This window comes from Bos indicus x Bos taurus, chromosome 3, assembly GCF_003369695.1.
Source record: "Bos indicus x Bos taurus breed Angus x Brahman F1 hybrid chromosome 3, Bos_hybrid_MaternalHap_v2.0, whole genome shotgun sequence".
In the NCBI taxonomy this organism is placed as follows: Eukaryota; Metazoa; Chordata; class Mammalia; order Artiodactyla; family Bovidae; genus Bos; species Bos indicus x Bos taurus.
Window position 1 is genome coordinate 116,869,400 of NC_040078.1, and position 144,179 is coordinate 117,013,578.

The 144,179-nt window shown below is 47.9% G+C and overlaps 1 protein-coding gene and 1 pseudogene across 8 annotated transcripts; one reads left to right on the forward strand and one right to left on the reverse strand.

Annotated features, from left to right (window-relative positions):
* Positions 1 to 16,191: 16,191 nt before the first annotated feature.
* On the reverse strand, positions 16,192 to 107,067 carry COL6A3 (collagen type VI alpha 3 chain). Of its 7 annotated transcripts, XM_027537998.1 has the most exons (45): positions 106,828 to 107,067; positions 89,494 to 89,611; positions 87,478 to 88,095; positions 81,956 to 82,558; positions 77,381 to 77,965; positions 74,732 to 75,331; positions 72,859 to 73,431; positions 70,179 to 70,787; positions 67,048 to 67,653; positions 64,628 to 65,242; positions 61,776 to 62,375; positions 60,812 to 61,149; positions 59,692 to 59,770; positions 58,144 to 58,289; positions 56,731 to 56,823; positions 56,169 to 56,222; positions 55,069 to 55,140; positions 54,287 to 54,313; positions 54,152 to 54,196; positions 53,980 to 54,033; positions 53,469 to 53,531; positions 52,414 to 52,479; positions 51,928 to 51,981; positions 49,650 to 49,685; positions 48,988 to 49,050; positions 48,202 to 48,264; positions 46,903 to 46,965; positions 45,979 to 46,041; positions 44,028 to 44,078; positions 43,797 to 43,832; positions 43,134 to 43,196; positions 42,050 to 42,112; positions 40,780 to 40,812; positions 40,659 to 40,695; positions 40,537 to 40,548; positions 39,943 to 40,436; positions 38,000 to 38,096; positions 36,374 to 37,072; positions 35,077 to 35,179; positions 31,850 to 32,057; positions 31,498 to 31,819; positions 29,535 to 29,798; positions 28,390 to 28,488; positions 18,330 to 18,494; positions 16,192 to 16,992 (listed from the first exon to the last, which is right to left on the reverse strand). In XM_027537998.1, exons 2-45 carry the CDS (start codon positions 89,579 to 89,581, stop codon positions 16,949 to 16,951), a joined length of 9,666 nt encoding a protein of 3,221 aa, XP_027393799.1. In that variant the 5' UTR covers positions 89,582 to 89,611; positions 106,828 to 107,067; the 3' UTR covers positions 16,192 to 16,948. The 7 variants fall into 7 exon arrangements, with proteins under 7 accessions (XP_027393799.1, XP_027393798.1, XP_027393801.1 ...); XM_027537997.1 differs by having other exon boundaries at positions 31,498 to 32,057; XM_027538000.1 differs by lacking the exon at positions 87,478 to 88,095 and having other exon boundaries at positions 31,498 to 32,057; positions 106,828 to 107,066.
* A 6,964-nt stretch (positions 107,068 to 114,031) lies between these two features.
* On the forward strand, positions 114,032 to 114,611 carry LOC113890211 (annotated as a pseudogene). Its single transcript, XR_003510449.1, has one exon. The product of XR_003510449.1 is annotated as a 40S ribosomal protein S16 pseudogene (transcript).
* The last annotated feature ends 29,568 nt before the right edge of the window (positions 114,612 to 144,179 follow it).

Sequence of the window (144,179 nt, forward strand, 5' to 3'; positions counted from 1 at the left end):
TCCAAAACCACCAAGCCATCGTGCTCAGGGACTCCCCTCATCCTCACTCCACTGGAGCAAAGATCGTGTTTCCTTGTCTGTACATAGGCCTCTAAAGCTATTTAAGAGGCGGGGCCGAGAGTTTTCATTTTTTTCACCCCTGCGGGCTTTCGCAGGCTCATTTGGCAGTGGTGGCCCTGCCTCGGGCATCCCTCTATCCAAGCTCTTGCTGTATCGCACTGCAGTCTTTGAAACAAACGTTATTGGGGTACAGCTGGTTTGCAACGCTGTGTTAGTTTCAGGTGAGAGCAAAGTGAATCAGTCATACCTGTTGTTGTTTAGTTGCTAAGTTGTATCTTACTCTTTTATGACTTCGTGGACTGTAGCTCGCCAGGCTCCTCTGTCCATAGGACTTTTCAGGCAAGAATGCTGGAGTGGATTTTCATTTCCTTCTCCAGAGGATCTTCCCAACGCAGAGACTGAACCCTTGTTTCCTGCACTGCAGACAGGTTCTTTACCACTGAGCCACCAGGGAAATCCATACATGTACTCCCTCCTTTTCAGATTCTTTTCCATATAGCCGTTACAGAGTGTTGAGTAGAGTAGAACTGTACCGTAGGTCCTTATTAGTTATCTAATTTACATATAGTAGTGTGCATATGTCAATCCCAATCTCCCAGTTATCCCTCCCCTTCACTTCCCTGCCCCGGGAACCGTAAGTTTGATTTCTACGCCTGTGATTCTGCTTCTGTTTTGAGGATAAGTTCATTTGCCCTCTGATTGTTGTGTGCGTGTCTGTCTCCCCTACTCGAGCAGACAGAGGCCAACTGTACCATTTTCCCAGTGATTAACAGAGTCCATCTGGGTGGGGCACACACAAGCCCCGGCCCGAAGTGTCTGGTACCGCACATCAAAAGAGTTGCCGGGCTCACACACACCCTCAGGCATGCCAGCATGACTGTTCTTAACATTGTCTGGATTTTGTCATTACCAGATACGACAATGCCCAGAAACGGCCAAATCCCCGAGGCTGGAGTGAGAAGAAGGAGTTGGTCTGAGCTTCTCTTCCAGAAGCTTCTTCCTCCAGGCACTTCATTTATGATAACATCTTGAGCGTTTGGCTCACAAGACAGGTCAGCCTCCTCTTTCCTCGTGACCCTGAGTGCCCAGCACATTCAGGACACCCCCTGCATTGTATCACAGATTCTGTTTACTCTTCCTGGAAACACCCTTGCTGGACACAATGGCTCTTCAGACAACCCTGGCAACTCTCACAGTCAGGCATGTATTTACCATCAGACCTGCAGACCTTATCATTTGCTCTAATCTTCTGTTGGGGGTCACATCCAGTGATTCTGAGGTCAAGCTGGGTTTTACTTCCAGGCCACAGCTCAGAGCTCTGCATTGCTGCAGACCAGACACAGCATCAGTGAATTTCCGCGCAGCACCTGAGACTGCAAACTGGTGGCCCGAGGGCCTGGTGTGCCTGGGGGACATTGACTAAACCTGAATGCCCATCTGATGGACCTCTCCCCACGCTGTACCACAAGCCCTTAGCAGTCCCTTCCCCAGCCTTGCTCATCTAGGAAGTCTGCCAGGCCCTTGAAAGATTTGGGTCTGAGAGGCCACCCACCCCACACACTGCATGAGCTCCAGACTCGGGCGCTAAGACGGGGGCGGGTCTCTGGTGCATCAGGGAGCCTGCTCTGGTTGCTGACACCTCTCCTCTGCACCGTCCCGTTCTGTCCACTCTGAAGGGTGGGGACCCTGGGCCCACCAGGAAAGCGTGAGCCTGGGTGTCAGGGCAATCACAAGAGGGCCTGGCCTGAAAGCCCCAGGCTGGTGGGGCTCCTCTCTGAAAGCAAAAATTAATTTGGGCTGGGGTTGGCATTGCAACTTCTGCCAAATAAGGGAAGCACAGAGGCCCAGAGAGACCCAGCAGACGGTTCCTATATTTTCACAGCAGACGAGAGCGGCCGTGGTGGGGAAGACTGCTGCACCCTGCCTGCTATTTTTAGCCTCCTCTCTGCCACGCTGGCGAGGCTCTGCTGTTAACGGCAGGCAATGGGATCCGGGTGTGCAGGCTGGCCTGCTCCCAGCGGCTGTGTGTTTCCTTAAAAGGCAGGAGAATGTCCAATCTGACGGCCACAGGGACCGGAGCATGGACCCCAAGCGGCCGGCGAATTTCCATCCTAGAGGGCTCTTCAGGGACAAGGAAACCGACAAGAGCCTGAGTGTGAGCGTCCTTTCAGTGAAAAGGGGTTTTTATTTTGAAACTCAAATAAAGGCAAGGATTTGAGCTGATATACATTACATTCTGGTCATCGGAGGAAAGACTATCCCAGTGTGATTCATCTGCGGCAAGACTAGAGACCCACTCATATAAATTCCCCTCAGACATTTACTTTACAAACCAAAGCTGTTTGGCCGTTTGGTTCAAATTTGATGCTAAACAGACCGGGACTTACTCCAACCTTTCCCAGGGTGATCCCACAGAAGGAAACGGTTTTCTGAATATATTTTAACATAGAATACAATGAGCAGAGTAGAATAGAATGGAACAGAATTAGTATGTACTCTAATTTGACACCCTTACTCTAAATAGTAGAAAGCATGCACACGTTTTTTGCTTGTGGAAATGGTTAATCCTTATTTTTATTATTCCAAAGTTGTGTCTTATCACAAGTAGCCTAAATTCCCTTGATGGGGTGGGAAATTCGACAAGCTATTATATGTAAACAAAGGCCAAGCACTCAAACATTGAATCTCTCTTTTGCCCATGAAAGTGCAAAAACAAACAAACAAACAAACAAAGGCGGACAAATCAAAGTCTTTTTTTAATTGCTGTTTTCCAAGCACTGCCATGGGTTACAAGCATAGTGCTGGCCCTGGGATGAGTGAAGGAAACCAGAAAAATTGAGAAGGTGGGGAATTAGGCATGGGCGGGAGTGTCAGGCAAGGGCCACCGTCATCCAGGTTGAGATGCAACACAGCAGGTGCTTCACTGAAGCAGTTGAGTTGACATCTCGGCTTTTCCTGGACCACAGAGAGCGACCGCAGGGAGGGGCCACGGTAGACACGAAATGTCAGTTAGCCCCACTGGTTCGAGTGCTCTTTAACACACACTATAAAGTTTTGTTTCTGCTGTTTGGTTTTTCCCTTTGAATAAAGCTTACACCCCTGGGGGAAGGACACACCGTTTATTACATGGCACATGTCACTATGTCACAGACACACACATACAGAAACCTATGCACATACAGCAATGGATACAGCCAGCCCCCAGCCCCCTGACCAGAATCCCACTGACCTTCTCGCCCTGGGCCCAGATGGAGGTGGGCTTGTTTGTCTGAGTTATCATGCCAGTGTTCAGATTAGGAAAGGTCGTGCATGCTCAGTCGCTAAGTCATGTCTGACTCTTTGTGACCCCATGGACTGTAGCCCGCCAGGCTCCTCTGTCCATAGAATTCTCTAGGCAAGAATCCTGGAGTGAGTTGCCATTTCCTGCTCCAGGGGACCTTCTTGACCCAGAAATCAGATCTACATCTCCAGCGTCTCCGGCATTGGCAGGTGGATTCTTTACCACCTGGGAAGTACCCCCCAGAAAAGGCCACCTGAGCCCATTCTAAACGTCAGAGTTCCAGGGGTGCCTGCTGGGAAGCTGCTAGGAAACACACCATCCCTCTTGAGAGAGCCACAGAAAGAGACGGGCCTCCTGTTCCTGTAAATACTGCCAGGTCCAAATGGGACCATCGCGATACCAGCGTAAAGGTAGAGCCCATACTGAAAACAGCACAGAGCGATGAAAAGCACCTGGTCCTTGATGACATCAGTCAACCATCTAACCGACGGACCCCGCAGCGCACGCTCTGGATTTTCTGTGAGGTGGGAATGAAAAATTGTCTTTACAGGCAAAGCCAGTGTGAGACAGGGTTTCCGTTCCTGGCTGCAGAGGGCACCTCACACATAGGTCAGCAACTGTGCAAACCTTCTCGAGACCTCCCTGCCCTCATCTCAGCAGCACTCAACACAGCCGCACACACTCTTTTCTTGAAAGAGTTTCCTTCCATTCTCTCCAAGATAGCCTTCTCTCCTGCTTGTCTTCTAACTGCTCCAGCTGCTCCTTCTCAGACTCTTTAGCTGGGTCCTTTTCCTTTGCTCAACCCCTAATCTCTAAGTTTGCTGAGAAGTCTATCCTAAGCTGCTTTCCCTTCTCTGTCTACACTCACAGACTAGGGTATCTCATCTGGACTTGTGACTTAAAGCATCATGGGCTTAGTCACTCAGTCGTGCCTGACTCTTTGCGACCCCATGGACTGTAGTCCCCCAGGCTCCTCTGTCCACGGGATTTTTCAGGCAAGAGTACTGGAGTTGGCTGCCATACTCTCCTCCAGGGGATTTTCCTGACTCAGGGATCAAGCCTGCGTCTCCTATGTCTCCCGCACTGTAGGCAGATCACTGCTGAGCCATCCGGGAAGCCTACACCATTTTACTTGGTTACTTTTAAAATTATGTCTTATTCTTTGACTTTTGGTAGTTGTACTCTGATGTGTCTAGAAAAGTGAAAGTGAAGTTGTTCAGTCATGTCTGACTCTTTGTGACCCCATGGACTGTAGCCCACCACGCTCCTCCATCCATGGAATTTCCTAGGCAAGAGTATTGGAGTGGGTTGCTATTTCCTTGCCCAGGGGATCTTCCTGACCCAGGGATTGAACTTGGGTCTCCCGCATTGCAGGTGGACGCTTTACCATCTGAGCCACCAGGGAATCCTAGATGTGTCTAGAGTTGTCTAGAAAATCTGTGACTTTCTTTGTATCATATATTCCCCCAAAGTGCCCGATCCATGCCTCCGGTCCCAGACACTGCCCTGAACTTCAGTCGCCCTTCTGATACTGTTGACTTGAAAATTCAACAGGATCCCACGTGACAAAGCCCACGAGGGAATCCTTGATTCCACCACTCATTTGTAAAAAGAAGCAAATGGCGCCCCAAGAACACCATTTATCCCTCATTTGTTTCTCGTCTCAGTAAAAGGCATCAACCATTTAACTCCCTTTCCTTAGCCCTGTGTCTGATTCGTAGCAAGTCTTTCTGACTCTGCTTATTGACTTACTGATTCAAAGAAGTCCAAACACACCTTCTTTTCTCCGCATCCTCCGTCTGCTCCAGGGCTGCATTTCCTAACCACCCCCTCCCGTGTGCTCCAGCCCCTCCAGCGATCTCTCTCTTTCTCCAACACGCCAGACTCAGCATGTCAAACTCAGCAGAGCCCTTGACCCAGCTCTCCTCCCAACATGGATTCCTCCTCCTTCAGGTCTCCCTGTGCCTAGCTCCCTCTTGCCTTTGCGGTTTAACTTATAAATCAACTCCTCAGAAGGACTTGCCTTAACCACCCAAAAGCTCATCAGATGCCCTCTGCCTGCAGGTACATCCTCGTTTACTGTGAGATCTGCCCATCCCCCCTGCCACATCAGATCCATGCAAGTGGGGTATGTGTATTTTTCACCCCGTATCCCAGTGCCTCGTACAATACCTGGCCCGTTAGGTGCTCAACAAACATTTGTAACATGTGATTGAATGATGGAGTGTGTACCAGTCTAGGTTCTAAGTAGCGATAGAAACTTCTCTGCTTAAACCTGCAGAAAATTACTTTCTTGGGAGGATGCTGAGTAGCTGATAGACACAAAGGGAAGACTGGAAAACCAGGTCTGGTTTCAAAAAAGGACAGGACCCAGGGAGCTAAGCAACCAGAGGCACAGCCAAAATTCACACCACGGCAGGTCAGGGGGAACCACAGGACACAGGCTGGTCCTTTACCAAAGCAGGTTGCCAGTCCCCGTCTGCTGGGCATACAGTGGGCTTACAGTAGGAGCTCAGATTATCTGCTGAGTCAGTGAATCTCCTCCTCTCTCCCCACTGGAGTAACCAGATGTGCAGTGTCTTTGTCCTCTCCAGACAGCACTCTCTCATCAGCTGGGTTTTATGTCTGGACCTCCGTTCCCGTGGATTCACGTCCAAACGGGCAGGTGGCTGTGTTGTTTATGCCACATTCCGCAGCCCACCTCTGAGCGCACAGGCAGCGACATGGTGTTTGCAGGCACATTGACAGCTCTCTGCTTCCACGATTCCCAGTCTCTTGGGCTGAGAATTGTTTCTAACAGTGTGGGCAGGGAGCCTGGAACAGCTGGGCCTTAACAACCCTCCTCCCTGCCCCACAGTAGCCCCACAAAAAAGGAGGTGCACCAGGAGATAAGCACCAGCTCCCCTTCTCCATCACCTTCTCCCCACCTCCTGCCCGGGCCCTGGCGTGCTGCAGCCCCACCACTCACCCCCACTGCAACCACAGCAGTGACCTGCTCAGATTGACACGCTTTTGTTCGACTTTTCTGTCTTGCTTCTCAAGGCCCACATCTGTGTTTCTCACCTACCTTCCCACATAAGCGACTTGCAGCCAAAACTTAGGGTCTGTTTTTAGAAGAACCCACGCCAGGACTGTTCCACAAATGACCTAGCAAGTCCTTAAGCCAGAGCTGCCATCCAGCTCAGCTTCTCTAATTTGAATCTTTAAAAACAGAGTTTTGTTTTTTTTTTCTCCTCACGTATATAGAGGTTCCCCAACTTTTCAGCCTTGTTTCTAACATCTTCTAATTTCTGTTTCTAACACCTCCTGGAAAATCTGTGTGGACGCTGGAACTTTAGAATTCCTCTGGAATTCAAACATGCTTGGCTGGTTCGCCCTGCAGCTACCCAAATCCTTTCCACTAGATGACTTTTTGTACCAGCGGCCTGAAGGTTTTCACAGACACCTCTGACTTCAGGCAGGAAAATCCTATCTATTTTCCAGGTTGAGTCTTACTTGGGCAGTGTCCCAATTATGCACAGAGGTCCTTTCTACTTTGTTTGTTTCCCATCACCAGCTACCAAGTGTCTTGGGCTGTCATGACTGGATTTTTAAATACTCTTTCTCCAGTGTTTCACTCTTGGGCAGTTGCATGCCCACCCTGGGGTTGCAGAGTCAGGAATAGTATGGAAAGGAATCTCTGAACTGGCTCCAGGCTGGGCTGCAGGATCTCTGAAGGATGGTCCAAATCTGAAGCTGGGATTCCAAACAAACAAGAAGACCTCCCTGAGAATCTGATGGCATGAAGGACAGCACTTCGGCTCCAGGTGGAGGCAGAAGGCACAGGCAGCATCAAAGACCAGAGGCCTGAACCGCAACTGGAGCAGGCGTGGACCCCCGGACACCCCCTGGACCAGAGCCCCGTGGCTTGGCACCATCAGCAGCACCCATCTTCTCCGGAAGCCACGCCCGGACGGCTGGACTCAGAGAACCTGACTCCTGACAGACAGCCAGGTCCAGCTGGAAATCTGACAACAAGGGAAATTTGGCAGCAAAATCTGAACCATTCCCTGAAACTGAATCGCTGTAGGGGAGAATTTCAAATTGATCTCAAGGGTTCGGGATCTTGGCTTCCTACAGAAAGACGGGCACCCAGTCATACTCTTTGTGACTTTTTTTTTTTAACTATATAGACAGTTCTAAAGGTGGTGGGGGAGGCACTTATATCCCCAAATGCAGTCAAGTTGATGAAATGATTGAAATGTGCTAATAGTACCGTCCAAACAGATGTCCCAATGACCCAGCCCCAGAGAACCAGGCACAAGACCAGAATATCCAGCTTCTCTGAGTCCTTCTTGAGCCAGAGCAGCTCTGAATAATGGAAAAGAATGATGGGAAAACTGTCATTAAAGGAAAAGGGAAGGATAGCGAAAATTTCTTTCCACTGAGAGTTACAGAAGGTCTTGAAAAGTGAGCTGAGAAGGGCAAACTTTGTGCTGGAAGAAGACGTGGAGTCAGAACTTGGACCAACTTCCTGCCAAAGAGCCTCTGGATAAAGAGAGTAAAGGTCCCCTGGGAACCAGCACATCTTTGGGAACTCGGGGAGGACTTCTGGGTCACAAAGACTTTGTCAGATGCAGCCTTTATTAGGTCATAGCTGGGTGACCTGGACCACTCTGACCTTCTGTTTCATCAACTGGACAGCTAGTATAGTGACCACCACCAGACAACACGGCCTGGGATAATGTGTGTGAAGCCTGACACATAGCTGCTGCTGGACAGAAGTCAATTGTGTTCATTAAGACTGTACTGTCTTCTAGAACAGCCCCAAACCTCAGCACATCACTCCAGTCGAAGTTTAGTTCTTGCTCACAAAATTCTAAACAGGTGCTCTTTCACGGCGAGCCACCTCCATCCACACAGCCAGGCTGGAGGTTGTCTGCAGCTGCCCCAGAAAGCACTAGGTAGACACTTGAATCAGGGGCACAGCTCAGGAGTGAGGCTGGAGTCCACGGTACAGTCTGGCAAAGAACGGTTTTCAGAAAGAGGTCCACATCTGTCTCCAGGCAGAAGTCCTGCAGCTGGGACCACACTTTGCTGAACCAAAGTCAGGACGGATGATCTAACAGCGGGGGGCTGGTTGTAGTTCCACGCTACTATCAATTCTTTCGTATTTTAGATCAGTGTCCCTGGAGTTCCCCCTTCATTCTGTCTGCTGTTGCTCAGTCCTTGTCACCACCGCCTCTCATGTGAATTTCTGCCGCAGCCTCACCACAATGTCGCCACCACATCACTGGTGTCAGCCCCTCATTGACCTCATGTCTGGTCTACACATGGCAACCAGTGGATCCTGTAGAGGTCAAGGACCTTGCTGTCAGTCCCTGGATGGAGCTGCTGAACAATGGCTCCATGTCACTAGTCGGGTGATCTGGGCTCCCAAGGGTCCCCCAGCCCCTTGCTCTCATGCAACACAGCCCAGCTCATGGCATTCTCCTCCATCTGATGCACACCCTTTGCTCTCACAGCCCTGCCTGCCCCAAACTCTCTCCTCAGTTACCCCCTTGGCTGTCTCCCTCACCATCTTCAGGTGTTCTTCCGTCTACTTCTCAATGAGGCCCATGGTGTTCCCACTCCTGAAACATGGCAGCCACCCCAGCACAGCACTACCTGCCTCCTGCCCCACAGCCTGGTCACCTCCTGCAAAATCAAGTCCACGTTTTGCTTCTTTTTTAAAAAATATTCATTGGAATATAGTTGATTTAAAATGTTGCGCTGGTTTCTGCTGAACACCTAAGTTAATCAGTTACACATATGCATACATCCACTTTTTTAGATTCTTTTCCCAATGAGTAGAGTTCCCTGTGCTATACAGTAGGTCCTTATAATTTACCTATTTTATATACATTCGTGTGTATGTCAATACCAGTCTCCCAGCCCATCCCCCGTTCACTCTCTGGTAACCAGATGGTTTTTACATATCTGACTCTATGTCTGTTTTGTAGATAAGTTCACTAGTATCATGTGTTTTAGATTCTGCATATACATCTTCATAAGGAAAGCTGAGTGCCGAAGAATTGATGCCCGTGAACTGCAGCATTGGAGATGACTCTTGAGAGTCCTTTGGACTGCAAGGAGATCTAACCAGTCCATCTGAGAGTCAATTCTTAGGCAGGTTGATAAGAAGTCCGGGGGTCCCCAAGGAGAGAGGGGTCTGGAATTCTCGAGGAGGAGGAAAGGACAAACATTTTTTTTTCCCTCTACATTCCTTAGTCACATAAAACGTTTTTATCTTTAATCCTGGAACTGATGATTACAAAACAAACAACTCAGTTTAAACTCTGTACTAAGGATTCAGTTCAGTTCAGTCGCTCAGTCGTGTCTGACTCTTTGCGACCCCATGAACTGCAGCACGCCAGGCCTCCCTGTCCAACACCAACTCTGGGAGTTCACTCAAACTCATGTCCATCAAGTCGGTGATGCCGTCTAGCCATCTCATCCTCTGTCGTCCCCTTCTCCTGCCCCCAATCCCTCCCAGCATCAGAGTCCTTTCCAATGAGTCAACTCTTCTCATGAGGTGGCCAAAATATTGGAGTTTCAGCTTTAGCATCAGTCCTTCCAATGAACACCCAGGACTGATCTCCTTTAGAATGGACTGGTTGGATCTCCTTGCAGTCCAAGGGACTCTCAAGAGTCTTCTCCAACACCACAGTTCAAACGCATCAATTCTTTGGCACTCAGCTTTCTTCACAGTCCAACTCTCACATCCATACATGACCACTGGAAAAACCATAGCCTTGACTAGATGGACCTTTGTTGGCAAAGTAATGTTTCTGCTTTTGAATATGCTATCTAGGTAGGTCATAACTTTCCTTCCAAGGAGTAAGTGTCTTTTAATTTCATGGCTGCAGTCACCATCTGCAGTGATTTGGGAGCCCCCAAAAATAAAGTCTGACACTGTTTCCACTGTTTCCCCATCTATTTCCCATGAAGTGATGGGATCAGATGCCATGATCTTCGTTTTCTGAATGTTGAGCTTTAAGCCAACTTTTTCACTCTCCACTTTCACTTTCATCAAGAGGCTTTTGAGTTCCTCTTCACTTTCTCCCATAAGGGTGGTGTCATCTGCATATCTGAGGTTATTGATATTTCTCCCAGCAATCTTGATTCCAGCTTGTGCTTCTTCCAGCCCAGGGTTTCTCATGATGTACTCTGCATAGAAGTTAAATGAGCAGGGTGACAATATACAGCCTTGATGTACTCCTTTTCCTATTTGGAACCAGTCCTGTTCCATGTCCAGTTCTAACTGTTGCTTCCTGACCTGCATACAGATTTCTCAAGAGGCAGGTCAGGTGGTCTGGTAGATTCATTGTAATAGCTAATTAAAAGGTATATAACTCCACTACTAACACTAGCAATGGGGCACTCTTTCTGCCCCCTTCTGATTATGTCAGAAGCTTTCTCTATATCCTTTATACTTTAATAAAACTTTATGACACAAAAGCTCTGAGTGATCAAGCCTCATCTCTGGCCCCTGACTGAATGAATTCTTCTCCTCCAGAGGCCAAGAATCCCAGCATGTTTCATGGTTCAGCAACAACATTTCACATCCTAAAGGAAATCAGTCCTGAATATTCATTGGCAGGACTGATGCTGAAGCTGAAACTCCAATACTTTGGCCACCTGATATGAAGAACTGATTCATTGGAAAAGACCCTGATGCTGGGAAAGATTGAGGGCAGGAGGAGAAGGGGACAACAGAGGATGAGATGGTTAGATGGCATCACCCATTCAATGGACATGAGTTTGAGTAAGCTCTGGGAGTTGATGGACAGGGAGGCCTGGCGTGCTGCAGTCCATGGGGTCGCAAAGAGTCGGACACGACTGAGTGACTGAGCTGAACTGATCCTTCTTCATCTTGGTCCTTGCATTCTGTGTGTCTCCCGCCAGGAGGACATAAGCCCTGTGTGGTGAGGGATCCTGTCTGGTCTGTTCTCTACTTCACCCTAAAAGCCCAGAGGAACGCATACAATATGCTCAGCTGTCATATGAATTAATTAGCTAATTGTCTCCACTAACAAGGCAGAATTATGTGAAAATGGGATCTTCATGTGAGACTGAAAATCTGGGATAACTGAACCCATTCATGATTGTTCTACTTCTTTTTATAACTTATTTTGGGGTAAAATGCAGCTTCAAGATGAGGTCTGGACGTTGGGAAGGGAAAGTGCCACAGCTGAGTAGGGCACACACCTGGTGGCTGAATGGGGTCCCCAGGACGGCAGCTCTCCCTCCAGCTGGGCCTGATTCTGCACATCTGAGCGTCCCTGGTGTGAGTGTGAGGTGTGGCTGCAGTGATGTGTGCGGCCTGATTTAAGCTCTCCCAAAGACCACGTTTTCTCTTCCTGGGCATCCCTACATGCTAATGGCACCACGGGAATCGGAAAGGTGGCCATGGCTATTTTTCTCCTCCTCTCTTCCCACCTCCTCACATTTTATAGCTGCATTTGTATTGTCTGGTTCCCCCAACTAGGTCAGTTCCAACAGAACTGCATTTCTAGTGCCTAGACCTGGTCTAGCACATGATACACGTTCAGTAAGCACTTATGGAACAAAAGAAAGAATGATGATAGGTGGTTAAGGACGTCCATACAACACAGATTATAAAACAATTAAAATTTTCAAATAGTGTCATTTGTATATAAAAATATCTTCCATTTTAAAATAACTGCTTGATAAGAGTAATACATGTTTATTTTAGAAAAAAATTTAAGTGTAGAAACATTTAAAGAACATTAAATCGCCACGCCAGAAATAACCACTGCTTAAATTTTGTTGTATTTTTTATTTTTTTCTCACCAAAAAGAAGTACACATGTGTGCACGTACACATGTATATGAAAGTATCATATTAAATATACAGATCTTTATATTTTTTAACATTGTATCATATACATCAATTGATTAATTGCAAGGACCATTTACCTGCATTACGACATATTTAATGGCTGTATTTTTCTTTTGTTGATTAAGCATCCTTTTCTCGTTGGCCATTTTGATAATCTCTAATACATTTTTGTCATTGCACCTAATGCCATATCCTCGAACATAAATTTTTGTGCATCTCTGACGGTTTCCTTGGGATAAATCTCTACTTGCAAATTTACTGGGAGAAAAGTCAGGAACACTTTAACTGCTGTTCATTTACACATACATGCTGCCGGGTGGGATTGTGGGAGTGATGACCACCATGCACGTGGTGAGGGTTGCCTGCATGCACTCGTTTGTGAGAACTCATCAAGCCACACACAGAAGGGGATGCATTTTACCTTATGTAAAGTTGATTGTTTTTAATGCGATGGGTGAACAGACCCCATGTGTACCGTGCAGGAAACAAGAGGTCCACCACTCTGCCGTCTCTTGGGTTTTGGTTTTCTCGGTCTAAGCATTCCTTCCCACCAAGAGGAAGATCTGAAAACCGCTGTGAGGGTGGAGGGGATTTTAAGCAGCTGGAGGAGGGAAGGGGAGGGGAGACTTGCCGTGGTGGCTGGGGGAGGAGAACTCTGGGGCTAAGGCGGCTTGTTCAAGAGCGTGCCTATGAAGTCAAACCATGGACACATGACGAGCTTTCTCCCGTCCCCTCAAGGAGCCTGCCACTAACGCGTGCTGATGCCAGCTCACACACTTGTGGGGTGACTTGGGGTGCCGAGGCTCACTCCTGGGACATCCAGAGGTGTGGGCGGAGCAGTGTTCAGCCTGCACTAGGGGTCTGGAGCTCAGAGCGCTTCACTCCTCAGGTTCCTGCAAGAAGCTGGTGTCAAGTGCCCGGTGGACCGTTTCCCAGAGTTGATGGCTGGGGGCCCCGCTCAGAGCGACTGCAGGGTAGCCCCAGTCGCTGATGGCGTAGATGAGGGCCAGGGGAGGGGTCGGGGCCTTCTGGGGACAATAATGTGCTTATGAAGACATCGTGCTCTTCCTTCACCTCCTGGGGGGGACGGAAGGGACCCACTTCAGTGGCATCAGGAAAGGACATCCACCTGTCCACGGGGACCAGCCCCATCTGTGCTGATGGGGACCAGCTCCCATCCAAAAGCCCTAAGAGAAACACCCAGGGCTGGAGACCAGGGTCTGATCATTCCTTTCCACCACCACCAAGTCAGGGGCCAGAGACCAGATCTCAACTGACCATGGGCCTGACCTCTGGGCCCTAGGACCCTGACCCTTGGCTGAATGAAAGGAAGGATGTGGCAGTCAATGTGGCAAGGTCATGCAAATCTCTTGTAGATTAAGTGACCTGAAAATCTGGCTGGACCCAAGCCACCTGGCTGCCACTGCTCGTCAGGAGGTTTCATTCCTGCTTAAAGACACCAGTGCTGAGGGTCTGTGGGGAAGGTGATCCCCAGGAGGGGGTTGTGGGGGAGGAAGAGGAGGTTCACAGAAGCCAGACTGCCCAGGAGCGGGCTCCCCAGCTTCCTCCAGAGAACCGACAACCTATACCCCAAGACAGAGTCAGCAGGGGACCCCGTGGCAGAAGGGAGACCAGGGTGGGGGGGAATGGTGAGAGAGAACAATGAAGACCAACAGGGAAGTTCACCTCTGGAGCCCAGGACGGAGCTCCAGCCCAGAAAACCCCTCCAATGTGGAGAGTAAAGAGGAAGTGGGGCGGAAACAAGCCGAGGGCTTCTCCACTCCGGTCATTGGGGCCAGGTGTCCAGCCAGCACTGGACCACAGGGGAAAGGCTCTGAGCAGCATCCGGGATGCGAGTGTGAAATGAATAGGAGTGGCCTGAGGATCCCGCAGCCACTGTTTCAGTAGCCAGGGCTGATAAGAAACTGACTCACTCTGATAAGAAACAAGACTCACTCTTCACTGCAGCTGCTGCCCTCCTGTTGGCAGGGCCTCTACATCAGAGGTGGGAGCTGGAATTGGAGCCCACCTCTGTGGATGTGGGATGGCTTAAATTGTGTCCCCCAGCCATCTACCAGACGGTAAAGCACCTACCCGCAATGCGGGAGACCCAAGTTCAATCCCTGGGTCGGGAAGATCCCCTGAAGAAGGAAATGGCAACCCACTCAAGTATTCTTGCCTAGAAAATTCCATGGATGGAGGAGCCTGGTGGGTTACATTCCATGGGGTCGCAAAAAGCCGGACACGACTGAGCGACTTCACTGTCTTTCTTTCCACCCTCCAAAAAAAGATATGCTGAGGTCCTAACCCTCAGGACCTCAGGATCTGACCTTATCTGGAAATAGGGCCATTGCAGATATAGTTAGGTGAGATGAGGCTATACACCCTGGTCTCGTGTGGGTTTACCAGGTGGTGCTAGTGGTAAAAACCCGCCTGCCAATGCAGGAGACGCTAAGAGACCCGGGTTCAGTTCCAGGGTCGGGAAGATCTCAGAAGGAAAAGGCAACCAACTCTAGTATTCTTGCCTGGAAGATCCTGCAGACAGAGGATCTGGCAGGCTAGAGTCCATAGGGTGGCAAAGAGTCAGACACAACTGAAGCAACCTAGCACACACACGTGCTAGTCCCACGTAACTGGCATCTTTATAAGAAGATGGCCATGTGAGGACAGAGGCAGAGATGGGACTCACGTGCCTACAAACCAAGGAGTCACCAGAAAGCAGGAAAAAGCAAGGAAGGCTTGCGCTGTGGGCTTCTGAGGCAGCACGGCCCTGTCGACACCTTGATTTTGGACTTCCAGACTCCACAACTGGGAGAGGATGGAGGGCCCTACAAAGATGGGGAGGCAGGCAGTGTGCCCTAGAGGGCAGGGGTGGTCCAGGCCCCCCCCCCAACCATGAGAGCTTCTTGGGAGTCCTCAAAGCTTTGCAATCGCCCCCAACGTTGCCTTGATGGTCACCTGGGCTCTCTGCCCCAGCAAGTTGCAGGTAAACTCAAATCCCCAGAGTCATGGATTGTGAAGTGCCAAGTCCTCCCCCGAATTCCTGCAGATTCCAGCAGGGCTCCCCTCTGTCCACACGGTCCTCCCCTCCATCCCTGACTCTTGGTCTACCTGCTCTGGCAGATGTACTCAGGGACAAAACTCAGTTCTTCCTCCAGGTGCTAGGCAAATGTGCTCCCTTTGAGTGCGTTGGTGAATTTAGAAATTGCACCTAAAGATCTGGGTGGAAATCACAAGGAGTGAGGGGTCTTTGTGACCACCCAGTCTCTCCCCACCCATCTCCGTGGCTTGTGACAAGCGCTGACTCGTCCTCTCTCACCTCCATCAACAGAGTAACTGACAGACCGTCCCCCGTCTTACATAAAGCAGTTCTGTCCCCACCCAAGGAGCTCTACCAAAGGCCCTTGCCTGGGTCCTTGTACTTCATCACAGAAATTCGCTTTCCTTCCTAAGTGGAATTGAGGTAACGCCTAAATATGTATTTCTTTGTTTCTTGTGTTATTTCTGAAGGAAAGAGAAAGGGGGTCTTTAAAGGAAAAAGATACTTTATGGTCTGTCTAAGACTCCGGAAAGGGGCTGGGGAGTCCTGGGCCAGAGACCTCCCACTTCTCAGCCTCTGGATGGAAGCAAACAGAGCCCCCGTGAAACAGTTATCAAAGAGGCAGTGGGGGAGGCCACGTTTCTGGGACACAGCTACAAGTCAGAGTGGGGCGTGAAGGCCAGGCCAGGGAGACTCCAGGGGCCCTAAGCAAAGACTGTGATCCACCTGGTCATGGAGCGCTGGAGGGCAGGTGGGCTGGACCCCCCGGGTCTCCCACGCTCTGTCAGATAGAGCACCTTTGCCCTTCACTGGACATCAGAGGGTGGTGTGCAAGACTATGCACCTGGACAGGGCCCAGTTCCCCCGGCCTGGGGAGATTCTGACGACAGATGCTATATAGAAACAACGCAACCAAGAACGCCAAACCCACACTTTCAATATACTTTATTAAAAAGTTTCTTTGTATAAATTTCCTAAAAATTTTAAAATTAAAATTAAATCCCCCCACACAAAAAAAAAATTTTTTTTTTAACACACACACAACACTAGAGGAACGCCAACAAATCTTCTCTATCGTGACTTTCTTTTCATTCTTTAATTAAGGCGTTGGTCCCACAACAGTGCGCCAAGGTTAAGGGATTTTGCTTCCTTCTAACTAGTTTGTTAGAAGCTTTAGAAAAAGAAAATCAGCTTGAAATCTACTTCAGGAGACTGGGGGCGGGGGGGATGAAAAAGCTGGATTCTTGTTTCTTCTCCATACACAGGCTTTCCATCTAAAGTCATGCTTAATAAAGAGGCAAGAAAACGAACCAAGCAGAAGTATACAGGGTAGCTGTGAAGTCAGGGGCTTATTTTCTAGATCTTACACTTGCCTGAAAGAGGCATAACGTGAAACTCCAGAGGGAAGTTGAGTCTATGGGAACGTTCACATAAACGCCAGCAGTGGGTTACATAACGTTCAGAGTGTACGATGGAATCGCCTGGAGACGAAGAGGGTCAGGTCCACAGACACATGTAGCACCATATTGATAGGTTACGCGGCAGAGGCTTCCTCCCAAGTCCGGGTGTAAATCAAAGCATGAGACGTACAGTGCGAGGGAATCTACACCCAGAGCTCCTACAAAGACGACGGCGATGGCTGACTCCTTCTTCTTCAAGAGGTATGTGTCGCTGGTCGGCCACGCCTAGGTCCCCATCGCGGCGATAACTCCGGGCTGCTTGATGGGCACTGGAGGGGTGGGGAGGGGGTGAGGATGGAAGGGCAGAAGAGGGGGGAAAGTCACATGATTGACCCGCAAGAATATCGTGTTTCTCATGAAAATGGTCCATGGCCTCTGGCTTTCACCATCAATCTCACTCGTCAGCTCGTTTCCTTCAACGGCTCCCTGGAGTTTCCTAGCTTGGACTTCGGGGTTCTCTGTGTCCTCTGAGCCCTTTCTATCTCCTGGTATCACCCGCCTGGCCGTTAAGCAAATCCAACACTCCCGTTCGGCGCTGGCCCCAGACTCCCTGTGTAGCTGTTGTGACTTTATTATCAATCAACTTGCCTAACACGATAGAGCTATCAGATGGCCTTGCTGTCAACTTTATTATTTAGAGGAAGCAGGATTATCTAAAGATGAATAGACTATACAGAGCCTCCCCCGGTGGTGCTAGTGGTAAAGAACCCGCCTGCCAGTTCAGGAGACAAAAGAGACCCAGGTTTGATCCCCGGGTCGGGAAGATTCCCTGGAGGAAGGCATGGCAACCCGCTCCAGTATTCTTGCCTGGAGAATCTCATGGACAGAGGAGCCTGGTGGGCTGCAGTCCATGGGGCCGCAGAGAGTCATACATGACTGAAGGGACTTAGCGCAGACTATATGTATAGGCGCTTCCAGATGGCACTAGTGGAAAAGAACCTGCCTGTCAATACCAGGATGTAAGAGACGTGGGTTCCATCCCTGGGTCGGGAAAATCCCCTGGAGGAGGGCACGGCAATGCACTCCAGTACTTTTGCCTGGAGAATCCCATGGACAGAGGAGCCTGGTGGGCTCCAGTCCATAGCGTCACACAGAGTCAGACACGACTGAAGCGACTTGGCACACAGACTATATAGAGGCTATTATTAATTTTTCATTACATTATTTTCCCAATAATCATTTCTGTTACAATATTTATGAATACCAGAAACCTAGTAATATTTCTTTTTTTTTTTTTTTAGCCACCAGGGTGGCATGTGGGATCTCAGTTCCCCAAACAGGGGTTGAACCCACAGCCTCTGCAGTGGAAGCATGGAGTCTTAACCACGGGACTGCCAGGGAAGTCCCAGCAGCTTAGGAATATTTCCAAAGGGTGAGGAGTGGTTAGCCATGTTTCCTCATTGGCAAAAACGCTTTTAGGAGATAATAATAACTCAGAAAATGAATACTATGTATTTTATTTGTACAACTTCCTCATCCGAAAATCCAGTTTACCTTCTTTTTCAAATCTATCAGCATCATTATCATTAAACATCTTTAAAAGATGAATGCTTGGCCTGGATCCTTTATCTACAAAAACCACGAACACAAGATCAGAATCACTTACCAGGAGGGCAAACCTTTTCACATTCATCCTGCGAATTAAATCTGTTTTCGTTTCCACCGCAGCCTCCATACCAGAATCGGGCGCAGTTTTCAGTTACGGAATCATAGTACCACTTTAATACAAACTCTCTGCAAGTTCCGCCGTCCTTTGGCAACTTACATATATCTTGAGGAACAAGATGGGGAAAGATGATTAATGCGGATGTGTAAGTGACTCTGCTCCTCGCAGGAGGAGCTGAAGGTCTAATCTCAGTGCTGTCAGAGAAAGAAAGCAGAAGCGTTTCCAGAAGGAAAAATTCCTTTACCCCCCAGAGCCTCGATATCCATACTGTCAGGGGGACATAATAATCACCTACAGCTTCGAGAGCAATAAATACAGTCCTATCAATAAAAGGGCTTCACAGACTGTACTTGGAATCTCAAATGTTGGCAACTATTATCGGATGATTTCAGATGAAATGAACTTGTTTTCCCCTTTCCAATCACTGAGTCAGTTAGTCTACATTTCTTTCAATGCTCAACCCCCAGAGAAGCAACTTAAATTTTAAAACCTTGGAGTTTTCTACTCCTTGGCAAAATAGCAATTAAATTCTGTCAGAACATTGTTCAAAAACAAGACTCTCCATTTCACTACAAGCCAAGTTGATGAAAAACAAAAGTCAAAGTGGGAAAAGAAAATCCTTTATGAGTATGTGCGTATATGCATACAAGTGTGTGTGTAGCTACTAACTTTGTGACCAGCCAAAGTTTACAAGCCAAAAGAAGTGCTAACACTGATGTAAAACTCACAACAGCGAAAATGTCACCTAGTAAAGCTATTTTGAAGACAGAGAAGCATTCTTTTGCCAGTTAAGGAAGTCTTTTATGTTTTGAATGCATTTTAAATGCATGCTTCTGATACAGCCCAGCTGCAGAGTGAAAGCTACATTTTCCACCATGCCTGGAGAGAAAAGTCTACAGTTCACACACAGTAAAACTTCTGTTTACAGAGTTTTTTTGGCAAACTCTAGATCGGGCTGGGAGAGAGACGCATTAATATTAATATCAACTGTTATCTGAAAATTTGAGAAACGTAAAACAAAGCTCGTGGAAAATTTGAGAAACGTAAAACAAAGCCCGTGGAGTGGACAACGCTACTTGTTTATGTAACTACATGTGTGAATCACTGCTCCCCTCTCCACACACACACACACACCAGGCTCACATCTCTGGGGGCCTTCTCCCCAGCTGCAGGGGTGGCAGGGGTGGTGAGCTTCTGCAAATGCTGGTTGATACTAAGAAGTTAAAGGAAAGACCTGGGTCTTCAGATAGAAAACCAAAGCTTGGGTCAGCCACAAGGGACCAGACTTACAGGCACAGGATTGAAGCTCAGAATTGGTCTAAGACACTGCCTGGTGACTTTGGGGAGGCTATCACCCCTGCAGGAGGAAGGTGGCCCCACAATTACAGCATCTCTGAGTTGCAGACTTTTCAGAGGCCCAGAAGGCCAGCAATGCTACCCAGAGCTTTTTGAAGACCTGAGGAGGCCGGGATAAAGTGATGATAACTCACAAAACCAATGTTCCTCCTCTTATAAGTGCCAGCACTGGGGCAGAAGGCCTGGTTTTAAGGAAAGAGGGGACTGAGCAAAGTAAGACCATTCAGCCACAAACACACATCCCTTGTTTAGCAGTGGGTCCCCATTAGTGTGGGAACCTGGCCGAATGGTCACCTCATCCCCTCCTCTTTCTTCCCTACAGCATCCCCCAGGGGCCCAGGTCGGTTCCACGTTGTTTATTCAAAGTGCATTCCCGTCCTGGCCAACCGTGTTTCTCTCTTTAGGTCCTACTGCACTGTGCTTTCTGAAGCAGACCCGAGGATGCCCAGCCTGCAGGCAGCCCTGCAGTAGGACAGTGTTCCCTGACCCACTGGCTTTTCCAGTTTCCTTTGATCTTCACCTTTGCTCTCCAGCACTAAACCACAGCTCTTGCATTCTACATCCTTTATTCCAGCAGGAGTCACTGCCAAGACCTGTAAGGTTTACTAATGAGCTATCAGGACACGACCACTCTGGACACACAGACACTTGAAGAACCAAGAGAAATAAATTAACATGGGCCTCAGTAGTATCTAAAGACAAAATCCTGGGATTCTCCGTTTCTTTAAATTAAATTGTATCGGAGTATAGTTGCTCTGCAATGTTGCGTTAGTTTCTACTGTACAGCAAAGTGAGTCCACTATAGTACACATATTTGTTGCGTCTGACTCTTTTGCAACCCCATGGACATGACACCTGCCAGGGTGCTCTGTCCACGGGATTTCTGGGCAAGTATACTGGAGTGGGTAGCCCTTTCCTTCTCTAGGGGATCTTCCTACCCAGAGATCAAACCCTGAAAAGTATGAAAGTGAAAGTCACTCAGTCGTGTCTGACTCTTTGTGACCCCATAGACTATACAGTCCATGGGATTCTCCAGGCCAGTAGAGTAGCCTTTCCTTTTCTCTTTCCTCTTCTCTACTCACTCCAGTAGAGTAGCCTTTCCTTTCTCCAGGGGATCTTCCCAACCCAGGGATCAAACCCAAGTCTCTGGCATTGCAGGTGGATCCTTTACCATCTAAGCCACCAGGGAAGCCATAGATTATATATATCTCTTTTTTTTTTAATTTCCTTCCCATTTAGGTCACCACAGAGCACTGAGTGGAGATCCACAGTAGGTTCTCAAGCATCAAAATGGGAGGTTTTATATTCTAACATTTTTCGGTATGTTCTGAATTCTTCACAATGAGTATCTATTGTTTTATTACTAGAAAAAGGTATCTAAAACTGAAAACATGTTAAATTGGAAATTCTTGTCTTTTATCAGTTGAGATTTCTACAGTGTCTAAAAGTAGCATTTTTAAAGGCATCATCTTTGACATTTTCCAAGCCAGCAAGTTATCAATATTTCAGTACTTTCTTAAGCAAAATTGTGGGGCTTAAGAGGAGTGGAAAGTGTTTATGGTACAGATATAAATACGTGCAATTATGTTCCTTATTAGTTTAATGGCTTCAAAACAAGAAGGTTTAATTGCCTTCGGACCAGACACTGTTGACATGATGTGAAGCGCTTCCAAACCTCTGAAGCAGATACAACTGGCTGGAATAAATAAAACTTTCCCACGTCTATATTTTGATTACTGACTCAGAATTACCAAGGAAATATTTTCTGCATTTTTGACTTTATTTTAAATGTATTTGTAGCTGTATGTTAAATGTAGTTTCAGGTCTTAACCAATAAAGTATCATTTCATAAGACTTTTATGCTTCACAGTAAAAAAAATGCCAAATGCCCTTGGGGACCCCTCATGATTTAAACATGGTAGCTAACTTAGCTACCTTCTCACGCAGCAATAAACACACTGCCTTGAAGATGGCTATGTCTCTTCAACCAAGGAGAGAAAGTGTTTGTAGCTATTTAACGTACCTCAGTTTGTGGGGTTAAGCTTGTTCTTTAAATTATTATCAACATAAAATCATATATTTTCCACATCACATCATTTTATGGCAGCCAACACTATATATTCATGGTAGAACACACAAATACTGGATTTCATCAAATCTAAGATACCTTAATTTTATGATGCATTATTGTTTTATATTCCGCTAAGTAAGAGAAAATGCTGCCAATAAGACACAACATGTCATCAACTTCAAGTCACATTTCCATTTTGGAAGTACTACGGTGGGAAAATCTGTGCATCTTAGAATCAATAAAGGAGGCAAAACATTGGTGAACTTATTTCCTTCTGAGCTGTGTAACTGACCCAGAAATGCCTGCTCAGACAAAGCATGGTCATTTCTACAGACTGCTAATTTCTAGAGTAACTAAAATGAATGCTACAGATTTTGTTAGTTATTTGACTCCCTTTTGCACCGAAACATCTCTTCATACATAGGTAGGTCAATAGTTTAGGATTCATTCTATAACACTAAAAAAGCAAATTTTCTGAGGTCTTTTTTTTTTTTTTTTTTTGCTGTTTGAAACCTTCAGAATCTTTGCTTTACTAATCATATGCATATAAAATATATCTCCAAGGCTTCTTCAGCCAAAAATAAGAGAAACAAGAGAGAGATGGTGACAGAAACATAATACAAATGCAGTATCCTCCAAACCAGCAGGAATGAAGCACACTACAGAAACACCTATCGTAGTCTGTGCTTTAAGACTGTGATGATCACTGGAAGATACATTTAATTGCTACTAAATGCCATTTTCAGGCAGCAAATGCATCCCAGAAAAGTGGGTGTGTTTCTTTTAGATGCTGAGAAAAGCAAAAAGTGGGCGGGGATTTTTTCTCTTTTCACAGGGCTTGTTATATTTTGTTGAGGAAAAAAAAAAAGGATTAACCATTTAAAATGGAATCATGGGGCTTCCCTGGTGGTCCAGTGGTTAAGAATCTGCCTGCCAGTCAAGGGACCTGGATTCAGTCCACAGTCGGTGAAAGTTGCATGTACCACGGAGCAACTAAACCCATGCACCACAACTCCTGAAGGCCACACACCTAGAGCCTGTGCTCCGCAACAAGAGAAGCCACCGCAACGAGCAGCCCACACATCGCAAAGAAGGATAGACCCCCACGTGCCGCAAGTAGAGAAAGCCCACGCATAGCAACGAAGACCCAGCACAGCTAAAAATAAATAAGTAAATACTTATTTATGCATCGTGTAGGACTGCAAAGCCTGGAATCCTGATGCTATCGGTCTGCTGCTGTGGTCAACCTTCGTCTCACACTGCTGCCTTACTCACATTCCACCTCACACTGATGCCACAGCTCACACTCCATGCAAAACAGGGCCAGGCCTCATCAGGGGAGACAAAGAATCCTTTCGCTAGGGTGTCCTCACGTTCTGGGCCTGTGTCACACTTCTGGTAAAGAAGTACCTATCAAATGTGCATTTCCAAAGCGGTGAACATTAACAAACGCCAACGAAAACTCAGGTATTAGTACTGTCCAGTCTTCCTCCCCGTCACTGGATGCCACGGATCAGACACTTGTTCATTTCACAGGATTCTGGCCCACAGATTCCTGCACAGATTCAAACACTGGTCACCATGCTCCCCAAACCCAGAGTGGCTAACTATGACAAAATTCAGTTCCTAAAGACAGAATCAAAACCTAGGAAATCTTTTATTCATGAGGTAAAAAAGGCACACAGACAAAAGTGTCTAGCATTTACTATACAAGAAAGGGCCACATCTCTGCGAGCACAAACCACGTTTCTAGTGAACTGGAGCTGCAAAAAACAAAAAGAATCAACCTGTATTCATGTTCACATAAAAATGCTGGCGTTAAAACTGATACTTGCCTGCATTGCCTAGAAAATACAGGTTTGCAGAAAGAATGCATATTGTGGCAATTGACACTCAGATGTGAAATACACATACAACTACGGAGGAAGAATACAGTTACTGTACTTGTAAAGTTACTTATAAACGATGATTTGTTGTTATTCTTTTTTCTTTCTGCCAAAACATGAATATTGTTAAAATGTTTTACCCCCTGAGGAAGTTTCTAAAACATCTTAATTATATGGGAGAGAGGGAAGGGAGGCATTGGGAGGGAGGAAAGCAAGCTTTCATCTCCTGATCTGTTTATGCATTTTGAATTTATACATTCTAAAGTAAATACCCAATTAATTCAAGAAGAGCTTTCAAGACGGGGTATGTGTATGTGTGTGTGCGTGTAACTCCATATGTTCACGAGCAAATGTTTGCTAAGTGACTTCTCCAGGCACAGCACTGTTTTGTTACTTGTGGGCTAGAGATCAGTTATGCAGAACCTTGTTAAGAAGAGCAAGTAATTTATACTTTCAGACTGACCTGAATCACTGGGGGGAAATATACATACTTGTGCACACACACACACGAGAAACAGCACTCGGGTCCTGGGGCTGAGGGTTCTGTACAGGTCAGAAGGAAGGAGAAAGGTTTTGGGTTCATACAAATCTAACTACCAGTCGTCACCTTGAAAGACACACAAGCCCCGGTTTTAACATCTCTTTTCTCTCTGTCACGTGAAGAGAGGAGACCTAAGCGTTGAAGGTGTGGACTGAGAATACCTTCCTACTTCTGAATCTGTGACTCAGTCTTAAAAAACAAGACAGCCCAGCAAGATGCCTATTTAAAGACTGTGTTGTTTATATTAACTCAACACTGTTTATATATTCTTATCCCTTCTGGACCACACATAAGAAGACCAAACACATCCCCAAATCTCACTGTGCAATTTATTCCCAATTATTTTCTCTCAATGAAGCATCAAATTTTCTAGAAGTTTCACATTCCCCACACTCTATGAAGTTACCAACAAGTGGCAACAACATGCACCGATCTCAGGGACTCTGAAATCAGAATGTCATCAGTCCTGACCCCATCTTTGGTGAAATCCTAGTGAGTCCCTTACGGCTTCTCTGAACTCAAGCACCATGCTGGGTGGGCTACGGGCTGCAGAAAACCCCCAGAGCAGAGACAAAAGCTGATCCATGGTCCCTTGATTATGAGCAGAAATCAAAGGGGTTGGAAAAACTCTAATTTGAAAAGATACATGCCCCTCAATGTTCACGGCAGCACTATTTACGATAGCCAGGACATGGAAGTAACCTAAGTGTCCATCAGCAGAGAAATGGATACAGAAGATGTGGGGTATGCGCACCATGTCATACGGCTCAGCCACAAAAAAAAGAATGAAAGAGTGCCATTCGCAGCAGCGTGGACGGACCTAGAGATGGTCCTGCTGCTGCTGCTGCTGCTGCTCAGGCGCTTCAGTCGTGTCCGACTCTGTGCGACCCCACAGACGGCAGCCCACCAGGCTCCCCGTCCCTGGGATTTTCCAGGCAAGAACACTGGAGTGGGTTGCCATGTCCTTCTCCAATGCATGAAAGTGAAAAGGGAAAGTGAAGTCGCTCAGTCGTGTCCGACTCTTAGCAACCCCATGGACTGCCGCCCACCAGGCTCTTACACCCATGGGATTCTCCAGGCAAGAGTGCTGGAGTGGGGTGCCATTGCCTTCTCCAAGAGATGATCTTACTAAGTGAATTAAGTCAGAGAAATAGAAATACCGTTTGATATCATTTATATGTGGAATCTAAAGTATGATACAAATGAACTTATGAAACAGAGACTTACAGACAGACATAGAAAAGAAGCCTACAAACCCGATGGGCATCAAAGGGGAAAGGAGGCAAGGGAGGAGAGAGAGATTAGGAGTTTGAGATTAGCAGATCCAAACTACTACACATAAAATAGATAAGCAAGACCCTTCTGTTTAGCACAGGGAACTATGTTCAATGTCATATAATAATCCATATGAAAAAGAATATATATGTATATCTGAGTCACTTTGCTGTACATCAGAAACCAACCCAACATTGTAAACTGTAATTCAACTATACTTCAATGACTCCAAATATATATACTTCAATAATATATTTCAAAAAAAAAAAACCCGAGGCATTGAGACTTCAATTTCCTCCTACATCTCAAACTATCATGCCACATCCTTACTGCCATTCTTTTAGTCTAAGTTAAAAGTCATAACATTGAAAGTTTTTATAGTTTTTTAACACAACTCTTAAGAAGTTGAAACTTAATTACCCAATGTAACATGAATTTCTGAGTTATTCCCATACATTTATGTCAGGAAAGAACTTGGAAAGGCCAGAGGAGCCTGAAACACACCTGGCTCTCTGACGCTGGGAAAGACTGAGGGCAGGAGAAGGGGCAATAGAGGATGAGACGGCTGGATGGCATCACCGACTCAATGGACACACTTGAGCAAACTCTGGGGGACAGTGGAGACAGAGGAGCCTGGCGTGCTTCTGTTTGTGGGGTTGCAAAGAGTCGGACACAACTTAGCAGCTGAATAACAACCTCTATCACAGACCAATTCCTAAACTTGTTTCCAAATATAAACTATTTTGAAACGTTTTGCAGCTTTATAAGTAGTTGGTTTGCTGACCCTCATTAAACATCTAAGTATGTAACCGTTTCATAGTTCCTGTATTGACTTTATTATCTTCTCTGTAATAACTCCTTATGTCAAAAGTCATTATGGGTTATGGCTGAATTAAGAGATGATAGATAAATATGAAAATACAGATGTAGATATACACATGTATACATGGACAGGGGGAAAGTCCATCAGCGGAATAAAATACTACTCTAGTAACAGACAAGACTCCTCCAGAAACAACTAAAAGAACCAAGTCCTATATTTCCAAGCAGGCCCAAGGAGATGGAGGTGTGGAGGAGGAAGCCACCCAGTTTCATTTAAACGCAGGTGAGCTAGGATGGCAATGGCATCCCACTCCAGTACTCTTGCCTGGAAAATCCCATGGACGGAGGAGCCTGGTGGGCTGCAGTTCATGAGATCGCTAAGAGTCGGACACGACTGAGCGACTTCACTTTCATGCATTGGAGGAGGAAATGGCAACCCACTCCAGTGTTCCTGCCTGGAGAATCCCAGGGACGGGGGAGCCTGGTGGGCTGCTGTCTCTGGGGTCGCACAGGGTTGGACACGACTGAAGCGACTCAGCAGCAGCAGCAGCAGCAGCAGAGCTAGGATACAGACGCTACAAAAAGGGTGAGGTGGAGAAACAAGGATCATTTTAAAACTTGCAGTGGAAAGAGTAAAATGGGGAATCCTCACAGCTCAAAAAATGAGCGTGCCGCTGCTTCTGATGATACAGGACAGAGTGGGAAAGCGTAGCTGCTTGAACATCCAGGATCCACAAAAGTGGCTCAGCACCCAGGAAATGCCTTTCGCCCTAATCCATAACAGAAACAAACTCTGTAAAGAAATACACCTCCCTCCTCCTGACTGGGGCCAATAGGTTGTTGTTCAGTGGCTAAATCCTGTCCAACTCTTTGTGACCCCATGGACTGCAGCACGCCAGGCTTCCCTGTCCTTCACCATCTCCCAGAGTTTGCTCAGATTCATGTCCATTGAGTCAGTGATGCTATCTAACTATCTCACCCTCTGGAGCCAACATATTAATTTCAAAACTAACAAACCGTCCCCATAATTAGTGGAAACCCTTTGCTTTGGGGTCTATAAACCAAAAAGATATCTAAATCCCATGGAATTTTGACTGTGGAATTAATACCAATATCTTTGGCAGAATACTCTTAAGCAAAGCATATTGGCCATTTCAATAACTGGTTTCCCACAGATCAACAATCACAGCTCACGTTCCCCTGGAGGAGAGGTTATGGGTCGCCCAGAGTTCCACTGCCCAGGAACAAAAACAACAAACAGCTGTCACTTCCAGAAACACATCTAACTTGTCACAGATTTCACATAGAACATGCACATGCTCGGCTCAGGCCCAAGAGAAGGGCAGGCTAGATTAAGCCAGGGTATATGCTGAGGAACTGGGACCAGAGCATCAATCCCGTGAGTCACTTCCAAACCCCCGAATTTCATGGATTCCAAACTGAGCTGTCTCGTGTTCTTCTGAGTCGTTTCTTACTAAATTAAATCACTGAGTGGATGAAACCCTATGCTGTGCTGCATCACAGACCACAAATAAACTCAAGTCCCAAGACGAGGCACCGGGGAAATGACTAAGGGACTCCTGAGTCCTGGCTACAGTCCCCCAAAGCTGCCCTCGGTCAGCTTTTTCTAAGAACCTTGGGACCGGCAAGGTAAGCCACCATTTGGAACTTGGAATATGGAAGTTAAGACCAGGATGGACCACAGAGAGCCACTTTGGAACATTCCCCATACAAGTCCCTCCTGGTCTGAAAATTAGAACCCCAGCAGATTAAACTGTTTGGAAGAATTCTTTTTTTTTTTAATAGTATAATTTACTGGACTTTCTCCTTTTAAGTGTGAATGGGCCGTGGAGTTCTGCTTTTAGCTCTGCTTTTGTTTTTAACATTTGGCCTCGCCACATAGCACATGGGATCTTAGCTTCCCAACCCAGGGATCAGACTCATGCCCCCTGCCATGGCAAGACGGAGTCTTAACCACTGGACACGCCAGCGTAGTCCCAAGAATGCTTTCTTAGTGCTGCAACACACCTAAGATTTTCAGCGGCTCACCTGCTTTACTCCCAGCCAACCGGTCTGCGCTCACCACTAGGTTGATGGTTGCACTAGAGGCTGATCGCTCTGTTTGTGGAGGTGGAGGCTGAATTTTCTCTGAAAAAGAAGATTCACCCCTAGTAAGTAACTCAGAAAAGTAAGAGACTGAGGCAGGCTTGATTTTCTGGATCATGGTGGGCCACTGAAACACAGAGCCCCAAGAAGTCTCTACACACACAACTCCTATCTAATTGTCTACATATCTGATTCATCTCAACAAGCAAACAGAGAAAACCTCTGAACTTGGAACAGGTCCTCACAGTTTCCACATAACTTCTGCTGTTTCTGTCCTAGGAAACAGAGCCCTGGGGCTGAATGGTCTTTGGATTCATATCTTTCTGCATTGCATGGTAACAGATGAGAACTACCCATCCTCACTCATGGTTCCTTGATGTGAATGACACTGGCCCAGGAGAAAAGAGTGGGAGCCTCCCCTTCCACGTCCCAGGAGCAGCAGGGGTGGAGAAGAGTTGGGGTTAAGGGGGCGGTCCAGGAGAACTTGGAGGGTGGGGCATGAGTACTGAACAGAGACCGGGAAAGCATGCATGGGCAAACCCCGGGGCAGCACAGGAACCACGGGGCCCACATAGCAGAGGGCAGGGCAGGATACTACGGGCCCAGGGGAGGGGCACGCCGGTGCCCTTTCTGCAGGGCTGCGGACGTCCCGCGGTCCTGGGATGGCGCAACTCCAAGGGCTCCCTGGTTACTCCCTACGGAGGGTGTCTCAGGGTGTTTTCCGTTCACTGAACACGGAAACGTGCTTCCGACGCTCAGGCACGGTGGGTGGCTGAGACCCAGCCAGGTTCCGCAGGCATATTTCTTCCTCCCTGGGAAGTAGCTACACTCGGGCCCCATGGATCAGGTTTCCTCCATCAAGTAGCCCAGGACCCCAAAGGCAGGGTAATAGTTCACAGTAGTTGCCCAGTTTCCGTTTTGTTAATTTATCAACTTCGGTACAACCAGGATGTGCAGGATCTCATTGCAACCTTGTTGCTGTTTTTCAGGACAAGGTCCAGTGAATCGGAATTGTTCCCTTGACCACCCCATTTGATACCCTGTGCAGAGAGGGGTACCGACTGTCCTTAAGGCGACCCTGCACTTACTCGTGCTGAAGCTGCCTTGGTAGATGGCTCTGACCTGAGACCTCAGGGAGCAGGTCACCGTAACGTGGTAAGTCTGCCCGGGGAGCAGGCCCCCGATGACGCGGTCCGTGACAGTGAGGTTCTGCTTCAGAACCACGGCCTGATCGTGGGCCGAGGTGACGGTGAGGTTGTATAAGTAAGGGCTGGGGGGCTCGGGCCTCTCCCAGTGCAGCTTGGCGCTGTTCTCTGTGACCTCAGACACATGGATCTCGCGAGGTGCCTTCACTGCGGAATAGAGCAGAGTGTAGAGAGCATGAGATACAATATACGACCCTAGGGGCTTCCCTGGTAGCACAGTGGATAAGAATCTGCCTGTCAGTGCAAGAGACACAGGTTCGATCCCTGGTCCAGGAAGATCCCACACGCCAAGGGGCTGCTAAACTGGTGCATCGCAACTCCTGGAGGCCGTGCGCCTAGAGCCCACGCTCTGCACAAGAGAAGCCATGGTGCTAAGAACCGTGCACCATAACCCAAGGGGAGCCCTGCCCACTGCAACTAGAGAATAGCCCTGGCATCAACGCAGACCCAGCACAGACAAAATTAAATAGATGCACAGTTTTTAAAATGATCTTCATAAAAAAAAAATCTTTAAAAAATTAATTGATAAAAAGTAAAACCCTAAATGACTGTAACATATAGGCCAAAGGTGAAATCTTAAAGATATGTACCAGTAGACAGTTGATCTGAAGCTTAGGGGAGGCAGAGGAGTAATTTCTCATTTAAGCTCCTGAGAAAGACTGATGTAACTACCAGCATATGCGAAATGTGAAATTCACATTAATCAAAAATCTCATCATTCATCTACCAGGTATAACACTACCTTTTTTTTTTTCCTGTTGAAAATCTAATTAAGAAGATACTTTGAAAATGCACAGTCCAGCGTGCTTAATCTGAAATCTTCAAGACAGAATAAGCCCCATAATTTAGTCTATTAAATACACATCATGGAACTTCAGGGCATGACCTGAAATTCTTTGAAGGAATCCCTGCTCTCTCTCTGTTCATAAAATGAAGACAATGTCCACTTTTTCAGGAGCACAAACATCCTGCCTTCACTTTTCAACTCAATTTGTGACTCCAAAGGAACTTCTAAGCGTCTTCTCTGAGGGAAAAATAAAACAGCACAGTCTGAGTCCCGTGAAGCCCACCTGCCCCTGATCATCAAATCCAGCCTGGAATGTACTCTTCCCCGGGGCAGTACCAGCATGCCGTCCAGCCTGCAGGGACAGACGGATGGTCTGGCTCTAACCTTCCTCTTTGCTGAACAAAATGGCACAAGGTAAGCAGAGCACAAAGCCTGGGCTTCCTTTCTGCGGCTATGAGCTTCACAGCGGGGACAAGGCTTGTAACCGCAAAGCTCCATCCAGAACTTTGGGGGTCACAGTCTGAGGGAGGGAGGTCTAGCTCCAGAACTAAAGCCTAGAAACATCTTTTTCACTGCCTAAGTGCTGACAACAGGCTTTATCCTTCTCCCACTCCCGCGGCGGGGTCTAAAACTCTACATCGGCTTAGAACTTCTCCCTTTAGCCTAAGACAACAGCATCTCCAGCTGGGCTGGGGGCTGGCCACATGCTACATCCCGGAGAGAATGGGTCACTCCCGAGCTCCCCTGGTGCGGGCTTGGAGTTGGGGTGGGGAGTGTGGGAGAACAGGCAGCAAAGGCAGGGGGATTTATTTCACTTGCTCTTTGCATGGAACTCATCAGCCTTGCAGGGTGCGCGGCAGGGGAGAGAAAGATTGCTTTTGAATACAGAAAATAAGCAATGTTCTGGTAATTCTATGCTCAGAGCAACACCTTACAAGATACTGCATCTAGATCTCAGATCCCAGATCAAGGACTGTGTCTGGTTTGCCTTGTAACAGGCTCCGGGGACAAGCCCTGGACACAATAAATGAGAAGAGCACAAGCTGGTGGCTTTCTTACCCACGGGCTTAGCAGCGCCGGGCCTGCTGGCAGCCAGTTTGACTGCCTGGGGCCTGGGGGCCTCGGACCTCGTGGCCATGGATCTGGCAGCAGTGGGGGGTCTGGCAGGGGCAGGTTTGGCTGCTGCAGGCTTCGCGGCTGCTGCAGGTCTGGCTGTGGCTGTCTTTGCCGCCTCGGGCCTGGCAGCCACAGGTTTGGTGGCCTCGGTCTTGGTGGCCATGAGCTTTGCAGCCTCGGTCTTAGTGGCTTCAGTCTTGGTGGCCGTGGGTTTTGCAGCCTCAGCCTTGGTGACCACAGGTTTGGCAGCTTCAGTCTTGGTGGCCTCGGTCTTGGTGGCCACGGGTTTGGTGGCCTCGGTCTTGGTGGCCACGGGCCTGGCACTGTCCATCTTGGTGGCCACGGATCTCCCAGCTGCGGGTCTCTCATCCACAGGTCTCGTGGCAGCTGGCTTTGAGGCTGGCAGGTTCACCACTGTGATCGGTTTGGTGGTGGTGATCACCGGCTTCGTTGTGGTCACCAGTTTAGATGTAGGACTTGAAGTAACGTTATTAGGAACATTTCTGTTAAAATATATTAAATGTTATTTTGACTTGTACATATTTTCTCCTGCCATTTAAAACAGACAAAGACATAATTCCATGTGCTATGTAAAATTTGCTCTCTCAGCAAAACACATGCAGTAGTTTATATATATTACATACAATATTACATATACTAAATGTGTCCTTTTAGGATCTGTGCCACAGAAAAGACATTTAACAGCATATAAAAAATAGAATTATTAGAAGTGAAACTTCAATTGTACTATAAATATACTTGTCATCTTATTTTCAATGTATAAAGTAAAACCAGGGAGAGAGTAAAGAAACAAAAATAAATATTGTCATTATAATAATACTTACCAATAATGAATAATAAAAAATAAAATAATATTTAAATAATACTCTAAATTCCAGGAGACAGTGGAGCACCGAGAAGCCTGGCATGTTACAATCCATGGGGTCAGAAAGAGTTAGGCATGACTTAGCAACTAACAACAGACTAACAACAGACTAAAAACTGACCAACTGAAAAACACACTCCAAAAACTAAGCTCATTTAACAGCTACTCTCATTGTAAGAAGGTATCCACGCAGCAAGATGCCGTGTTGAGCTGGAAAACTATGAGGTCGACATATAAGTTCAGTCCCAGTACTCACTGTGTATTTTTGTTTGTACTAATTTCTGTGTGTGTAGTTGTTTCTCTCACAATTTATTAATTTATTCTGAATCCTTAAAAAGAATAACAACATAACCAGCAGACACAACAGCACAGACCCAGTTTTGTTTGTTTCTTATGCTGAGATGATTGTTATTGTTTTATAGAAGTGTCATGCTATATGGCATATACAGTATATTCTGTTCAAGTTGATATCATAAAACTTCAAACCCTACGTTGTTTTGTTCATTCTGTTTTCCTAAAGATAAAGTTGAGCCAACGTGATGGAATATTCAAGGGAAATTAGACAGATCATATTAAAAGGCTAGAAAAATAGAACCTGTGGACCCAACTCTAGCAGGATGAGCATCACAGCACCAGAGGAGGGTCACTGTTGGATTAGGAATGATTTTCAACTTACCAGGCTTACCACACTTTTACCCTTATGGCAGAAAATGAAGAGGAACTAAAGAGCCTCTTGATGAAAGTGAAAGAGGAGAGAGAAAAAGTTGGCTTAAAACTCAACATTCAGAAAACCAAGATCATGGCATCTGGTCCCATCACTTCATGGCAAATAGATGGGGAAACAATGAAAACAGTGACAGACTTTATTTTGGGGGCTCCAAAATCACTGCAGACACTTTCTCCTTGGAAGAAAAGCTATTTCAAACCTACTCAGCATGTTAAAAAGCAGAGACATTACTTTGCTGACAAAGGTCTGTCTAGTCAAAGCTATGGTTTTTCCAGTGGTCATGTATGGATGTGAGAGTTGGACTATAAAGAAGACTGAGTGATGTAGAATTGACGCTTTTGAACTGTGGTGTTGGAGAAGACTCTTAAGAGTCCCTTGGCCTGCAAGGAGATCCAACCAGTCTATCCTAAGGTGATCAGTCCTGAATATTCACTGGAAGGACTGATGCTGAAACTGAAACTCCAATACTTTGGCCACCTGATGCGAAGAGCTGACTCATTAGAAAAGACCCCAATGCTGGGAAAGATTGAAGGCAGGAGGAGAAGGGGACGACAGAGGATGAGATGGTTGGATGGTATCACCAACTCGATGGACATGAGTTTGAGCAAGATTTGGGAGTTGGTGATGGACAGGGAAGCCTGGCATGCTGCAGTCCATGGGGTTTCAAAGAGTCAGACATGACTGAGTGATTGAACTGAACTGAGGCTGACATAAAGGCTCCCTGTGAGGACAGAGGCAAGAGCTGAAGGAGTTAAGGGATGCAGAGAGAAGTACGTAAGGGTGGTAGGAAGAGGCCACCTGGGGGGGTCAGCTAGGAGAAGCCAAGAAGTCACTTTGCAAGGCTAACCCGAATCTGCATCTCATTTGGACTCAACAGCCAAAACCTGCCTTTTCCCCAGAGTGTGACACTCCATCCTCTCTTGGAGGGCATGAATTGCTGGCACAGTGCTTGGCCCCAGTTCCTGTCACCATGCCCCCCTTTTGCAGTCCCCCCATCACACAGCCATACTGCTCTCCTCTCTGTTCCTGGATTTGACATCAACAACAGCACTGGACATAAGACCACAGAGCATGTGCCAAGTGGCCAGCATCACTGTGAGCACCGCAGCCCTACCCACCTCTCAACCCCCTCATGCTCTGTCCAGGAGATCATACATGTCGCCTCCTTCAGTAACCACCATCACCTATGCTAGTACAGCATTAATCCTTTTAAGAAGACTGGAGTCCATTTTTTGCTTCATGTGTCTAATCCTTCTATAGGAAATCATTGCACACTGGTTAGATTGCTGGGACATATGGCCCAAAGGCCCACCTTTCTCTGTACCCATGCTCTTAACAATGTGATGTGGCAGGTCTCCCCAACAGGTCCAGCTCACTACTCTTGAATCTAGCAAGGCTGGCTTTGGCCAGTGGAGCAGAGCATAGGGAACAGTGCACCAGTTCCAGCCTGGACCTCAGCGGGGCTTGCCCACTTTCATCTCTCTTGGAACCCTGCCCAGTCTCCCTGGGTACAAATCCAGGCTTGCCACACAGAGCAGAGACAAGTGACCCATGTCAGACCACCCCAGACCATCAGTCCACAGCCGACCAGCAGCTGATCACAAGCATGTTAAGTGAGCCCCTTCGAGGCCAGAAGAACTGCCCAGCTGAGCCCAAACAAAACCCGCCAGCCCACAGAATTGCAAATTAAACAGTTGTTATTGTCAGTCACTAAGCTTCAGGTAGTTCGTTACACAGCAAAAACCAATGGAGACGACAGATTCTTCTCTGGAAATGCTCCACGTGACCTCTGGGAAGTCCCATTTTCTGGATTTCAGCATCCTCACCCCATAAAGTTATGTTTTGGCTAAAGGACCTGTGCGTGCCCTCTAGCACTCTCGCTTCTGAGACACTTCTTATCATCACTTACATTTGTTTGTAACCAAACTGCACGAGATTCTTTGCCGGTTGGTCTGCTTGGAACCAATCACACTGTTTCCTGATATCTGGGGACAGGTAGAAAGCATCTTTACCTAGAGGGAAAAAAAAATTTAAGTGCATGTGAACCACACGCAAATTAAAATTACTCTGCTAAGGAGTTAAATGGATCACACAGTAGGTAGTCCATAAACACTTGTTGAATCAATTCATTCTTCCAGATGATCTAAATCCAGTGATTTGAAACATGAAGCGTAACGGTCCTCAGTCCATAAAGCACCTTAAATCAGTATCTTCTATTTGGCGATATTTGGGTGATTAGGTTAAAGGTGACATTTACTCAGTGTGCAGGAAGACAGGAATAGAGGAGAAATCAAGTGCAGAGCTAAGTAAGCTCCAAGCTCTTGAACGTCAGATTAGAATCAACATTTACAATGCTGACATTACTGTCAACATTTTCTCAATGCTATTTAAGGAAGCTTCTGTTTTTAAACTTCTGAAGACAGAAATAGTGACCCCTGCGTGAACTTGCCAGCCCAGCTTTGCTTTACATTTTTTTTCCCTAAAATTTTATGGGGGGTGGGGTGGGGTGGTGCAGAGTATACTTTATAAAGCTCCCTTGTTTGTAAGACGTTCCTGTGCTGACTCTGGACAAGGCAGTGGTGAATGCTACACCTCCCCCAGGACGTGTGGTCTACGGGGACCACAGATCCAGGAATGAATGACAAGAGGCCATGTAACAGATGCAGTAAGTACAGCATCCAGATTAATGATGCTCAAGCCTTGGGCGTGGGGAGCACCCCAGTGAGAAGGGGCACATGGAGGGAATTTCTGAAGATGAACGTGGGTTCACTGCTAAAGCAGGGTGGAGAGCATTTCAACGAGCGAGAGCCACAACAGCAAAGGCTTGGAAGCAGCCAAGTGTGGGATTGGGGGGTGAGATCAGATCAACTCTGCTCCTTCTAGAAGCTTCCCTGGTCCCCCAGGGGACACACTTCAGTGTGACCAGCATGCTTAGGGTCGGGCGTAATAAATGTGCACTTGACCCCCGTGCCCGCCTCGACCATTGGCCCCCAGGAGCACAGCCTGTGGCTGGGAGAAGCCCAGTCAAGTCCGGTTGAACAAACAAGTGGAAGAAGGCAGGATTCCCATCTATGTCCACTGCAACCCCAGCTCCTACCAGTGTGTCTGGGACGTGGGAGATGCCAATAGACACCGGCTGAACGAATGGACAGGTCGACGTGGGCACACCAGCTATCATTCCCAAACCAAGGGCACACAGGACTCACTGCTGACGAAGGATGGCAGCAGCCTCCCGAAGCGCATTAGGGGCTCCTCGTTGAGCTCGGTCGACTTGTCCACTAGCTTGAAGAAGACGTCGTTGGGCTCGCTGGCAGAGCTGTACAGCTCCTTGACATTCACCTTCCTGCCAATGCCCAGGATCACGAAGAAGTAGCCTTTGCACTTGGCCTGTAGGATGGCTCTCTGGGCCTCCTCCAGCTGCTGCTTCTTCACCTCGCCCGTCAGCATCAGCACCACGATCTTCAGGTCCCGGGGGTTGAGAGCACTTTCGAAGATGTTCTCAATGGTGTAGTCGATGGCGCGGCCCAAAGCCCTGGTCCCCTGCAGCTGGGTCATCCTGCTGCCAAGGAAGGCCAGCAGCTTCTCTTTGGAGCCGTAGTCGGTCAGGGAGAACTCCACCTTCACAGGCGGCACACTGGCGTTGTCCACCGCCTCGTAGGGCGCATGCTGCACCACCGCCACGCGGGCAAAGTGCTGGGAGGCCTTGGGGTCTGGGCTCACATCCAGCTGTCGGACCAGGTACTCGATGTACTTCCTCATCTCGTTGAACTGGAACGGGGTGGTGGACTCGGAGCTATCTAAGATGAAAGCCATGTCGATGTCCACATCACTGCCTGCTGCCCTCCGGTCCCTGAAGGAAGGCCTCCAGCTGCCGAATCCACAGGATGGGTCAATGTTGCAGATGTCTAGAAAGAAGCATGGCAGCCTGTTTATTCTGTCACTCTCAGAGTGAGAAACTGCACGTCAGTCTGCAGAGGGTCTGGGGTCATTAAAATTGTCACATAATGTACAACTATGTATACCTTGCTGACATTATCGTGGCCAGATTTCAGTTTTCATCACCTAACACTTACAACTGAGCGACTTCACCGTCACTTTTCACTTTCCTGCACTGGAGAGGGAAATGGCAACCCACTCCAGTGTTCTTGCCTGGAGAATCCCAGGGACGGGGAGCCTGGTGGGCTGCCGTCTATGGGGTTGCACAGAGTCGGACACGACTGAAGTGACTTAGCATTAACACTTACCAGGGGAAACTAATCAGCAAGCTAAAATCCTTTTTAATATGGCTTTGGGTTCGATCCCCGGGTCAGGAAGATCCTGGACAAGGGCATAGCAACCTACTCCAGTATTCTTGCCTGGAGAATCCCATGGACAGAGGAGCTTGGCAGGCTATAGTCCATGGGGTCAAAAAGAGTCAGACACGACTAAGCAATGAACACTTTTGGCATAATGCAAGAGTCAGAAGGGCGGAGAAGGGAAGAAAAACACCTTACTTCTCTGCCACTCCTTGAAGAGTGTTTTCCAGAAAGTCACAAAGCCAGATTATTAATTTCTGGACTCCAAGGTCAAAACAGAAGCAGAGCCCACTTACTCCTTTATTACCTATGGAACCCAACGCTCTCCTAACAGAGACAGGCTCTGTTTGGGGCGAGTCCGCTTCAGGCATGGAAAGTACATATGCAGCATTTACACCGGTAAATACAGGGCCACGTGAATCTTCGTTTAACTCAGGCTTTTTGTACAGATGGTGATTATTCACTCAGTGTCCCCCTGTGGATGGTGTGTTTTGCAATTGCCGCTGGACAGGCTTTCCTCTTGGAGAAGCACCTTACCCAAGCAGACGTGACACGTCAGGACATTCTTCAAGAAGTCTGTGAGGTCTCCGCCAGCAGGAAGGACAAGGGCATGTCCCACCGCTGTGTTATTGATCTGGTTTAAACAAAAAGAAATGTTCAGGAGGAATATACTGGACGTTACCATTTGAGAATACAGCTGAAGAAAACATTAGAGTCACATCAATTAAATAACCCCCCAATAGCTTCTCTTTCTTAGGAAGTGGGGTTAGGAAGGAAGGCACTGATTATAATAGAAAAGCACAGGTTTTCTTCCAACGAGATGAGCTGGAGTTCAAACCCCTCTCCTGCACTCTCTGCTGGACCTGAAGCAAAGCTATTTAACTTCTCTGGAATTCAGTTTCCTCTGCTGCAATCTGGGATTAATGGTAGATTCCCATGAAGTTATTTGGAGGATTAAATTAGGTAATGAAGCTTAAGTGCCTGGTATAGTCTCCAGCAAACAGCAGGGTCCTCAATGTTAACTGTTATTTCTAGCAACAATAATAGCAACTAGCCAACATTGGCTCCATCCCTCTTTCATGTGCCCAGGTCCAGAAAGGGATTTAACAACAAAACAAGCAATCACTTCCAGAAGATTTTAAAAGTCCTGCCAATCACAGTCTCTGACACACCATCAGTAATGATTTATTTTGTGAATAATTGAATGCATGAATAACTGACTGCCTGAAACTATCCTTTTGAGAAACATGCGTGGTGGCACTTCCCTAGCGGTCCAACGGTTAAGAATCCGCCTGCCAGTGCAGGGGGCCTCAGGTTCAATCCCTGGACCAGGAAGATCCCACATGCCTCAGGGCAACGAAACCTGTGTGCCACAACTACTGAGCCTGTGCACCTAGAGCCCGTGCTTTGCAACAAGAGAAGCCACTGCAGTGAGAAGCCCAAGCACTGCAACTGGAGAGAGCCCGTGCACAGCAGCAAAGACCCAGTGAGGCCAATAAACAAACAGGTAAAAAGGAACATGCAAGGTTCTGGATCACTTGGCCCTCATAAGGGGAGATGTACATACATGAGACCCTGATAGGAACATACAGCTGGTAAACCAAAGGCAGAGACCCAACCCAATACCTGGTGCTCAAACTGGCCTGAAGTTTGGCAGAACAAACCCTGAGAGACGGCACCAGTGACCCAACTCTCCCTGGCTGATGTGGCAGTGATAAAACCATAGACTACTTGGTTTGGAAAGGAAGATGTTAGAGACCAGTTCACCCCTCTGGAGCTGAGAAACCTGAGCTACAGAGAGATAAAGGGGAGGGCCATGTTACTCTCAGTGACTTGAAGCCAGAAGGTGACTGAATTAAAACTAGAGCCAAGATCCTGGTCCCGCTGTTTCCCTTCTTGACCATCATTCACCCATCCTGGACAGCACAACCAGGATTGGCATTGAGCAAAGACTAATTAAATTGATCAACTGATCAACTGATTTTATATATTGATTGATTGATCATTATTGATGGATCAATAATTGATTAATTATTTTATATATTATCTATCATTATAACAATTATACAAGTTATTTAAGCAAATGACAAGGGAGTGCTTAGCTGTTTCACAGGCAGAAGCTAAAGCTTCCGTGTTATTTGTTTAAATGACTTGTTTAATTGTTAGATGGCAATTAACAATGGCTGAGAAACGCCTGAATAGGGATGCATTCTGGGGGTTGGCTCGCTGATGTCCCTAGGGGAGGGAGGGCTCCCAGGGTCAGCCTGGGAGCGTCTCTTCCAAGATTCAAGGAGGGACCCGGTGGGAATAAGTCACAGGCACTTGGATGTCCAGAGCCATCAGGATGTTCCAGAAATCCCAGCTTAGATACCAGCCTCATCTAGACACTTTGAGAAGCTATAGGGTGCAAACTGGCCCCAGATTTGGGCACGGAAGTGCCCGAGTGCCTTCTCAGAGCCCAGGATGCCCGGAACACAGACCTGTAGGGCATTGATCAGCTGCCGGTCCTCCTGGCTTGTGAGGAACAAGGGTGTGATCCCAGCATCTGAGAGCTTGAGCACAGCCTCCCGGAGCTGCGGGGTCGCCCTCGTGGGCTTGTTGCTGAAGAACACCGCCACCTTCCTCATCAGGAACCCGCTCCGCACACGCTTAAACGTGTTTCTGGCCACAAAGGACATGGCGGTTTCCAGGCTCTGCTGCTTGGAGGTCAGCGACACCTGCAGGTTCTTGATCTTGTCCAGGAGGACGGACTTCTTCTTGGAGTCGGCAAAGCGGATCTCCGTGGTAACCTCGTTGTTGTAAGTGACCACGGCCACGCGGGCCCCCCTCGGGCAGTTGCTCTCGGCGATGGTCAGGTCGTCCAGAATCTTGAGGACCACCTCCCTCATCTGGCTGAACCTGTCCTGGGTGACCCCCTCTGAGGTGTCCAAGGCGAAAGCCAGCTCCGTCGGGAAGACGGGGCACTCCAGGGGCCCTGTGGGAAGTGGGGGAGGGAGGTTCACAGACACACTACTTACCAGAAAAGGGGACTTCTGCTTCCCTCAGAAGGAAATCCAGTCATCGAGATAACTTACCGTAACAGCAAGCTGGAAAAGAACAGAGGAGCATGAAAGCCACGTCCACTGGGCTTCCACATGCAAGATTCCACACACAAGAATAAAACCGCGGTGCAGACAGCAGAAAATAGCGTACTTACGGCATTTATCTTTGATGCTCTGGACCAGCGCACATTGCTAAAAAAGGGAAGGAGAGAAGACGTAAGAAGGCGGACAGGAGGCTCACAGGGCAAGGGCTCATGCAGCACGCATGCAACTTACGTCCATTGAGTCGCCTCTGCTGCCTTTGTAACCCTGCAAAACAAGGACGGGCGAGACCTCGCACACGTGCAGGTGTGGAGCGTCCCGCAGAGGAAGAGCCCGGGCCCATGGATGCACACCAGAGGAAGTGAGGTGGTCCCTGGCCGGCCTTGATCGTTCACAGGCTCTCCCTCTAAATTTGACTTAACTGCTCCAGGAGCGAAAGAGAGACAGAAGTATCTCCAGTTGAGGTTATCAGCCCTGCGTCCTGAAAACCAGGATGCTCATCACCAATCAGGGTAAACCACACATTCGAGCTTGAGTCTAAATGCCACTTCCCCAAGGAGAACAGATCTGCCTTCCCCCCCGACTCTGCCCCTAGCTTCCCACGTCCTGTCGCAGGAGGGACACCCGGAAGTCAAGAGAGCTACTGTGAGGCTCCAGGTCCAAGCATCCTGGCTGGATTCCACCCCCAGGATACACCCACGGCTGCCCTCGACATCTCATCCCAGTGTGTGGCTGCCGAGGGTCAGGCTGTCCTCTCGTGGGCTAGCCAGCATCTTTCCGTCCAGCTGTGCCTGCTCGCCTCTCACCGTCACTGGACTAACCATCGCCCATTAAATGCTCCCCTCAGTTAAACCCCTGACTCTGCCTTCTTCTCCTGGTTCAACCAGCCCAACCCTTAAACATGTTCTTTCAGGGATTATTTTCCTTCCTGCCTTATCTTCCCCACTCTTCTTTGAACTTCATCAATTTCAATGTCAGAAGACAGTACCAGGAGAAATTCAAGCAAGGAAACAAAGACGTTTGTAATGAAGGATGTTTAAGGGCTGGAGAAGGTCGCCCTCACGGTTCCAGGTGGCAGGTCACTAGTGGAGTTTCAACTATGAACCCCTTGGGGACTTTATAGCCCAAAGGGAGTCTCCTCCAAACCGAGATCTCTACTAAACTTCCTCAAGATGCAATCAAGAGGTATTTAGATGTGTTTACTTTTCTTTGCCCTCTACACAAACCTCAAAACCTACACTAGGAAATTTTAAAGGCAACTTACAATACACCCTGGATTACAGAATTTCGCATGAAATTTGCTTTACCATTGTCTTGGTACTCTAAAATTCAAAAACTCTTTTCTTCATTGTGATATCAAAAAGGGAACTGGTTAAAAGCCAAATAAACAACAAAAATGCAGACAACTCTTTCGTAAGGAAAGGAGACAGTGGAAAGTCTTCAAGGACCACGTGTAAGGCTCCCAGCCCTCAGGCAGCTCGACTGGGAATGGGTAGGTACTTACAGATGGCCCTGGGTAACCGGGGTCTCCCTTCTGTCCAGCTATCCCTGGAGGTCCCGAGTTTCCCTAGAAGCAGAATACACATGGCTCAGTTGTGACAGAAAAGGGAGAATTCTCAGTTCCTACAGTTGGACGGGGTGGTAGATGTGATCTTGTCCGACGTTCCCCATCACCAAGAGGAATCTTTCATTTCAAGAGGCCTTCAGTGTGGGGACAAGTGGCCCTAGCAAAACAGAGTGCATCTCCCCAAACTCTGTTCTCTGGCAGGTCAAGGGGAGAGGATGCTGGAACCTTTAATAAGACCACAATGGATGTGCAAGAAATCAGGAACTGACAGATCGTGAGCTCACTCTTCAAATGTAGAGAACCAATCCAGTGTTTTCAGACTCCATCGTGAGTAGTATATGATCTAGTTTGAATGTCCTCACTGAGCAAATTAACTGGATGATGATGATGAATTTAACTGGATTTTAAGCTAAAAATACCTGTTAGACGCCTTTCCCTGTTTCTAGGTCACAAATTGCTAATTCAAGACTCAGTGCAATTTTAGAGGATGAGTAAATATCCTCTAGGGAGAAAAACACACAACAAAAAGTAGCTTAAGAAAGAGGAGCCTTAGCACAATGGGGAGACGAGGGAATACAGGGTCTCAGCCTTGCTCGACCCGAGCCTGGAACCCTGGTGAGCACTTTGTGTGTCTCATGAAATCGTGTCTGCAACATCCAATGGGCATGACCAATGACTGTGTCCACACAGACTTTCAACATCACTCATTCTGAGTCCCCTGGTGCCATGCATGGAGTGCACCGTGGACTAGTGACCCTCGAGATGTATCAGAGGAGGGGGCCCTCCAGGCCTCCCTGCAGGGGAGCATAACCAAAGGGAGACAGCACCGACACAGCTGCAGGGGGTCAGGAGGACGTCAGCCCAGGGTTAGGGCTCCTCTACTCCCACCCCCCACAATCTCCAGCCGGGTCACAGGTGAAGAAGGGTAACTCTGAAAGAAGCAATGGAGTCTTCAGGGTTCAGGCCTGCCGCCACGAAGGTTCTGGCTCTCCACCTTCGGCCAAGGGGCAGGCAAACTTACCCTTCGGCCTCTGATGCCTTTGGGTCCCGGTGGTCCGTCTGTCCCTGGCTCACCAGGATTGCCCTGGGAAGACAGCCAGGAAGCAGCACATTAAGCTCTGGAGTGGCAAGTCCAACTGAGGGTCCCTGGGGACCTCCGAATCACACTACCCAGGGAAGCCAAATGGATTTGGCTGGACTTTGATGGACTTTTCCACTGAGTTACCAGTATAGACTTAGTCTAACATTATTGAACTTAGAATTCACATTAATGACAGCATTATATAGATTACTGGAGAAGGAAATGGCAACCCACTCCAATGTTCTTGCCTAGAGAATCCTGTGGACGGAGGAGCCTGGTGGGCTGCTATCCATGGGGTCACACAGAGTCAGACATGACTGAATCGACTCAGCATGCACACATCCATGTGTATAGATTATAGCATCTTAAGGTTTATATTTTATTGCAGTGTCATTATTTAATCCTCACAAGGGCCATGCCAAGTGCATATTGTCATCTTTATCTGACTGATGAAGGAAGGTCTTAGAGAAGCTGGGTCTTTCCCAGGGTCACTCAGTTAGTGTCTGACCCACAACTGGACCCAAGATACAGTGACCTTCAGCCGTGCTCCCATCAGACTCATTCAAAACAATGAAGATGTTTACCCACTAGGGGAATGCTTACCTTTGGACCTGGGTATCCAGGGAATCCTCTTTCTCCCTATAAAAGATAAATAAATGACTCAATATTTGGGTCCCAGCTTAAAATCATCTAACATAAATTATTCTCAAGCAGAACAGAAATAGATCCAGTGTCACCAAGAGAAAAAGTTCACCATGTTACGATTAAATTTTGTGAGATAAATCTTTAAAACTACAACATGTCAGAGTTCCAGACTCCTCGGCAGATACATACCTTCTTGCCTATGCGACCTTCGCTGCCAACTCCATCTCGCCCATCATCTCCCTGAAAGAACGGAAAGACAGCATTGCTGCAGGGGCCCATGTCAGGCGCTCCACGACCTTCTCTGTCTAAAGCCCTGAGCAGTGCGTCAGATCAGGGTATAGTTCAGGGAAAGTTCCTACACCCACCCACCCTTCAGTGTGAACTAGACCGTGTCTATAGGCGGGTGAGCTTCGTGGACTACAATGTGAAAAACTGCTACAAGCTATTGGTAACGATGCTGTTTGGATGGAGAAGCAAAGCGTCATGGAGCCAGGGAATCTTAAGAGTCGACAGGACTCTTGAAGGTCACCTTGACCTATGGATCTATGAGTCTTCGTTGTTGTTGGTTTAGTTGCTAAGTCACGTCCGACTCTTTTTCAACCCCAAGGACTGTAGCCCACAAGCTTCTCTGTCCATGGGATTTCCCAGGCAAGAATACTGGAGTGGGTTGCCATTTCCTCCCCAGGGGATCTTCCCAACCCAGGGGCTGAACTCGAATCCCCTGCAGTGACAAGCAAATTCTTTACCACTGAGCCACCAGGGAAGCCCCATGAGTCTTTGATTCTACTTCAAAGAAAGAACACGGGGCTCAACCTACACCTTCCTGAGTCTTCTCTGCTCAGCCCCTGCTCCCCTCTCCTGGGCGCTCCTTCCCTTCCTTCCAGGTCACACCTCTAGATTTCCTTTCTTCCCAAAACCCGTCTCCCTATACTCAGAGATTTGTCCCTGTCACTCTCTCCTGGGGGGCTCTCTGAACTGGACACTGTTCATTATTCCAAAAGAATCAGAAGAATGTACTTGAAATATACAATAATACCTCTAAAACACATGCAGAACATGCTCCTTAGTTAATTTACAGTTTTAAACAACTAAAGAGTTGTTGCCCCAAATTAACAGAAACAGAAACAAGAAGAGATTTTTTTTCAATGATTTGAGTAGTTTTTAAAGTTTGATCTTATTTTTCCCCTCTGCTTCTGAGACGAAGTAATAGCAACGGATTTTTAAACTGCCATTCACTATAGAGAAATTACAAACACAAGAATAATAATGTCAAGCTTTGGGATCACGGGTCAAATCAACCTGGCCCATGTATGTAGTATTTAGGTGTCATAACTCATCTTAGGAAACTCCCCAATGTCCTGGAGATATTTTTTTTCCCTAGATAGAAATATATGTTACAACATTATTGTAAGTAAGCACTTAGAGGATTTTTAAATATTTTTAAAATGAATTCTCAAAGTAAGAATTTCCATTCTGGGATATCTCATTCCTTCCCTGGTGGCTCAGATGGTAAAGAATCTGGCTGCCAATGCAGCAGACCCGGGTTTGATCCCTGGGTTAGGAAGGTCCCCTGGAGAAGGAAATGGCAACCCACTCCAGTCTTCTTGCCTGGATAATTCTATGGCAAGAGGAGCCTGGCAGGCTATAGTCCATGGGGTCGCAAAGAGTCGGACAGGAGTGAGCAACTAACACTTTCACGTTCATATCTCATTCAAAACAAACTGTTTCAGTCTGAACTGAGATCTTATCAAAGCTCACTCCATTTTAAACCAAGGACATTTATTTCTTTACAGAAAAGCTCCATCTAGTTGGACTTGAAAAGCATTTGCAAGTCCTGAAATGAAGGTGGTTCGAGGGTCAAGACACCGCCACATTCACTCCTAAGGAAAAAAAAATCTAGAAAAACTACCTTTATTCACTATCCCTCCAATGAAATAAGAAGTATTTTGAAACTCATAAGCACCAAGTTTCACTATTTTCAATCACATCCCCAGTAACATAAGAAGCAGCTTGTCTCTGCGTGGAACCAACCTAAGCGGCAATGACAAAGCCCAGCCCAGCCCAAGGCCCAACTCCCTGCTCCCCGAGCATCTCAGCAGAGTCGACAGAAGCCAGGGCCCCATGCACGTGGCGACCTTACCGTCTCCCCACGAGGACCCCGGTTCCCGATGCTCCCCTTAGGTCCTGGATCTCCGGGCTCACCCTAGACATGAGAAACAGGGCTGAGACGACTCAAACTGTGGTTTCAGGACTGCGCTTGCTCTGGGTGATGTCACTGGCAGGTTGTCACAAGCTGCCAGCTTCACCTTTTAGATTTTGAGGTTAGTGAGTTTTTTACATTGCAGGGCTCATGCGTGAACTCCTGGAAGAGAATCCAGGCAGGCTTCCATGCTTGTTCTTTCCCTCATCACAGCAAGGGGACAGGCTGCCGGGGAGGAGAGAGAGGCAGGCACAGGAAAGAGGGCTGCGTGGGGTCAGCAGTGAAACCCCGAGGCCACACCCGGGGCAGAGAGGTGAGTCTGAGTTGCCTGAACTCACTGCTCTCCCTGAGAAATGCTGCGTCTCAAACGAAGGACAGCAGCTCTTCCCGGGGCTTACAGACCGTCAGCCTGCATCCAGCAAGCTGCTGTTACCCAAAGCCGCCGGGCTCTGGGGCCCTTGGACCAGCTGCGTGCGGCCAGCGAGGCTGCCGGCCCATCTGGAGAACACTCAGAGCGTCTGGAGGCAGTCCTGAGGGCTGCCGACGTGCCCTGGGCTCCCTGAACCATCCTCACGAGCCCAGACTTGGAAAGATGCAGCAGGCCAGCAGTGGCTGGTGTCCTAGCTATGTGAATACACACCAATCCACTGCTCACAGCCCATGCACACCCTCGAGGCGGGGACAGTGATCCCCCCGGCCCAGCTGCTGTCAGCGGGGGCGGCGGGTGGAAGAGACCAGAGGGGAGGAGAAGGATGTGCACACCAAGCAGCTGGACAGACTGACAGACGAGGGAGTCAGGATGGGGTATTTGGGGGAGGGGCGGCTTGGCCTCCAGAAACACGCATTGCCCTTGTCCAGACAAACCTTTCTTCCCAGGGGCCCGGTTCTGCCGCGTTCTCCAGGAGCACCTGCGGTTCCCCCGCCTCCCTAGAGCAGGAGGAGGGGAGACAGGCAGTGAGACACCCACCCCTCCAAAGCCAAAGGGTCCGAATCCCACCTCCTGCGGCCCCCACTCTGCCTCTGCATGGAGGTCAGAACCTGCAGCTCTCTGCCACTTCCAGCCCTGGAGGCCCCGTGCAAACGTGCATGGAGAGGGCCTGTGCCAACCTAAAATTTGAGCGTGACCTCTTTTCACATGTGTGCACACATCCCAGGAATTAACGGTCACCTCCTGAGTTACCAACTAGGGACAAACATGCAGCTGTATGTGGCATTCCCTCCTCTCGCTTTCCACACCTCCCCACAAGCACCTGACTTCACTCGAACATCGAGTGAGAATACATCAACAAAGGGACACAGCCCTCAAAATGCAAGGCAGAAATGACCCTGCCAGGCCCAGCAAATCCAGGTGGTGTTGGCTGTTCGTATTGCTTGCTATTTGAAGAGTTTCACCTCACCTCTGCATCATCAAAAAAGAATTGACTAATCAGAGCTTAAATATATGTTAGAGAAAACACAAGCTTTAAAAATAGGTATCTATCAGATTTCAAATTGAGGAAAGACTTCCCAAGCAAATAGCGGTTCTCACGAAGTTCCTGCTGCCCCTGTAAAACACTTCTGGGCGTTTACATAGCCTGGGGTCAGTTCTTCGTTGCTTTGTTAGTCATGACTATTTTCTCTAACAAACAGTAGGATGGCTCCCTCAGGATCACAGCAGACCCCAGGGACACCACAGTGTGGGTGTGAGGGCAGCCAGGCCAGCCTCAGCTACACCAACTTGCTTCTGCTCATCATCGCTAACAGCTGAGACAGATGCTGACGTCTGCCGTGGTGGCAAGTTTAAGGACCACCTTCCACATCACACTTAAGGGTAGGAGAATTTCCTTACACAGAATATCAAAGCACAGAAATAATTTCCAGCAGTACGGTGTAATCTGAGCATCTTAGTAGATTCATCTGACTTCCTGAGTCCACCCTAAGACTTCTGCAGTGAGGGATACCCACCCAGCTTATGTCCACTGGGACTTAGCCCAAAAAGCCCCAAGAAAAACAATATCTAACTTCCTCAGGGTGGATGAGCCAGTTGCTATGAGAACTGAGGTCTGTGTTACGAAAGTGTTGGGCTGAGGGGTCCTACCACCCACGAAACACGGGCTATCCATGCTGGCTATTTAGCGAAAGAGGGGTCAAGACGGACTTACTCAAGGTCCAAGCCAGACTTACCCGAGGTCCGGGAATGCCCTGTTCACCAATCAGGCCTGGAGGACCGGTGGGACCAGGCGGACCCTGGAGAAGTAAGATGCCCACGTAAGCGCTGCGTGGAGGTGACCCACCACGACCACCACAGGACCCACACAACGGGAGGTTACTCTGCACAGGAAGGAACGGCTCCCTGGCGCAGGCCACATCGTGGATAAACCTCAAAAACGCAACGTTGAGTGAAGGAAGCCAGACACAAAAGGCCACCTGGTAAATGCTTCTGTTTGTATAAAAGGTTCCGAAGATGCCAGTCCACCAAGGCAGAAAGGGAATTGGTGGTTGCCAGGAGCTGGGAGGGCGGGATGCAGCATGACTGCTTAACGGGCACAGTGTCTCCTTGAGGGACAATAATCATGCTTTGAAACCTGATAGAGATGCTGCTTGGGCAACGCTGGGAATGCTCTCAGTGCCCCTTCAAAAGATTAAATTTTGTGTTCAATTTTGCAAACTGATTGTCACCTCAATTAAAAAAAAATACACGGCAAGACGTGGCTCAGTGGTAAAGAATCCACCTGCCAATGCAGGAAATGCAAGAGACGCAGGTTTGATCTCTGGGTTGGGAAGATCCCCTGGAGGAGGAAATGGCAATCCACTCCAGTATTCTTGCCTGGAGAATCCCACAGACAGAGGAGCCTGGTGGGCCACAGTCCATGGGGTCGCCGAGAGTCGGACACGACTTAGCTACTAAACAACAACAGCGAGACATTTGGGAACGTATCACAGGATACGCAGGCATGCCGGGGTACTGACCTGTGCGCCTCTGGTCCCCTGCTCTCCTACAGGGCCCTGCTGGCCGGGGCCGCCCTGGTTGCCCTTTGAGAGGAGAGAAGAGGCAGGGAGAGGTCAGCCATCTGTGCTCCGGTCACATCTGGAGGAGGGTGCAGGGAACTGTCCCAGTGGTTGCGGGGGGTCAGAAGTAACACTGCAGCTCCAGGGAGAGGCATTGGACACACGGAGCCAGTTGTCACTTGGCACCCTTAGAATTGATTGCCCCGCTCATCTCACCTTTTCCTCAAGATGACTTCATGACATGAAGCTATTTCGGCCCACACGTGTCTCACAGAGACAGCTGAGAGGCAGAGCCACTGAGACCAGTAAGTGGGCACATCCCCAGCAGGAGATATCCAGGACACGGCCTCCTGCCTCTTTTCCGTCCCCTCTCCTCCATCCCCCGTTCCCACAGCCACTTTCATTCTGATAATCATTCTCACTGCATCATCAAGATTTTCCCAAGCCTTTGCAGAAAAGGCTAAATTCAAGGAGATGGTAGGAAAGCTGCTGTTGGAGCCACAAGCCTCGATGGTGAAAGAGAGAGTCCCCCCCTCTGGGTGGGACGGGAGGGCCAGCCCCTGGAAGCCCCCGGTGAGTTATACGGAGATGACATCAAGGAGACGGCGGCGTAGAGGCTTTACCTTAGCTCCCGCTGGTCCCCTTCGGCCAAAGCCACCCTGGGGAGAAACCACATAACTGTGAGGGGGAGGCAGGGGGAGACTGGGCACCTTCACCACACCCGCTGGGAGCCAGACGCTGTGCCTACTGGCCCGCAGGAAACTCTCACCAAGTGACACCTTCCCCACCCGCCAGCCCTCCCCGAGGGAAAGCTGTGCTCCCACGCTGCCCTTGTCAATCATCTAAATGGAAGATTTGAGAGTGACTTCAGACCTGCCAAGCAAAACAAGGAGTCCTCGGGCTACGTGGCCCCAGCCAGTTTCAAGAAAACAGGAATGCCGACCTGGCTATTTTTCTTGCATTTTCCTAACTGGAGGGAGAGGTAAGATGGCAATTATAATGGAAGGAAGCCCCAGACTCTCCACACTGTCCTGGCCAACTATAACACACACTCGGCTAAGTAACGTGTCCGGAGTGCATGTGCACTGACCTAAAAGCCCGGCTGTCTCGGTTTGAGCCCAAGACTTGGCAGCATCTTCCCCGACGCTCCAGAAGCGAACCTTAGTGCAAATAACCGTGCCACGCTTGCGCGTGCTCCAAGAACTCCCGCCTTGTGACTTCTTCCTTTTTGGTGGAAAGGTTTGGGGTGGGCACCCATCCTGGACACATCTTTGCGAGGTTAGGAGGTGGAATTCCAGAGCCTGTCATCAGCCAGCCTGTGACGGGCATGGCCCGTCTGCTTCCTCAACCCAAGAAGCACGCCCACTGCCTGCCATGGACCAGCGCGGTGATATTCTGGGGCCACCGCTCTGCCGTGACTCACTGCAATGGCAGCTCCTCTAGCGAAGACCTGAGCCTCCGTCTAGGGACGAACCATGGACAGGTGGGAGAGGTGCAGCCAGGCCTCCACAGGGCACAATCTGCTCACTCCTCACAGTCATCCCTGAGTATTACCGGAGGTCACCTGTGCTCGGGCCTCACGGGACAGGAGGCAGCCCAGGAGAGGACATCTTTCATCTCAGTGTGAGCCTCACTTGGGGAGCTCCCAAAACAAGTCCCAACTTGACCACACAGAACTCAAACCCCAAGTTTCTATCCATGCTTAGAAATACAACTGAGTTCTGTGCTCATCATGGAAACAAGTTTTGCCTCTGTTCACAGAGCTGGACAGCCCAACAGTAGAGTGTTTCCTCACTGCTTACCATTGTATAGATCAACAGTATTACTCAAAAATTACACTCGAGCCTTCTAAGAGAGCAGTTTTCAAAATTTAAGTTTTCTGCTGAACGTTAAAAGTAAGGTGATGCCCATAGCGTATCATCTGCTTACAGGTAAGAGTTGTTTCTTTTAAAAGCCGCCGTCAGCAGACACCCTTGGGTGATCCAACTGTGGATCCCGCAGCGTGTGACTTCCCCAGGGGACACAGCAGAGGGGGCCCCGGTCTCAACCCCCCCACCACCATCCCCAGCAAAATGCTGAGCAAACACCTGTCTCAGGCACCCACCAGCACCCTGAACTGACTAAGGATTCACAAGCTTCTGGACCATCTTCTTCCAGCTAGAGGGTCCAAGCTCCGGGTACCCCCTGGGCCCTGGAAGCATTCAAATGGCTTCTCAATGATCATCCATCCCCCTCTGACCTCAGCAATTCTTTAAGACAAAGACGAGGCAGTGAGTGGTCTGCAACAGGCATTTCTGAAATGCCTTGGAAAAGCAGCTGTGAGAAGCATTTCACTGGAAATCTGGCTCTGGATTCACTGCTTGACTTACAGCAGCAGAAGAACAACAAACAATTATCAAACAAAATAAACATACACCCCGTCTGCCTCCCTACCCCTAATCCCCTCACTCTTTCTGTATTTCTGTTTGGATTTTTTAATTATTCAGTGGGATAAAGCCTGGCCGAATAGTCAAAAGCAGCAAAGTTATTACTTTTTAAAGTGTCTGTTTGGTCTGTTTTGGAGAAGGGCATGGCAACCCACTCCAGTGGGAGATTCTCTCTTGCCTGGAGAATCCCATGGACAGGGGGCCCTGGCAGGCTACAGTCCCTGGGGTCCCTAAAACCGGACAGGACTGAGTGACTTAACCCTTTGGTCTGTTTTGGGAGGGGAGGGAAGCAGACTCGGGATGGGTCAAGAGTAAATGATAATGACAAAGGGTATGTAGAAGCAGCAACAGGTGGCTTCCAAAATCCCTTAATTCCCCCAATAAAAAGTTGCTCAGTAGCTCTGAGTAGGAAGTCTGGCAGAGTTAGGCAAATATTTCAAAGTCCCCCCCACCCCAAGCCCCAGGAGACACTCACGCTCTTCCCGGGTTCTCCAGGCCCTCCAGACACCCCGTCTCTCCCAGGGAGACCCTGGCATGGGAAAGAAAACTGATGTAAGATTCTCCACAAAGAAGACTGTGTAACTCAAATTCTGCCCAAGACGCCGGGGGACGGGGTGCATACAGAGAGGGCCGGTCGCCCATGCCAGGGATACCTCAGACACAGGTGCCCTCTGCCCCCCACGAGGCTTTGGCTTGACGTGTACTTTCTGGAAACATCTAGGGGTGGCACAAACTCCGCCCAGAAGAAGCCCCTCTTGGGAGGGGCTGTTTGGGTTCCCCTCGGAGACCCCTTCTCAAGCACGCATGCTGGCTTCCAGGCTCTCTGCTCCTGACCTCGACCTTATGCACCCACAGCCTCAAGGCCCCCATCCACAGCCCCCAGGGCTGGCAATGACCCAGGACGAGGCTAGCCCCCCGGGCCCACAGCGCAGGGAGGGTCTAGGTGTGCAGAGCACTGTACCACGGGGCCGATGTCTCCGGTTTCTCCTTTGGCTCCTCTCTGCTGGCTGTCCTGTCCTGAATTGCCCTGAAAAGAGCACAGGTGGGGAATAAGTCACGTATGCAGAAAGCCACTGCTGCGGGGGACCAGGGACCAAGAAAATTGCAGTGACGTCTGCAACTCAGTGCTTCAGCCACATCCCGTTCAGGTAATGCCCATCCCACCCGACAGAGCTTGCTGTGGGGTCAGCAATCGCTCTGAGCCCCAAATGGGGTGGGGGATGATGGCTCTTCCTCCCTGTTCCTTCTCCTGGGGAGGACGGGGGCCAGGTTCACACTTGCCTCATCCTGTCTGGACCCCAAGAGGCTGGCCCAGTGGTGGTCACTTGCTGACAGGTTTTATAGCCCCATAAAACAGGAAAAGCTGTAAACGCTTCTCTTTCTCTAACCCAAACTTAAAGCATCCCAAGACCACACTTTAGGGAAGCTTCTTGGGTCTTAATAGGAAAGGCTTTGCAAAGAATTATCTTGCAGTTAGAGAATAGAGACATATCTAGCCACCCCAAAATTCTAAGAAAAGGACAAACCACATATTTTGCCAGCATGCTTTAAAGCAATTTCAACAGTGAAATCCTTCCTTTCAATCCGCTTCTCCCCACACCCCTTTCCCCAGGCTCAAGTCTCGTATCAGTGATGAAGAGCCAGCGTCCCTTACCTGGTCGCCTCTGATCCCGACATCCCACACCCCTTCCCCAGGCTCAAGTCTCGAGTCAGTGATGAAGAGCAGCGCCCCTTACCGGGTCGATCCCGGCATCCCACACCCCTTCCCCAGGCTCAAGTCCCGTATGAGTGATGAAGAGCCGCGCCCCTTACCGGTCCTCCCCACACCCCTTCCCCAGGCTCAAGTCTCGCGTCAGTGATGAAGAGCCGCGTCCTTACCGGGTCGCCTCTGATCCCTTCTCCCCACACCCCCTTCCCCAGGCTCAAGTCCCTACCGGGTCGCCTCTGATCCCTTCTCCCCACACCCCCTTCCCCAGGCTCAAGTCCCGTATGAGTGAAGAAGAGCAGCGTCCTTACCGGGTCGCCTCTGATCCCGACATCGCCTCTCTCCCCTTTGTCGCCTTTGGGTCCTTTGTCGCCCTAAATAAGAACCACAAGCAGAGCCTGAGAATCAGTCTTGCATTTTCATCTCGCCCTCAAAATTGCGTTCGTCCCACCACAGATCTTAAACTGAACAATGTTGCAGCATTTACCATTTACGCATCTGCCACAAAGGTAAAACTATCCCCAAGCATTTCAGGTAACCCCCAAGTACTTATGGGGACCTGCGCTGCATCAGGCGGTGGGGACTTATTTCAACAAAACACACTCAGGTCTTGCCCCATGGGACATACTCTCCAAACAAGAAAAGACAACATAAACATGTCATGACTGACAGGGGACCTAGGAGATGCCAAGAACGCACCCCAAGAGGAGGTCAGGGAAGGCTGCCCAGAGGAAGCGGTCTTATACACAAGTAAAAGAAATCATCGTTGAGTGAAATATTTGTCGCTTTTCCAGGACAGCCACACTCTAGACATATGCTTACCCTCCTTCCTGGACTCCCTTTCTCTCCAGAAGTACCGGGCAGCCCTTTGTCGCCCTGCCAAAGACAACAATAAAATGTCACTCCTGGCGCAATGTCTGCCGTAGGCTGATGGATCAGTCACCAGCATCTTCAGGCCCAAGCGGTTTGGACTTAAGAGTGGAAACTCACTTACATCTTCACCATCAAGACCATCCAGTCCAATTTCTCCTAATTCACCCTGTCAGGGGACAAGACACACGAGTGAGTGCAAAATCTGGCAGAATACCGGGAAAGTTTTAAACATACAAAGAAAACCAGGCTGAAGTACCTTCTCTCCCGGGAATCCACGAGAGCCCTGGAAGGGAAGGGAAGAAGGAAAGTGAGCTCCTTCCTGGAGGCTGGAGAGGGTAGGCCAGAGCAGGCTAAGGGCTGACCTCCCCCGTCCCCAACACGAAGCACGGGCTTTAAAAATTCAGTGTTAGAGATTCACCTGTTGGGATAGCTTTCTCTCCATCACAAGGGGATTATAAGGCTAACCTGCCTGGACCTGAGTACGTGGGTGTTGTTGGCCCCCCGGGAGCAGGGGCACTGAGGCCAGGGGCAGGAGCTCCGAGGAGGCCCTTGGTAGCACCGCAGCATGGGGGCCGGTCCTTTGACACGGGCTCCCAAACTCCAGCAGATGGAGAAGATTCATCTGCCCTTGATCCAAGTATTTCACACACAGAAACTTCCAGCGCGGGAGGCCTCTCTCGAGCTCCGCCCCCCATTTCCCTCACTCCCCCCAGGTGCAGGGCTTTACAGACTCGGCACTGGCCCTCTCTCTGCCCAGCCCAGGTTCTCTCTGTCCTGTCAGTACCTGCTGGTCGCTTCACATTGCCACAGGCAACTTGTCTCTCCAACCTCAGGTTCCCCTCCCAACGTGGCCTGTGCTCCTGAACCCGCCAGGCCCGGGGCCGCCTCCATGCGAGGCCACTGGCTGCCCAGCGCTGAGCAGAGAAGCCGGGCGGGCATCTTCCTCCCCCAGAAGGCTCTGGGAGGAGCTGTCTCCCTCTGCACACGTGCGGGGCTGCAGGGGTCCCCTCCCCACACCGAGGGGCACCCACACTCTACCTTGACTCCTCTCTGCCCGGGGCAGCCCTGGAAACCTTGAGTGCCGTTCACGCCAGGAGGACCGCGTTCACCCTGTGGGGAGATACAAAGGGGATCTGCAGGTTGGAACTTCTTGTCGAGTGTGCCCACCGAGCGGGCATCCTTGAGGAGGGCTTGCATTAGGCGGGGCTGATGGGTGACGTGCCAGGCGGGCCTCCAGCCTCGCTGCACTGGGCCTGGAACCTGCAGCTCCCTGCCCCGGAGGGAGACGGTCTGGGGCAGTCAGCAGCACAGGGCACCTCCTGGCGGGTGGAGGACGAGCAGGCCCTGGGGGGCTCCATCTGGTGAGGACTGGCCCCGTGGAGGGCCCTCAGGCTGGCTGCTCCTCAGTGTGGTCCCTGGTTTCAGTTCTCCAGTGAGGTCCAGGCCCAGCGCTGACACCCAGCTCTGCTGATGGGACCTTGGTGGCTTCCAGTCCTTCCAGACCTTTGTCCTTCCTGGGACGACCTTCCAGCCCTCCCACTGGGGCTCTCTATCCCCACCAGGAGCTCTCTATCCCCACCCCAGGACCTCTCTATCCCCACCAGGAGCTCTCTATCTCCATCCCAAGGCTGGGCCTTGTCGGTTCTCAAAAACCTCTCAAGTCACTTCTGGGACAGGTTCTGCTTCCCAAAGGCCCTGCTGCAGATTCCACCCACCCCCACTGGACGCCTCGGCTCCTGATAACCCAACCGCCCTCGGGGAGACTCCTCTCAAAGGGTGCCACCCCTAAAATCCTGCCAAGGTTTCTCCTGCACCCCAATCCACCCCCCTCGCCTCTCGCCTGGGTATCTGAATTTGGTAGATGCTGGGTTTGGTATCCCCAGTGGCCCTCTGTCTCCAAAGCCACTCTGTCCCCCTTCTGAGATGGAACAAGTGAAGACCTACACTTCATACCCACATGCATCAGACCAGTTCCTGTAGCACAGAGCTCCGAGTCGAGTTGTTAAGACAGATAGGAATTCATGGTTTTCCCAGTGGAAAAGATCGGAAATGAAACAGATGAACTCCACAATTCAGTCCCAACATGTAAGGAACAAGGAGGGAATAAAGACTTAAGGAATAAAGCAACGTTGACTTACAGGTCCACCTTCGTCACCAGGATAACCTCGGTAGCCATCTTCTCCAGGAATGCCCTAGAACAAAGTCACCAGTTCCTTGGTTAAGAGCTGTGGTTTTCTTTGTTTCCTACCTAAGCATCTCCCTGATCCTCCTTCACGCAGTAGAGCCATGTGTTAGGTGTCCCTTGAACGTGACAGCTTTCTACACATTATTTCAGTGCAATTATTCTATCAGGATCTTTAAGGTTCTTGATCTACCAAGAAATACTGTGTGAAGTCCTGTAACTTAGAAGCAAATGCAAAGAATCGTGCTGACCATCATAGTGAGGCTGCCAGTCAATGATGCCCCTGGTCTCAACATGGTTTTATAAAATAAAGCTACAATGCAGAACTGAACCCTATGGAAAGGGAAGCAGGAGCAGACACGGGGAAGGGTCTGCCCCTCAGACCCCCCGTCCTACAGCACAGCTATTCCTGTTCCTTCCCCTCCATCTCCCTGCTGCGACAGTGGAGAAATCTCTCAGCCGGAGCAGTGCCAGCTCTGAAGCTAGTCTCAGGTGAAAAAGAGGGTAAAGCCACCTACCTTTGGCCCGATGCTGCCTATGGGCCCTCGGTCTCCTCTTTGTCCAGAGCATTTGCAGGGAATCCCACAGCAGGCTTTCTCAGCAATGTTGTCCTACCGAGACAAAAGGCAAAGTTCACCCCTCAGTAACTGCCTAGGAAAAAATCGTAAGTCTGAGGAATGTGGCATTCACAGCAAGAAATGACATCACTCCCAGTGGCATTTCCTCGAAGACTTAGCCTTCAGCATGCTATGGGATGTCACAAACAGAGTCTGAAGAGCCACCAAAGATAATACATCCTATTCATAAAATATTCACCTAAGGCTGGGCCTTACTTCTAAAGTTTCCAGCATAGATAGTCAAGCTTCAGTTGCTAAGTATAACATAGACATTTTTAAGCTGCAAAAAGCAAAGCCTAACAAACCCTTGCAGACGTCCAGGATGGAAGAGGGTTTTAGAGCAGACCAAATGTCTTTCCCTGAGCCCTGGGCAGAGTCACAGAACAGGGTACCTGCCTTGAGAGAAGGCCTAGGAGTGGCCATGGGGTGGGGTCCCTGCCTGAGCCATGAGCACCCCAACCTCTGGTCACCAAGGCCTCCAACATCCATCAGACACCCTGGACACGACCTCCCAGCCCAGCCCCTGGCCTCATGTGGGAAAGCGCACACCCAGGACATATTTCCACCTGCTGAACTCATGAGGGTCAATGCATTTGCTTGTAGTGAATTTCCTAGAATTTTCACGCTCTCCCAAGTCCAAAATTTGTCCACTAACCTCCTTCCACTCAAAAAAAAAAAAAAAATCCTAACTCCGGTCCTAGGAAGAAGGCAGGAAGGAAAGAATGGGCAGAGTCACTGAATTCTGCAGTTCACTGCTGCCTCCGCCAAAGAGTCTCTGAGTTGAACACTCAGGCCCACACCCCAAAACCCCCAGGCTCACCCCTAGCCCAGGAGTTAAACCCACCAGCTGAGAGGTTGAACTCAGGGGGATTAGGAAGCCTCATGGTCTGTCCTCATTTGCAGCAAAGAAAACTAGAAGAGAAGGCGACAGAAGCCCCTTTCCACCCAGAGATGATCTCTCTTTCCTGCCTACTCTTGTCTTCCCTGTTTTTGGCTTGGAGCGGGTCGATCTCAATGTTATGTCTTCTCAGCCGTCTTATAAAGGGGAAAACGCCTCGTTCACGACGTAGAGGCCACTCTGAGGCAACGCTGCCTGGACACCCGTCTCCCAGGTGGCTGTCTTTCCAGTCCTCAGAGAGCTCCCTTCCGAGGACTCGTGTGGTGGCAACAAAGCAGGTCCCTAGTGAATCAGATGAGTTAAACTGCCCACCCAGGAGTCTCTCCTCCATTTGCCTGGTGATAACGGACTGTATTATCCTGGGATGCCCCAACCTGCGGCATCTAGACCAACATGTAGACACACAAAACACTCACAAGCTGCTCGGCTAGTTCGTAGTCCAGGTCCAGCAAGTTCAGCCTCAGGGGCCGGTTGTACGTGAACCCTCGCCCGAACTCCAGCTGCATGAGCTGCTCCAAGTTGGCGACGCGTTCGAGGCCCACCAAGATCAGAGCTCGGACACCTGCGGGGACAGGTCCACTTAAGACTGCTCACGTGGGCGTTCAAGAAACACAGCGCTTTCCTCCCACCTCTATTTTTTAAAGAAAACTTCAGTATAAACATTTGGCTTTGTAGTGAGGTGGATGAGCCTGGAGCCTGTTACACAGAGGGAAGTACGTCAAAAAGAGTAACACAGATATCGTATATTAACACGCATATATGGAATCTAGAAAAATGGCCCTGATGAACCTATCTGCAGAGAAGGAATGGAGACATACAGACATAGAGAATGGACTTACAAACACAGCAAGGGAAGGAGAGGGTGTGACGAACTGAGAAAGCAGCACTGATACACACACTCTCACGTGTAAAATAGATATTAATAACTAGTGGGAAGCTGTTGTATAACACAGGGAGCCCCGCCTGGCGCTCTGTGATGACCTGAAGGGGTGGATGGGAAGGGAAAGGGAGGCTCAAGAGGGAGGGAATATGTATATGACATGACTGGTCTCGTGGTGGTGTACAGCAGAAACCTATACAACACTGTAAGACAATTATCCTCCAGTTAAAAATAATAAAACAAATAAATAAAAGTTGACCTTTAACTGACACACATGTAATCACACTATTGGCTGTTCTGCAGAGCTGCAATACTAGAACTCTGTACTCCTCTGAGCAATTGTTCCCAAGGTGTCAAAAAGCGCACTGATGGACGTGACTACAGGAATCGACACTGTCCTTTATGACACACATAAATGCTCAAGTTCCGGTCCCACCTAACACAGATGTGCCGTGGGAAGGCTGAAATCCCACGCCTCCAAAATCAGATGACAGGAGCTTCCTCTCCATTGCTCTGGAGGAGCAAGCTAATAAGCTGAACATTCCTGAGCTAAGTCATGCTTCCATAAATTCTTCTTAAACCTCTGACGTTAGCACTTACTTTTTCGATCGTCAGTGCTATCAAATTCCAAAGCAAATGATCAAACAGTACATCTGGTAACAGGTACCACTGCAAACCAGTCACAATAAATTTGGGAAGTATACTTTCATTATTTTATGTTAACTTTGCCTAACATTATACTATTTTTGAGCTGTGATAACTACAAACCCAAAACACAGTAATTCCTAAGTTAAACGATACAGCCAAATGAATCAAAACTTCATGTTATTTTGCAAAAGCATCAAGCTTTCTAGATGTTGTACCACATGAATGAGCCTAGGACACCATGGGGTCTGTATCAGGACTTTGGTCTATGTGAGGGGTACTTGCTGGTTCATCCCATGGCCTCAGGCAGGTGAAAGAGGACCAAGATGCTGGACAGAGGTGCCCGCAGGACAAGCCGCTGCCCCACAGGGTCTGTTAGCAAACTCTCCAGCCCAGCAGTGCACCTGCTTCCCATTTGTAGAAACCCCCCAGAACCCACCTTCTTGTCGGAGTTCCTCTGATGCTCTTTGTAAATCAGCCAGATCCCCATCCACTCCATCGGTAAAATGAATGACCACCTGAAGATAAAAGATGTGTGAAAACCCAGCTGAAATTAAAAAGAAACATCACAGACCCTTGCAAGGAACATTAGCCAGTTAAAATCTTTCACTTCACGGTGGAGGAAACAGGGGGCCAAGGTTGAAAACCAATTACCCCCTATTCATAGTTCCTTGATACTGTGCAATAGATGGGATATAAAATAAATGGGTATGTTGCAGGGCTTGATTTATTAAAAAGCACCAGCAACAATGGAAATAAAAATTTTATCTCATCCTCTTTATTTAGGGGACGTAGCTTCACATGTGTGTGGGGGGAAGGGGTGTGCATGTGTGTTATGGGCTGGACTGCGTCCCTCTGAAAGTCACAGTTTGAAGTCCTAACCCTCAGGGCTTCAGAGTGTGACTGTATGTGGCAACAGGGCTTTTAAAGAGGCAATGAAGTAAATGAGGTCATCAGAGTGGGCTCTCATCCAATGTGGCCAGTGTCCTTCTAAGAAGAGGTGATGGGACACAGACACAGAGAGGGGAAACCACATGGAGACAGAAGAGACAACGCCGTCTCCAAGCCCAGTTGAGAGACCTCCCAAAAAACTACCCTGCCTCCCCCCGATCCCAGACCTCCAGCCTCCCAGGCTGCGAGAGAACAAATTACTGTTGTTTAAGCCACCCCGCCTGCGGAGCTCTGTTATGGCAGCCCTGGAGAACTGATGTGTGTGTGTGTGTGTGTACAAACATAGAAAGAGAGATAAAATTATATACAAATAGAGAACATAACATATTTAAAGGGCAGGGCTATGGTTAAACATGCATTAGTCACAAATTCAACTCATTCAAGCTTAATTACTGATTTTCAAGTTTTGTTTTTTTTTAAGAGCTTTAGTAAAACAAAGATATTTCATTTCAGCTCAGTTGATGATAAAGGACTCTTATACACAGGCACCACCAACCCCACCAAACATGAAGAACATCCACAGAAGAACAGTTTGGGGATGGGGCTTTCAGGGCGTCAGTAAAACTGAGAGGTGACACAGGAAGTAGAAACGCGGCGGCCGCCCTGACCTTCACGTTGTCCATCGAGGCCTGCCGGAACTTGTTCTGGTAGAGCTTCAGCGTGTCCGCAGTGAGGACGTAGGGGTGCTGGGCACGCATGTTCTGGAACTTCTCAAACAGCTCCGGCTGGTACTCAGCAAAGTCAAAGGCCTCGACGGGGCCCGAGGGCGTGAGGGCCACCACAGACACCCGCACGGTGGGCAGCTGGCTGCCGCTGCAGCTGATCTTCTGCATCTGACTGATTCTCCTCAGGATGGTGTCCACCTTGGGCTCGAGGCCCTTCTGAGCCACAAAGACATTCTGATCTCCTGAACCATCGAAGCCCAGAATCACATCCAAGTTACAGGCTATAAAGGGAGAAGCAGGCCATGAGCTCAAAGTCAAGCTGCTGAGACACTTTCAACGTACAGGCACAGCTGGGGACGCGGACAGGGAACACGCTCACTCAAGGGCAAGATGAGATCGTCTGTGTACGAACTCTGAGAAGCAACTGGATCTGCCTCTCTCACCGGGAAAATGCATACTGACTCTTAGGAACCAAAACTGTTGGCATTTTAGTATGTTGGCTTTGGGGACTTAATCAGCCCTAGCACAGAATATAGCCAGTGTCTAGATGCATCCCAAGTGTCGGCTTTAGATTAAACACACTTGAGAATTCAAACACTCTGGTCTCAAATAATCTAAGGAACCTACAAATTGAAATAGACATCAATCAGTCTGAATTATTTAGAGGATTAGACAGGACGGGTAAATCTGGTAAGAGCAAGAAAAGACAGACGTCCACTCCTATCCAGGAAACACATCCTATCTCAGAGGCAGGTGACAACCAGGACCCAACCACATGGATGTAAGTCAGTCCCAGAAGCAGCAGGTGCTGCAGGAGACCCAAGGCCAGCACTGGGCATCTGGGCAACCAGATAACGTGCCAGCATTGAAAAGACAAGATTGAATATATGCACCTAAAGGACGTTACCTTTGGAAACGTCAGTCACGCCTGGACATAAGGTCTCATGCATTGCATCGTGCAGAGTTTCCAAAACCTGCTCGCTCAGTTCCGACAGCTCCTGGACGTTCCCCACCCGGAAGGCCGTGGCGCTGTTGGACGCTATCTTCCCAACCTCCTCCGAGTCGATGTTCCTTACGCCCACCGCAAACACCTTGACGCCTCTCTGCGTGAGCGCCATGCTTGCCTCCTGAGCGTCCTCCACCGACTTGCCCCCCGTGATCACAAAGGCGATCTGCGGGACCCTCTGGTCCAGGCGGCTGCCCGCCTCGGGCACGAAGTGGTTCCGCCGCAGGTGCTCCAGGCCCACCTTGGTGTTCGCGTGCCTCCCCCCTTTGTAGACCACCTTGTTTATGGCGTCGATAATCTGCTGCTTGGTGGGGAAGTCCTTCAGGAAGAACTCGTCGGTGGGGTCAGAGTTGTATTGGACCAGCCCCACCTGGATGGAGTCGCCCCCTTCATAAACCGTGTCCACAATTTCTGACACAAAACGGAGCACTTCCTGGAAACTGTCTCTCCGGAAATTGATGGAACCATCCAGCAGGAACACAATGTCGGCTTTCTTCTTCTCTAAAGTTGATGACAATGAGAAAAGGGGAAATTCAATTTCCATACCCAGAACAAAATCACCAAGCAGAAAATGATTAAAATAAGGCCTTCCTGTCATTCATTCACCGTGAACACCTCGGCTCTAGTCCATGACTCTATAGTTACCAGATTCACAGCTCTCAAACCATCATGCCCAAAACAAGAAGATAAATGATAAATTATCTAAGTGAAAGGAAAGGAGCTGTGAGGACTCAGCAGATCCCCAGTTATCCCATGCTAAATGGGGTTATGCCACGGATTCACCAGTCCATGGCATCAAGTGTTTATGCCACTGGGGTCTTTCTCCCTGGTCAAAAGAAAGGACAGTGTCTGGCAGTAGGGGGGACATGTCCTAGAGGCAAGGCGAGGGAAGGCTGGAGAAAGACTGGGAAACAGGAAGCAGACCGCATGCACCTTCGGAGGACTGCTAGACAGCATGCCAGTGCTTTGTTGGAGAGAATTTCCCAATTCTAACCAAGATTTGAGAATGGAATTGAGAGAAGGGAGATCCAGGGCAGTGTGGAATGTCCCACCAGCAGCACAGAAGGAGGATATGAAAGAGCTAAGTGGAATGTGATGCCTCATGGAAAAGCAACCCTAATCGTTTGCTCCAGATGTCTGCATGGCCATCACCTGCGGAGGAGCTGAGAAAGACATGGGTTGGTGGAGGAACCCAACTTGCTCTTGGCAGCACCCAAGGTCAGATTCAGGAGCATGAGGTCAAAGCTATAGGTGGACAGCTCTCAATTCCCCCAGGGAGGTGCACTCAGCCCAAGGAAGGAGGGTTGCCTCTGTCCCACCTAGGACAGAGGCTGCCTTTCAATCATGTTTGGAGGGGCATGGACTGGACAACTTCAATGGTGCCACTTTATTCTGAGAGCCAATGAGTCTGTGGCTAACCCTCGATGCACTATTACAGAGCATCTCAATAGGGCTACAGCTAGTCTCATGGAAACTCATGGAAGAAGCAAGGACCTTTTGCTTTCTGAAATGGTTCCTTCTATTCCTCCTACAATTTCAACTGAGTTATTCTTCTTGTATTTAATTTCTAGGGACTTCCCAGATGGCTCAGTGATAAAGAATAAACTTGCCAATGCAGGAGACTTGGGTTCGATCCCTGAGTGGGGATCCCCAGGAGAAGAAAATGGCACCATACTCCAGTATTCTTGCCTGGGAAATCCCATGGACAGAGGACCCTGGCAGGCTACAGTCCATGGCGGGGGGTGGGGGGGGGTCACAAAGACTCAGGCATGACTTAGCAACTAAAAAAACATTTAATTTCTAACAGTATCACTGCCACAAATCTGAGAGAAGAAAATCATTAAAATGAATGCTGATTGCTTTTTTTCAATTAAAAAATAGTTCGTGTTCCCTCAGAATGGCCACCATCAAAAAATCTACAAACAATAAATGCTAGAGAGGGTGTGGAGGAAAAGGAACTCTCTTGCATGGTTGGTAGAAATGTAAATTAATGCACCCACTATGGAGAAGAGTATGGAGATTCCTTACAAAACTAGGAATAAAACTACCATACGACCCAGTAATCCCACTACTGGGCATATACCCTGAGAAAACCATAATTGAAAAGGACATATGTTACCTCAATGTTCATCACAGCACTATTTACAATAGCTAGGACATGGAAGCAACCCAGATGTTCATTGACAGATGAATGGATAAAGAAGCTGTGGTATGTATATACGATGGAATATTACGCAGCCATAAAAAGGAACACATGTGAGCCAGTTCTAATGAGATGGATGAACCTACAGCCTATTATACACAGTGAAGTAAGCCAGAAAGTAAAAAAAATAAATGTCATATACTAATGCATATACGTGGAATCTAGAACGATGGTGCTGATGAACCTATTTGGAGGGCAGCAATGGCGACAGACACAGAGAACAGAGGGACACGGGGCAGAGGAAGAAGAGGATGGGACAAATGGAGAGCAGCAAACAAATACATTACCATATGCAAAATGCATAGCCAGTGGGAATTTGCTGTATGACGCAGGGAGCTCAAATCGGTGCTCTGTGACACCCCAGAAGGGTGGGACGGGGTGGGAGGTGGGAGGGAGGTTCCAGAAGGAGGGGCTGTGGGTATACCTATGGCTGATTCATGTTGATACATGGCAAAAACCAACTCAATATTATAAAGCAATTACCCTTCAATTAAAACTGAATAAAAATAAAATAATAACCACTTTGTAGTCCCAGGGCCCAAGCACATACCTGGCCTTGAAGGAGAGGGTGTGTCCACTCCCGGAGGTGCAGGGGTGACCCCGGAGGACCCAAAGGAATTCACCATCCTTTCTTCTATGCTGGGGAGGTCTCTGAACTCCCGCACCGTGAAGACAAGCCTGGGATCGCTGGTGATGGTCTGCAGCTCTGTTCTGTCAATATTTCGGTCTCCAACCCCTAAGCTCGCAATTCCTGCAGATTTTATCACCTGGGAATACCTGGAAATATCATCCTGGGATTTTCCACCCAGAAATAGAACCAGGTGTTGGGGCACCCCATCTTCTATCCGGCTCCCGGCAGACTTGACAAAGTAATTCCTCGCCACGAATTCCAGAGCCTTGCCAGTGTTGAGAGGAGACCCCCCTTTGAACCTCAGGCGACGTATGGCATCCAGCACGCTGGCCTGGGATTTATAGGTCTTTAGTTGAAATTCTGGGAAGACGTCGTTGCTGAACTGCAGGACCCCAATTCTCACTTTGTTGGGACCGACGTTGAGTCTCCGCACGATCCTGATAACAAAGTCCCGGATGTGTGCGATGCCATCCGGCTTCACGCCATCAGAGCTGTCGATGAGGAAGACAATGTCCGCAGCATCGCTCTCCACAGCTGCGGGTGAGGAAAAGGAAAGCTCAGCACAGGACTGGCGCGCATCTGGTTTCATTTCTGAACTTCGCACTCCATTACACCATCACGCTAATTAACGTGAAAACTATCAGCCAATGTGCGTGTCTTTATCTCCCAGGTTTTCTATCAACCATTACATATTGGGCCTTTTGCATCAAAACAATTTCTGCTTCTTGAAATATTGTTAGTTCTCCAAAACTTCCCCTTTCTGAGTTTAATGGTGGCTTTGCAGTCTGGGTTACAACTTCTTTCAAAATCAATAGCGCTTAGAAACAAATCCTGGGTGACCATAATCTATGAATCATGACCTGTTACTACCAGCAGAGACTGAGATCACCCAGACCAACATCTCTTATTATTACACAAGAAAAGAGAGACAGCTGAGGACAAAGGCCACCACTTAGCTAGTGACAGCCAGGAGAAACCCAACTCTCTCCCAGGGTGTTTGATTCACAGTATTTCTTTTTCCTCACTTATCTCTAGCATTTATACAAAGTTTTCATTTTAGCTATTATTCCCTGTCTTCTTTGCATGAATCAGTTTTTTCACTAAACAAACAAAAGTCCTAGGAAAGATAAGGAACCCTGGTGGCTCAGATAGTAAAGAAGACCCCAGGAGATCTAGGTTTGATCCCTGGGTGGGAAGAACCCCTGAAGAAGGAAATGTCAACCCACTCTAGTATTCTTGCCTGGAGAATTCCATGGACAGAGGAGTTTAGTGGGCTACAGTCCATGCGGTCACATGACTAAGCCACTAACGTTTTCACTTTTCAGGAAAGATAAACCATACCTTCCTATTAATTGGATTTCTAGGTACTTCCTGGATGTCATTTATTAAATAGCTCACATCTTGCCTCTCAACAAATTCAACCTTTTGCCTCGTAACACACTGGCCACTTCTAGTGGAAAAACAGCACAGCGAAAGCTGAGGAAGTCGTGGAACAGAACCATTTTTTGTTGAAAACAGAAAAGCTGCCCCAGCACACACAGCCAGGCCCTGGATTCTCCAGTGGAACACAAAAGATTTCACAGAACAACAACATCAGGGAAAGCCATGCTCTTTCTGTGTCTGAACACTGACAAAAAGAAGACAAAATAACCAAATACCGCCCCCCATCTTGGATCACAGGTGTGACCACTGTTTCTCTACCAGTTACAACTTACGCCATGAGAGTTAGTAAGATACCCAGTCAAAGGACTACTCCCCCTTCTCAACAACATCCAGTCCAGGGCAAAGTCCCATTTCCTCAAGCCTTCCACAAAACCGTCTTTGGCAAATTCAAATCCTGCCGTCAGCCTTCCTGATGCCCTTCTTCCCTGCAACAAGCCACAGTCCCAACTGGTTCCATCACAGGTGTCTGTTATCTTAGCTTTACTTGTGAGCACCATGGCCTTTGAGCCCATATATATATATATATATATATATATATATATATATATCTCCACTCCAGCACTCTTGCCTGGAAAATCCCATGGACGGAGGACCCTGGTGGGCCGCAGTCCATGGGGTCACTAAGAGTCAGACACGACTGAGCGACTTCACTTTCACTTTTCACTTTCATGCATTGGAGAAGGAAATGGCAACCCACTCCAGTGTTCTTGCCTGGAGAATCCCAGGGACGGGGGAGCCTAGTGGACTGCCGTCTACGGAGTCGCACAGAGTTGACACAACTGAAGCGACTTAGCAGCAGCAGCATATGTGTGTGTGTGTGTGTATATATATATATACATATATTTTTTTTTTTTAGAAGATACAACAAAAGAGCAATAGCCAACACCCAGTCTCACCTGGAGGCGGGTAGCGCGTGCTGGCCAGGAGCTGCTGTATCTGCCCGGCAGTCAGGGTGGTGAGCGGTGTCAGCAGTTTCTGCTCCAGGCTGGGGAGCTCCCGGAAGGTGTTCACTGAGAACACGTACTCGGGGCTCAGCGAGATCTTCACCAGCTCTTCCTGGTCCACGTTCCTGGCGATCGTGAGTGGCGCCACGCCAAACTGCTTGAGCTCTATGGCCGAGTCCTCCACCTCATCATCCGACTTCCCGGAGGAAATGAGGACCAGGAACTGAGGGACACCCTCCTCAATCCGGCTCCCCAGGGGCCTCTTGAAGATGTTCCTGGCCACGTACTCCAGGGCACCCCCAACGTTGACCTGCCTCCCACCTTTGGGCCGCAGCCGCCGCACGGCGTTCTGCACCTCGTCCTTGCTGGAGTGGACGTTCAACAGGAACTCCACCCTGGGGTCATCGCTGAACTGGATGACCGCCACCCGGGTCGTGTCGAAGCCCACATCCAGGTAGTCCACCAGCCTCTCGATGAGCGTTCGGATGTACTGGAACTCGGGGCCAGCACTCTGGGACCCATCGATGAGAAAGACCACGTCCCTCTTGCCGCTGACCACTGTGAATCAAATGTTATCACAGGGCTTCAGCTCCACTGGCACCAGAGCCTTTGTGTCGAATGAGCCGCCTCCCAGTTTGTCACAGAATTGCCACCTGGCAGGCGAGGCGTCCTAATTCAGACTATTCAAGTTAAAACACCAGTCCCAGGAGAGGATCCTGGGGAATTCAGTGATGAAGAGAAGAAGAGGAAGAGAGAAGAGGAAGAACCAGCAGAGGATAAGGAAGGATGACTCTGCAGGAGGAAGAACCTAGACACACAAGAGCCGAATCTGGACCGAGGGAGCATGGCATTCTAGGAGGGAGGGGGTCACCGCTGTGACAGATGGCACTCATGGGTCAAGCGTAACAGCACCCAACACTGACCACTGGGATTTGCCAGATGGAGGGGCTTTGCCCAGCACACTTTCTGTGGAGCAGAGAGAGCTAACAACAGGCTAGGGTGAGTTCAGAGAGAACTATAGGCAGTGAAGATGATGCTTATAAAGGAGACCAGGGTGGGATGATTTGAGAGAATAATACTGAAACACGTATATTACCATATGTGAACTAGATCGCCAGTCCAAGTTCGATGCATGAAACAGGGCACTCAAAGCCGGTGCATGGGGACAACCCAGAGGGATGGGATGGGAGGGAGGTGGGAGGGGGGTTCAGGACGGGGAACTCATGTACACCCGTGGCTGATTCATGTCAGTGTATGGCAAAAACCACACAGTATTGTATAAATTATACAATTTAATTAAAAGAAGTAAATTAATTTTTTTTAATTAAAAAAAAAAGGAGACCGGGACCCTCCTGAAGGGGAGAGCAGGGCATCCAGAGGGTTTTTACGAGAGAAGAAAAGGCACTGCGTACATATCATGAAAGGATCTATACAGTACATCGGAGAATCAATGATGCAGGAGACAGGAGAGTTGCAGGAGGCACTCTTGAATAGGGAGGAGGCAGACTGTTAGAGGAAGCAGAGATGTTCTTTGATTTTACTTATACTTTCTCAGTGAAATGGAAATCAAGATCACCAGCTCAGAGTTAACTGAAGAGGGAAAGGTGTAGATGAAGCAGAATGAGGAAAAGGTAGAAAATAGTTATCCTGAAGAGGGGGAAAGCAAACGGACCAGGAGCCACACTGCTGTAGAAACGTGCTTATGTTTAAAGAAGCTGCCACACGCGATACCAGCATTTCCAAAGTGCCTTCCTGGGAGCGCCACTGCCTCAAATGCACCACAAAAAAGGTGGTGGGTGGGGTGGGGGATAAAGTCGGAGTTTGGAGTTGACATATACGCACCACTATATTTAAAAAAATAACCAACAAGAACCTACTATAGAGCACACAGAACTCTACTCAGTAGGCTGTGATAACCTAAATGGGAAAAGGATTTTAAAAAGATCAGATATATGTATATGTATGACTGAATCACTCCGCAGTACATCTGAAGCAAACACAACATTGTAAATCAATGGTGTTCCAATATAAAATAAAAACTAAAAAAAGAGAGAGATTCCTGCAGCCAAACAAGTTTTGGAAAGTGCTCCCCTATTGTATGGGGGACACATAAAACACTTCAACTAGGGAACAGCCAACAAAACCCTCACTGCATTTATCCCACAGCTTCCCCCAATTTATTGGATGGTGAGCCCTGTAGAACATTCCAAGGAAGGCTCACAGGGAGTGCTGTTCTGCGTGGACACCAGCGAGGGGACGCTGCCCCCTCTCTCACCCGCCCTAATGGTTTCCTGCATCTACTTTTCTCTCGATTGCTTTCACTCTTCCCTCCCCGCCTGCCGACCCCAGCCTCCCCATCCCTGGATGCAGATGCTGTTGTGAGGCATGTGAACCACGCAGGGGTGACGTTGTGTGTGCCTGTTCTCCACTGTGCCCTCCCAACCCGAGGCCCCAGGGAGAGGAGCTCCTCTGTGGGCCTTCTTGGAAGGGTGGGCCTATCTAAGCCCCCTTTCTTCTGCATCAAGCCTGGGGAAGCGGAACAGGAAGTAGAATAAGCCGAGGTCAGAAGAGCCAGGCGGCCCTCCTGCCAGTTCAGACACTCCCTTCTCTGCGATGAGCAAATTCAAACGCCATCTTCACACTTGGGCTCTGAGAATACCAACATTTCAGAAACGGTGCCCAAGCTTGACAGAGGCAACTGGGATGAACACCTTCCCTGACCATCGGAGGCTGCCAGCTGAACCCCCAAGGGTAACGAGGACCCGGCATTGCACGGGAGTTTTATCAACTAGATGGCCCCTCTCTTCAGTTATCAGCACAGAAGCCTTCATGCAGAGTTAGGGGTCTGAACTGTAAACCAAGCCCACTTCTCTTTTGAGACTTAAATTTGGCTAAAAACACGACTCTCGGCCTCTCCCCAAGTCGTTTCTGGCCACCAAGGCCAAGCGGCTCCTAATTCTTCATGTAAGCCTAGTTTCCACACCCCATGGAGGAGGAAACAAAACTGAGAGGCCTTTGTAACCCGCAGTCCCAATAGCCCCAGATATTTTAAGGAAGGAAGTGCCAGAGAATTGGCTCCTTACCCGGAGTCGTCAAGGGGGTGACAGACGCCTGCAGCCTGCTCAGTTCCTCGCGGCTGAGCTGGGTCACTCTCTCCGAGATGACCTGTTGGATGGTCCCCAGCTGCCGGAAGGTGGGGATGACCACGGCGAAGTCCGGGACGAAGGAGAGGGTCTGCATCTCGGTGATGTCAGCGTTCCCAATGCCGATGCCGATGGGCACGGCCCCTCCCCTCCTCAGGACCACAGAGGGGCCCCTCACGTCATCCCCAGACCTGTCGGCCGTGAGGACAATCAGGAGCTGGGGGACACCTTCTGCTATGCGGCTCCCAGCGGAGCCCACCAGGATGTTCCTCAGGACGAACTCCAGGGCAGCCCCTGTGTTGGGGGCCGGCCCGCCCAGCAGGGTCAGCCCACGGATGGCTCCGACCACACTCTGCTGGTCCATGTAGGAATTCAGGTAGAACTCGGGTCTGGTCCGGTCACTGTACTGCACCACGGCCACACGCACCCGGTCTGGTCCCACGTCCAGGCTCTCCACCACTCTCTGGACGAACTCCTTCAGCAGTGGGAAGCCGCTCCTGACACCCTCGGAGCCATCAATCAGGAACACCACATCCTTTTCAACTGAAACTACAAGGAAGACCGCCTCTGTGACTCAAGGCAGAAAAGGGACAATTTCATACCAACCGTGGTACGCTGAGTAACAGCCCCCAAAGATATCCAACTCTGAATCCCTGGCACTTGTACAGAAGAAAATGTTCAGGGGTGGTTAAATTAAGGATCAGGGGCATGGGGATATGTACTGGATTATACAGGTGGATCCACTGTAATCAACCGCATGTCCTCTAAAAGGCAGAGAAGAGGATTAGAGTCAGAGAGAGAAGATGTAAGGAAGGAAGCAGAGGTCAGAGACAAGACAGGATGCTACCCTGCTGGCTCTGCAGATGGAGGGGAAGAGGCTGTGGGTCACAGAATGCAGGTGGCCTCTAGACCCCAGAAAAAGGGTTATCAGCCAGGACCTCCAAAAGGAAGGTTGACATCTTGATTTTAGCCCAATAAAATGGGCTTTGGATTTCTGACCTCTAAAACTTAAGATAGTAAAATCATTCTGTTTCAAGCCATTGAATTTGTCATTTAAGTCAAATTTGGTGGCTTTAAATTCTAAAGGAAATCAACTCAATAAACATTGAAAGGACTGATGATGAAGCTGAAGCTTCAATACTTTGGCCACCTGATGCAAAGAGCCAACTCATTAGAAAAGACCCTGATGCTGGGAAAGATTGAGGGCAGGAGGAGAAGGGGACGACAGAGGATGAGATGGTTGGATGGCATCACCGACTCAATGAACATGAGTTTGAGTAAGCTCCAGGAGATGGTGAAGGACAGGGGAGCCTGGCCTGCTGCAGTTCATGGAGTGACAAAGAGTCAGACATGACTGAGCAACTTAACAACAACAACAAAAATCACAATAATTTTTTAAAGCAGCATAGGAAATTATTAATAATAAAAATATCAAAACTTATTTTAGAATTTTTGTATGTTTGAACAGTATCGTTAACATTCAAAGCTGTACTCAAGAAGAAATGTTGAGGGGCGGGGAGAGACATGGGTTGGCAGAGTCTGCATAACCATCACACCTTATAGATGAAAGATTTCAAATGAGTTGCTGCAAGTCACAGCAGGTCAAGGGAGGGAAATGTAACCCAGATGTCCAGTTAACAACCCAAAACCAACAGTAAATGTGCCCAATCATCATTGAAGAGAGGCTCTAGGTTCTGCATTTTCAAATCAAAGGGATTATATGTGAAATTAATTACGCTTGTTACTACGTTTTTATCACCCAGTGGAAAGTGGTTAAACATGAAGTCATGGTAACGAAGATTAGTACTCAGAAACTTTAATATAGCATTTATAATGGGAATGCGCCTGCCTCAATTCATGCTTTCTATTTCTAATGAAACTAGAGAATGAATTATAACAGTGATCTCCACTTAAAATAAGATATTTGGGAAATATGTGAAGAAGAAGACTCTTAGTTCTAATGGAACCATGTTACATGCCTTTTATTATGCATATAATAAAAGTATTGGTTTTGGGAAAATAAATATTTTTCATCATTGATATGTCTAAATCTTTATAATGCATATTAGGATGAAACAGTCTAACGTCCTTAAAAGTGATCACCCTGATTCTTCTGTTTTTCCCTAGAGAGAAGTTAGAGAGCCAACTTGGGAACAAAAAGTCATATTTCATTGCAAGGAAATCAAACAAGTCAATGCTAAAGGAAATCAACCCTGAATATCCATTGGAAGGACTGATGCTGAAACTCCAATACTTTGGCCACCTGATGTGAAAAGATGACTCATTGGTAAGGACCCTGGTTCTGGGAAAGATTGAAGGCAGAAGGAGAAGGGGGTGAAAGAGGATGAGATGGTTGGATGGCTTCACTGACCCAATGGACATGAATCTGAGCAAATACCAGGATAGTGAAGGACAGAGAAGCCTGGCGTGCTGCAGTCCCATGGGGTCACAAACAGTTGGACATGACTTAGGGACTGAACAAAGAACAACTGCAGAAGTTATCGACCTTTCTTGGAAACCAAGGAGGGCTTCTACCTGTGGACCTGGAGCCAGCAGCCTAGAGTCAGCTCATGCTGGGGAGAGCTGGACTGCAGAAGCAACCAGATGTCTTGTGCCTTACCTGGTGCCGGTGCCCCATTTTGCACTGATTTTAAGAGGTTCACAATCTGTGGTTGCAGGTCTCCAATCTTAGGAAGGGACTCCGCAACCAAAATAAAGGCTGGGGATGGTACGATCAGCTCCAACTCAGCAGGGTCCGCGTTTTTCGCCTGGAGGATGAAGGGCACCACCCCGCTCTGCTTCAGGTTGAGTGCGGGTGTATCCACCCGGTCCGATGACTTTCCCGCCACCAGCAGCACCAGGAACTGAAGCACTCCATCCTCAATCCGGCTTCCAGCGGACTTCACAAAGATGTACCTCTGTGCGTAATCCAAGGCGTAGCCCAGGTTGAGGGCTTTGCCTGTCTTGAGCTTCATCCTCTTCACGAGATTCAGGATCTCAGGCTTATTCTGGTGCTGGTCAAAACGGGACTCCACCTTGACATCATCACTGAACTGAGCCACTGCAACCCGGGTCCCCTCAGGTTTCACATCCAGCTCGTCGATGACCTTGTAGAGAAAGTCACGGGCGGCAGTGAACTGGCCCATGAGGTTGGCTGAGCCGTCGAAAAGGAACAGGATGTCTCGCTTGCTCTCTGCAACAAAAGTGGGTCGTGGGGCACAGTGAGGGACAAAAACACAATAGGCTCCAAACCGACCTCAGCCCAGCACTGCCAGCTTTCAGTCATGGGAATTCAGGCAATTCACCTGATGATCACTGTACCAGCAAGGGAAGAGAAAACCCACACCAGCTGTCATTCAAATGCCCCCTCTCAAAGCAGTGCATCTGTGCACAGGGCTGGGACCACTGGACCGTTTGCCCAATCTAGTGCCCTGCTTCCTCAACGCTGCAAGCCAGAGAAAGGCCTTGGGGGTCTGTTCTAGCATCAGTGCCAATCATTCTGGGAGAACAGATGGTGTTTTCAAATTGTTACCAACTTCTGAAAACATTGTGCTTAAAAATCAATTCTGTCTCTAGTGACAAAGGCTGCTATGGGTTATCCACCCAAGTGTAACTGACACATAATCAGGTGTCATCAATGCTCTATTTGGATTCTCTTTCCATTAAATTTGAGGTTATGGGTTAGAACCCAAGATAGTGTCTATCACGACTCTGTGGGTAAGGATCTCTGTCAGTGACTTCCAGTCTGCTGTGGTCAGACTACAGAAAACCCAGCAGCAGCCAGTCAGGGGCTACAATGTGTCACGTGAATATAATTTTCTGTTCAAACCACTCTTAGAACTATTTTGATTAGGCTTCAGTGGGCTCCATCTAGCTACCCATCTGCGTGATGTCAGCAACTGGTTTAAGTAAGGGTCCATAACTCATCATCTTACTAATTTGCCACCATAATCATCATCACCTAGGCTGCCTTTGGAAACCACTTTACCATCACAAAAAGACACAGCCTTTGTTGGGTTTATGACAAAAATTTTTCTAGATACAGCAGATTTGGAATATAAAAACATCCTATCAAGAAAATCAATTCCACTTTTAAATGTTCCCAATGTATACTCATGTATAAAAGGGGATCCAGCTTTCTCTCTCTGTTTTTCTCCCATTTCCATCCGGATTTGCATGCCAGTATCTTCAGAGACATTGGGGCAAAAAAAAAAAATAAGTAAGTAAAAGCTTCTGAATCCAGGGTGGGATAACCTGGGTAGAACATAAACTGGATTTTCTAGACGTTCAAGGACAAACACCCTTTAGACAGAAGACCTAAGCTTGCTGGTACAGTGTCTTGAGCCTCCCTTCAAAAATCCATGAACCAAAGGGACCCCATCATCTCTGCACAGCTCGTCGCCAGCCTCTGGAGTTCAGCCCGGGCCACCTGCCCACCAAAGAGGTGTCTGGGGGTAGGGGAGAGGGAGCCCCGAGCAATCGCAGAGCTTTACCTGGCTGGGCAAGAGGCACCTCCTCCACACCTCCGCTAACATAAGTGGTTAGGGGCTGAATCAGCTGTTGAGGCAAAGCTGGCAAGGAGCTGAAATCATCCATGAGATACACCAGGCCCGGGTTAAAAGCAATCTCCTCAAGCTCCGCCCTATCGGCCTGGCTAGTGCCCACACAAAAGGTCAGGATGCCCGCGCGCGCCAGGGCGTTGGCGGCTTGCAAATAGGAGTCCTCAGACTGCCCGGCCGTGAGCAGGAGTAGCAGCTGCGGCACGTGGTCCTGGATCCTGCTGCCGCCAGCTTCGGTGAAGTGGTTGGCATGCACATAGCTCAGGGCCGCGCCCGTGTTCAGGACCGACCCCCCCTGGAGCTGCATCTGCCTCAGGTGAGCTAGCAACTCTGACTTGGTCGGGTAGGTGTTTAGGGAGAACTCCGTCACCGGAGTGTCACTAAATTGCACTAGACCGACCCGAATGTGGTCGCTTCCAACATCAAGGCTGTTAACTAGGTTCATGACAAAGTCCCGCACATAAGGGAAATTGGTCTCTCCGACGTTGGACGATCCATCCAAAAGAAAGATGATATCCCTTTTGTTTACGCGAACTGCAGTGGAGCACAGAAAACACAGTGAGACACACACAACCACAGAGGGCTTCCTCATGTGTGCCCACATGGGCACACATGCCAACACGTAGAATACAGAGAACACCAGTGAGGCCAAGCACGTCCATCTCATAAAATATGGCAGAAGGCTGCATATTTTCCTCCAGTGGGGGCTGGTGATCGTGAGGGGTACTGATAGCCGAGGTTACGAAACCCAACTGGGTCACAGAGTGACACAGTGCCAAAGCTAGAATGTTTGCAACCAACCACAGTGATCAGCGTCCTTGAAACGGAGCGTTCCTTCTGCGGAAATGAAAGCTACAAGGGTGCTGTGTCTTTCAGCATCGGTCAGTTTACAGCCACAGACAGAGACAGGTTTACCTGGGCGAGACTGGGTCCCCCAGGGATTCCCCCTACACATCTACACAGAGATTTTCACTTACAGACAGATTAGAAGTGTTAGCTCACGTTAACCTGAGAACACGAGTTCCCTAAGGCTAAAAAAAAAAAAGGCAATAAAATTAGGTTGCTCTCATCTTGAAACATTCCTAGGAAGGTACATTTTTCATTCTCTACTGAGACTCCTCTACGGGGAGTCGTGGCCTTGCCAGGCAATAATCCAGCAAGTGCCCATGAAGATTCCTCCTGAGTGAGATCACGGGATGACTGAAACACATTAAAATGCAAAGAAACTCTTTGCTATGCTTGGCCGAGGCGGCCTTCATGAAGAATAAAAGTGAAAGTCGCTCAGTCATGTCCGACTCTTTGCGACCCCATGGATTATACAGTCCAGGGAATTCTCCTGACACTGGAGTGGGTAGCCTTTCCCTTCTCTGGGGGATCTTCCCAACCCAGGGATGAAACCTAGGTCTTCCACATTGCAGGCGGATTCTTTACCAACTGAGCTATCAAGGAGGCCTGAAGAATCAAAAGTATTTCTCAAATCAGAGTGTTTTCCCCAACACAAGCCACTGGAAAAAAAAAAATTATTTCCCATCTCTTCCCTGATGTTTCACTAAAATTGGAACCTAACAACTACTTTCAGCCTATTTGTTGCATCAAATTGAACTTCAGCTATGAAAGTGTAGATTAGAAGTTTTAAGGAAATGAGAGAGAGAGAGGGAGGGAGGCTTTTGGAAGACCAGAGTGCTTGATGAGTGAGCATGCGTTCATGCACCGTGGGTCATGCATCGAACATTCTTCCAGTGGTAAAGGTTGTGAGCCGGGGAAGCTTGTTTCCGTGATATCCATCTTCATTAAGGACGGTGAATTGCACTCATTCAATTTGTAAGCTCATAGATCACTATTGTGTCTTTAAAAATAACTGTTCACTGATAACCATAATAAAGGAGGGGTTTGGAGAACCACTTGCTTTTTATCTGCATACTCATCCCCTTACTGTGCTTCCCCATTGAAGGAATTCCTTCAAGAGAGGAAAGGGTGAATGCTCTACAACTGGTCAGCTTCAGACCATTTACAAGTGGACCATCTGCTTGGGAAGGGAGGAGCCAGGCTACAGCTTGGTGGTTGGGAGACGGGGGGCTGGACCAGAGTCACCAGTGCAGACAGAACACTGGAACCTCATGAGGGGTCAGGACTGAGAAGTGAGCGCCTCGGCCAAAAGCTTTGGCCAAAGACAGATAGCCCCTGGTCCTACAGTTTAAGTGACACGTTCTTACTTTATGACAGTTTATGACACACAGTTGTAGCACAGGGCATTTTAAGTCCTGTCTTTGTCAAGTCAGGGTATGATGAAACTCAAAGTAGATCTAGTTGGTGACTTCAGTTTCCATCATTTAAGAGTCTGATCTTAGTCTAACACAAAATAAATTTGCTTATTCCCCAAAGGCTCTGCCTGGAGACAGCCCTATCACGCGCCTGACTCCCCACCCCCACCCCTTGCAGACCACCCTATCACGTGTGTGTCTCCGCCCTATCACGTGCCTGTCTCCACCCTATCACGTGTCTGACTCCCCACCCCCACCCTACAGACCGCCCTATCACATGTGTGTCTCCCCGGATCGCGTGTCTGGTTCCCCAGCCTCGTACCTTCAGTGGTTCCAGTGAGGGTCCTGAGAGGCCCGAGCAAGCCGGGCAGCACGCCCTGCAAAGGGGCGGGTCGGAACTCGGTGGCAGTGAACACCAGGGAGGAATCGAAAGCGATCTCTTCCAGTTCAGCCTGGTCAGCCACCTTGTTCCCGACGGCGAAGGCCAGGATGCCGCTCCTCTTCAGCTCCTGGGCGGGCTGGCTGACCGCATCTAGGGACTTACCGCCTGTAACCAGCACCAGAAGCTTAGGGACCCCCTCGGCAGCCCGGTAGCCGGCCGCCTCCGTGAACAGGTTGTTCCGAACAAAATCCAGAGCGGAGCCCGTGTACAAGGCTGAGCCATCCAAAGCCTTCATTTTCCGCACGGCGTTTATGACCTCCCTCTTGCTGGGGTAGGTATTGAAATAAAACTCTGGCCTCACTGTGTCTGCATACTGAGCCACTGCCACCTGGATAAGATCCTGTCTGATCTCCAGCCTCTGGATGACCTTGGCAATGAAGTCGCGGATTGCATTGAAGTTGGTCAGTCCCAGTTTGGAAGAGCCATCCACCAGGAAAACTATGTCCCTCTTGTTGACTTCAATGACTGTAGGTAGCAACGTGACAAGGTAAGTGGAATGGCCTGGCCCATCACGTTCAATATGACCCTCTACATAGCTAATTCCACCCAAGGGGAGCTCCAGTTGTTCTTGCCAATGTCAAGTCCGTGGGAGCCCCTGAGGGATTTATCCTAACTCACACATGAGTAACAGCCGTGTCCTTCCCAACTGCTGGCAGGTGGGGTTCCCCAACCCCCCTACCTTCTCTTAGTATGCTTTACAAAACAATCGTTCAAAAATCAGTGTAGTTTTATTCACCACGTATTTAGTATGTTGTCACTAAAAAAGGCAGAAAGCTCTTTTCTGCCAGAAATCCATTGCTGGGGCTTTAGAGGCGAGGATGAAGCCATGGCTCAAATAATTAAAGAAGTGATCCTTTTCTGCTCAGAGGGCCTTGTGTTTCACAACCTTGACTTCATAAACACCTATCATCAAGTACAAAACTCGAAGAGCACCAACACCCTAGTCCCTTCTTTTCTCTGGTCTGTGCCTTGATGTTTGCAGTCAAGGAGAAAAACACTTAATTATTCAGCATCATAATCAATGTCAAAAGGAAATAAGTGTCAAAACTAGCAAGTGGCCCAGAAGTATTTTTATTTAAGAGACCTGTGTTGTGAAGTTCCCACATTACGTGTTAAGGTTAGGATAACTCAAAGACAAATCACAAAGCAAAAATGCTTCAACAAGATCACTGCCTCAAAGTGACTATGAACTTGTGTCCACCTGTTGTATCAGCTCTCAGGCAACTTGCCTGAATCTCGGGAACCAAGGCTCGTATCAGACCTCAGCACCTGATCCAGAAACCGGAGCAGGCTTCTGAGACTTGTAAGATGGTAAATGGTGCCCGCAGAGGCAGGTGTGTCTGCAGCTTCCTGTATGATTATCTGAACGTGAGGAGGCCTCCTTGCTCCATGCAGTCAGGTGGATGGTGTGTAACATCCTAGTTTACTTAACGTTTGACTGCATTGCCATTATCGGTCCAGAGTCTCTTCTTTAAAAGAAACATGTAAAGTACCATATACACAAAGCACCCAGGGATAGGCACGTGAGGACCACCGCTTTGGCATTAAGTTGTGGTGTCAGCAGTGTATCCCGAGTCCTCCAACTCTCCGTGGAGGCTGCAGACACGTGAAGCCACATCCCCTGCCTCCTTCCTCTCCCTCTCTCCACAGGTACATAAAAGCCACATTTCAGCTGTGCAGGTAACCATGTGTGTGCCTGTAGACACACGCAGACATTAAGCACACCTGAACACACGCACTGTCACACATGCCCCGTCTATACTGTAGGTGCAGGTGCTGAAACCATAAATGCAGAGCTTCCTGTCCTCACTGAGATGTATGAACATGTGAACAGATGCAGAGAAAGGCAGATGTCTTCATCTGCCAGTCACCGGGCTGACTATATCCCATCTCCTCCCCTCCCCCCTGCTCCAGGAAGGGACTTCCTCTTTCTGCTGTGAGAGTCAGGGCCCCAGCAGCTCTGTCTCCCCTCTTTCACAAGGTTCTGCTGGGGCTTGTGCACAACCCCCTTGTCGAGGTGACCCTGAAGGTCCTGTAGCCAGTCGGCTGTAGCCCTCAGCTCCCTGTTGACTGACATCCAGCAGGACGTCAAGTCCCCTTCTGCCCTCACAAGCCAGGACTGGAAGTGGTCATCTCTCTCTTGCTCCTAAGCAACGTCGCCTCAAATGTCCAGTCCCTGCAGCCCTTCCTTGCTGCCGTCTTCCTCTGCAACCACCTAGGGTGACTCAAGGCTACTCTTGGGCAACTCTTTGCAGTGACTCAGGGACCCCAACCTCCAATAAAGCAGATGCTCCTGTACCCTGAGCTTCACTGAGAAAACAGAAGCCCCTGGAAGACTCAGCCAAGCTGGTGATGCTCACCCCCTAAACCAAACGTTTCTCCAGGCGCCCAGGCATCAGGGAACTCCAGCCCACCTCCTCTCCACAGTTCTGGGTGGGGCCAGGCTCCCTCTCACTGCAGGACCGACCACCTCCCCTAGCACCTTATTCCCTCTGCTTCTTTTCTGCTCTGTCCTGCAGTTTCTCTGATCAGTCTTCCCTGGGCACTCTCCTACAGCTCTCTCCCTCCTTCTTTCCAAGACAGCCCCCTTTAATGTCCTCCTCTGGCATACTCTGGGAGTAGTTTTTTCATCTTTTGTGATCTGTCTCCCCATTTCACTGTAATGAACCAGCGGCCACATCAGTCTGGTCCACCAGCACTGGGGTCTCCAACGCTTGGCGTGGTGTCTGGCACATACCTGATCGCCAAGAATATTTGTAGAATGTTTACAAATGAATTGCAGAGACTAAAGATGTTTTTGTAAGTGTGGAGTGAGAGTTAGCTAAGGAAAGCTGGGATGAGGGCCTGGATTGCCATGGATAAGAACGAACCTGAAACTTCTCCTGGAAGTGGTCATCTCTCTCTTGCTCCTAAGCAACGTCGCCTTGAATGTCCAGTCCCCGCAGCCCTTCCTTGCTGCTGTCTTCCTCTGCAACCATCTAGGGTGACTCAAGGCTACTCTTGGGCAACTTTGGGCAAACTTTCATCCTTTGTCATCAGTTCAAAAAACTGGAACCCAGAGAGGCTGTGTGGCCTGCCCAGGATCACGCGGCTGGGTAACGTAAGACCCAGTACCAAAGGTCCAGTCTGCTGCAGTGGCACTTCCTGAGCATTTACAAAACCTATGGAAGTTGTTCATTTGTTTCCAAAAGCATGCCAGCCGAGGGAAAACCCTTAACATACTGTATTTCAGTCAGACAGGTGTCTGGAAATATCAAGAGAATTTTCAGGATGTAATTTTGCACCAAATCTTAATTTACCCCACCCAACAATATGCCTAATACCACTGGCAATACAGTCTCTGAGACAGGTGAGGTTACCAGTGGAGGGAGCTGGTGCACCTGAGTCCGTCAGACTTTTACCTGCCACTGCATCAAGAGCCACTGGGTTCTTACTTAAATTTTGAAATATACCTCCCCCCTCCCACATTTGTGAAATGTATTTTGTTACGTGACTCCAATCGGACATTTTTGCCAAAGGCCCGCCATCTCAGTGTAGAATCTCTCCATCAACAGAATTCCTCTTCAGTTCAACAAGAGGAGGGGAAAAAAAGTTCCATAAAGACCCCCAAGTGAGAGCTTTGTTATTTCTTACTTCCAGAAGTGCCACTGCTGCTACCCGTCACTAAAGTGACTCTGGGGAGACAGTTCTCAGAAGCCAGCACAGTCTAACAGTCTGACTTTCAGCGCTCAACCCTGTTATCCTGCAGTAACTTTCTCATAATCGCAATGATCCACTGAGATCCATTTTTCAGACGAGTGCAATAGAGTAGATCACTCCTGCGTGTGTGTGCTCAGTCTCGCAGTCATATTTGACACTTTGCAACCTCATGAACTGTAGCCCGCCAGGCTCCTCTGTCCATGGAATTCTCCATGGAATTCTTGTTTCATTTAAATAAACAAGACTACTGGAGAGGGTTGTCATTTCCTCCTCCCAGGGATCTTTCCTACCCAGGGATTGAACCTGTCTTTCCCCTGTTTCCTGCACTGGACAGATGGATTCTTTACCACTGAGCCACCTGGGAAGCTCTTGATAAGTAGATGGTATAACGATGTCGCCACGGGGTCACAAAGAGTTGGACACAACTGAGCGACTGAAATGAATGAATGAATGAATGATGGTGTTGAATAACCTCAAAGTAACAGGTTTGTTGAATTAGCCATGAAAGCACACTTTCTTGACAACTCGTGTTCCACCAAGAGCTTTCCATGCACTCACAGATCTTTGGGGGTTTTCTGGAACACGGCAACCATCCCAGACACCACATCCAAGAGCTAGCTCATCTAGGAAGGACTGGACCATAGGTACTTACAGGTTCTCCCGAGGTGAATCATTCTGCAAGGCACCAGCCTGACTCCTACAGAACCACACACAGAACACCCACTACCACACAGATGGTGAGAAAAGCATACGTACCTTGGGTGACAATGGTTGGCGGTTGCAAGACAATGTGCCTTTGGGCCACGCCAACAATGTACGGCAGTAATTGTTCCTGGACGTCCCCAAGGCTACGGAATTCCGGGACAGTAAACACCAGGTTGTCATTGGTAGCTATGTGCTGAAGCTCTGCCTTGGAGGCGGCCTGGGCTCCGAGGCCAAACGAGAAAACGCTAGCCTGCTTCAGTGCTACGACCCCGTCTCGGATCTCATCACTAGAAGGCCCAGCACTTATGAGGACCAGCACCTGGGGAACCCCTTCCTCTGCTCGGCTGCCCCCTGCCCGGGTGAAGTGATTCTCCACCACAAAATCCAGGGCAAGGCCAACATTGGCCAGCTCTCCACCAATGAACCCCAGGGCCTTCACTGCATCCAGAACCTGAGCCTTGGTGGAGTAGCTGTTCAAGGAGAACATGGTTCTGGGCTCATCGCTATACTGCACCACCCCCACTCGGATCTGCTGAGTTCCAATTGACAGTCTCTCAAGGAGATTTACAAGGAAGTCGAGAATGACTGCGAAATTGACACTTCCGGTGTTGTTTGATCCATCAATAAGGAAAATAATGTCAGCAGAGTCTTGTGCTTTAAAAGAGAGAAATGCAAAAAATGTGAAAGCATTAGAACAAGTGGTCACATGCATCGTTCGGTGTTCTGACATGTTTCTTGAGAAACCAATAAGAAACACGAAATATGGACAAACAAACACATGTTGATTAAGGAACGTGAAATTCTCTTTTAGTTCTGCATTCTGAATGGATAAGAGGCAGCTTCTTAACAGAAATGATGGTGTTCAGTAGGGGCATTTATTTAATAGCAAAGTTTCCTCTGCACCATCTTTGTAGTTAAATTTCAAAAGATCATGTTTACTTTTCTGGGAGAAGTCTTGGGTATATTCTGAAATTTTCTACTGAATTTGGAGGGAACCATAGATGCACAGAACTGTGTCTTACCTGACCTACAGGAGAAAATAAAGGACTACAGTAACAAAGGTCGAAAGATGATTTTGAATTTCAGGACATTTCTGTTATAATCCTCAAATGATCACAAGAATTTTCTATGTCCAAATAAATCCACAGCACAAAACAGAATCTCAGATTTAGGCTTCGGTGACTCATTGTCCCAGTATGTTAAATACTTGATTCCTCGAGCAACCATTGTTTATGCTTTGCTTTTCTTTAGAAACCAAAATGGCTATGAATCTTCCACTTTGGAAATATGAAAAGAACTACATCCCCAGTTTTTATTCAAAAATATTCGATACGTTTGGGTTAATTTTTTTCTCAAATAATGTTTTCATTGTGTAAAACTCAAATGCAGACCTGGGGTTGGGATGAATGTTTTCTTCATTGATTTTTGCCTTTGCCTCTATATTCAATCACAAAATGCAGAACAATGTTAAGCAGAGTGATATGAAACCAGTCATGACATAATTATCCAACCTTATTTTTATGACATCCTAGACCTAGCATAGACCAAGTGCCTGACAGGACCATGCGTATCTAGGCAACCCAGAGTTAGAATTAGCTCTGGGCTTGGACAAATGGACATAAAAAGGCTGACCAAGACCTCTTTTCTCCTCACGATGGCAAACATGAAACGTCCATTCTGTGACTGAGAATGGGGGTTTCACAGAAGCACTGAGCAAGGAATTGCAATCAATAAACTACCAACCTGGGTGGAATATTTCAAAGCCTCAGCTGGAACGTTTAAATCAGCCTGATTTAAACCATAGGAAAAGCAAAATTATTGTAGCAAGTGTTTTTTTAATAACTTAAGTGTGTGTTAGGAATAGGCAGAGATTTTATGTAAGCATAGACAGTATTTATAGTTTGGATTTTAAGAAGCTATATTTGGAATATAATTGTATTATATGTAAACTCATTCATTCTGATATTTGTAATGACTGAACATTTTATATGTAAAATTAATTCTTCCTGGTACTAGCAAAATTCCTTTTATTTCCAAATGGAAACAAAATGCAACTCTTGTCTCATGAGATGTTCTTGTCCAAGCTTTCTGCTTGGGTAAACTGAACCAGGAATGGCTGGAATTAGGATTACTGGAATGAGAACTGGTCTTTTTCTCTGCTTACAGGCATAAAACCCCTAACAACAATTTTGCAGAGGAATTCCTTGCATAGGGAAAGATACTAGTGTGGAAATATCTTGTAAGATCGTATAAGATACTAACTTAGCCTTTGCTAAGAATTCCAGAGCATTTTACTCTTTGGTGGAACCACAAGGTTCCCGAGGGACCTTTGGGAGGATGTGGCTCCAGCAGTGTGAATTACACTGCAGACTATAGTGATGGCTCACTTTGTCCCAGGAGTTCCAGGCTCCACAAACCATACCACAAAATTCCTCAACACTGCCCGGACCTAAGCCAATAACCCTGAGGGACAAAGGAAGATTTACCCCTTAATTACCAAAGCAAGACCTTTTCAGGAAGGACTAACTCTGAGCCTAAGATCAGTAGAAGAAAAATGACCCCTAAATTGCAGGATGACTCATTCCTTATTAATACTTCCTTTTTGATTGCAGTTCACAGTAGAATAAATAAGATAAACAAACACTGAGGGAAAACCCTTGAGCGTTGTCTTCTAAAAAGCTGAACAGCAGCAGGTCATAGAAAAATGTTGGATAATTTGTCATCACTGAAAAAACAACGTTGTTCTCTTACGCACGTGATGGGACACACACAGGGCATGCTGTTATCCAGGAGAGCCGAAGCCTCAGACAGACACGCGTTCACGGGTTCTTGTGTACAGCAGGGCACACCAGGGACCAACATTAACTCTAAGAGGAGTCAGATCTCTCTAACACTTAACATATGAAACTGTCTGGTTTTCTGCTTTTAAGGCTCATGTATTAGTATCACACCCTCAGTGGCATTTTCTATGGAAAGGTTTCGAAACATCCATGGAAAAATTGAAGGTGCTTTCAACATTGTTGGAAACACTTCTCCTGAGCACACGGGTGTGGACACAATGCCTTCTTTAGCTAGTGGGATGCTCCTTTTTTCAAGAAAAAATATAAAAGATCATATTTGTAGTTCCTATGCAAACACAAAATCGCAGATAGGTTTTGCTAGTTTTCTAAATCTTTGTTTTGTAAAGAAAAGAAAATTCGTCCTCACTGAATGTAGGTCACCTTTTTAGCTTTTGTTATAGTATAAGCTTTTATATCTTTGTCCATTTATAGAAGAGATTTTTAAAAGCACAACTTTCAGGGCTTGCTTGAGTAGAGTTCATTAAGAACAGTGATGATCATATGTATGTTGGTGGGGGAAAGTTACCTAGTGAATAGAAAATGGAAAGGAATGGCCCTAACGTATTAGCTATCTCCCTAATGGCTTCCTGACTACCTTTTCCAAAAACGTTAAGAAAGGAATTTTTTTTTCTGCTGTGGAACACGCAGTGGAACATGATACAAGAGAAATTGCAGAGTGAAGTTAATTAGAAAGACAATATAAATGGATTAATATTCCACCCTGGAGCTGCTAGTGGCTTGGGCACTAGAAGACAGAGATGCTTTCTTGGCATAAAAACAAAGGTTTTGTCATCTGTGTGGAAAGAGACTATGTTGATATCAAGGCTTATTTTGCATGAATGTGGTAATCTAATTGTTTATCCATTTATATAATGGTTAAACGTAAAGGCAAACTCATCCATCCATTATCCTGAATTGGCCAAAACATCAATAAAGAGAAGATGTTCCATTTCGCTCCTAATCCTCTTCATTGATTTTGACATGGATGAGTTGAATTCAGAAATGCAGTGATTAGTGAATTACTGATGCTGAGGACATTGTAGCGAATGCAGAAGGTCATTAGACTTGCCATCTTGTAATCTCCTTGTAACCTGCAGTGTTTGGTTTGGGGTGCTCGCGGAGTCCCACCTCCTTTCCCTATAATCTGGCAGAATTGACACGAGTGTCACGACGCAGAGGTGAGACACATCATTTGAAGTAGGGAATGATCTTCAGGTTTAATGCAAATTATCCAGACTGTCCCTCACTCCTGTCTTAGAAGTAGACCCACTGGTAGCGCCATGAGTCCTTCCACCCCTGTCAAAGCTGACATCACAGGTAACCCCTGGGGAAACCATCTTATGCACAACTTCTGGGACAAAATTAGCTCAGCTTACTCCACACTCCCAAACACCACTGTGTCTCCCGCTTTGTCATCTCTTATTGAAATGACTGATGCCAGCTCAAGCTGAGCTCTCCCAGCTTCTTCCCTTTCCACTTCAATATCTTAGCTACACAACCCCTTTCTTCTCCTTTCCCTTCATCCTGGGGGATGCACATCTCTCCTTCTGGAGCTCATCTCAGTTAAGGGGCCCTTGGTTGCAGCCTAACTTTCTGCCCATTCTCCTAGAATTCCCTCCACCCTGCCTGTTGCTGATGAGGAAACCTAGCCCTGGGTATTGGTCAAAATTGCAGTGTTGCAACATGTGTGAAATTTACGTGGAATTCCTTCCCTATGAGTCACTGGCAAGAAAGCTAATGCAGGTGACTGGTTAAGTAACTTGCCAGACAGTTAGTTCTCTGCATGTCACTGGACATGAACACACATCCAAAGTCCTTGCATCATCAGGACACTGACAAGAACCACTGGAATCAGAAGCATCTCTGTGGGTACAACGATGGTGTCAGTGAGGAGGAGAAGTGAGAAAACCCCATCCAGAGCCAACACATAAGTGACTTCAGCTCCTGGACTCAATTCCTACAAAATAGATTGGGACCGGATCATCTCTAAGGCTTCCAAGAGCCGACTCACTGGAAAAGACCCTGATGCTGGGAAAGATTGAGGGCAGGAGGCAAAGGGGACAACAGAGGATGAGATGGTTGGATGGCATCACCGACTCAATGGACATGAATTTGAGCAAACACCAGGAGATAATGAAGGACAGGAAAGCCTGGCATGCTGCAGTCCACGGGGTCGCAGAGAGTCAGACACAACTGAGCAACTAAACAACAAATCTCTAAGGCTTCTCACAATTCTGAGTCCATCAAGTCTTTGAAATAAATTCTGTAGCGTCAAAGAGAGGAGCTCTGTGTGTTGCTTCACTGGACCCAGAAGTGGATGCCCGCTTCCCCTCTCCCTTGAGCTGTTTCAGACCCTGAGCTTTCTTTAAAGGAAATGGACTCTTTCCCAGGAACAAATGGAGGGACTTTTGTCAAAGTCCTGCCCAGCCACGCTGAGGCTTTTTGTCCAAGAAGCACTGCCTGTGGGGTCATAATATCAGGATGTGTATTTTTTGGAGTTGGAATATTAATTGTTTCAAAGGCAAAACTCATCTTGGAGGGAGTAAATGCTCTATTTTGGAAGGGGACGACAGAGAATACTCAAACCTTTGTTTTTAGGCCTGTGAACAGGCATCTCTTCCCTAATCCACCCCACCGCCTTTTAGCAAGAGGATTGCCTTAATGCCAGCGGTTGCCAAGCTTATCTCCAGAAGAAGAGCGAGGCAGGCAGCAGGTTGGTGGCGTTGCCATTACCTGTGATGTCTCTGGGGATCTCTGTGCCTCCAGCCCTTTCTGGAGCCATGGATGAACGCACACAGGCCACTAAGTTTCCTACTATGTCATGAAGTGAGGTATAATTCTCTAGGTTGAAAACATGCATATTGAGCGGTTCACTTGCTATTTCTTTTAAGGCTGCTTCATCTGCATCCTCAACTCCAATTGCAAACACGTTAACATCAGCAGACTTAAGTTCCGCTGAGGGCAGAGCAAGGCCGTCCTCCGAGTGTCCATGGGTTAACACTACGATAACCTGAGGGACTCCGTCACTGGCCCGGCTTCCGGCAGCCTCAGTGAGGTGGTTCTGCATTACGTATGCTAATCCTTTTCCAGTCTGATTGCTGCCCCCAATATAAGACATGTTGGAAACATGGGAGAGGACTTCTTGTTTAGAACGATACGTATTGAACAGGAACTCGGTATGTGGGTTGCCGTTGAACTGGACCAGAGCAAAACGGAAATCATTGTCTCCCACTGCTAAAGATTCTATAACATCATATAGAAACTCTCGAACAAGTTGGAAATGTTCCTTGCCAATGCTCCAAGAGGAATCCACTAGAAATATTATATCGGCAGCGGCACCATTTTTGACATCTTTAAAAGAAGACATTGGTTTAGATGTTTCTCCTGTTCAAGAAATGACCTCCCATCAGTGCAAAGCCTTCCTCAGCTCACTCAGTTTCTACGGTGCTGTGACTGAATAATTTACGCCTCACGTGTGAGGCAGGTGGGGACACTGACTTACCTGAGACACAGGGACCTGGACACATGGACTCAGCAGCTGCTGGTGCCGTCACTGGCCCAAGTTCCATATACGATGACTGCCACACATGAACCAGTGTGGGGACAAACATTCCCTGGGGTGTCCTTTACCTCTAGATGATTCTTTGTGGCAGTTTGAACCCCAAGACCCACCTGATCAGACAGGAAGGATATCCTACTCCAGATAACCAAACATCACCTTAGAAGTTCATTCTTCAGTCTGGGGCCTTGGCAAAATGGAATACTGAAACATACTACTTTTTACCTGAACTAGTCTCCCATGCTTTGGGTAATTTGCAAGAAAAGTAAATGTCATGAATACATCTTAAGTGAAGAAGTCTTGTCTCAGAGCCATCTAAGCCCTCTGAGATGTTGAACAGTATTCACCCCTTTCAAAGATGAATCCAGGTCTCTCAAAAGTAGGAGCAGGAGGCTCCAGGTTCCAGGCTGTGAGTGGCTAGGGAGTGCCCTCCTGTCCTGGGCCAGGCTGGCTAGGCATGGCAGACTCCTGGACTCTACTTACCTGGGGCTGACCTGATGCCCCAACCCATGTTCCCCTGGCATTGGGGGTGGTCCTCACCTCCCTGCTAAGAACTACCAGATCTGGAGGAAGAACCCCATCAAGACAAGGAGAGGGACCCAAGTCAAACCTTCCAAGCTTATAATAAATACACCATTCCTCATTTTTCCAAAACTCTGCAAGTTCTTAATAAGATTAGGTAGGATCTATTTTTACACAGTTTCAGGAAACTGATTTTTTAAAGATTTTATGATTCTAAATAAAAAATGTTTTTCTGTGTCCAGAATGAGAGAGACAGACTAGTATTTATCTTCATATTTTTTTTCAGAGAATTTAATTTTCACTCTAATCACTGTCTTCTCCAGGATTTATGTGCTGGGACACTAACCAGTGCCAGAAATGTGGAAAAGCTCTTCCGATGGTAAAATATTTTCAATACAAACTTTCTGCTCACACCCAATGTAAAAACAAACCACTTGCAACCCACCGCCAAGACAGCAAACCCAAGTTTCAGTTAAAAAAAGTCTCTCTCTCACACTTGGATAAAGAGGAGATGAGAAAGTCTGTAAAATAAATGAACACCCTGTAATCAATGGCTTGGCTCTGTCTTCAAGCCTATCTAAGCTGTCTCTCCAGCTCACGATGTCTGAGATCTAAAACAGAGAACACTGTCCCTCTTAATAAAATGAAGAGGTGATTCTGGATCTTACCTGGCTGTTGTTGACCACGAGTAAAGGAGAAGCCTGAGAAAAAGAGGCAAAGAATGGCCACTAAGGGCAAATGCCGATGCTTCCTCATTTTGATTGTGTCTAAGCGCCACGTGAGAACCTACGAGAGAAAGCGGGAGATGAGAGCCATCAGGTTTTGACTGTCCAGTTACTGACGAGTGAATCAAGGATTTATCCCTTGGATGGAAAATAGTTTCAGCTAAACAGAGACACGGAGTCTCTGAATCTAGTGACTGTAGGACTTTGGCCATAGCTAAAAAACTCTGCAGTTCAACCTTTTTTCTCTCAAGTTAAGGCAGGTAACCATAGCATCTCATGAAGCATGTGGCAGAATGACAAAGGGTGCGGAGGAAGGGCACCCAGAGGCACAAAGGGGAGGTCGGTGATGCCCAGCCTGTCAGTCACATCTACAGGAATCCCACCGGGAAGCTCCACTTCATGGAGAGAATGGGCTTTGTTCGAATCCCACTGTGCGCAAAAACACAACCACAGCAGCTGGGACCGTTTCGAATCTTGCCTTTATTCTCCGTTACTATTTACCACTTTTCCTCCAATAAAAACCTGCTGTGTGCCCAGTTCTAGTCGCAGAGTGGAGCATGTCCAGAGGTACTGAATTAGCAAGACTGAAGCCGATCCTGAGGGCTGACAGCCTTGTAGCGTAGTCTTCCTGCAAACTTGCCATCCAGCCAGCCAGGCTCATGTCTGGATGGGCCCAGTAGCCTGTGACACCCTCCCTTTTCCCTTCAAGCAAACACCACCTTCTTCCCACCCCACACCTGACTGCACCCCCACCCACAAGACACCTTCAAGTCAGCTTCATCACCCTCCAGTCTCCAGTGAGCTCAGCTTGAGGGGCTAAGCTTTTCCTTACAGCCCTCCAAAGAACAGGCCTAGGTCTTCTCCACTTAGGTGCCCTTGCAAGACGTCACCTCTTTTCTCTTCCCCTTGATCCAAGGCTCTGGTTTCCCCTGACTCTTTCTTAGGTCATGGATAGCTGACCTGTGCAGTCTCACAGGAACCCATGCTTGGTGTAATGGTTTGGTGTTGCTTAAAAGTCTTAATAACTTCAGGGCAAAGACCCTTCATGTTCACTTTGCACCAAGCCCACAGATTCCGAAGCTGGTTCTTGCTGCATCTGTGCATGTGAGTCAATGACTCTTCTTACCCCTACCCAGTCTTGTCAGGGGTTCCATGGTCAGAGGCTTGGGTAGTGGCATTAGAGCAGAGGGGTGTGCCAATCAAAATTATTGGTTATGTTTTTTTTTCATTCTTCCAAGTAGATATGTTCAAACTGCAAACAAATACCAACCAAACCAAAACTCTTATAAAGGAGTTGGGGATGGACAGGTGCACATGGCTATGCTCAAAATGAACAACCAACAGGGACCCACTGCACAGCACAGAGAACCCTGCCCAAGGCCACGAAGCAGCCTGGAGGGGAGAGGAGGAGCCTGGGACAGTGTCTTCAACACATGATGCTGGGAAAACTGTACATCCACATGCAACAACAACAAACAAGGAAGCTGGATCCTTACTTCACACCACTTACAAAGAACTAACTCAAAGTGGATTAAAAATCTAAATGTAAGACCTGAGACTATTAAACTTTTAGAAGAAAATATAGGAGAAAAATCTTCATACAATTGAATTTGGTAATGATTTTCTCCATATGATACCACAAGCACAGACAGCAAGAGCAAGGACGGACAAATGGTTCTATATTGTTGTTTAGTCACCAAATCATGACTGGCTCTTTGCAGCCCCTGGACTGTAGCCCACCAGGCTCCTCTGCCCATGGGATTTCCCAGGCAAGAGTACTGGGAACAAGGGTTGCCATTTCCTTCTCCAGGGGACCTTCCTGACGCAGGGATCAAACCCACATCTCCTACACTGCAGGTGATTCTTAACCACTGAGCCACCAGGAAAGCCCAAATGAGAGAAGACCAAATGGTACTATATCAAACTTTAAAACTTTTACACAGCAAAGGAAACAATCAACAGAGTGAATAGGCAACCTACAGAATGGGAGAAGATGTTTGCAAACCATATAACTGATAAGGGGTTCACATCAAGAATACATAAAGAGCACCCACAACTTTATAATGATAACAACAAACTCTGATTTAAAAATAAAGGACTTGAATAGACATTTCTCCAAAGAAGACATACAAATGGCCAATGAGAATGTGAAAAAATACTCAGCATCAGAGAAATGAAAATCAAAACCACAGTGAGATATTATCTCACACCCATTGCAGTGGCCACTATAAAAAGGATAGTAAACAAGTGTTGATGAGAATATAGAAGTACTGGAACTCTTAGGCACCGTCAGTGTGAATGCAAAATGTTGCAGCCACTACAGAAAATTATATGGAGGTTCCTCAAAAAGTTAAAAGTACAGTTACCATATAACCCGTAACTCCTACTTCTGTACCCAGAATGTGTATCCAAAATAACTGAAAATAAGATTTTGAAGAGATATGTTCACACCCAAGTTTAACGCAGCGTTATTTACAATAGCCAGCAGATGGAAACAGCTATGTGTGCGTACTCAGTCATGTTTGACTCTTTGAGATCCCCTGGTCTGTAGCCCGCCAGGCTCCTTTGTCCACAGAATTTCCCAGGCAAGAATACTGGAAATGGGTTGTCATTTCCTCCTCCAGGGGATATTCCCAACCCAGGAATTGAACCTATATCTCTTGCATCTCCTGCACTGGCAGGTGGACTCTTTACCACTGTGCCACCTAGTCACAGGGTAGAAATAGAATAAAAGAAACGCCCATCAGTAAATGGATGAATAGAGAAATGTGGCACGTATATATAAAGAAATAGTATTCAGCCTTAGATAAAAGGAAGAAGCTTTGTCACACGCTACAACGTGAGTGAACTTTGAGGACATGATGCCAAAAACGAGTCAATCACCAAGAGATTCCACTGACGTGCAGTATCTGAAATAATCAAGAAATGAGAAACAGATGGAATGGTGGTTACTAGAGGGTGGGAGAGGGGAATGGGGAATTATTGTCCAATGGGTAAAGAGTGTCAGTTTGGCAAGATGAAAAAGTTCTGGAGATCAGTTGTAAACAAGATACATATAGATAACACGAATGTACTGTTCACTTAAAAAGAATTAAGATTGCAAAATTCACACCATGAATGTTTTACTACAATTCCTAAAAAAAAAAAACAGAAGTTACCTGTGGTTTTAAAAACTATGGGTAATTCTGTACACCTAACAGAGTTTTGCCAGGAGAACGCACTGGTCATAGCAAACACCCTCTTCCAACAACACAAGAGAAGACTCTACACATGGACATCACCAGATGGCCAATACTGAAATCAGGCTGATTATATTCTTTGCAGGCGAAGATGGAGAAGCTCTATACAGTCAGCAAAAACAAGACCGGGAGCTGAATGTGGCTCAGATCATGAACTCCTTAATGCCAAATTCAGACTTAAATTGAAGAAAGTAGGGAAAACCACTAGACCATTCAGGTATGACCTAAATCAAATCTCTTACGATTATACAGTGGAAGTGACAAACAGATGCAAGGGATTAGATCTGATAGACAGAGTGCTTGAGAACTATGGACGGAGGTTTGTGACACTGTACAGGAGGCGGTGATCAAGACCATCCCCAAGAAAAGAAATGCAAAAAGGCAAAATGGTTGGTTGTCTGAGGAGGCCTTACAAATAGCTTGAGAAAAGAAGAGAAGCTAAAGGCAAAAGAGAAAAGGAAAGATATACCCATTTGAATGCAGATTTCCAAAGAATAGCAAGGAGAGATAAGAAAGCCTTCCTCAGTGATCAGTGCAAAGAAACAGAGGAAAACAACAGAATGGGAAAGACTAGAGATCTCTTCAAGAAAATTAGAGATACCAAGGGAACATTTCATGCAAAGATGGGCTCAATAAAGGGCAGAAATGGTATGGACCTAACAGAAGCAGAAGATATTAAGAAGAAGTGGCAAGAATATATAGAAAAACTATACAAAAAAGATCTTCATGACCCAGATAATCACCATGGTGTGATCACTCACCTAGAGCCAGACATCCTGGAGTGTGAAGTCAAGTGGGCCTTAGGAAGCATCACTGCAAACAAAGTTAGTGGAGGTGATGGAATGCCAGGTGAACTATTTCAAATCCTAAAAGAGGATGCTGTGAAAGTGCTGCCCTCAATATGACAGCAAATTTGGAAAAACTCAGCAGTGGCCACAGGACTGGAAAAGGTCAGTTTTCATTCCAGTCCCAAAAAAAGGCAATGCCAAAGAATGCTCAAACTGCCACACAATTGCACTCATCCCACACACTAGCAAAGTAATGCTCAAAATTCTCCAAGACAGGCTTCAACAGTAAGTGAACCGTGAACTTCCAGATGTTCAAGCTGGATTTAGAAAAGGCAGAGGAACCAGAGATCAAGTTGCCAACATCTGTTGGATCATCGAAAAAGCAAGAGAGTTCCAGAAAAATATCTGCTTTATTAACTACGCCAAAGCCTTTGTGTGGATCACAACAAACTTTGGAAAATTCTTAAAGAGGTGGGAATACCAGACTACCTTACCTGTCTCCTGAGAAATCTGTATGCAGGTCAAAAAGCAACAGAACTGGATGTGAAACAACAGACTGGAAAAGGAGTACATCAAGCCTGTATATTGTCACCCTGCTTATTTAACTTATATGCAAAATACATCATGCAAAATGCTGGGCTGGAATAAACACAAGCTGGAATCAAGATTGCAGGGACAAATATCCTCAGATATGCAGATGACACCACCCTTATGGCAGGAAGTGAATAAGAACTAAAGAGCCTCTTCATGAAAGTGAAAGAGGAGAGGGAAAAAGCTGGCTTAAAACTCAACATTCAGAAAACTAAGATCATGGTATCTGGTCCCATCATTTCATGGCAAATAGATGGGGAAATAATGGAAGCAGTGAGAGACTTTATTTTGGGGGGACTCCAAAATCACTGCAGATGGTGACTTCAGCCATGAAATTAAAAGACACTTGCTCCTTGGAAGAAAAGCTATGACCAACTTAGACAACATATTAAAAAGCAGAGACATTACTTTGCCAACAAAGGTCTGTCTAGTCAAAGCTATGGTTTTTCCAGTAGTCATGTATGGATGTGAGAGTTGGACCATAAAGAAGGCTGAGTGCCGAAGAATTGATGCTTTTGGGCTGTGGTGTTGGAGAAGAGTCTTGATAGTCCCTTGGACTGCAAGGAGATCCAACCAGTCCATTCTGAAGGAGATCAGTTCTGAATATTCACTGGAAGGACTGATGCTGAACCTGAGACTCCAGTACTTTGGCCACCTAATGCAAAGAACCAACTCATTTGAAAAGACCCTGATGCTAGAAAAGACTGAAGGTGGGAGGAGAAGGGGACAACAGAAGATGAGATGGTTGGATGGCATCACCAACTCAATGGACATGAGTTTGAGTATGCTCCGGGAGTTGGTGATGGACAGGGAAGCCTGGCGTGCTGCAGACCATGGGGTCACAAAGAGTCAGACAGGACTGAGGACTGAACAGAACTGTACACCTATAATGTAGCCACCAATTTAACAGGAATGGTGAAAATGTGGCATCTCCTTTTGGGGATGTGATGGTCTTTACGATGGGCTTCCCTGGTGGTTCAGTGAAGACTGCACTGCCAGTGCAGGAGGCGCGAGTGCGATCCGTGGATGGGAGGGTCCCCTGGAGAAGGAAATGGCAACTCATTCCAGTGTTCTTCCCTGGGAAATCCCATGGACAGAGGAATCTGGTGGGCTGCAGTCCACGGGATCACAAGAGTCAGACACAACTTAGCGACCAAACCACCACCACCAATCTTTAAGAGCTAAGTTTTCTCTAAAATAAGAAAACAATACGACTACACATCTTTTCAAAGCATATGTATGTGCCCCTATAATTAAATAACATAACATTTCCTGGGCACTAGAAAACAATTGGAAAGGAAGAAGAAACGAAGTGTTTGCCAGCAAAACGTTAAGTCTGGGGGAAGAGGACTTGAATCTCAGGAAAGTGAAAAAGAATCTGATATAAACACTGAGACCTGGAACAAAAGTTATTTCTGTCCCAACTGTTAATAGTGTCATCAGAGCTATGAAATCCACTCCACTTAAGGCCTAAGCGTTTGCACCTGCTTGATCTTCCTACCTTGACTTTCCTCTTGCCATGGACATGCCGTGGACTGGGTGATGCCATTGGTGGTTGTCCATTGTATACATAATTCAGGAATCCCATTGTCCCTCACTGCTGATGAAGACAATGTTAAGGACGGTCTCAGGTTCTCATGTTTGCATTCTAGAGCAATGGAACTAATGACAGCAGAGGAAGGTCTGTCTGGCTAGAGACGTGGCCTTGGCAGGGTACTGGTGTCTAGATGGGCCTCGTAGCAAGACAGCACAGAGGGCCGAGGAGAGCAGAGCCCCTTGCTGGGGCTGTCACTCAAGGTTGTGGATGCAGCGGGCTCAGCCTCGTGGTTTTCCTGAGGTCAGGCCCAGAGGGAGGAGCGGGGCCAGCTGTGAGGAATAGCAAGAGCCGAGTGAGGGCCCCAGGCCAGTCCAGCCTGCCAAACTGGTGGGATGGAAAAAGACAAAACCGTAAACAAGAGAATGGATTCCAAGTCCTGCAGTTGCTTTGGATGTCCCAGGGAAGTTGACCAAAAATATCACCTGTGATAAGACACACTTACCCTGTGATTCACATTCTAGGAGCGTGAAGACACAACACCAGTGCTAATACAAAACCTCCCGTCACTACAACTGTTTTTTTGGAAATGTGTTAACAGTGAGAAGAAAAAGTTGTTCTGAAGATGATCAGAAGGCCAGCCATCAAGAGCACATATTTCTTTGCACAGTGAAGTGACACCCAGTGGGGATAATGGTAACATTCCAGAAATACGGCCCAGTCTTCTTGGTTTCAAATAGTTGACACGTGTTAGACAGGGATCTGTGTGATATAAGAAGGGATTTCCCCAGCATCCGGAGCTTTTGTTCCACAGGGTCCCCAAGTCGTAATCAAGTCCTGCTCAGTGCTCAGGGCAATCCCCACAGGCGGCGTAGAAACCCGCGCACGGCTGGTCGCTCTGCTTTCTACACTATGGATGGCCCACCAAGCCGCTGTCCCAGCACTGCCCCAGGGCCCTCAACCCTGGGAATCTTCCAGACCTTTCCATCCGGCCATACCTTTCTTTCTTTAGAGCAATGTAAAAGTACGCGGTACATCTGCTATTCCTGATTCTTTCCATTAAAATTGAACATTGGGTTTATTTATCAGCAACAGTCATCCTACTAGAAAACTATTTTATGGGAAACTTGTGCACCTACATTATTTACATTTTACTGGATTCTTTCTAGAAATATAGCCTGTGCTTTCGAAGACAACTTGTAATATTCTAATAGGTCAAGAATCTTTTTTTTTAATATGGATCCACAGATTTCAAAGGACTTGTGAACCTCCCGCAAATGTGTACCACATCATACCTGTGTCTGGGGGGGTCTCGGGGGGCACGGTCCGTGCTCACCTGTGATTCTCTGTGTATGTGGGTGTCTCGGGGGGCAGGGTCCGTGCTCACCTGTGATTCTCTGTGTATGTGGGGGTCTCGGGGGGCAGGGTACATGCTCACCTGTGATTCTAGCCACATCTCTTCTAATGCCCCCTGAAGTTTAAGCACCACTGCTTCAAGAAAAAGATCTGATGCAACTCTTCTGGGAGGTCCAGTTCAAGATGCAGGATTTTAAGTAGTATTTTTGTTTTGGAATGAGGGCATGAAAATAGTATAGGACCTCATTGCAAAGCACTGGACAGTGTAATCCATGAAGAAAAAATAGGATATGAGACAAGACCTGTTCAGCCACTGCTGGGTGTGGGATGGGGCCAGCTTCAGGCGTCTCTGCAGACAGTCTTGACAGAGAGCATGGGTGAACTGGGTGTTGAGTGGTTTTTGCTGGTTTTGCTTGTTCTTACCATCCCTACCTATATCTTGGGCTTCCCTTGTGGCTCAGCTGGTAAAGAATCTGTCTGCAATACAGGAGACCCGGGTTTGATCTGTGGGTTGGGAAGGTCCCCTGGAGAAGGGAAAGGCCACCCACTCTGGTATTCTGGCCTGGAGAATTCCATGGACCTATATCTTACAGCAGGATCAGATCTAACTTCGTGGAACCCATGTATTCTGCCATATCTTAAACAATGGTGGGGTCTCTGTGGACAAATTCTAAAATAATTGTCCAGTCTGATTTGTTGTTGTTGTTTAGTTGCTAAGTCCTGTGCAACTCTGAGACCCCTTGGACTATATGTAGCCTGCCAGGCTCCTCTGTCCCTGGGATTATCCCAGCAAGAATACTGGAGTGGGTTGCCATTTTCTTCCCCAGGGAATCTTCCCAGGGATTGAATTCACATCTCCTGCACTGGCAGGCAGATTATTACCTCTGAGCCACCAGGGAATCTTCTGAGGCATTAATTAGCACTTACTTTATTCTCTAGGGAAAATGAGCTTTAAATTGATTGAAAAATATATGTAAAGATTTTTATCTCGGAGATCTTAATCTCTAGTCGAGGAGACTTCTAAATGAAGTGCTTCTTATTGGGACATAAAGAAATGAAAAATACGTACAGTGTGGTTGAGTTGCCTTCCCTAAAATCTACCCAGATGTTGAAGAAAGGGAAAGAGAGGGGAAGACACGTAGGGGAGGAGAGGAGAGGGCAGGGGGGAGATGCTCTTCCAGCCCTGACAGCAAAAGACAGAAGATATGTCTGCCGGATGGTAAGGACTCCAGGCTCCATGGATGATTAATGAGCTCACATGTTGGGCTGAGCTGAATTCCCAGGTGGGAAGAATGCCTTCAGCTCCCCCACATTCATCCTGCTGCAGTGCTTAGGAGCCAGTCATGTGGCTCAAGCATGCCCAGCCCAGCTGTTGAATATTTGTTCATGTTTTTGTTTGCAGTTAAATCTCTCCTATTGTTTATCATGTCTTGGCATCCCACTTTTTAAAACTGAAGTTCTTGGCAACCCATCTTGGAGACTTTTTTTTCATTTAGATTATTAAAAGATGTCAAACATCATCTCCCCAAATGATCACCCAGCTTGCCCATTTTAATAAGGAGGAACAAGGCAGCCACTCCCTGCCCTTCATTGTCCTTCTTTTACCCTCCCTCCCACGCCCAAGAAACAGAGGCAGGAGGGCACAAGTCATATTTGCTAAGCCCTTGTCTCAGAGGTGGGATCCCATGCCCTCCTCCCACAGTCCAATGGCCGTGTTTTCCTTCATTTTATAGCTGGGAAACTGAACCCAGGTGAGACTAAGTGTTTTGTCCATTGCCACTTAAAAACAAGATTGAACCAGAATCCTAAGGAAGGTTTGCGTTTCCAAAGCCCAAAGGCAGGAAATGCCAAGAGGCTGTGCCAGACTTGGCCCCAATCTCAAGGAAACTCACCATGTCTTTTCTTTGGCAGGGGTGGGAACAGACCTAATTTCTTTGGTGGTGACAAACCACAGATTCTGTATCAACAGAATTCATTTGTCTGCTGCTGTTCTCTCAAATATGAAAAAGTCAGAATTGGCTGCCTGAGACCCTTGGGTTGGATGGGGTGTTATGCAGCTTTGTGCCATAGATTCTATGTCCTAAAGGCAATAGATCCAATCATAGGACTTCATTCAATTTTCTCTTTCTATTGAGCATTAGTAAGTCTTTTTTTTTTTTTTTTAACTGGTCTCATTCTACAAAGAATTTGAGATGCCTTTTTCCTTTTCATAGCTGTCCACTTGAAACTTATAAAGACACCTCTCATTATGAAGATTACCCTCCATGGCCCTTCAACTCAAAATTGCATTCAGAGTCCAATGACATTCCCAAGCTATTTTGCAATTTCATGAAATTAATTTTCATTAAGTCTACTCAAAAGCTTTTTCATTTTCCATGTCTGGAAATCTTTTTTAAGAAAGAGACACACACATGCACACAAGGAAATCATTTTCCAACAAAGACTTAAATGTATCCAGAGCTCCCAATTTGAAGTCATTTATTTAGTCTTCTCCAAGCACTGCTTTTTAAAACCAGGCTGGGCCTCCTATCAAGTTCTAGCACTCTGTTAACTCCTGACTGTCCCATTTTACGTGGGAGCTGCAGGAATAGTGGAAGACCACAGCCAGAGAGCCCTGCCATCTGCTGTGAGATGAAAAGCCACATTTCTCTAAACCCCAGGGGTCTCCAGCTTGTAGCACCCTAGTTCTCTCTCTTTCTTGTCCTTCTTCTCTTTCTTCTTCTCTTTATTCTCTGAATCTTGGGGAAAATTCTGGTCCCAGAGAGGAAGCTAAAAGAGATTTATTAGATCCTCCAGTTAGGGAGGGAGGACATGGGAATTTAACATATTATTGCTACTGAAAGAGCTTTGGGGGAAACTTCAAAAGCAAGCAATTTGGAACAACTGTAAGAAGACCCCCTCCAAAGAAATGCATCAAAAGCTTCTTTTGTACCATTTATTTTACAATTTGAATCTCACATTTCCATTCCATGAAACTGTGCTACAGAAGAAAATCTTAGCCACGCATACACATCTGTAAGCAATCATCTCCTTGACCCAGGCTCTGAAGGTGTGTCCTGTGATAGCAAAACTTAACTCTTCTAATCTTGAGTGTCAGCCTGGGCTCCTTGTCAGACACTGAGTATCAGATTCAAGACCTCTGGATCTCCCTGGTAATGTCATGTAAAACAATGTCTGTTCACGTCTTAGCCACTGTAAACAGTGCTGCTATGAACACTGGGGTACGTGTATCTTTTCAATTTAGAGTTTTTGTCTTTTCCAGATATACACCAGGAATGGAATTGCTGGATCATATGGTAGACCTATTCTTAACTTTTTAAGGAAACTCCATGCTGTTCTCCATAGTGGCCGAACCAATTTATATTCCCAACAGTGTAGGAGGCTCCCCCTTTCTCCACATCCTCTCCAGCGTTTATTATCTGTAGACTTTTATCTGTCCATTGACAGATAAATGGATAAAGATGTGGTATATATGCCCAATGGAATATTACTCAGTCATAAAAAAGAATGAAATCATGTCATCTGCAGCAACATGAATGGACCTGAAGATTATCATATTAAGTGAAGTAAGTCAGGCAGAGAAGGACGAATAACATATGATATCACTTATATGTGGAATCTTAAAAAATGATACAAATGAACTTATTTACAAAACAGACTCACAGACATAGAAAACAAACTTATGGTTACCAAGGAAGAAAAGCACAAATTAGGAGTTTTAAGATGAACAGATACACACCACCACATATAAAATAGATAAAGGATTTACTGTATAACACAGGGAACTATTTTAGGAGAAAATGGCAACCCACTCCAGTATTCTTGCCTGGAAAATCCCTTGGACAGTGGAACCAGGTGGACTACAGTCTACAGGGTTGCTCTAAGAGTCAGACACGACTGAGTGTCTGAGCATGCATGCTCAGGGAACTATATTCAGTATTTTGTAATAACATAATGGAAAAGAATCTGAAAAAGAACATGTATGTATAACTGAATCACTTTGCTGTATACCTGAAACACAACATGTAAATCAACAGTATACTTCAATTTTTAAGTGCCTATCTGTTAAAAGGAAAAAAAGTCTGTTCAGCAGCTCATACATTGGAATAGAGCAATCCAGAAAGGAAAGGTGGGACTGTGCCCTCACAGGTAACCTCCTCCCAGAACGAGGTCCCATGAGGCTCTGCCAAGCACCATCTGGGGCTACCTTCCTTCTCTCCCTATAAAGGCACCTTGAAGAACCTCCAGATTAACCACCCAGATATTCAGAAATGTATTTAAAGACATATGTTAGGGTCCAAGATAATAAACACGAAGCAGAAAGTTCCGCATTTGCTGTGGTTGGAAAAACTAGACACCACGATGCACACGTAAATAAGTTTCTACCCTTTTAAATGTGAGGTTTTTCTTGCTAGTGATAAGCATTAGGCAGAGACTAGTTCAGATTTAACATAAGAGAAGAGAATGCCTTAGAAGACGCTTCAAAAGGAATTGCATGAACATCCCGTTCCACTCCTGCCACGTGACACACGGTGCTGTCGGCTCCAGGGCAGGTGCCGGTATATCCTCCCTGCCTGCCCTGGCCAGGGACTATGGCCCACTGGCCTCTCCAAACCATGGGGTTCCATTGTAGAACTGTTCAAACAAAGCGGCTAAAATGTCCTCAGATGGTAAGGGAATCTTAACCAGTTTTGTTTGTTTTCTAATTTGATTCATGTCCAAGTCCAGATAATTAAATAGTTCTTTTTAATTAAATTTAAGCAGCTGATAAAATATCACTGTGGATTTAATACAATAGCCTGGAAAAAATCTACTGCATTCCCGTCTCAGTCAGTAAAGGTCAGTTCATCTCTCCCAGCCTCCCCAGCTTTATGTGCAGAATGAGGCCTACTCCCGATGCTCTAACCAGCAGTGGTCCTGCGGCTGCTTTTCCATCTGTCGCCCTAGGCTCTGACCGCTGGTGGGTTTCCTTCTGCCCCCGTGAGAAACAGAGAGCCCACCAAGTGCTGGCTGGGGGGTGTCTGTGGGCTTAGCTGAGCTGGCTCTGGGCTGCTGAATCAACTGATGAGGATTGCAGAAGAGAAAACCCGTTTCCTGGAATGGCTTCTCTTGAGACCTGAGTCATCTCCAGCTGCTGTTCAGCTCTGCATTTGAGATTAAATCAGTGCACAAGCTCTCCCTTCCAGTGGCCGATTCTCGATGCCCTGGGTCCGTGAAAACCAAAGATATGGGCCGAACCAGGGGGACTGGACAGAAGCACTTCTTTCACACGTTTCCCTAGCCACACCTACCTTGCAGATGTTTCTCTGTACTTGATGAAACATCTTAAAATTCAGGAGAACAGCAGGATCACACGATGTGAAACGCAGCCAGGCCCCAACGAAAGATTAACAGCCTTCGGGAGAGGGCTTGGCAGAACTTTTCATACTTGCCCTATTTTTCTGCCTTTTTTTTTTTCTTTCCAGATTTTTTTTTTGAAACAACAATTACCTCTCTGCTAAATAAAATATGATACTCTATAAAAGATTGGCCGATGGCCAAAAAAAGCACCTTTCTTCTCGTGGTACTCCAAAATGCACTCCTGAAGATATATTCTCTCTCTATATTCCTGGTCCTCAACACCCACCTGTGAGAGCACACGGGCATGTCCAGGAAATGCTGATTCTGCTTTGGGACCTAGACCAGGAAGATGCCCTAGAGAAGTGAATGGCAACCCACTCCAGTATTCTGGCCTGGAGCATCCCACAGACGGAGGAGCCTGGCGGGCTGCAGCCCATGGGGTCGCAAAGAGTCGGACACAACTGAGCAACTAATACTCTTGGGACCTCAGACTAGCCATTCACCTCTCTGGGTTCCATTTCTTCATCTGAGGTGTCAAGGGTGTGGGCAGAACACCCACTAAGGTAGTAATTTGGGGATATTTCAAGTAGCCAAACGGAAGTCCATAGCCTGCCAAGTCAATAATGTGCCCTAAGGCGAGGGCAGGGCCGGAGTCTTAGTCATTTTTGTCCCCTCCTCCCACCCCAGAGTTCCCCGCCCTGGAGCACAATGGGGTTTATTAAGCTTAAAGAAATATGAGACACATGGGCCAAAGTTTGGGAGTTACTGGGTTAGTTCCGTCTTAACATCCCTTCTATTTCTAAAATTCAAAGATCCTACCCGGATACAGCAGACTGGGTTCTGAAACACCGTCGTGTTAATTTAAACTTTCTCAGTAGATACCAGTAACATGTTTCCTCTAAAAGTTCTTACTTGGTTAACGCCCCTGGATGAAGGTACTTTAGAATACAGCCTGCTTCACCGCAAGCAGCTGTTCACCTCAAAAGAAAATAGTAAAATCCTAACTGTACATTTACTTCAGATATTAGTCACATTTTTTTTAAACTAGGTATGGAAACAGTCTCTAGGTGGGTCCCAAAGTGACCCAATGAGCTCTGCTGAGATGTACCTCAACAGATTGCCTGTGACCCCCAGACTCCCTGCACCGCGCAGGGCTCAGAGGGATGCGTCGCCCTCTAGGGGACAGAAAGCAGAATGCACGTTCAGGAAAAGCTTTCCCAGGAGGAAGACACTGATTCGCCTTTTCATGTCCTTCCCGAAACAGACAGATGAGGCCAGAAGGTATTAAAATTACGTTTTCAAATTCCCCAGAAGAACTCCTCTTTGTAAATCGGGGTGCTGTGGGTGCTCCCTGAATTTCAGACGGTCATCACCCCTGGTTCAGAGGGGACAAAGAGTGTTTTTTTTCTTAAAAGGGTAGGATCATCTCCCAGATGTTTGGAAAGAGAGAATCCATATCTAGAAAAGTGGATAAAGACAGCCCAAGACTGTCTGAAGAAGCAGGAGCTTTTTTAAGCTTCCCTGCTTGAAAACCTGAATCATTTGTGAGCGTTCCTTTCCTTAGTGAGAGCTGCTAATGGGATTTTTTTAAATGCCGGGTCGCTCCTCGGGTCTTCAGCTATTCATGTAGCAGTGGTGTGGGTGTTACAGCGGGCTGTCCACAGCAAAGACACAGTGAGAAGTTCGCTCCTGTAGGTTTTGGTGGAAAGGCTGCTGGGACAGAAAGTCCCCTTCAGATGGGAACCCGCCCAAGATTCTTCCCCAAGAGATAACAGATCCCCGGGTCCTTCCAAAAAGGAAACTGACAGGGACTGCTTTTCAAATGAAACGTTTGCCTAAAGTGATTAGCATGCGGGCAAGACAGCCTCCCACGAATTCAGGACCTCCCAGTGGATTTTAAATCCTAAATGTGGAATTTCACATAAAACTGGATAATGACAAAGACCACTTTAACCAGTTGAGTGAGGGCATGGATGAAGCCTCCAGGGCGAAACTCTGCTAACTTTCAAAAGGCAGGAGGTCTGATTTCAAGCTGGCTTTAAAATCAAAGTCAGATGGGGAGCCTCCTTGGAGCCACAAACCCATCATCAATTGTCCATTGAACAGAGGAGGTTTCTTTCTACTTTATCATCAGTGATGTATTAGGTTCTAAGGAACAGAATCACAGATGGCACTTAGGATGAGAGAATGAGAAGCAGTGAATCCTCAACACTTTGAAAATGAAGGGAGGTGCAGAGATAAGAACAATTCCTCTTCAGAAAGACGCTTGTCTGGCTTTATCGAAAGCATCCTGAAGACCCCCAGTGTGGATATTCACCATATATCCCACCCGCTAAGGGCCACAAGCATGGTGGGGAGGGGCACACACCCTCCCAAGTGCTGGAAGAGCCGGGGCCAAGAGCTAACATTCTAGAGGTTTCCCCTGGCCACCTCCCAGGAAGTTGGGGGTGGCAACACCCTCCATTTACCCCACTGGAAAAAGAAGAGCCACCCTCACCACCCTGTGATGAGACTCTTCCCCAAGCCTCCTCTCCACCCAGGATCTTCTTAATGATTTTCTCACTGCCGTGAGTAGAGAAAGAAAAAAAAAAAAAAAAAATACAGCTTATGGTAACGGAAAACCCTTGCCTCAACAAAGAAGAGCTCGAGACCACATGATCATTCCTAGATCTTGAATTCCTACAAACACCCCACACCTTCCCACCCCTCTGCCTTCACCCTCAGCAAAGCCCACGCAGGAACGGAGCAGAATGCAGGTCCCATCCCTCTGGGCCCCATCCCCAGAGGTGGCCTGAATGCAGGAAGCCTGCTCAGCTGCTCTGGTTGCAAAGCCCAGGTCTGTTCTGGGGACCAGCTCTCTCGCCTGGCACTCCTTTCCCTGTTAGCTGGGAGAACCCTGGGGAGCATACACCAATTCCCCCATCACTTTTCATAGAATATGACAGGAGGGCATTCTCTTCTGGGAGAACAGAATCAAATGGCACGTTTCAAATCGCGATGCAAGCTAGTTCGGGGACCTCCACAGTTGGACTGTCTGCCTTCCTGAAATGGTAAAGACTGGACTGCCCTCTGAGCCACCTACTGGTGCCATGGCCTCTGCAAGTAACTGAGCATCTCAAAGCCCGGGAACATCTTTAAAGCCAGGGAACCACACCTCAGCGCTCCCGACCATGAATCTCTTCCTTTCTCTTTAGCCCACCTAAAGAGCTCAGGAGTTCCAATAGCATCCAACAATCAGCTGGTTTTCAATAACATTTTGCTTAGGAACCAAAAAAATACCTGATTTTAAAGTCATTTCTGTTCAGTTTTTTGAAGTTACAGAGATGGGGGATCCCCGAGTGAGAACTGTCTCTCCCTTTGGGGTCCAAGCACCCTTGCAGCTGTGGGACCCAGTGGTTCTCGTTCAGAGTTAGCTGTGTTCAGCAAGAGAAGCGGCTGGCAAGGGCCAGCTCCTCCGAGTCCCCACTGGGTGGAGGACACTCCCCTGTGTCTAGAGCAGTTTGTTCTTGGGGTCCAGACCAGCCTCTCAACTCACTCCTCGGGCTGGCTGTGAAATGCAATCTCTGTTTACAGCCCCCAGGACTCTGCTGAGCCCTCCCAGGGAGCCCACCGCACACAGTAGCCCCTGACACAGGTCCCCAGAGTAGACTGGTGACTATGAGGGAACACTTTGCATCCTGGGCGAGAGGACCGGGGCCCCACCCTCCCGGCCGGGAAACAGGCCCCAGGGCCTCCGGGCTTGGCACACACCACACATCTGGGCAACGCAGGCCAGCTCGTGGCCCCAGGGGCCCTGCCTTATCCACCGGGCCTGCTGCCCAAACACCAAATTCCTTCTCCTCCTCTGACCCTGGCAGCTCCTTTAGGGAACCCCAGAGGGGACCAAGGCACCAACAGTGAGTTCAGATTCCTGAAAAGATGGAGCCCTGATGGTGAGAGCTGAGGAAGCCTCCACCTGCCCCTTGCCTGGACAGCAAAGTCACCCCAGTCTCCCAGTGGGCGACAGAGGCGCTCAACCAGCCCCCCCAACGGCCACCTCGGAGAGAGTCTCCCCAAAGTGGCTCTGGGATCCCTGCACAGGCACTTCTGCAAACAAAGCCGATTCTCAGATTCCAGCTGAGCTTTCAAAGGAGGAGGCAACATCAAATAAAATAAACCGTGAGCCCGAAAAGCAGAGATGGATGGACAGGACAGACCGCACTGCAGGACTCAGGGCAGCCCCAGCCCTCGGCCCCACCAGGGGAGACCCAGGTGGCACACACGGAGAAAGGAAAAACCGGCTGCGGCTTCCAGAGACCACAGCTCCTACCGAAAAGGGACTCTCAGGGCGCGGACCTGAGAGCCATCGAGACGCGGCCAGTGGGGTTTGAAGCCCTTCCCTCTGGCCGCAAACCCCAAACCGGGGGAACAGGGTCGAAGGGGCACTTACCCTGAGCAAACCTGGAGAAGCCTGCGTCCCTGGGCTTCGATATTCAATTATGTGCGATTCTGACGCATGGTTTTCCCCCACGGGCTGCGTCTCGTTTCCCTTCTGCAGGAGAGGGGGGACCCCGGGCAGGGAGAGGGGACCCTGGGCGGGCGGAAAGCTGCTCTCGTGGTCTTCACAGGAGGCTGGCGCGCGGGAGAACTGAGCGGCCTTTGGTGGAGGACTGAGCTGCAAACTGGACGGGGCCCAGGGATACAGTCAAGACTCCCTCCAGCTCCTCCTCCTCCCTCCTCCGCCCCCTCCTCTCCCCCTCCCCAGCGGGCCTGCCCCAACACTGTAAATGAAAACCAGACTCCTGCTCTGTCGCTTCTGGCCTGGACCACAAGCTGATGTCACCTCGGAAGGCTGTCTTCACCCCATGAGCCTGGAGCTGGACGCCTGCAAACCCCAACTCTTGAAAAAAAAAAATCCACCCCTTCTACTCATCACCTTTGGGGCTGGGCCCCCGGCGGCCGCAAGGAGAATGAATTCTGGAATTTTTTTCGTGGGTCTCCATGGTTTTCCAGCAGTGTTTCCCAACACCATCTGAAAGGAAAACAGGAAATGCAGTCTCCCCCGTCCACCCTCACCACACCCTCCCACTTCTTCTTGAAGTTTCTGAATTGAGACTTCTCCTAATAACCTCCCCTTTCAGATATTAAAAAACCAGCCATTAAAATTGCCTTGGCATTCGGCTAACCAAAGCTCAGTTTGGCAGTGAAAAGGCAAGAAAAAAAGGCTACATCCTTTTTTTTTTTTTTTTTTTTGGTCATTCTGTATATAATGATTCTGATTATGAAGCTAATGGTCCCAACTCCAGGACACACACAAGGGGAACAAGAAGTGTTATCATGCTCAGATTTACAGGAAGACCCTCGAGAAAGAACCTGTGTTTCTGCAAAGCTGGTACAGTTCACAGTGCTTTGATATGTGTTATCTCTTGCATCAAGACCATTCCCACCTTTGAAATAGATATAGGTCATGTTTTCTTAAGTGAGATTATGGTCCCATTTGACAGATGGGAAGAACCTGGCTTTGTAGCAGAGCTCAGATCAGAATTCTGGCCGTGGAAGCCCTAAACTTCTCACTGCCCACCTATCACGTGACCCTGCTGAAAAGTCATGTGAAATATCAAGAGACGTCTGCAGAAACAAACTTAGTGTTACCAGGGGGTGGAGGTGGAGGTGATAAGTTGGGAGATTGGGACTGACATATACACATGATTATATATGAAATAGAGAACTAATAAGGACCTACTGTATAGCAGAGGGAACTCTTCTCAATGATCTGTAATGATCTGTATGGGAAAAGAATCTAAAAAAAAAAAGAGTGAAGGGAACCCTCTTGCACTGTTGGTGGGAATGCACATTGATACAGCAACTCTGGAGAACAGTATGGAGATTCCTTTAAAAAACTAAGAATAAAACTACCATACGTCCCAGCAATCCCACCCCCCGGGCATAAAGCTTGAGAAAAGCGTAATTGAAAAGGACACCTGTACCCCAATGTTCGTCGCAGCACTATTTACAATGCTAGAACCTGGAAGCAACCTGGATGTCCACCAACAGATGAGTGGATAAAGAAGATGTGGTGCATATACACAATGGAGTATTACTTGACTATATAAAGGAAAGCATTTGAGTCAGTTCTAATGAGATGGATGAACCTACAGCCTTTTACACACAGTGAAGTAAATCAGGAAGAGAAAAGCAAATGTATATTAATTCATATGTATGGAATCTAGAAAGGCGGCACTAATGCTCGTACTTGCAGGGCAGCAAAGGAGACGCAGACACGAGGAACAGACTTTTGGACGCTGTGGAGGAGGGAGAGAGGATGGGATATTTGAGAGAGTAGCTTGGAAACAGACACATTACCATATGTAAAATAGATAGCCAAAGGGAATTTGCTGTATGACTGGGGAGCTCAAACCTAGAGGGGCGGGACAGGGAAGCAGCGTCAAGAGGGAAGGCACATCTGTATACCTAAGGCCGATTCATGTTGATGCATGGCAGAAACCAACACAATATTGTAAAGCAATTATCCTCCAATTAAAAATAAAATTTGTAAAGAACTGTTTTCCTTAAAAGAAAAAAAAGGAGTGGCTATATGTATATGTATATATATCAGATTCACTTTGCTCTATACCTGAAACTAACATTTTAAATCATACTTCAATAAACAATCTTTTAAAAAAAGAAAGCGAGACATCTGAAGGATACTTTTCACTTGGAGATCCTTCCAGAACAAGTCTGGGGAGTCAACATATCTTTAACTCCTTTCCAGACGATTTCCTGAATTTAGGGAGGAAGGGAAGATGGTACAGGAGAGACGGTGCCCACTGTCCTCCTGCAGCTCAGGGGCCCCCTCACTCACCCACCGGAAGGCTCACCCCTTCTCTACGCCCCCGGGGGCTCGGCTGGAAGAATGTCAGGATGGGGAGGAAGACCTGGACTGCGGTGCTTCCCTGCCTGTCTCCTGCAGGGGAAGAAGAAATGAACGGGGTCTCTGAGCAGGAGCAACACGGCCCACGTCACGTGTGGGCAGACAGGGTTCCCACACAGGAGAGCACATGTCCCACCAGCGTCCCCACTCCGAGGTGCTGGCATGGACTCGGCCCCGTGGACCAGGACACAGGCTGCCACTTCACTGGCTGGGTCCGCAGGAACCACTGCTGCCAGGCACGTCATGGGCTGCAAATAAGGGAACATTCGCTCACAACTTTCTGTCCCAAGCAGCGCCCCTCAGAGAGGTTTAGAGAACAAGTGTGGCCTCTGTGTCCCTATTAAGTGGTTCCTTTTTTCAAATACCAATACAGCTATTTCTTTTCAGAATCACAGAGAATATACATTCCTTGGTATTAGGAATGACTATCAACATTATTTAAACAGTAATGGCAATGCATCATTTAGAACAAGCGTTAAAGAAACTAAACGGAAGTGAAGTCGCTCAGTCGTGCCCGACTCTTTGCAACCCCATGGATAGTAGCCTGCACCAAGCTCCTCCGTCCATGGGATTTTCAAGGCAAGAGTACTGGAGTGGGTTCCCATTTCCTTCTCCAGGATAAAGAAACTAAAACCCCTGCTTAATCAGAACCAGGTCTCCGTAATATTTAACTGTAACTAATCATTGACAATCTAGACCCTCGCCAACAGAGCCCGCGGTCACAGAAACTTCTGGAAGCTGGCAGCCTTTGGTGGAAAACCTCCCACATCCTCCCAAGGCACTCACCAGAGACAGCACTGTGGCTCCTATGGTTTTCTCACTGAATCACTGGGATCTGGGATTCTCGGTGAAATGACCAGTTCCTCCTGTCACCTGGTTCCAAGACAAAACCATCCCAAAACCATCCCAGAAATCAGCACTGACCGCAACACCGGCGGTCCTGGGTCTGGGCCTGGCAGCCCCTCAAGGCAACTCAGAAGCCACCGAATCTCACAGTCTGGTTTCCCCGTAACTGCCATGTTGAACCAACACTGGTACCTCCTCCCTTCTCCTTCTGCACAAGTTAGAAACTTGCACCCCCCGTTTCCCAGGCTCCACTGTAGCTAGAGCTCCAGGTGAGGCTGCACTGGAGTGATACTGCAGACAGGTGTGGGGGTGAGGGGGTGATTTCTCTGCTACTTAGGCTGGTCTTTTCCCTGGCGGCCAGTACAGAATGGGGCTCTAGCCCCTCCCAGACCCCTTCCGAGGCCAGGACAGCCACCCTAGCCACAGCTCCCTCCTTGGAGGATTATCCCCAGCTGCTGGAAGCTGCCTCTTCCGGAGGTGCTGGGATGGGTGTGGTGGGTCTAAAGGAGACCCCAGCTTCCTGGGTGCCGAGGGGGAGTTACAGGGAGGTAGCGAAGACAGGGAGGTAGTGAAGACAATCGGAGAAGACAATGGCACCCCACTCCAGTACTTTTGCCTAGAAAATCCCATGGATGGAGGAGCCTGGTAGACTGCAGTCCATGGGGTCGCTAGAGTCGGACAGGACTGAACGACTTCACTTTCACTTTTCACTTTCATGCATTGGAGAAGGAAATGGCAACCCACTCCAGTGTTCTTGCCTAGAGAATCCCAGGGATGGGGAAGCCTGGTGGGCTGCCGTCTATTGAGTCGCACAGAGTCGGACACGACTGAAGCGACTTAGCAGCAGCAGCAGCAGTGAAGACAATAGGCCTCCCTGGTGGCTCAGTGGTAAAGATTCTGCCTGTAATGCAGGAGCTGCTGCTGCTGCTAAGTCGCTTCAGTCGTGCCCGACTCTGTGCGACCCCATAGACGGCAGCCCACCAGGCTCCTCTGTCTATGGGATTCTCCAGGCAAGAACACTGGAGTGGGTTGCCATTTCCTCCTCCAGTGCATGAAAGTGAAAAGTGAAAGTGAAGTCGCTCAGTCGTGTCCGACTCTTCGCGACCCCATGGACTGCAGCCTACCAGGCTCCTCCGTCCATGGGATTTTCCAGGCAAGAGTACTGGAGTGGGTCGCCAGTGCAATACAGGAGACCCAGGTTCAATCCCTGGGTCAGGATGATCCCCTGGAGAAGGGGAAAGGAATGGCAACCCACTCCAGTATTCTTGCCAGGAAAATCCCATGGACAGAGGGGCCTGGAGGGCTGTATGTAGTCCCTGTGGTCACAGAGTCAGACACAACTTAGGGACACACACCCACATACTGTGAAGGCAGTAGCAACAGCCAAACCCCAAAGTCCAGCACGGCGTGGAGTAGGCTGCGGACTGCCCTGCCCCGTCTTCCTTCCCTTACCCCTGGATTGAGGCTGTGACCCTAAACTCGGGCTCCACAGTGCAGCACCCTACTTCCCCACCTCCCAGAATGGACCAGAAGACGATGCTGGGTGGCCCTGGGAATTACTCCCGGAGGCCCCGCCCCAGCTCACGCTGCTGACCCCTCCTGATCATTCCCCGTGATGGATCCCTTTCTGCTCACAGTAAGGAGATCGGTTTCTGTCTCCTGCCTGAAACCCCGACTGGTACAGATGTATTACATCAGCTCTGAAGCTTCTTGCAGTTCCAGCAGCCTGTGCTTATATATTTTATACGACTGAACGAAAAGGAAATAGCGCTATGCCCAAGTGGGACTGTAGATGTAATATGTATGCAATCAGTCTCTGACTCAGTGACGCACAGATTTTTCTGTATCTAGTGGCCTCTCAGCCTGTGAGTCTCTTCCCTTGAATGCGGGCTCTGTTGTTTGTCTTGCACTTCTCTCTTGGCGCTTCTTTCTGATAAAGTCTCTCTGCCCTTTGCAGACTTCATTGCACTATCGAGCACACAGAGTCGGCCCACAGGGACACAGGTTTTTCCAATGAATTGCTCTGTCTCAGCCATACATGTGAAAGTCTACACTTAAATGGGTTTCAATTTCATTTTTAGAAGAAATGTGAAATGTGTTCTCCTCCAATGCCGTCTCTTCCTTTTCATTTAAGTCCATGCTGAGGGGGAGGAGAATGTACATAACACCACTAGCATGACCCTGAAATTGTAACTGGCATCACAGTTGACATGGAGCCCCAGGGAGCTCATGAGAATCTTAAGAAATAACCCTGACAGACGCCTTGGGAGCAAGGGGTCGAATGATTCATAACCAGCTCACAGGAAAGAGCTTCTGTAAGTGCATGTGAGTTAAGCCCTTTTCCATTTGGTGTCCTCAATAATCCCCTTGGATCAGTTCTCTACTACCACGCCCATTCCCTGTTGCCATAGCAACCAGCATCCCATAACAGGCACTGGTAGCACTAACAGAGTGGAAGGGAGCCAGAAGCCCCTGCTATGGAGACCATAGCCTCCAGTTCAGAGATGTGTGCTCCAGGGCCTCGCCCTCTGAGCTCAGGGTCTCTTGACAAGTCAAGAGGTACCTCGCTGGCCTCCACGCTGGAAAGACCTGCTCTGGACTGCAGCCAGCACCCAGACTCTTTAGCCCCAGGACACTGCTCAAGACCGAAGACCTTGTCTCAACAGGAATCCATAGATTTGAGAAATGACCGGCAGACATGGAGACGACAGCATTGTGGGAAAGGAAGAATCTCAATTCTGCATAGTTACATCCTGACCTTAAAAGATTGTAATAATCCTAAAATAAAAGGAAAAGCACATTGTCACCAGCTGGGGCATTCACCAAAGAGGCAAATAGTCCCATCTTCCTTGGGTGAGAGTGGGGAGGGGTAGGGTCTCAGGTCAGGGCATACGGTCAAGGTGGCTGTCCCATCACAGCAGCCTGGAGGGGCCCTTCGTTCATCTGGGTGTGTGCAGACAAACCTGGGCATTAAATCCTTCACTTGCTGACACATAGGAAACACTGAGCAGGGAAGAAAAGTTAACCGGCATTTCTGCCTTTAAGATAAAAATCAAATTCCTAGAAGAGCCAGAGTCCGGGGTAGGGAGGGGAGGAGAGACTCTGGAGAGGGCTCTCTGCTCGCCTGCAGAGTTCCCGCATTCAGAGCCCACAGCAAGCATCTGCCTGTGCGATTGTGTTTATAGGTTTGCTTGTTGTGAGGTTGGAGTTTCATCCCATGGGAAAGGGGAGATGCGAGATTCCAAAGTCGGCTTAAAGAACCCAAGAGGCAACTCGACTGTTTCAAGAGAAGAAGGGTTGTGAGTCCAACCAAGGCGCGGACTTGAGGTTTCCTCTGACCCCGCGGCTGGAGGATGGTGGGAGTCCTCGTTCCATCCCGGCGCCGGTTTTCAGCCTCCGTGAGCAGCCTAGTGGGAAGTGGGCCGCCCGGCTGGAACGAGGCCCTAGTTCCTCCCTGCCACTTCCCGGCGGCTCATAACCGCAGGCCTGGGCGGTGAGGCTCCGCTTTCTCCTCTGCGGACCGAGTGCAGCCGTGCCTGGGGTGTCCAGCACGGTCCAGCACCGATGCCGGCCACTGGGGGCTGGAGCAACCACACTTGCTTCAGCCTGGTTTCCAGCCTTTACTTCCTCCTCCCCTGCCCCCGGCTGCGAACGCAGACTCTCCACCCCGAGTCAGCCCCACCCAATCCCAGGCTCTGGAGCAAGGTTAGAAACACCCAGTGGGCTCGCTGCCCCTTCCCCCAGCTCCCCGTGGGCACTTGGCATGCGCACATTGGCACAATCCTCCACGCTGACTCAGTCTGCTGTTCAAAGAACGCGGTTGTAGCAGTTTTGGGGTCTAAAGCTAAATGACGTCTCACCTTCGGTTACTAAAGCACAGCAAGCACTTTTCCGGTTGGGGCGCCGCGCAGTGAGGATCTCGTCTCTGCGCCTTCAGCCATGCCGTCCAAGGGCCCTCTGCAGTCGGTGCAAGTCTTCGGACGTAAGAAGACGGCCACAGCCGTGGCGCACTGCAAACGAGGTAACGGCCTCATCAAGGTGAACGGACGACCCCTGGAGATGATCGAACCGCGCACGCTGCAATACAAGCTACTGGAACCTGTTCTGCTCCTGGGCAAGGAGCGATTTGCTGTGGACATCCGCGTCCGAGTGAAGGGTGGTGGTCACGTCGCCCAGATTTACGCCATCCACCAGTCCATCTCCAAAGCCTTGTTGGCCTATTACCAGAAATATGTGGATGAGGCTTCCAAGAAGGAGATCAAAGACATCCTCATCCAGTATGACCGGACCCTGCTGGTAGCCGATCCCCGTCGCTGCGAATCCAAGAAGTTTGGAGGTCCTGGTGCCCGTGCCCGCTACCAGAAATCCTACCGATAAGCCCGTCATGAAGCCCAGCGTTTCCCTTTACAGCACCTTTATAATAAATGTTGTGGGATTTAAAAAAAAAAAAAAAAAAAGCACAGCAAGCTACCTAAAGAAGATGTGGGGGATATCTACAATGGAATATTATTCATCTATTAAAAAAGAACAAAACAACGCCATCGCAGCGGAATGGATGGATCCAGGGATAGTCATACTGAGTCAGGTAAGTCAGACACAGAAAGACAAATATCATAGGATATCGCTTATGTGTGGAATCTTAAAAAAAAATGAACTTATTTATAAAACAGTAGAGTCACAGATATGAAAAACAAACTTATGGTTACCAGGGGATAAGGGGAAATGGATAAATTGGACGATTGGGACTGAGTTACACACACAGCTATACCCTAATGGCTTAGTGGTAAAGAATCTGCCTGCAAAGCTGGAGACCCAGGTTCAATCCCTGGGTCTGGAAGAGCCCCTGGAGAAGGGCATGGCAACCCACTCCAGTATTCTTGCCTGGAGAATCCCATGGGCAGAGGAGCCTGGAGGGGCACAGTCCATGGGGTCTCAAAGAGTCAGGCACGACTGGAGCGACTGAGCACTCACACACATGAGCATGCATAAAATAGATAACTAGTAAGGACCTACTGAATAGCACAGGGAACTCTACTCATTACTCTCTGATGACCTCTATGGGAAAAGAATCTAAGGAAGAGGATGTGTATATGCATAACTGATTCACCCTGGTGTACACCTGAAACTAACACAGTATTGTAAACCAACTATACTCTTATAAAAATTATACAAAAATAAAATAAAATTAATTAAGCATAGCAAGCTATGAAGGAAAACATACACAGATAGTGGAAGGACATCCGCTTTGTCATTTGTCTAGACGGGGCCCTGGCGTCATTCTGGGAAAGGCCCTGCCCGCTTTCACCACGTGTTTCAAAGGGGCCCCAATCTTCCTGCAGAACCGTCCGGCCCCGCCTCCGCTGGTCGATCCAGGGAGGGTGCGGGCCACAGGGCTCCGCGCTTCCGGCCCCGGGTTTCCAGGTCGGGCCTGGAGCCGCTGTCTCCGGATCCCAGGAGGGGCCGTGTTTGCCGCCGTGGGGAGGAAGGCTTCGAGAGGGAAGGAAGCCGCCCGGAGAGGAGAAGCATACTGTCAGCTTCCTGGTTCCCGAAGTCCAGACCCCGAGCCTGTCCCGGGGCTGGTCTCATCCTACCTACCTGCAGTCTCCCTTTGATCTTGTGAGCCGAAACTTACTCATTTTTAATGCTAATTTGAATTAGGATCTCAAGATCAGTGATCAAAGAAGTCTTGCCTGATCCATTAATAAAAACTCTTCACATAGCAACCTGCTAATTTAAGTCCAAGAGTAGCAGATCAGTCTGGCCATCGCAATGATGACCACGGCAATTCCATGATCACTTCTGCTATAGTACAGATGGACCCTGTCTTGATTTCCCTGGATTTCTCTTTTAAATTATCGTTGATTTAAATGTTGTGTGAGTTTCGGGTTTACTGCAAAGCAGTTCAGATATATACTGAACAAATTTATATATATATTTTTCAGATCCTTTTCCATTAATTGAGTTTTCTTAGAGCCACTTTTTCTAATCAAACAGACAGGAAGGCGTTGTCACAGGGTGTCACATGGACTCAAACGCCTGCCATGAAAATTAGACATTCAGTGATCTCTCCAAAGCATCCACCCAGCGAGACACGGGGGAGGGCTTTGCTTCCTAAGGCGAGTCTTCAACTCTAAGGGTTCAGGGAACACCTCGTGACAATACAGGCTCTTGCAAAGAATTGCCTAACGAGAGGAATTTCCTATTTATCTTGCTTAAATAACTTTGGGAGAACATGTGAGCCCCCCTCCATTTGGGGGAATGAGAAGATGCATGGAGCAGAGGTAGCCTGCCAGCACTGAGCTGGCTCTAGGAAAATCTGTGTAAATAGCCCAGTTAAAATTATAACATTCTTCCTAGAATTTTGTGAGCTGTAAACCATGCTCTGCCGATTCATTTTAAGGATGGCAAACCCAACTGTGAGAGTGGCCAAGAAACTTTTTGCAGTTGATTGGAATTCAAAAATTCCAGCAAGGAGATGGATGTTTGGTTTTATAATTATCAGACTACCCAGAGTCCCAATTTTGACTCTTTTTTTTTTTTTCTTAGCTTTGAGATATAAATTTCCATCTGTAAAGAATGGGTGGATTGGTGTGTGTTCTTTTTTTTTTTAACAGTCTTAGCCTTAGGCATAAAGTCAAATGTCTTCTCATTTTAGCTTCAATGTCATCTCGATCGATTCATTTATCCCACAGACACGCACTGAGGATTATTGTGTGGAAAAGTGCCGTGAGGGGAGGATGCATCAGACAGAAAGGCGTCCCTCCAGGCCAGGCGGGACCTACAGGGAGCCTGGCGCAAATTCTTGGGGAGGCCAGGAGAGGGCGCCCTCGCCTCCTTCTGGGAGGGCTCAGGGATTCCTGGAAGCCATGACCTCTGGCTGTGGGCCTTGAGACCTGGACACCGGCGTGCAGAGGCAGGTCTTTCAGGACGTGGAGGTTCCAGTTGCTTTTCAAGAGTGAGCTGAGGCTGAAAGCACGAGGATTCGTTGGGAGTCCGAGTGACAAGGACACAGGCTCCACAGCCCTGCCGCATGATGGCCATGCCTTTCTCACCCCCAGAGGAACCAGGAGGTTCCCTCCCACAGCGATAAACTCCAGGCCCAGGGACCCGCAGACACAGCACAGGACAAGGGCCAGACCCTCACCTGGGCTTCCCAGGCCGTATAGTAGTAAAGAATCCACCTGTCAATGCAGGAGATCCAGGTTCCTTTCCCAAGTGCGGGAAGATCCCTGGAGAAGGGAATGGCTACCCCACTCCAGTATTCTTGTCTGGAGAATTCCATGGACAGAGGAGCCTGGCAGGCTACAGTCCATGGGGCCTCAAAGATCAGGCAAGACTGAGAAACTGAGCACACATGCACGCCTGCGACCCTCAACTAGCCTGAAAGGATGTGGGGTTAAATAAAGCCCACTTTGTAGAGGACGGGTCCTCTTCTGGACCCCTGCCCCCTCCCACCTCCTCCCCTCTCCCAGTCCCCTGCCCGCTCCAGCCCCCGTCTTCCCCCCACCCCAGCTCACTGTCCCATCCTGTCCCTCTCCTGCCCCCTTGGCCCCCACAGAAAGCAGCAGCTGGCACGTGCCCTCTGGAATACTTTCCTAGAACCGCTGTGACAGAGCACCACGAACAGGAGGCTTAAAACAAGAGAGAGGTCTCATCTCTCAGTTCTAGAGGCTGAACGTGCAAAATCAAGGTGTCAGCAGGGCCATGCAGCCTCTGAAACCCCTGGGAGAGGGACCCCCTTTCTTCCTTCAGCTGATGGTGCCCCAGGTAGTCCTCACCCAACCTCTGTCTCTGCGTCACAGGGCTTCTCCCCGCGTGCCTCTGTCTTCTTACAAGGACGCTCGTCAGACCGGATCAGCGTCCCCCGACTCTTCTGTGACCTCATCTTCACCAATTACATCTGCAACAGGCCTGGTTCCTAATGAGGTCAAAGCCGGGCACTGAAGAATTGATGCTTTGGGGCTGTGGTGTTGGAGAAGACTCTTGAGAGTCCCTTGGCCTGCAAGGAGATCCAACCAGTCCATCCTAAAGGAGATTAGTCCTGAATATTCTTTAGAAGGACTGATGCTGAAGCTGAAACTCCAATAGTTTGGCCATCTGTTAGGAAGAGCTGACTCATTAGGAAAGACCCTGATGCTGGGAAAGATTGAAGGCAGAAGGAGAAGGGGACGACAGAGGATTAGATGGTTGGATGGCATCTCTGACTCGATGGACATGAATTTGAGCAAGCTCCAGGAGTTGGCGATGGACAGGGAGGCCTGGCATGCTGCAGTCCGTGGGGTCACAAAGAGTTGGACACGACTGAGCGACTGAACTGAACTGAGCCCTGTTTCCTAATAAGGTCACCTCTGAAGCCCAGGGGGTTAGGACTTGGACAAACCATTTTTGGGAAAGACAGTTCAACCCATTACACTCTCCCCACAGAAAACCAGAAATTTCCTCCAGAAAGAAAAACTCACTGGACAAAGAGAAAAAGGTGAGAAGATGCTGATACATAGGAGATCCTGCAGAAAAATAGGTAGATCTTCACCCCACTGTGGAAAGCATCATTCAGCAAGCCCCATCCTGAACACAGATGAACTAAATTCAACTTACAGGAGAGAGAAACAATGTAGGAAGCAGAGAAAACTCTTCTACAGAGTAAGGATGGATATTCATAGCAGCTCCCGGAGAGAGAGTGCAACCATGAAACAAGGAAAGGATGCTACGTCTTAAATGAGAATATTTAGTGGATAAGAAAGCGTTTATCAGTAGTAAGTAAAAATAACATAGCAAATGTAACTCATATATGGATTCTAAGAAAGCCCAGACACTGAGTGTTGGGAGAGATGGGGAGATGTTGGCAAGAATTCAGTTATAAGTTAAATATGTTCTGGGGGCTCTAATGAACAACCTGGTGATAATAGTTAATAAAACTGTTTTGGACACTTGAAATTTGCTGAGAGAACAGATCTTAAGTGTCCTCACCACACACACACACACAAAAAAGGAACTGTGTGAGGTCATGGATGTGTTAATTAGCTTAATCGTGGTAATATGCAAAAAAAAAAAAAATACTATAGGAAAACTAAAAAATTCAATAGAACTCAGCCAGTATCAGGAAAGACAAGAAAATTACAGGCTCACCCAAGAGGTCCAAAATCTGAGAAACAGAAGTACAGAATGAAAGAACAGAAAACAATAGGGATGAAATTAGCAAATAAATAATACAAAAATAAATAAATAAATCCCAGAATTGGAGGGTCTGAGTTTCTGGACAATAAATGAAACAAAGAATGAAAAGGGATCTCTGCCAAGGCACATCTCTGCCACATTTCACAAAGCACTGCAAACAAAGAAAAGAGTCTAAAAACTTACAAAAAATCAAAAAGAGAAAAAGGGGATTGAAGGTTTAAACAAAGAATTAGGAAGAACTATTAGACGTTCTCAAAAGCTGTACAGAAAACAAGGAGACCATGGAGCCATGCCTTCAAAAGTCTGTTAAAAATAAATATTTCCATCCTAAAATGCCACATCCAACCACCTATTAATCAAAGGGGCCACAGAGGATGAGGTGGTCAGATGGCATCCTCAACTCAAAGGACAAGAGTTTGAACAAACTCCAGGAGACCGTGAAGGACGGGGAAGCCTGGCGTGCTGCAGTCCATGAGGTCGCAAAGAGTCAGACTGAGAGGCTGAACGGTAACAAAGGGCAGAGTAAGGACACCGTTAGGCGAGATTTCAGAAAATTATTTTCCAGTACCTTTTCTCAGGAGACTACTAAAGGATGTGCTCCATCAAAATGAGAAGGAAAACCAGAAAGTGGAAAACAAGGGCTCTGAGAGACAGGAATCTAACAGAAGAAGCAGGAAAAGGGCATTTCCAGGTGTGAGTGCTTAGTCGTTCAGTCGTCTCCGACTCTTTGTGACCCCATGGACCGTAGCCCGCCAGGCTCCTCTGTCCATGGGATTCCCCGGGCAAGAATACTGGAGTGGGCTGCCATGCCTTCCTCCAGGGGTCTTCATGACCCAGGGATCGATCCCTTGTCTCTTAGACTCCTGCATTGCAGGCAGGTTCTTTACCACTAGTGCCGCCTGGGAAGCAGGGGGGTATATAAAACAACCACCTGTGCAGAGCCTGGCAATCAACGAGCCAGGACCAAAACAAGAGGGGTAGGAGTCCGAAAGGGGGGTTCTCAGGAACTTCGGAAGCTGATAATAGATACATGTTGTGCTCGATGACTATCGAAAGAGGCTTGGGGAAGAAATATGCATAGGTACAGAGACTAGCACCACAAAGAAGACGTCATTAGTAATTCTCCTAAAAATGCAAACACGGAAGAACTGTTTAAGCCAAACACATAATAAAGTTATCAATAGGAAGAAGTCAGAAGATACTTGTGGCTGAAAAAGCTGAGAATAACAGTGTAAGTATTCCACATAGACGGAGACAAACATCCAAAGAAAGGAAAAAAGAGCTCAGATGGTTTCAAAAAGGGTAGGACAGAGAGTTTCTGGGTTTAGTTTATTTTTTTAATTGTCCCTTTTTTAAAAAAAAGAAAGAAAAACAAAATCAGGAAGAAAATCAAATAACTTAGCTGTGGGCTTAATACTTGGTTTCCAAAATTTCTGAAGATGATTAAAGGATAGAAAACTCTGAGAGGGGTTCCTAACAACCGCATCGAGTTATGTGTCCCCAAGTACTAATTTTTGATTTGGAGAAGTGGATTTTTTGGCTCAAAGTTTAAAACTTTGAGGCATAAATGTATATATACACTTGCATCATTGAAAAAAAGAAGTGTTGACATGCTTTCTTAAAATCCAAATCTCAATTCCCTTCAGCACAGCCTTAGCAGGTTATTGTATTAACCTGAACTTAACCAAAGGACATTTCACTGTGTCTTGATGTCTCAGCATTAAGGATTTGCACTATAGGAGGCAGGAGCAAGGGTAACGTTCAACTGAAGCTTTTCTCTCATCTATTTTTCTACAACTGAGTCTCTGCCACGATTAAAACAGACCCTGTTTTGTCAAGCAGAGTCCAATCTCTTCACAAACCAGTAGCAAACCCCCTCCTTGGTGATCCGAAGGGGAGGGTTATGGCGTGGCGTGGAACACTCCTTACGGAGCACGGTTGCACACCAGAAAGAACAGTGCTGTTTACAAGTCGTGTCTGAGATTTACACGGACTGAGACGTTCTAGCTGTGCCATACCATTTTGCCTTCAAAAAGTGCTTTTAGTCTTTCCTCTAAGACAAAAGGCTTATTTAGGGAAGGGTTCCGAATCCTTCTAAACATTTCTATAAATATCTGGTTTCCATTAATTCTAAATGAACTGCCGTTTCTGTGTTCCAAGGAATTTTTCCCGCTTGGAAAAGAAGGTCAAAGGATAATTTTTAAAGATGTTCCCCAAATGTACCTTGTTTTGTCAGTGAAATTCACTGTAGCTTCTGTGTTTCAAAATATTTGAAACAACACACATAAAACGGCTGTTAAAGAATGCAGCATGTGATCCTCTCGGCTACATCTGCATTGTGTCATTCTTTTTTTTTTTTTAATTTTATTTTATTTTTAAACTTTACATAATTGTATTCGTTTTGCCAAATATCAAAATGAATCCGCCACAGGTATACACGCGTTCCCCATCCTGAACCGTCCTCCCTCCTCCCTCCCCATACCATCCCTCTGGGTCGTCCCAGTGCACCAGCCCCAAGCATCCAGTATCGTGCATCGAACCTGGACTGGCAACTCGTTTCACACATGATATTTTACATGTTTCAATGCCATTCTCCCAAATCTTCCCACCCTCTCCCTCTCCCACAGAATCCATAAGACTGTCATTCTTTAATTCAGCAAACACTTAGCAAGCAGCAGGCACTGCATTAATGTAAGGATTCCATCTAATGAATAACCCGCTCCACCATGCAAAGTCTATCTGAAATTCCCAGTACTCTCTGCTTTTCCCTTGTTTACAAGAAAAAGAGGAAAGTGTGCTGTTGTGGTAGAGTATATTGTTGCTCCCCTAATAGCCACCCTCTTCCCCCAGAAGGTTATGCATTCCCTCCATTAGTTATTGATTTATAGCATCCAACTTTGTGCACGGGCTTCCCTGGTGGCTCAGCTGGTAAAGAATCCGCCTGCAACACGGGAGACCTGGGTTCAATCCCTGGGCTGGGATGATCCCCTGGAGAAGCGAAAGGTTGTGCAGATTCTAATTCTCATCCCGCTGTCAAGCTAGACTGAGTGACTTGCTCAGGGCAGTGGAGTGTGTGAGAACACGATATGGAAGACATGCCTCCCAGTCTCTACAGTCCTGTGACTCTGTCTCCATCTGCCACAAAACCAGCATGTCCAAGACAGGGGCTGCTTCTCCAAGCTAGAGGACGCAGGGACTTTTAGAGCCAACCCATAGCCAGTTTATGCAACATGATGAAAAGATAAGCATTCAGGGTTAGAAGCCGTGAGATTTAGGGACTGTTTGTTATCACAGCAGAGCTGACTAATAGACGAGCATAGAAGTCTGATTGCAACCACTACGCACTGCAAAGATGGCGGAAGACGGTCTGTGCCTTCTCTTTGCCTTAAACATGTCCAATTTTATGTCCTTGGCCTGGTTCATCACCATATGCTTAGCTCTTGGGTTTCTGTTGGGAGGCCCAGGCTCTGAACAATGGAGCCCAAGGTCGGTAAACCTCATCTGCCGTACGGTCTGAGTGACTTGCAGGGAGGTCTGCATCCTCGGGTGATAATGACCAGCATCAAGCAGACCCAATGCCAAGAGCATCACATGCTCTGGCCACCCTAACCTCACCAAGACCCCATAAGATGTTACTGTCATAATTGTCATCTACAGATGAGAAAACTGAAGCTTGGAACCATTAAGACATTTCTCCAAGTTCACCCTTCTTAATCAACGGCAGACAGAAATTTGAACCCAGGCAATTGGTCCCTGCACATTCTTCCAAGGAGGGAGATGAAGAAAGACATCACCTGGACTCAGAGTTTAGTTCTAAAGGCACATGGAGGTCAGATAGGCTCAGACAGAGTCCCACAACCCTAACCCCTATTTTGCTTCTTTCTCCGTTCATAGCTTTTTCTCAAAACTTCTTACTTCTCCCTCCTCTTAAAACATCTTGATGTCTGCTGAGATTAGTTCTGCAATGGAGCTGGCAGAAAATCAAGCTTCCTCAATTCCTAGCATGCAAACAAATGCACTGCCAAGCAAAACCACTTCTCCCAATTTAATTGGATGTTGTCAGTCAGCAAAGGAGACAAATCCTTGCTCTCAACTCGCTCTTCAGTTTAATCCCAAGAGTCTGTTCAACAGAAAAAGGAAAAAAACCTCACCTCATGTCAAAATGTGTCAGTCCAAAGGCTTCCCTGGTGGCTCAGAGGCAAAGAATCTGTCTGCCAATGCAGGAGACACGTGTTTGATCCCTGGTCTGGGAAGGCCCCACAAGCTGCGGAGCAACTAAAGCCTGGCACCGTAACTACTGAACCCCTGGAGCCCGTGCTCTGCAGAAAGAGGAGCCACCGCAGTGAGAAGCCTGAGCAGCACAACCAAGACGAGCCCCCCTCACCCCAGCTGGAGGAAAGCCCCACAGCACCGAAGACCCAGCACTGCCAAACCTAAAGAAGTGAGTTCTTCTGGAAAATGTGTCAGTCCATAGAACTAGGGGCGCTGAGAATGGACGATCTCCTGAAAGAGCGTCTAAGACAAAGTATTTTACTGATGAGGAAACTGAGGCAGTAAAAGGCTTGTCAGGCCACGGGAAGACCTGGCTGCAGGGCTGGAGCGGGGACTCAGCCTCCCAGTTCCCCAGCCCTGCGAGTCACAGGGTCCGTCTTGATGACCTTCTCGTTTTCCTGCAGGTCTCCCTGTGGGCTGCTACATTCTCTCACCCTTCACCGCAAGCTTCCTGAAAAGAACACTGAGTTTTTCTCTATTCTGCCTATCTTTAGCCTCCAAATGGAGACAGCTTTTCCCTGCTTAAATCTTTGTCAGAAGATACACTGTGATGAGATTTTTCTTTCACGAAACAACCCAACCCTGGTTTTTCCCTTGAGTCATCCACAGCACCTAAGTGACTCTGAGTCACAACCCTCACAGGGAAGAAGAATTTCCTTTGCCTTCCTTCCTAGCTTTCTAGCCCTGGGTTCCTACCCAAAATTAAGGCATTTGACGTTTTTAAGGAAAAAAACAGCTTTTAAGAAAAATTACTTGGGGTCACAATTATTCAAGATAATGAGCATGTAGGTAGCCCAAGTTTAATGTACAAAAATTAAAAGTGGAATAAGTACAGGGTTGGGGGCAAAATTCTCTTCTTCCATTAGCCCAAAATAACTGTGAGATTGTCCCAAACTTGGCACGAATTTTCAGCATAGACTGCTGAATAGCTCCACTGGACTCTGGGGGTTGTCAGTACCCTTAATTCACCCATGTCCCAGGACAGAAGCACCCAACAAGGCAAGCTTGGCCCCATGGTTCCACTGAAGCTCATAAGCTCTGCTCCGTCAGCTCTGACTGCTCTCCCCATTCCTGTCTCCATGGTACCTGGCTTTTCTTTTTTTAATTGGAGGATAATTGTTTACAGTATTGTGTTGGCTTCTGCCGTACAACAACATGAACCAGCCATAAGCATACGTATGTCCCCTCCCTTTTGACCCTCCCTCCCATCCCCCAGCTCACCCTACCCATCTAAGTCATCACAGGGCACCAGGCTGAGCTCGCTGTGTTATGCAGCACCTTCCCATTAACTGTCTGGTGTACATATGGTAATGTACCCTGACTTTCTTAACTGCTCTTCTAGTACCAGCCAGTGATCATCCCCTGGGTTTAAGAAGGCAGGGATATCAAAAACATATATATTCATAAAGAAAGGACGATCATCAGAGAAACAATAAATGTGTAAGCAAAACAAAACAATTTTTCTCATTCTTAATATAATAGTTAACTGCTCAAAGTAATAATAAAAACATTTGGTGATTATAGCTTATGGATATAAATTAAATAACAGCAATGTTGTAAGGGATTGAGGAGAGAAATTGGGAATACTGTGTTGTAAGATATCTTCATTGTCTGTGGAACGATAGAGTAGTGCTTGAAAGTGGACTCCGATGATTTGTAAATGTGTATAGTGAACTCTAGAAAGGCCATTAAGTACTTTTTAAAATGTATAATGACATCCCTGGTGGCTCAGACAGTAAAGCCTCTGCCTGCAATGTGGGAGACCTGGGTTCAATCCCTGGGTCGGGAAGATCCCCTGGAGAAGGAAATGGCACCCCACTCCAGTACCCTTGCCTGGAAAATCCCATGGACAGAGGAGCCTGGTAGGCTACAGTCCATGGGGTCGCAAAGAGTGGGACACGACTGAGCGACTTCACTTCACTTCACTTCAAGGGAGGAAAGAAAATTAAATCATATAAAATTCTCAATGAAAACCAGAGAAGGCATAAAAAGGGTGGGGCGGGGGGAGAAGAGAAATAAAGACCAAGTGCAATAAGTAGGAAACACTTAATAAACATAGGAGATATTAATCCAGCTACGTTAGTAGTCACTTAAAATGGTAATAGTCTTAACGTGCCAAGTAAAGACAGAAATTGTCAGAAAGTATCTTTTAAAAAGATCCAACTGCATATTTTCTATAAGAGCCCCAGTTTACATTTAAAGACTGAGATAAACAGACTGTAATAGGAGAAAGACACACCATGCTAACATTTATCAAAAGAAAGCTGGAGTAGCTATATTAATTTCAGGCAAAGCAGACTTCAGAGCAAGTAAAATGATCAGGAATAAAGAGGGGCATTACATAATGATAAAGGAGTCATTTCTCCAGGAAGAGCCAACAGTCCTTAACATGTATGCGCCTAACAACAGTGCATCAGAACACATTAGGCAAAACCTGATAGAACTTCAGGGAGGAATAAACAGATCTCCTAGGAGACTTCAATCGCCCTCTTTCAGTAATTAATAAATCAATCAAATAGCTAAAGACATAGGTAACCTGAATGTCACTATCAATAATTGTGGTCTAATTAACATTTATGATATACTCTATCAAAAAACAACAGAATAGACATTTTTCTCAATGTCTGTATTCACCTGGAATATTCACAAAGATAGACCATACTTTGGGCCATAAAGCACATCTTAGCAGATTTAAAAGAATAGAAACCATATCAAGTAAAGTATACAAGTAAACTTTAACAGAAGTTGAAGTAACAGAAAAATAGCTGGAAAAATCTCCAAATATTTAGAGATAACACACATTTCTGTTGTAAATAACAAATGGGTCAAAGAAGTATCAAAGGAAATTAAAAACATTTTAAACTATATGAAAATAAAGTATAATTCTTAAAAAGTTGTGTAATGCAGTGAAAAGCAATGCTTAGAGGAAGATTTGTATCATTAAATGCATATATTAGAAAAGAAAAAACATCTAAAATCAGTAATCTAAATGTCCACCTTGAAAAACTGCAGAAAGAAAAGCAATTTAATTTATTTCTTAAGTTGAAAAGAAAGAATAAAAATTAGAGCAGAATTTGAGGAAATTGAAAATAGGAAAATAATAGAGTAAGTCAAAACAGAAATCTGTTTCTTTAAAAGGATAAATTAAATTAATAAACTTCTAGCCAGTTAGAAGCTGGAAATCAGGCAAAAGGGGAGAATACACAAACTGTCACTCTCAGAAGTGAAAGAGACGCCATCAGTACTGATCCCACTAACATTGAAAGAACAATGAGAGAATACTTTGAACAGGTTCTTTCCCACCACCCACAAATCTGACAGCTTAGATGAAATGGACCAACCTTGAAAAACAAAGAACAAAAGTTTACACAGGAGAAACAGATCATCCGAATAAGCCTGTATCTAATAAAGAAACAGAATCAATAGCTGACAACTTCACAAAGAAAGAAAGGAAAACAGTAGTTCCAGATGGCTTTACTGATCAACTCTACCAAACATTTAAGGAGAAATGATGCTGATTCTCCACAGTCTCTTCCAGAAAATAGAGGCAGAGAAAACACTTCAGAACTAATTCCATTAAGCCAGCTTGACCCTATTACCAAAACTAGATAAAGACATTATAAGAAAGGGAAACTGGAGACCAATATCTCTCATGAATATACATGCAAAAATCACCAATAAAATATTAGCAAATTGAATCTAACAATTTGTAGAAAGAATTATACACTATAATCAAGTGAGATTTATTTTAGGAATGCAAGTCTGTTCAACATTTGAAAATCTATAGGCTGAAGAAGAAAAATCATATGATCATATCAACTAATGCAGAAAAAGTATTCAGTAAAATCCAGCACCCATTCATGAAGGAAAAAACTCTTGGCAAATTTGGAATAGAAGGAAGCTACATAAAGTTTATTGCTATCATAATTAGTGATGAAAAACTGGACAATTTGCCCCTAAAATCAAGATGTCTTATCTTACCATTCCTAATAACATTATAATGGAAGTCTATATTAGTCTAATAAGACAAGAAAAGGAAATAAATACACAGACTGAGATGGAAGAAACAAAACTGTCTTTCACAGATGACATGATCATCTAAGTAGAAAATACCAAACAACCTAACAGCAGCAACAGACAGAATAAATTACCTAGAAAAAATAAACAAAAGGAGTACAAAATTATACTCTGGAAACTTCAATACATTATTGAAAGAAATTAAGGAAGAATTAAATAAATGGAAAGACATCTTGCATTCGTGGATTGAAAGAGTCAATATACTGAGGTGGTACTGCTCTCCAAACCCATCTAGTGCAATCCTTATCAGAATTCCAGCTGACTTCTTTGTAGAAATCGACAAGCTGCTTCTAAAATTCATATAAATCTTCAAGGGACCCAGAGTAGCCGAAACCAGCTGGAAAGGGGAGGATAAAGCTGGAGGATTCACTCCTTCCGATTTTAAAGCTCACTATTCATACAAAGCAACGGTAATCAAGATGGCATGAGACCTGCGTAAGGGTAGACATAAAGATAAGTGGAACAGAATGGGGTCCAAAAATAAACCCTTACATTCATGTTGAAATGCTTTTCATCAAAGGCACCAAAATAACTCCAAAGAGAAAGAATAGTCTTTTCAATCATTGGCATTAGGACAACTGAATATCCGCATTCAAAAGAATTAAATTTGATCCCTATCTTACATCATATACATCATATATAAAAATTAACTCAAAATGAATCTAAAAGCTAAAATGATTAAAAAAAAAAAACGAGCTAAATCTTCATGACTTTGGATTAGGTAGTGGTTCCTTAGATATAATCAAAAGAACAAGGGTTCAAAGGAAAAAAATAGATAAGCTGAATTCATCAAATTTTTTAATTATTGTGCTTCAGAAGCTTCAAGAAAGTCAAAAGACAGAATGGAAGAAAATATTTGCAAGTCGTTTGTCTGGTAAGGAATTTGTACCTAGAATGTATAATGAGCTCTTACAATTCAATAACAAAAAGACAATCCAGTATTTTCAAATAGATAACAGTATTTTCACAGGTATTTCTCCAGAGAAGGTACACAAAGGGCCAATAAGTGTATAAAAAAGACACCCAGCACCACAGCCTTCAGGGAAACGCGATTCAAAACCACAGCGAGATACCACTTCACACCTGCTGGGGCAGCTTAGATGGTAAGTGCGGGTGAGAGTATGAGGAAAGTGGAACCCTCACACACTACCGGTGGGAGTGTGAAAGTCCACCAGTTTGGTGAACACTTGGGCAAGCAGCCTGGAAGCTCCTCAAAAGGGTAAACATAGAGTCACCATAGAAGCCAGCAAGTCCACTCCTAAGTATATACCAGACAAGGAAAAACATACGTACACACGCCCACAGCGTGCACACAGTGTTACAGGTAGCATTATTCAGAATATCCAGAGAGTGGAAAGAACACAACTGTCCACCTACGGATGAGTGCGTGGATAAAATGTGTCATACCGATACACTGGAATATTATTCAGCATTAAAAAAGAATGGAATACTGAGCTGTGCTACAGTCTGTATTAACCCTGAAACTGTTACACTAAGGGAGAGAAGCCAGTCACACAGGCCACATACTACATAATTCCATTTACACATGTTGTCCAAACAGGAGAATCAGCAGAAACAAGAACATTAGTGGTTGCTTAGAGCTGGAGGCTGGGGGGAGGCGGGGGAGAACAGAACAGAACAGACCAACACGTCCTGCACACGGACAAGCAGGGGCAGGGCGCAGGGCGGGGCACGACTGGCCTGCCCGGGGGGCTTGCAGTGCAGACGCTCTGCACCAACTGGCTGTGGGACCTTGAACCAGTTACTCCAGCAGAACTCCAGTTTTCTCTCTGGTAACATGAGAAGGATTCTCCCATCTTTCTGGTCCGACAGGGTTGTTGTGGATCGTGGTTGAGAGGAGTTAAGTCAAAGCGTTTCAAAGGCCACGGGATGTTCTAGCAGATCTAACAAGTAAGAAGCTTTGCCATTTCAAACGCGGGGCTGCCAGGGGGTCACTTCTGTGCCCTGGACCCAGGCGGTCCACCCTCCACACCCAGCACCTTGCTGCCAGCGCTGAGAGAGGGGAAAGCCAGGCACCCTTTGAGAGGAGGGTGGGTGGAGATGGGAGGACCGTAGGGAGGAGGGTGGGCTCCCTGCCCCTGCCCAGGACCGGGAGGCGATCAGCGGGTGGGTGCGGACAGCGGAAGATGACAGGGCAGTGAGTAAGGGTGGAGGCCAGCAAAGGAGGGCCAGCTCCCCTCCGGCCCGCCCGCCGCAGCCACGGACCGGGAGGGGCCTGGCGGGCTGGGCTCAATGAGGCATCTCGGGCGGAGCAGACAGACTGCCAGGCAGCCGGCCATAGGAAGGGTGGCAGGGGCACACCCTTCTCGGTGCCCCTCAGCCCTCCCTGCAGAGGCAGAATGAATGGGATACTCACCGAGGAAGCCGCGAGCAAGGGCAGCCCCTGATTCACGGTTTACAGGCAATGGTGAAATCCTTTTTCCACTGGCTGCTGCAGCCTGGCTTCTGTAAACGGTAACCATGGCCGTGCCCGCGGGTCTCTGTCCCGCCCTCGCCTTGCCTCACCCCTCCATCCCTGAGCCCCGGGCATGCCAAAGCTCCCCATCACTCCTCACCCCCAGCAGCCGAGCATCCTGAGGAAGCACAGGGAACACTTGAAAAGACACAGACACACGTGAAATCTGCCAGCCAAGTTCTGAGAGTGGCGGGGGGCAGGCAGGAGGGTGGGGAGTGGGCTGCAGTCCTGCCCAGACACTGAGAAGGGGCTGAAAGCAAGACCTTGTCTCCCTCCCCCGCAGCCTCCTGGCTGGAACTTGATAGCAATGAGGCTGGAGGCACCATTGCTTCATTCACTCATTCATTCACTCACTCACTCATTCACTCACTCATTCATTCATTCACTCATTCATTCATTTATTCACTCATTCATTCACTCATTCATTCATTCACTCATTTATTCACTTATCATTCACTCACTCATCTAGTCATTCATTCATTCACTCATACAAGCAAGCTGTTCCCAAGGGCTTGCTCATGCCAGGACCTGCCAAGGGCTACAGACACAAAACACAGACCAAGTGGGCCTCAGCACAGAGGAAGGGCTTCAACAACCTCAGGACATCCCTTGTCACCTCCTTATTCTCTCCAGGGAAGGATGCCCTCCGGCAGCAGTAAAGAGATGCCCAGGGATCAGACCTACTGATGGCTGCCCTGCTCAAGATGCATGAGCCCAGGGAAAACCCCAGAAGCACGCCGCTCTCAAGAAGTGCACTGACCAGGCTTGGACCTGGTGGGGTGGATGACACTTCTGCACCCTGTTTAGGGGTAGGGCTCTTATAGCCACACCTGGGGCTCCCTGTCCAGCCCCTGGGACCCCTTGTCATGTCAGGGGAGCCCAGCCCTATACAGCTGCAGGTGTGGCTGAGAAAGGCTCTCGTTTCCCTGCAGGCTTCTCTGCAGGATTCTCTCCAGAAGTGCCAGGAAGTTGTGCCCCCACTGTCCTCGCTCCTGAGCGAGGCCAAAAGCACAAGACTGGCCGAGGCAGGGGTGCAGATGGGGCAGGACCGACTCCACGTGTGCCCCAAAGCGGCAGTGAGAGCCCGCGTGGCTGCACATGACTTGCCTTTCTCCCCATCCCCTGCTCCCATCCTCCAGACCTGCCCGTGTCCCTGGGGGCGCCCCTCGGTCAGTCACTTGTGGGAGAATCCATCTCAGCCTCTGCTTCCAGAAGTCAGACCTGAGCCAGCTGTGTTCCAGAATGTCTGCACCAAATCCCAGCCGGACCAAGTCACCTAGAGCCAGGCCCTGCTCTTCTCAAGTCTCAGGTCCTCCTCTGTAAGGTAGGGGTGGGGAATACTTGCCCACAAGGGTGTCACGCAGACTGTGTGTGTACATTCACATGCCCAAGGGTGGGACACTCCCTGCCTGGAGAAAACCCCTGTGGTGTCCATTGCTCACTCTGCATCGTGTAGCAGCTGCTCTGAGCCACGAGGCAGGCACCTGACACCCATCCATTCACCTCCCCAAGAACATCACAGTCAAACCAGCCAGGTACCGATTTTTAACGCCTGGCATTTTCATTTGGCAGTGCCTTATCCACCATCTGAGGTTGAAAGTTCATTTCCAGGAAGAAAGTTTGAAGAACTGATGAAGCTTACCCCCAAAAAATAAGCATATAAGTAGCATGGCCCTTGCGAGCGACTGGGCTTCCCAGGTGACTCAGATGGTCAAGAACCTGCCTGCAATGCACACGATCCAGGTCGAACCCTGAGTCTGGAAGATCCCCTGGAGAAGGGCATGGCAACCTACTCCAGTATTCTTGCCTGGAAAATTCCGTAGACAGAGGAAATCTGGTGGATTGTAGTGCATGGGATCGCAAAGAGTCGGATACAACAGAGCGAGCTTCACTTTCAACACTTGGAGCAGAGCAGTGATTATAAGCCGGGCTGCGTCTCAGAATCATCTGGAACTTATTTACAAAGCCTAGCTCCCCACCAATGCCACTCACCATGCCTACTTCAGTCATTTCTAGGACCTGCATCCTTGAGCACCCCAGGTGGCAGGGTCAGGAAAGCCTTCCTGGAGAGGATGCCTAAACCTCATCTGGAAGGATGTACAGGAGTTTTCTGAGTGTGGAGGCAGCGGGGAGAAGGCATCCCAGGGAAAAGGAAGAGTGACAGAGGAGGGGGAGCCCTGGAGCTGCGCGGCGGGTGCCCAGAACTACCAGCGTTCCTGCGAAGCAGGAACGTGAGGGAGGGGCAGGTCTTGGGATGAGCTGGACCTGGGGTGAGTGACTCACGGCGCCCAGGACAGCCGTGCTGCTGTCCTGGCTGTGAAGAGAAGTTAAAATTTTACATGACTTCCTGCTCCTTCTTCCTCTGTAACTCCGCTTGCTCCTTGCAAAGTCTGGATCACGTCAGTCTCAGAAAGCAGGGACTCACAATACTAGGAACTGGAGCTTATCCCACTCACCCTTGTCCTGCTCTTTGCAATTGCCCAGCCCCTGCAAACCCGCAAACCGGCTTAAGCATGCATGTCCGTGTATAACAACTCTGTGGCCCCTTTGCTCGGGGCTCAGAGCTTGGAGTGGTAACTCCTCTGGGCCTGCTGGTGTCATAAACCTGAGTTCTCCAACTCTCCGAGAGTGGTGTTTGCGTTCTCGAGTACTGGTCTCTGCAACAGCCGCACTTGAAGACTCTCATGGCCCCTGCGGATGTTCCCAGCCCCCGTCTGTCTGTCCTCACGCATTCTGTCCCCACATCACCTAGGAAGCAATGAATGAAGCCCTGTAGGGGGACCAAGCTTGAACAGTCATCCCCATCAGGCCACTAGAACCCAGCAGTGACTCCAAAGACCTCAGTGCTTGCTGGTGTTCAGTCTGACTCTTTGCGACCCTGTGGACTGCAGCACACCAAGCCACCCTGTCCTTCACTGTCTCCTGGAGCTTGCTCACACTCATGTCCATTATGTCAGTGATGCCATCCAACCCTCTCATCCTCTGCTGCCTTCTTCCCCTCCTGCCCTCAGGCTTTCCCAGCATCAGGGTCTTTTCCAATGACCTCAGAGTGTCTTCTAGAAGCCTCCCTCATCTTGTTAGGACCCTGATAGGCTGTATCTGCTGGACCAAGGTGGGCGCTGTTTCCCTCCCAAGAAGGCTGGATTTGCACCCCAAGGTGGGTGTGTCCTGCCTTTCCCAAACCCTCAGAAGGAGTGAGGAGAGCTGGCACCTCCTCCAGACACCAGAGCCACTGAGATCATCCACAGAAGGAATCCCAGAAAGCAGGAATTTCAGGCGGGTGCATCTGAACACTGTATTGTTAATCCTTAAGGATTTACCAGGCATTTCCTATCTGACAGCAGATGCTAGGAGCTGATGACACAGCTCCAGCCCTGGCAGAACATTATGTACAGCAAAACACAGGAAAAGACCCCCAAAAATGAATCTATAAGTTGGGTTATTTCTGTCGCACATTTCTGCTTTAGGTTAGGGATGTCTAAAGTGATTAGAATTGATCTGCATGATGAAACGCTTTGGGCCTGTAATGGTGATATTTAAATAAAAATACCACAGCAGCCTTAGAAAAGGGAAAGAAGAGGAAAGAAGAGAGGAGGTGAGAAGCCCTCATCCAGGCAGAGCCCTTCTGCACCTCCACCTGGGGCTGCCCTCGCCCTTGGTCAGAGAGGAGCCGGACATCCCGCAGAAGAAAGAACTTTCAAACGTCAAGAATCACTTTCGGCGTCTGCTATTCTGCTGATTGAAGACCTCCTCCTCATTACAGTCCCCGTGGTACAGAGAGCTCGCCTCCTCAAAAGCTCGCAGCTCTTCCTTTATGAAATGATCCATCTTCCTGTCAGTTCTACTAGGAAGAGAAAATTTTTTCTGTAAGCTGTTTTGCCAAAATGATCAGAAAGAGGTATGCTGTTCAGTTGCTAGGTCATGTCCGACTCTCTGCGACCCCAGGGACTGCAGCACACCAGCCTTCCCTGTCCTTAACTATTTCCCAGAGTTTGTTCAAACTCATGTCCACTGAGGCGAAGAGCTATGGGATCCAAACCGAACAAGGTCAACGGTGGAACCTTAACGTATGTCATTCCATTAACTCTGCTGTGAGTTATGGCAAAATGCGATGAAATGTATACAAGTCTTTAAAACTCACTTTCAGTATCCAATTGATAAAAGGAATTTACAGTGTCGTAATAAGCTATTTCCTCTCTGATTTTGCAAGCTACCTGAGAGCAGATGATTTCAGAGGTCCCTTCTGAGGGGTGGGCTTCCTTGGTGACTCAGACAATAAAGAATCCGCCTGCAATGCAGGAGGCTCACGTTCAGCCCCTGGAGAAGGGCATGGCTATCCACACCAGTATTCTTGCCTGGAGAATCCCACGGACAGAGAAGCCTGGTGGGCTACAGTCCATGGGGTCGCAAAGAGTCAGACAGGACTGAACAACTAACACTTTCGGTTTCAATTTCTCTGAGGGGTGACAGATATGTGGTTCCCTCTCCAGTCTGAGGAGAAGGCAATGGCACCCCACTCCAGTACTCTTGCCTGGAAAATCCCATAGACAGAGGAGCCTGGTAGGCTGCAGTCCATGGGGCCGCTTAGAGTCGGACACAACTGAGCAACTTCACTTTCACTTTTCACTTTCATGCACTGGAGAAGGAAATGGCCACCCACTCCAGTGTTCTTGCCTGGAGAATCCCAGGGACAGGGGAGCCCGGTGGGCTGCCGTCCTTGGGGTCACACAGAGTCGGACACAACCGAAGCGACTTAGCAGCAGCAGCAGCAGCAGCAGCAGCTCCAGTCTGAAGCCCACCATCACCTCAAATCCAAGGGGCAGAAGCCACCTTCCTGAACTCCATCAGCCTGGCCCCACAGAAAGCCTTTTTTTACCATGTTCTCAGCATCTTCAGAGCCCAGCTACAAAAAAAGGCATCACTGAGACCCTTTGCTACAGACTGACACTTCAAGAATTTTGTTTCAGAAGCTATGCAGTCACTTCCTTCTATAACTAATTTTGAAAAGAAATTTACCTCTCCCTATCTTTATCTTATAACCCCTTTTTCCAGCTGATCTGGCCTTTTCTCTTATTTTATATACTTTCTATAAAAGGGTATGTGTGTGCATAGTAAGGAATACCCTCTCAATATCTTTTGGGAAAAATCAGAATATAAGTGATTGATGATTATATTATGCCATGTATTGTACACATTAACACACAATAGAATATATATAACCTAATTATACTATACGGCTAAATATATTTAAATATATTAGGTTAATCAACTTACTGTTTAATTAAACATAGTGCATAGTTCTCAGAAGCCAGTTCTGTAGAATCTTTACTGGGCTGTTTCCCCTCGGGAGGTGCTGATGAAGGACTCCATGGCTCTCTGGAGCCCTGAAGGATTTCAGGCCAAGGCCCAGCTGCTGGGGACTGGCCCTGTCCTCCCTTCCCCAGAGGTTCCATCTGGCCCACCAGCGGGTTAAGGATATCAGTCTCTGCTCTGCTCCCCTCAAGGGGGCCACACACCAGAGCCCAGGCTCCCAGGCCGGCTCCAGGTATATCAGTTACACCTGTGGGATAGATGGACAGACAGACAGACCAGTGATAGAATCGCACACACACACGTAAACGTGAACACACGTACAGGTGTGTGTTTGCATGCTTGTCTGTCCGTATGAACGCCCACCTCCATGCACAAACCTCCCGGGGACCAGTCTGCGATTCCCAGATGCCGCCCCCCTCTGGCACTGCCCTCCTCCAGAACGCCCTCTCACACCCATTTCTACAGCACCGTGTGGTTCAGGCGAGGTGGCAACCGGGGCCAAAGGAGCCTCTGCCCTGCAAGCGTGCCAGCCCCTGGTGGCCAGGGCTTCCGGCTCTTCAGGACAAGCTGGAGATCTCACCCTGTGTCCATCTGGATTTTTCAAGCTGGGGGCAAGTTTTCTTGGAAACAAAACACACGCTGCAGGGCTTAGGTCATGACCTCCGTCACAGCAGGGAGACAGCGGGGGTCCTGAGACCTGAGGCGGGGGAGGGAGCGCAGGGCTGGTGGTCTTCCAGTGGCCCCCCACCCAGCTCCACGTCTCTGAGACTTCCACTCCTCCCACCCTCCAAAACTTTTTTCTGACAAACTTTCTACCGCTTCTCAGTGTAATTTATTTGAGCATCAACTCAAGTATAAATGTGTCTATTCAAACAGGGCCGGGCCTGTGAAATTTTAACCAGCTACCAGATTTCCAACCGTTTTCCACTGACCCATATATTAAAGTAGTAGAAGCCGTTGGTCTCATGAGGTTTCTGAACAAGCCTGAATCCAGTAGGAATGACGCCCCAGTTGTGGAATCTCACTAAGCAACAGGCCCCAAACAGAAAGTGTCAGCACTTCTGAGGAATAATGCAGTGTTTCTCGTCCACTCTCACCCACTCCTTCTCTTTATCCTGTTTCTGCTCTTTTATTTCTACCATTCCTTTTAAACTTCATGTATGTATTTATTACTATAATTTGAGGAGTACTTACCTCCTTAAAAGGACTCTTTCTGACATACTACCCAGCCTAAAATTATCATGTTAGCCCCTTCTCAGAGGATGAGATGGTTAGATGGCATCTCCGACTCAATGGACATGAGTTTGAGTAAACTCCAGGAACCGGTCATGGACAGAGAAGCCTGGCATGCTGCAGTCCATGCGGTCACAAAGAGTCGGACACGACTGACCGACTGAACTGAACTGGAGTGAACGGAGCCCCTTCTCTGGAGGAAGGCTCTGCTCTTGAAATGCCCCCCTTGGAGCCGCAGTGAACCCATGCTTCCTCACTGGGGTCTGGGTGTTCAAGGAGTGACCCATGGGGATATCAAGGCCAAACAACTGGTCAACCCCAGAGGAAGGCCAGCCCAGGAGGGAGCGAGGCCAATGTTAAGGTCTAGCCTTGACAGGGTCTGCGAGCCTGGAGAAGGAGTCAGGCACCAGCATCACACAAAGGGAGCAGTAGCTGTATATCCAGGAGAAGCTGGTCTGCCCCTCTACCTGCTCTGCACCACACAGAGTGTCAACACTCACTAAACAAATAGAAATTAAAAGACGTCTCTCCTTCACACCATTTAGTGCCACATAGCAGAGAGGCCCCCTGGAGGGACAACACGTGGCTGTGTCCCTTGTCTTCCTCTGGTGAGACTCTGCAGAGTCTTACAGGGATGAAGCCTGGAAAAAGGGATGTGTTGGATGTTTAGTTACTGGGTTTTGAATGGTGTGTGTGTGTGTGTGTGTTCAGTTACTCAGTCATGTCTAACTCTTTGTAACCCCATGGACTGTAGCCCACCAGGCTCTTCTGTCCATGGGATTTTCTAGGAAAGAATACTGGAGTGGGTTGCCATTTCCTCCTTCAGGGGATCTCCCTGACCCAAGGAGCAAACCCACATTCTCTTATGTCTCCTGATTGGCAGGAGGATTCTTTACCACTGAGCCACCAGAGAAGCCCAGATTGACTGGCAGCTCCCCCAGAAGGTCTATCCTAACCTCCAGGGACCTCAGAATTTGAACTTATTTGGGAAAAGGTCTTTGCAGATGTAATTAAGGGTTTCACAAGGATAACATCCTGGATTTCCTGCATGGGCCCTAAATGCCATGAGCAGCGCCCTTATAAGAGACTAAAGAGAGAGAGGCAGAGGGGGAGAGAATGGTGCAGAGGACGGGTGACGTGACCACAAACAAAGGATCGCCTGGGATCCCCAGAAGCTGTAAGAAAGGAGGACATCTCCCCGCTTAGAGCCTCTGGAAGGAGCGCAGCCCTGCCAACCCCTGGATTTGGGTCTTCTGGCCTCTAGAAAGTGGAAAGTGAAAGCGGAAGTCGCTCATTCGTGTCCAACTCTTTGCGTCCCCATAGACTGTAGCCCACCAGGCTCCTCTGCTCATGGGATTCTCCAGGCCAGAATACTGGAGTGGGTTGCCATTCCCTTCTCCAGGGGATCTTCCCAACCCAGGGATCGATCCCAGGTCTCCTACATTGCAGGCAGATTCTGGCCTCTAGAACTGCAAGGAAATCAGTTTCTGTTGTTTGAAGCCACCAAGTTTGTGATGACTTGTTGCAGCAGCCACAGGAAATCAATAAAGGGAGCTGCCCTTGGAAGGGGTCTCTCTGGCCCCCTTGCCCAGTGAGGACATGAGCTCATTTGGGGAGTGGGAAGGTCAACTGCAGAGACTGGTGGGGAGGGAGGCCATGCATCCCATTCCACACACAGTCCCATCCAAAGAGACTCCGCAGCAGTGACAGTCGCCACCGTGTCTCTCCAAACTTCTCAGCTAAGAAGTCACATCTCCACGAAACTCCCTGCAGCAGTGGCTCAGCCCAACCCCTCAGCAGGGCCATTCTGGGGTCTCCTGGACACCCTGTCTTTGTGGGTTCCCTCTAGACCATCCCCACCTCGGGGCTTGCCTCCAGCCAGGTCACCACACCCCGTGGCTCAGCAGCTGGTCATCCACTGACCACGTGTAGACACAAAACCCAGCATCATCGCACTTGTCCCAGAAAGGTAGCTTGGCTGGGGCACCTCAAGGACACCAGACACAGTAGAACTGTTCTGACTCCTACAGGTCTCTAGCCAGAGGCGTGCAGTGAAGACAAGTGACCAGCATCCAGAAGAGGGGGTTGTGCCACTGGAGGAGGGAACAGTGTCCAGGAGACGCCTCAAAACCCACTTGGACACAAAGCCTTGGAGAACAGACCAAAGGGGTCAGAGACACCCACCCTTGGCACCGTCTTCCATCCCACATGACCCTCCCCCCACAGGGCCCACGGTCGGTCTGGGCAGGTAAGATGCACACACATTAAAAGTTCAAAGCATCAGACTTTTTATGCCAGGCTTGAAAGGGCTTCACCCTGACACTTTTCTAAATTCTGAAATTTGCATTTAATTATATGCATAGTTATACAGCATAGAGTTCATTCCATCACAGGAAGTGAGACTTCAGCTGCCGTTTGGGGAGCACCACCAGATCCATGACTGCGTTCAGGAGGGAAGTGTTTCCTAGCGCCACTGCAGGCTCGGCTGTGGCCCATGGGGTTCACCCTCCCACACACCCAGCACATCACACGCCAGCACCTGCTGCCAGGCCTTCCCTCCTTCTCCGAGAAAAGTCTGTGCCGTTGGTGGAAGAATCTGTGGGCCCCGAGGAGGGGAGGACTTGTTGGCTCCATTACCCGGCATTGGACACAGCAGCCCCCGAGGAGGGGGTGCTCTGGTTTGGAGCACTGGTGGCATTCCCAGGGAAGCGTGGGGTGACCCACAACTGAGGTCAGGGGGTAGGGTGGGCAGATCGCACATGGGTCTTCCAGCACCTTCCCTGGCCAGGGCCTCAGCGCTGCTGAGGGACAGACCGCCCTGTGGATCAAGTGCTTAGCAGAGGAAACACTCTGCATTTTTTCCACATCCTGAGCAACACCCAGTTGTGATTCTCCAGCTAAGATTTCCACACATGTTCCTTCAGGCTGGGTTGTTACAATGTTTCAGAGGCCACCGAAATGGAACAAAGCTATTCAGGGGTTGGGCAGAGCCTGGGGACCCTCTGAGAAAGCCCAATAGGAATCACAGAGAGGCAAGCGTGGCCAGGACCCTGTTCTCTGCAGGAAGAGAGGGAGGGAGAAAGCAAGGATGGAGGGAAGGAGGGAAAGAAATTCTGTCACAGCGGCAGCTTGGCAATAAGATACAACACACAAGCAGCCTTGAGCAACCTTGGACACGGATAGGGCCAGATGTTTCCAGCCAAGGGTCGTCTTTATGTTCCTGCCACAGCACACGTTTTCAATACTCATATTTTATTCCAACAGGCTCCATGGGTTCGGTCCTATTAAGAAGCTGAGGCTAAGAAGAGATTGGACGTGCAGGAGTCACAGGGGGACCCTGGGCAGGAGGACAGGGGAAAGGCAGTGGGGGCGGGGCCAGCCTGCAGGCGGGATGCTGGTCTGACACCTGCGAAAGGAGAAGAGGATGCAAGAGTCTCCGAGTCCACTGCAGCTTCAGAAAAGTTTCACCCAGGCCATCAAGACTTCCAAGAGCCAAAGTCTCCACTGGAGAGCGCCCTCCGCTGCAGGAAGGGGCCAGGGTCAGGACCCCCCGTGCTCGGTCGCTGCCTGGGAGTAGCCCACGGAGTGACCATAGTGAGTGAGATCACCAGCCCCATAGGAGGGAACCCCCATCCCGATTGCCAGCATGTTAACCTTGGAGGAACTCCCACTGTCACAAAGCGTCTTCCTGACGCTGTGATAAGGAAGAACCAACCTGACTCTGTCACATCTGTTCCTTTTACTTCAACCCTGTGCTCTGTTGCCGGCAGGTAGTCATGCTGGCTCTTCTGTAGAAGAATTTGCTACAGCCTGAATCACACAGGACAGCCTATTCTCTAGGCTCTGGCCTTTAAAGAGTGTAAGGCTCTTCCATTCATATGGAGATAGAAAGTTGCAGAATACAGAAGAACATCTGTCTTCTTGGAGGTTTACAGGAGCATCTGCAAGCTGACCTCTGTGGGCAGCTGTAAAAGGAAGGATTTGTGCTCTGAGAAGTTTGCAGCCACCAATCACCACCGCCCACCCCACCCCCGCCCCCCGCCACACACACACACACACACACACACACACACACACACACACACACCCCACCTTCTCTTTTTAGTATAAAGGAAGCCTGAGTTCTGACTGCGGTAAGATGGCTCTTTGAGACACTAGACTGCCGTCTTCTCAATCTGCTGGCTTTCCTAATAAAGTCATTACTCCTTGCCCAACTCATTCCCCAATTTATTAGCCTGTTGTCTGGACTCAGTAACAATGCAGTTAGCTTCTCTCTTCTTCTTTCTCCTCCACCAGAGTATCAGGTCTCCCGCCCACTGCAGGGACTTCCTCTGCTGTGTATACCTCCAGACACACACACTGTGGCTGTTGTTTAGCTGCTAAGTCTTGTCCGACTCTTTGCGACCCCTTAGACTGTAGCCCGCCAGGCTCCTCTGTCCACAGGATTCTCCAGGCAAGAATACTGGAGTGGATTGCCATTTCCTCCTCCAGGGGATCTTCCCGACCCAGGGATCCAACCTGTGTCAGCGAGCAAATTCTTTACTTCTGAGCCACCAGGGAAGCCCCAACACACACACTTAGTAGGTATTCAAATATTTGTGGAACAAAAGAGTGTGTGGAGGGAGCTCTGGGCTTGACAAATTACTGTATTCAAATGGGGATTTTGAAGCTGTGGAGGATTAACTCATCAGATTAGCGTAAGTAAATATTCAGATTTTTTTCTTGATTGAGAGTACAAAAAGTCATTTGTTTGTTCAAAAAATAAATGCCCCTCTGCACTCGTGATGCGTGTAGCCTTCGTAACCCCTAGCACCAGGGATGTTCTCAACTTTGGTCCTTTCAGCAGAGAGTTTGTGATACACAAAACTGCGTGTGGTTTTGTTTTCATGCCTCTGTTAGGCTTTCCAAATAAAAACATTCCCTCATCAGGGAGCAGGAAAAAAAGATTTTGTGTCAAGCCAAGCTGGCTAATGTTATGCTAATGATATAGAATTCGTACACATAAAAGTTTAATATCGATGTGTGTTAATTGCCTCAGTTACCAAGGAGTGATGGACCTGCCCCTAAAGCCATTTTACCTCATGATGTTTTATAAACAGAGCATCTTCACACCAGAGCAAAAGACAAAGAGGAACGTTTGGGGCAGAATAATTAGAAAAACCTGAAATCATTACAATCGGAAACAGCCCCTGAAAGTGCTTAATTTTCCGACAGTGTTACATTATGGATTTTGCCAATAAGTTTCATTTTTTCAACTAAGAAAAAAAAAAATCCAAATGTGTGTGTTACTCATTCTATCAAAGTTCAGAGACGTTTTCATGACACCTCATTATATTAATTATTCCAAAGGAGACATAGAGTTCTGGAAATGCAAACAACCTGGGGAAAATCCATATTACTGAGCAGACAGTTGATTATGCTTGGAAGTGAATGACTTTGACTATTTGTGTTACCAAACGCAAGTTTGTGTACCCGATGCACGGAGAGTCTAAACAATACCGCAATGTTGGAGTTTAGAGCAGAAAAAGGTTTAGTGCAGGGCCAGGCAAGGAGAATGGTGGCTCATGCCCAAAACCCCGAACTCCACGAAGGTTTCAGCAGAGCGTTTCTAAAGGCCAGGTGAGGGAGGGCCCTGGTAGATCAGATCACAGTGTTCCTGTAAACCTGCAACGGGACCACTGTTATTCTCTGTCCCACAACTTTTTATTATTTGAATGGAAGAGTGTCATACTCTTAAAGGTCAGAGCCTTGAGATTGGGCTCTCCTGTATATTTCAGGCTATAGGCAACATCCTTGTGTGTGTGTGTCTGTGTGTCTGTGTGGTAAAGGAAAATACAGTGTTTATTGTAGTTACAAAACAAAGAAAACAGGCAGCTGGCACTCAAAAGATCAGAACTCCTCAGAACCTCAAATTATTTTGTTTCAAAAAATTAAACTTTTAATTTTTAATTTCTGAATTATGAAAGTATGATAACACATTTACAGGAGACTTGGAAAATACAGAACAAAGTTACATATGGTTCTACTATATATTACAACTATTTTTTAAGCAGATAAATTAAGATTTTTAGTTAGAGTTTCAAACTCTCAAAAATTAATAGAATGTGTGGACAGAAAAATAGAAGGATACAGTAGATCTGAAAAGCACTATGAACCAATTCAACATAATTAAGATTAATACAATTTTCACACAACAGCAGGGTACAAATTCAAGTTCCCATAGACTATAAACCAGGAGACAGTGGAACGTGTCCGGGGACATAAAACAAGGTGCAAAATTTTCAGAGTCTGTTCTCTTATCACTGTGGAATTATGTTAGTCAGAATTCAATATCAAAAGATACTTGAAAATAACCCACAGATTTTCAAGTGCAATGTGACATTCACCAAGAGAAACTTTGACTTAGCCACTGAAACGGGCTCTAGGCAACATTCTTAACTCAGGCCAAAGCAGCAGAATAGAAAGGTAAGTAAAAGGGCGAGTCCGATATGGCGTCGGACTTGCTCTTCCCGATGACGCTGATGTGGCTGATAATTTGAAAACGGGATCCCTGGCAGAGCCGCCTGGTTCCCTGACGACCCGCCTCCTCCAGGCAGCCCTGCACCTCCGCTCCTTTCTCTGGCTTCAGGTGGGCTCTGCCTGCGCCTCCCGGTTGGGTCCTGGGAGACCGTGTCCCAGCTCCATCAGCCTGGCGAACCACCAGCAGCCCTGGGTGACTGACTGGAGAGTGAGATGTGACGAGACCCAGCCCAGCTCCCGCTTCCCTGTGCTCAGTCGCTCAGCACATCCAACTCTTTGCCACCCTGTGGACTGTAGCCTGCCAGCCTCCCCCGTCCACGGGGATTCTTCAGGCAAGTGTACTGGAGTGGGTGGCCATCCTCCTCCAGGGGATCTTCTTCACAACCCAGGGATCGAGCGAACGTCTCCCACATTGCAGGCAGATCCTTTACCGTCTGAGTCACCACGTCCCTGGTGAACAGCAAATCACCGTGTTTACCAGGCCTAGAGGCTGCTTCCCTGCGGCCCCTCCACGCCTTCCAACAAAGTTGTTCCCATGTCTCCCAACAGGGAAACTGAGGTCCAAAGAGGTCAAGCAGGAGGCCTGGGACCAGTGGCCGGTGGGAGGCAGTGCCAGACTCCAGTCCGGGCCTGGAGGCTCCAAGGGGTTTTCCTTCAATCTACCTTTTAACCCGTACATGCTGTTAGTCTAGACTAGCTTTGAAGGGGAGGTGCTGGGACATTGTTCACATGTCCAGCCCATGAGTCTCGAACTGTTCTCAGCCCTGAGGACACAGAGGAGAATAAAATGTGTTTAAGTTCCCTGCCCAACCCCCACCAGCGGACAGTGTCCCAGCGGGGAGCCAGGCAGGGGCCCTCCCCTGCACCCTGGCTTCTCAAGAGGTGACTGTCCCCCAACTCGCGGTCACTAGTTGTCTGGTTTTGCCTGCATGACTGAGCTGCCCTATCCTGTAGCCATCTG

Excerpts from the sequence above, each read along its gene's own strand:
- COL6A3 (XM_027537997.1), bottom strand. The coding sequence starts at position 89,581 with ATGAGGAAGCATCGGCATTTGCCCTTAGTGGCCATTCTTTGCCTCTTT. Across the intron at positions 65,243-67,047 it reads CACGCGCTACCCGCCTCCAG|CTGTGGAGAGCGATGCTGCG; the intron begins GTGAGACTGGGT and ends CCTCACCCGCAG. Across the intron at positions 43,197-43,796 it reads CTGGATACCCAGGTCCAAAG|GGCAATCCTGGTGAGCCAGG; the intron begins GTAAGCATTCCC and ends CTGTCTTCCCAG.